The sequence below is a fragment of the Glandiceps talaboti genome, chromosome 8, assembly GCF_964340395.1.
Source record: "Glandiceps talaboti chromosome 8, keGlaTala1.1, whole genome shotgun sequence".
Classification (NCBI taxonomy): Eukaryota; Metazoa; Hemichordata; class Enteropneusta; family Spengelidae; genus Glandiceps; species Glandiceps talaboti.
The window spans coordinates 11028534-11160747 of NC_135556.1; the positions used below are offsets into that span (position 1 = coordinate 11028534).

At 35.7% G+C, this 132214-nt stretch overlaps 6 protein-coding genes and 1 long non-coding RNA gene across 7 annotated transcripts; 4 read left to right on the plus strand and 3 right to left on the minus strand.

Annotated features, from left to right (window-relative positions):
- Positions 1 to 4772: 4772 nt before the first annotated feature.
- On the minus strand, positions 4773 to 9505 carry LOC144439453 (uncharacterized). The gene is made up of 2 exons (XM_078128740.1): positions 8156 to 9505; positions 4773 to 4873 (listed from the first exon to the last, which is right to left on the minus strand). The coding sequence occupies exons 1-2, from the start codon at positions 9346 to 9348 to the stop codon at positions 4867 to 4869; spliced, it is 1200 nt and encodes a 399-aa protein (XP_077984866.1). The 5' UTR covers positions 9349 to 9505; the 3' UTR covers positions 4773 to 4866.
- Positions 9506 to 12467: 2962 nt separating this feature from the next.
- LOC144439474 (uncharacterized) lies at positions 12468 to 15343 on the minus strand. Its single transcript, XR_013481101.1, has 3 exons — positions 15195 to 15343; positions 13292 to 13987; positions 12468 to 12922 (listed from the first exon to the last, which is right to left on the minus strand). It is a non-coding gene; the product is annotated as an uncharacterized LOC144439474 (long non-coding RNA).
- A 6418-nt stretch (positions 15344 to 21761) lies between these two features.
- Positions 21762 to 59505, plus strand: LOC144439015 (neurotensin receptor type 1-like). The gene is made up of 3 exons (XM_078128255.1): positions 21762 to 21841; positions 57294 to 57373; positions 58023 to 59505. The coding sequence occupies exon 3, from the start codon at positions 58172 to 58174 to the stop codon at positions 59402 to 59404; it is 1233 nt and encodes a 410-aa protein (XP_077984381.1). The 5' UTR covers positions 21762 to 21841; positions 57294 to 57373; positions 58023 to 58171; the 3' UTR covers positions 59405 to 59505.
- Positions 59506 to 64258: 4753 nt separating this feature from the next.
- On the plus strand, positions 64259 to 65803 carry LOC144439016 (neurotensin receptor type 1-like). The gene has a single exon (XM_078128256.1). It carries the CDS (start codon positions 64413 to 64415, stop codon positions 65616 to 65618), a length of 1206 nt encoding a protein of 401 aa, XP_077984382.1. The 5' UTR covers positions 64259 to 64412; the 3' UTR covers positions 65619 to 65803.
- Positions 65804 to 70398: 4595 nt separating this feature from the next.
- On the minus strand, positions 70399 to 112488 carry LOC144438551 (P protein-like). The gene is made up of 19 exons (XM_078127630.1): positions 112422 to 112488; positions 106879 to 107118; positions 93936 to 94034; positions 90367 to 90424; positions 88348 to 88420; positions 87419 to 87656; positions 86730 to 86883; positions 85523 to 85660; positions 84947 to 85128; positions 84292 to 84430; positions 83635 to 83767; positions 82924 to 83071; positions 82110 to 82167; positions 81085 to 81190; positions 79460 to 79587; positions 78825 to 78884; positions 78173 to 78277; positions 77546 to 77727; positions 70399 to 76573 (listed from the first exon to the last, which is right to left on the minus strand). Exons 2-19 carry the CDS (start codon positions 106989 to 106991, stop codon positions 76486 to 76488), a joined length of 2202 nt encoding a protein of 733 aa, XP_077983756.1. The 5' UTR covers positions 106992 to 107118; positions 112422 to 112488; the 3' UTR covers positions 70399 to 76485.
- Positions 112489 to 118027: 5539 nt separating this feature from the next.
- LOC144439181 (tripartite motif-containing protein 2-like) lies at positions 118028 to 120244 on the plus strand. Its single transcript, XM_078128452.1, has one exon. The coding sequence runs from the start codon at positions 118028 to 118030 to the stop codon at positions 120242 to 120244; it is 2217 nt and encodes a 738-aa protein (XP_077984578.1).
- A 6366-nt stretch (positions 120245 to 126610) lies between these two features.
- LOC144438923 (tripartite motif-containing protein 2-like) lies at positions 126611 to 129367 on the plus strand. Its single transcript, XM_078128150.1, has one exon. It carries the CDS (start codon positions 126625 to 126627, stop codon positions 128833 to 128835), a length of 2211 nt encoding a protein of 736 aa, XP_077984276.1. The 5' UTR covers positions 126611 to 126624; the 3' UTR covers positions 128836 to 129367.
- Positions 129368 to 132214: the final 2847 nt, after the last annotated feature.

Below are 132214 nucleotides of genomic sequence, written 5' to 3' on the forward strand. Positions count from 1 at the left end.
TGGTGTTGCTGAAGAAGTTGTTTAGAGCGCAGCACCTTCTTGTACACCCAGCAAGATCGCTGTCCAAGCTATGTCTCGTCTAGTCTCGCTTCACTTCTCGGGTCATTTTTGCCTTTTTTCAATATTTTGATTCACATGAAGGTTTGAATACTCCCAATACGAAATATAATGAAAAATAATAATTTCGGTTACCCTGTGAATTCTTTGTGATGCTGGGTAAAAAGTGTCCCCCCCTGTCCCTACCTTTTGGTAACGCACGTCCCCAGACTTTTTGGGATCGGTTTCATACCCTGTCTTCATATGAATATGAGAGCGCTTCCTCGTCCTTCCTAGCAACGCAACAAAATATCGATCGATCGTCTGCTCGCGCTCGCCAAAGTGCGCCACCAACGTCGATGTAAGGTAAACCAGGAAGCTACCGTGTAACGATGGTGGTGGTACGGGGACACTGTGGTGTTGTTCTACAGTGAGAAAGACTAGGTTTTCTGGGGTTTCAAGTGTTTGTATTGATATTATCGTTGAATCTGAAGATTATTACATCAAAGGAAGGAGGTGAACACTGAAAATACACATCATCAGTAAGCTTTAATGCAAAAATATACAGTAACAATCGTCCGCTCAGCCCACTTCAATTTCACGCACATACGTTGTTTACGCGTATTTGTATTAATACTAATTGTTATTTGATTATAAATATCCACAATCTTAGCTTTATTGTTCCATGATGCCCATGGTCAGACTGGTCTGAATTTTTGGGTGGGATGATCTTAGGGATGTGTAGATAAAGAACAGCCAAATGATGGCGTATATTGCAACGATTACAACAAAGATAATAGACGGATGGATAAACATTCAAAAAATGCATGAAATATACTTAGCAACAAGATCACGCCCATAGCAACAGCCAGTGATCGCGTATATGGCAAAGATTAATAACAATGATTCATAGAAAAGTGAATAAACATTCAAAAATGTATGCAAACATGCCTAGCAACAAGCTTAAGACCATGCCTATCGCAACAGCAACATGATGGTGTATATGGTAAATGTAACAATAGGGCTGGATAGGCAACTGGATAAACATTCGGTAAATGAACACATGCACCGGGTATTGATCAGCATGTGGATAATATTTAAAAAAAATATACAGTTGTGCTACAGTGTCATTGGCGCCATTTAAAAAATTATGTTATCAGGCATTATTGGCGGAAAGAAATAGGCTGAACAGCATTATGTTTTAGCACTTTGTTTATCAAGTTGTGTATTTACTCATTAAAATGATTGGAAATCAATATCACGTGAATAATTCTATCAAAATGATTGGTCACATCAATATCACGTGAATAGCTCTATCAATGATTGGTTAATCCGTGTGAAGAGCTCTTAGCTCTTAGCATTTCATCACGTGATGAGCCACAAGATGTTTTTTCTTTGTTATTTTTTCTGGTATATTTACATACAATATTAGTTCTACTTACGTTGGCACGTCTTATTTACCTATGTTCATGTTGTGTTACCTGTAATTCAGAAAAAAACACATATAGGAATTTTTGCTGCCATTGGCATATTGCTGCAACAAAAATGTTACATTAAAACGATACATATCTAAATGAAATCTTTAATATTCCCTGTTTGTAATTGAGAGCTGTGGTTTTCGTTGTATCTAATGGTTAAAAAAAACCTGTTCATATCAAATTTTAAAAGTGAAAGTACCAAGTCAAACACAGACTTCTATGAAATAAAATGTCCTTCCCAAGAGCCAGAGAAATGAAACGATATGTATAACACAAACGTTTCAGTCGAACACGTTCAGAATGTGAACTTTGACGTTTAACGCCAATGTCAACGCTATGTTTAAACAAAGAGAAAGTCGAATATAGGTCCTTCCAAAGACTATCCAGTCACAAAATGAAATTAGAATATATAAGGTTAGCCTAATCCATTGTACACTGTGCCTTATTACGTCCAACCATGTATATTGATAGTGGCCAGTTTTGACACCCCATATGCACTGTAGAGAGGATTCATATCGCAATATGATACTGATGCTATTTTTGGCATGGGTGAGCATTTCCATATGGTATTATTTAGCAGCTCCGTATGTTTAGGTACTAGGTACGTAGAATGAACACAGCGACCAATGGAAAACAGTAAACACGGTGTGTTTGTCAACGACATATGGTCTTTTAGTCTTAAATTGGAGTCTATCGACTAACATTTGGAATCTTTCGCTTTATACTGATAACTAATTTACAACGTTCAATGTGTTATTTAGGCAGAATAAACACAGGGACCAAGAAAAACAATAGCACAACGAGCCCTCACTCTCAAAATGAAACCATATTCTTAGTTTTGACCCTTCATTAAAAATTTACAGTTTTCAAAATTCTACTGCCTTTGTTTAAGTTTGGACGCCATACCACTTCTAAAAACCCAGATTCTTCGAAATACACTTTTACGTTTTATTACTCAATAAAAAAAACATGGGCAGTATTGCTATCAGTAAAAGAACAGAAGCTGACCACAGGGACATGAAGAGTGTACTATTTGATTTCGTATTTACTATATTATTTACACTGATGTTGATTGTATATCGTATCATAAACAGAAAACAATGAAAATGTTTCTTTTGTTTGTTGACGTTAATTCCAATTAATTCGATCTTGCATTCTACGCAAATTAAAACCAAGAAATTACAACATCATTTGTAACATCGAATGCAATGTAACATTCCTCATTACCCTGTGTTTGAACGAATTGTGGCGTGAGCACTTTAAGCCTTCAAATTTTCTATTTCAGTTATGTGTGTGTGTGTGTGTGTGTGTGTGTGTGTGTGTGTGTGTGTGTACGTGTATCATACATGGTCAATTTTACTGTAGATTTAATGAATATCACCACTATATCACTAGTACTCTTTCTTATAACCAGTACTATACACATTGACTTTCAATGCGCTATTACAACGAAAATCACGAAACTTTGAACAAAAATCAGACAGAAATCTAACTAACATTGCTCTGGTCACCGCAGACAAATATCTCAGAGACGTTGCTAAATCTTATCGTCTGGCTCGAAATATAGATCTAATTGACATTTCCCAATGTCTGGCATGACACGTGACACATCGTCTGGCATGACACGTGACACATCGTCTGGCATGACGCGTGACACATCGTCTGGCATGACGCGTGACACATCGTCTGGCATGATACGAATTGAAGTACAGTTGTTACATTTGAGTCAGCTGACTCTCAAAAATATCAGAATGAACGCCCAAATGTCAGGTTTAGGTCACGTGTTGTCCTTGTACATTCAACCATATTGGTAACTCATCGTGAGTGCAAAGAAAATGTAGCAATGTTGGTGAGACGTATATGTCGCGCCACACGATAAAATGTAGCAATGTTATTAAGATATTTGTCCAGACAGGCAACGTTTTGTTCATGTTTCATACTTTTCGTTGAAACATGAACAACAACTAGGTGAAAAATTTCGATTATATCTATTTTAGTGTAGGAAGTGATACAATATGTAGTTATTAATAACTGGGATATATTGAATGAAAGGCTTTGTTATAATAATGATAACATCATGTAGATAGATATGAAATATGTTAATAGACATAGCAATGGTAATAAGCGACATTATCAGTCTTAACAGATCAATAAATTGTGTATTCTTCGAAAATAGTGTCCATTGTGTTTTATTGTATGGCTGTTTGTATGTATATGTATATATGTATGTGTGTGTATGTGTGTATGTATGTATGTATGTATGTATGTATGTATGTATGTATGTATGTATGTATGTATGTATGTATGTACGTACGTACGTCTGTGTGTGTGTGTATGTATGTATGTATGTATGTATGTATGTATGTATGTATGTATGTATGTATGTATGTATGTATGTATGTATGTATGTATGTATGCATGCATTATTGTGACACAGCGAGCAAGGTACACAATAATTGCTTAATTATATGCATTTGGGCATGAGCATGTGAAAAAAAAAATTGGTGGCTGAGTGGACGGCCGAAATGAATTGAGAAAAGCAAAGTGAAATGCGTAGGACTCGTACCTACATTTCGAATGGAAGTCTCTCAACTCAAGAATTCCAACTTCCCCAAAAAACTACTGGCTTCGATCTTGAATCAAACAGGTGTAAATTTTGTTTTGGAGAATTGTCCAAATAAACATGTGGCTGACTGGGGACCACAAGTCAAGGAACTAGATAATTCTGTAACATCTTTCGTTCTGGATATTCCGTATATATTTTCTTTAATTTATGTGACATAGGCAAGAGCGTTGACCATTTCTACCTGTCTCACCACTGGCACCAAATAGAAAGCTAGCATTGGTTTACACCAGGATTAATATGAAACTAAGCATTTTCACCTTGAGGGTAGCCTCATATTTAGTCGTGTGGCCGGGCGGGACGATGGTCAAAATTATCACACGACTAGACACTAGACTACCTTGAGGGTTAAGATGTAATTGGAGATTTCATAAGCACACTGAAGGTGTGTGAAATGGAATCCTAATTCCATGAATAAAACCGAGTTAAGATATAACATATGCATTTCTCCAGAAATGACAAGAGCGCCCTCTATCATCAGCCATTCAAAATAACAACTGCACATGCTCAGTAGCTCTCATCCTTCGACAAAATGATGCACCAACAAGAATACAGTTGAAATTAACTTTAAATTCTTCTTTTTTATTAAGATTCCTTTTTTTTTTTTTTTTTCAATCAGAGGTATAAAACTTTGTAACTAGTAACACCAAAGCAAACAAGTCCTGCCAAGCAAACGCAGTCCTGCAACAGTCTTCTGAAACTTGAAAACTTCTTATTCCAACAGTGTACTCAAAATCTGGAAGGAATAAACCACAATAGTTCAGTATAATATATATATATACCTGAAGGTTATTGGATAAACTACACATCTCACCCTGGGCGGGACGGGTGGGAACTGTTATATCTTAACTCGGTTTTATTCATGGAATTAGGATTCCATTTCACACACCTTCAGTGTGCTTATGAAATCTCCAATTCCATTTCACAAAACCTCGTTAAGATATAACATATGCATGTTTAAAGCTACACTTACTATTTGCAAACGGTCAAGACAGCCTTGGTGAAAGCTGCTGTTTGTGCGTTTGAACCTTTTGCCTGCGATTCCCTCAAGTAGAACCTTCTAAATGTAGATGATTTTGACCAGTTTGCTCTAGAAAGGATATCATTCATTGAAACCCCTTGACCCTTGGCCTTTGATGTAGAAGCAGATCTAGTTGAGTGAGCCTTGAAGATACCTGTATCAATTCCTGCTCTATTCATAACAGTTTTTAGCCACCTTGCTAGTGTACTACATGACACTGGTTTATGTGGTCTGACATGACTTAAAAACAGCTGTTCTCTGTTGATTCCATCAGATATCTGACGCCATGTTTTGGTTCTGTCAAGGTATGTCTTCAGACATGAAATTACGCAAAGTGACTTAATGCGAGGATAGCTAGTAAATGTAATTTGACCCAAAGGGGTACTACGGTTTGATTTAGTAAACATGTAATGTGATGACTTTGTGAGCTTTGCCAGATTGAATGTTATGGTGTCGCCTGAATCAACCATATTTGACACTTGTAAGTTTTTGAGTTCTGATTGTCTTCCTGCACTGGTCAAGGCCATAAGCATGCAAAGTTTCAGTGACAGGTCCTTCATGTTTAGTTTTGGGTTCCCACCCACTTTCAAATATTTGAGAACCTGATCCACATCCCAAGTACCTGAATATCTAGGTTGAGGTGGTCTTTGATTAAATACAGCTTGCAGCATAGTTTTGACTTTTGGGTGTTGTCCAACCCTGAAACCATCAATAGATGGGTGAAATGCTGATAAGGTTGATCTGTAAGTATTTATGGATCTATACTCGTATCCCTCACTGAACAGGTAAGTTAGGAAATTCAGGATATCCCCCAAAGAGGCCTGAAATGGATTAATTTGTTGTCTACTACTCCAGCTACTCCATTTTCTCCAGGAGGAGTTATAAGATGTTGATGTTCCATGACGCCATGCATTTGACATAAGCTTGGCAGTTTCTTCCGAAATTCCCTCTGAAGTGAGGGATTTCCGGAAACCTTCCAAGCCGCTAATTTCAGTGTTCCGGTCTTTAATAGCGGATGGACTAGCTGGAGTGGTGACACCAAGAGTTTGGGGAACCCTGGTAGGAGAATTGGGAGTTCGATGGACATTTCCACTATCAAGGGAAACCATGCCTGGGTGTGCCATGTTGGAGTTACCATGACAACCGTTGCCCCTTCCTGCCTTATCTTGGACAGGCACCTCATTATTAGTGCAAATGGAGGGAACGCATAACCGTTCATGTGCAACCAACTGATCTGCAGGGCATCTGTTGCTATAGCCCCTGGGTCTGGTTTCCATGACACATACTTGTTTACCTGGTGATTCAGTCTGGATGCGAATAGATCTACATCTAATTTCCCCATCAGATTGTCCACTATTTGAAATATGTTTGGGTTTAGTTGCCAATTGCTGGAATCTGTCACATGACGTGACTCCCAGTCTGCTACAACATTGTCTACCCCCGGGAGATATTCTGCACTGAGTTGAATGTCGTTTATCAGGCAGTATTGCCAGATCTCTTTCGATAACTTCACCAGAACTTGTGACTTGGTCCCTCCCATTTTCATGATGTATGCCACTGCCGTACGATTGTCCATCCGTAGGTGCACATGAATGTTTTGCTTTCCCTTTGTGAAAGTTCTTACAGCAAAGTTTGCTGCAAGGAGTTCCAGATAGTTTATGTGATGGCTCTGTTCTTGGACAGACCATGGGCCTCCTGTCCTTCCCATGTTGCATGTTGCCCCCCACCCCATTTTTGATGCATCGGTGTCTATTATAATGTGGGGAAAGGGACTGATCAGGGTCTTCCCATTGCTGTCTCCCAAGTGGTCTATCCACCACTGCAGTTCCTCCTTGCACTCCTTTGTTAGGAAAACTTGTGCCTCGTAGGACATGAAGCTTATCAGGGTTTTTGTTTTGGCCATCTGAAGGAATCTGCACTGTAATCGGGCAGGTACTACTGCTGCCATTGAAGCAGTCATCTTCCCTATTACCTTTGCCAATTCCCTCACTGACACTGTCTGTTTCTGAACTAGATTTGCACAGTGTTTCACAATTTGAGTTATCTTGTCCCTTGGAAGAGACATCTTCATTTCGACAGAATTTATGGAGAACCCTAGAAATTCTATTGTCTGTGAAGGTAGTAAAATGGACTTCTTCCAATTTACTACAAACCCTAGATGTTGGAGGAGGAACAGCAGGGTGTCTCTGTCTTTTAACAGGTTTTCCTTTGATTGGTTTAACAATAGGATATCGTCCAGGTATATGATCAATCTCATGCCTAGACGTCGCAATGTTGCTATAATTGGTTTCATTAACTTTGTGAATAGCCGAGGGGCTGAAGCCAGGCCGAATGGCAGACATGTGAATTGGTATAATTTGTTCCTCCAAGGGAACTTCAGAAATTTTTTGCAATTCGTGGCTACTGGTACTGTAAAGTACGCATCCTTCAAGTCTACCTTGCACATCCAATCCCCTGGTTTTAGGAGATCTTTTAACATATGTAACCCTTCCATTTTGAAGTGGTTGTAAGCAACATAATTGTTTAGGCACTTGAGGTTGATCACTGGGCGATTGCCCCCATCTTTTTTGGGGACCAAAAAGATATTGCTTACAAAATCCCCCTGTTCCCGGACAGTTGGCTCGATTGCTTGCTTGCTTAGCATGTCTGTTATTTCCTTGTCTATAAGAGCACAATCGTTTTCTGTGAAATTTGGTTGCCTTGGGAGGCAATATTGTTTTGGAACAGAAGAGAATTCGATTTGGTGACCCTTCACTGTTGAAATTATGTACGGGTCCCTTGTAAATCTTTGCCAATTTGTTGCAAATTCTTTTATACGTCCAGCTTTGACTGGACTCTCTGTCTCCCTGGTGGACAATTTCAGTTGTTTTATAACAGGGTGAACATTTTCCTCCAGCACTTTTGGTGGGGGACTGTCCACAACTTTTTGTGCTAGCAAGCTTTGCGTCTCGAGACAATTCTCTAGTGAACAAGAGTCGCTTACCGTTAGATACGTACCTGGTTTTTTTCTGTTGGGACCCTCCTTGTTTTCTGAAGGAGTTGAAACTAACTCGGCCCCCAAAGTTGTGTCCACCTCTTGAGGGCCCTTGGCGAAAGGGTTGGTTGCCTTTCCTGGCCATGGGGAACTTTTTCTTCTTAAATGACGTTGAGGGGCCTAATTCGTCAGCTAGTTCTCTGGCTCGCTTCCGAGATTTTGCTATCTTGGATATCACCCTCTCAAACTTGTGTCCAAACAAACTTTCATCTGGTTTTTGCAAGATGTCATTGTGCTTAGACAGGATTGTCCTGGACCGTTTCACATCCTTTGTCAACTTAGTAAGGACTGACAATCTGCGTTGATAATTCAAGGATACATTAGCCTGGCCAACTAAAAGTACACTTTGATCTAGTAATGTCAGTGTCTCATCTAAATCCAAACTAGGAGAAGCACTCTCAGTCTTTGCTACATGCAAGTCACTCCACAGTTTGGTGAGAGGTGCCATTGTGTTCAGTATTTTCTGTTGAACTTGACACAGTGATCTATCAATACCTCTTTCACTGGAAATACCCTTGGCTTGAAACAGAGTATCAATGTATCCGTCTACTTTACGGACTTCAAGAGATTCAGTCTCTGGTAATGGATGCACTTCCAATATATTTTCTTGCAAAGTTTTGTCCTTGATATACTTTGAGAAGTGTTTATCCACATAATGTTGCAAGTTTTTGTTAAGCTTCCATGCTGATTCATTCACTTCTGGGTCATACATTTCATATAATCCCTTCGACAGTTCAGGTGACCGCGCGCCAATTTTTTCGCGGGTTCCTTTTGTCCTGTCAAAATGGCGTCTGCTAGTGACGTCACTACTAGCACTGCTGTCACTGTCCTCAGAACTAGTTGATGATTCTGAGTCTGAAGACGTACTTGAATCAGATTTTTCTGACTGAGATCTCGAGGAAACATTGTCCTCTTCATAATGAGAGTCACTTAGCCTCAATTCTTTACGAGGTATAGTGAAACCTTTCAATTTACGGCGTTTTCTATCACCGTCGTCTGCAAGTACACGTATAGTGTTAGAAGTACCGTTACCTTGCTTGTTGGCTTTGGTTTGGTTAACTTCATCTCCACTCAAGTTTTCTTGAGCTCGAGAATCTCCTTGAACGCTAGAGTCCTCCCTGGACTCATTTGCGTGTTTTGCATCCGATTTCGGCATTGGATGCCTAGTTAAATGGTTAGATAATACTTCGATAGAGTGAGCACCTAAATAAGACGGTCTTCACTCAAGGGCAGCCATTTTGGAGAAGGATGAGAGCTACTGAGCATGTGCAGTTGTTATTTTGAATGGCTGATGATAGAGGGCGCTCTTGTCATTTCTGGAGAAATGCATATGTTATATCTTAACGAGGTTTTGTGAAATGGAATTCCATTTAACCAGACATCCCTGTGTGTACTTCACTAACCCTGTTATAACGTCATACTACTGGATGGACGAATGGTCCTAACTTTACTCACTATTTATACTACAGTTTATGCATTGAAAAAAGGGAGACTGTTTAATATATATATTACTACACCTATTACATTGAAATAATGCATACATACACATACACTCCGTTCTCACTCTTCTTCCGTATACATCTCTCGTCTAAAATTGGTACCATATGTGCATTTATTACAAAAGCACAAAGTAGGTTTTCTGACGTCAGAATCGAAACTGTCGTCTGCAAGAAGAATCACTTTGAAGCTGATATTTAACTAAAACGGACTAATACATACATTGAGAAAACTTTCTACTACATATTGATAAACCTTACTATGTTTTCTTTCCTCGAAATAATGATATAGTTTTTTATTCTCTTTATCCATCAACGTGACAATCATTGAACAAATCCTGATATGTTGGTATTGAGATCCATGTTTAGCTAGCGCCAGTCATCAAAGTCTACACACTCTTTATGCAATACACTCTGTACACAACTCATAGGAACCACGGTTATCAAAGCAAGCAGTAATTTACAAGCGCACCATTTTACAAGTTATGGTCATCTTTCACTGGTATGTGGGTGGTAAGTAGGTAAAATCTAGCTCCCATATATAGCGTAGAATGCCTGCCAATATTCGAAAATACAATATTGCAATGACTATATGCAATACTGCAATGACTATATGCAATACTGCAATGACTATATGCGATATGACTACATGAGGTGACTACATGCGATGTGACTACATGAGATGACTACATGCGATATGACTACATGAGATGACTACATGCGATGTGACTACATGAGGTGACTACATGCGATATGACTACATGAGATGACTACATGCGATATGACTACATGAGATGACTACATGCGATATGACTACATGAGGTGACTACATGCGATATGACTACATGAGATGACTACATGCAATACTGCGATGCGAGATGATGACATGATATGTGGCGATTTTGTAATGACGTTATGCCATTCGTAGATTATTCAATACGCATAATACGAGTATTAATATGAAACAGGCTAGGGAGTACTATTCAGCATGTTGCACGTGGTAAGGGGTGGACCATTTGATATCCTGGGGGGTTGGAAGATTTCGGGGGGAAAAATGCCAAATGGATTTGCTTGAAAAAAAATCAGGATATGAGAGGGTGATGAAAAAAAAGATGGACCACTGCTGCCAGAAAAAAAAATGTCTTGGCAGGGAAATGATGCACAGGTTCGAGTATACTGTTCAACTTGCTCGTACCTCTCCAACCAGGACACTTGTCAAATCATGACAAACAGTTTCAAACACATGTCAGGGACCAGTCAGATTCGTTAGCCTGTGGTACATATATATATTTGTTCTTGTCTCTGTTTCTTTCATAAATGGTTTAAATATTACTTCATGTAAGGGTTCAAACATAACTATACATAAAATTATACATTTAAAAAGTTATATTTACTTCAGCTTTTCGATGCTTGGCAATATATATCTCAGAGGCTATGAATAACCTAAAAATTGCCTAAATAGAAACAAAAAACTGCAGATCTGGCGGGAGTGAACCCCTTGGACTCCATCACCCCAGAGGCCACTCATTCGTTAAACCAACAATAAGATTCACCAAAATTGGGGAAAAAAACTTGAAAAGCTTCTAGGGGAGACCCCCTAGGACCCCCATAAGAGATAGACATGTCCAAGCCTCAAATCAAAGTTCTTTCCTCCAACTCTTACTGTCAAGATGCTTTTTACATGTTAGAGCTGTCTTGTAAAATTTGTAAATTATTGTCTGAAAGTGTCTGTGAATAGCCTAAACATTGCCTTTAGAAGTAAAAATCCTCCAGGGCTTCTGGGGGGAGACCCCCTAGAACCCCCCCCCCCCCCATTCACACACTCACACAAGAGGTGGACATATCCCAGTCTCAAAGCTCTTCCTTCTACAGCTTACTGTCAGATGCTATGAAACTTTATTCAGGGGGGTCAGTGACTTTTTGTTGGCCCAATGGAAAAAAACACTGACACCCCCCCCCCCATCGCCCAAGCTCAGGAGAAACTGACCGGTCTATCTGAATGTTTGAGCTCACCAATCAAGTTTCCGATTTGTATTTTCAGTGTGTCACCATACCATGGCATAAAAACTGTCAACGATGTTTATTTAATTGAAAATCAAACATGTATGAAATATGTAGTTTTCTAAATATAATCTGTGTGTGATAGAACAGCATCTTTTTACTCTCTGTATTACCGTGTGCCAAAACCAAACAGAAAATTGTGGCAACAAATGTAGGTGTTCAACTTTGACGTAAAAAAAATCCGGATATCTCAAAGAAGCAAATAAAAAAAAGTTGCAAGCATAGGCGAAGGAAAAAAAATAATTCTCAGGCAAGCAGGTGGGAAAAAAATAATGACTCTCAACCAATCTTCCAAGCCCCCCCCCCCCCCCCAGGATATCGAATGGTCTACCCCTTATGCATATTGAATAATCTACGAATGGCATAACATCATTACAAAATCGCCGCATATCATGTCATCATCTCGCATCGCAGTATTGCATGTAGTCATCTCATGTAGTCATATCGCATGTAGTCATCTCATGTAGTCATATCGCATGTAGTCATCTCATGTAGTCATATCGCATGTAGTCATCTCATGTAGTCACATCGCATGTAGTCACCTCATGTAGTCGTATCGCATGTAGTCACCTCATGTAGTCATATCGCATGTAGTCATCTCATGTAGTCATATCGCATATAGTCATTGCAGTATTGCATATAGTCATTGCAGTATTGCATATAATCATTGCAGTATTGTATTTTCGAATATTGGCAGGCATTCTACGCCATATCCCATATTTATTGTAATGAGGTTCCTATGAACATTACAGTACCAAGTATGGTATGCATGCAATATTTACCAGATTTCGAACTGGTGTCACCATGACCAATTCCCAGACCTTAGCAAAACATAACATAACTACACGATTTGTGCAAGCGTAGTGGCAATGGCGTGCATGGCTTTGCGTTTATGTCATGGCGACATTTCGAATATGCAAATACGCCAATCGCACATCTTGCAGACGACCAACGCCGACAGCCTCCATTTTAGCATCGACGTCATTTCCGTTTTGAGTCAGCAGATATTTGTAGAACACACATTCGTTGACCGGGTCCTACAGTACGTCATCAATATCTGCGTATGGTATATATGGCAGCCTCATGTCGTCATCCTCATCACGTAGTATAAGATACTCCTTTTTCTTCAAGCAACATGAAAATTTCGTCAAAAAGAAATTGCCCAGAAGGTACCTTTTGAGAAAAGTGCAAACAAACCGAAGGGTTAAGTTGTGACTAGAAATCTTTACTATATGCGAACGACTCGAATAAATACATTAAGCCTTCTCTTTGATAGTACTTATTCGTACTAAAACAAGAAAATAAACTTTCATCGCAATAAGAAGTATCTCTGTTTCGTTTGGCTTTTTTCCACCAACCTTTTTTGTTTTACATAACGATTTTCATGGAAATTTTCTCAGAGGAAACATATTTTCCGATGTAAACTAACTCGTTATTGTGACTTGCACGGACTTCTAGACAGCTACAAAAAAATTACGAAATTTAGTTTCATAAAATAAAAACAGTCAACGAGCCGCTATCACAACAGTGAATTTCTCCTACCTGTACGTCCCAGCTATGACAAGGAACAATAAGTTCACGGAATGCCAGGCTTTCAAGTGATGCTGGAACCTCTTTGAAGAGAACGTGTATATATTAAGACCCACATAAATTGTATCCTCGAGTACGTGATAAAAATTATGAATAGCCCACACTATTAGTATAGTCTTGTAAAATCTACCTATCGCGGGATAATTATCCTTGTCGAGGTTTGAGGGCGCTCTTCTATAGTTTAGGATATACATAAGTGTCGTAGTGGTCGCTAGTTCAATGGGCAAAACGATGTAATCAGATGCACCTGGTCGTGATGAGTCCGTAAAGTATACTATAAAGTAATAGATAATGAGCCAAACGACAAGAAAACTGTCTTTGTAAAAGAAGAGCTTCCTAACGACAATTCTCACAGTTTCTACAAAGTTAGGAAACGTTTGCTCCAGTTTTAGATGGATGCAAATCCAAATAATGGCTACCAGGGACGATGCTGCCGGCGACACCGGCTGAACGTAGACGCGATACGGTATGAGAGTGAAGTTTTGACAGTTGGTTGTCGTAGATCCATCTGTAATCATACAGCCAATGAATATGACGCACTGAATAGTACTGGACAGCACTTTGGCAATGATAAGAAAAAACAAAATAACGGATAACCCAATCCAGTGGTTTTTATCCATCTTATCACAACAATCTTGTTTGTGTTATCTGGAAAACAAAATGCACACAGATTACCAATTTAAGAAATTCTCAATGCTGACAGTTAGACTTTAAAAGGCATTGATCGGTATCATCCTTTCCTGATAACATCGCCCACAACGGTTGATTTTTAAGTCTACTGACACGTAAGGTTTACAAGAAATATATGCGGTATGCTAGAATCTAACAGCATTTTAATAGCTTGCATCAATAGTATCCATCCACATGTTACCATCTTACGTGGAATTTGTAAAAGTGTGGCATCACTACACCAAGCAGTTTTTGATTTTATAAGTTGCCATCATTTTCTCAATAATGTCAGAGTTTATAGTTTTATATTGTTATTTGTTGTTGGTATTGTAGAATTCGTTTCCAGCTGTACCAATCACACACATATATAGTCAAAATGTAAATTCTTGTATATCACTTTACAACTGTTATTGCCAATGGCACATACCCATTACGGCACAACGGCCATCAAATACTTCGTAATAGAACTTAAACCATTCCGAAACAAATTGTGACGACACTAAAACAGGAAATTTGCAGTTTCGTCACATGTCGTCACGTACAGTCTCTCTATCTTGTCGACGCTCGTAAACATCGCTGATCAGCTGTGATCATGATGGCGTTCATAGACAGCCAAGTGTATTCATCTCGTGTACCCTATTACTAGAACGAGACTTTGCGTGGTGCTAGATGACATCTCTTTATCCAGAGATACATGTATCAGCACTATAAAAATGTCAATCAAGGCCTCAATGCGCATTTGCTTAGGTAACAATCTGTTTAGAGCAGTATGTCAATGCTGCCTAATGTGAGTCGTTCATTATGTATGCAGACGAGGTCGTGTGACCATGGCTGCATCGAAAGTGGGATGCAGTACTCAATATAATGAATGGGCAAGGCACAAAAGACTGTGGTCAAGGCCACTGACCTTAACGGATGAATGTAAAATCACATCAAATGTCTATCTGTATGTCATACATAGTGATATTCATCACAACACTTTCGTGATCAAGGTCATGATCATTTAGAGTCAACGATACCATCCGAAACGTGGGCATTGTCAACAAATGACAGTTACAGCTTTCGGTTCCGGGTAGAATTTGAATGTCAATACATCATTACATGTACATGTAGACGTTCGCCGTACAGGCTAGTCTGTTCTACAATTTGTGTGTGTCTCTGATCAAAATCTGAACGCCACACTTACCTTACTGTACACATGGTGGGCGAGTATTCGTAGAGACTCTAGAATCAATGACCAAACGACTAACGTTTACTGCGGAGTGACTGGTAACACGTAACTGTACAGATCTCAGTGTCATTTCATTCATACACAAATGCAGTCATGTCTCATGAGCTCAGGGCCGGCCAAGAGGCTATCGGGGTTACGAGCATGCGTAGAAGAAGCTACATTGTTTGCTCTCACTGAGTGTACGAGCATCTGATATTACACAATTTAGTAAATGTGTTTGTAGTATATGGGAAGGCCAGTATTTAATATAATTGGTCCATTTGATATGTTTCATGTATATTGACAATAGGAACATGCAAAAATAGCGACATAGCAAAAAAATGAACAACAGTTACTATAAAAAAACCAAATCTTGATAAAAATAAAGCTACATTTTGAGTATTGTAATAACCTCAGGCTGATCTACCGATTTTTTTCTCTCTCCACATTATATGCTTAACAGGAAACGTTCACTCGTTATTAATTTCAGCAAAGACATTTGCTATTTTGGCGCTTTCAGACTTAATTCACACATGGTCACATACGTCGTAAAACCTTGATTTGAATACACGACTGATTATGCATAGTTTTGTTCAGTTAAACACGTTTTGCAATCTAATGAATATCTGATGTTACTCACCAGAAGGGAATTTGCATGTAAAACCTTTGCATCTGCCAAAAGATGTGAAAAACCCCCCAAAGCCTTAAAAGACAATATTCAAAGTCTTCTATTAAACTATGAACCTAGTTCCTAAAATACGTACGCGTTACTATTACTACTACAATCGTAACGCGCAATCATAGGAATAGACAGTGGAGGGGTTGTCCTGGAGGGGTGATTGAACTCGTTTGAAAGTCATTTTGGAGCTGCATCTTTCCGTAATCTTAATCTCGAGCTTGTTTCTAAGGGCGGTCGTACTTGATTGCATGTTTCTCCTGACCCTACCGATCCTATTATTTCTTCAAGCTGATGAAATTAAAAATAATCGTCCCTCTACGGCAGGATTTTACATCTATTTATACGGACTGATTTATAAGTTCCATATGCATTTCTTTCTACATACATACATACATACATACATACATACATACATACATACATACATACATACATACATGCGGATTGATTGAAATATTAATAACGGTTAATTATTCAATTAATTAGTATATTCATCAATTCTTTTAATGCTTGTTGAATCTACTTTCGTTTGACGTGATTTTGCATTCTTGGATTGAGTATTTTAGATAACCCATTTTTAGTATGGACCATGTGTTATTACATGTGTTATTACACATTTCGGCAATTTTATTACATGTTTTTTCTGAAATTTATTACAAATATCGGCAATTTTTATTACATTTGTCGTTCATAGAAATTATTACAAATTTCGGCAATTATTACAAATGTCGGTTTTATTATATGAAAAACGCGATTTTTATATCGGCGTTATTACAAATGTCGGCAATTATTACAAATGTCGGTTGTACATCCCAGTTCTGTACCCATCTCCCAGCCAGTTGATAACAAGAATATGGACAATAAAAGATTCTCACTTTTGAATGATGTAATTTGTACATTTAAGCAGATGAAGATTTTACATGCACAAAAGGTAAAGCTATTTCATGAATATTGACCGCTTTCGTCAATTGAATGAAATCTAGTAACAGTACATACGAGGCAGATTCGTGAAGAGCGCCCTCTTTAGTTTAACGAAGAAACACGTACATAGGACAGGTGAAGAAAACACGCTTACTGAGCTATTACATTGTTAACGTGACGTTTTTTCTATCACTCAAGATCCTCTGCCGTAATCCAAACGACCGTAGTTAATCAAAAGAATGAAGATTTGTTGTATTCGTAAATGTTGAAGCCTCTAAACGAAAGTGAAGTAACATTCATCGCCGAATATATAATTTTCTCCCTTTTTACCACATTAATGTATGTGTATTATCCATCAACTGTAATTAATCGAATTTTATATGACAAAATAAGAGGAATACTGTCAGATTTGTTTAAAGTAGAGACATTTATTATCAGAAGTTATGACCAAGGCGTTAATGTGCTGAAATGAGGGTGTCATCAGTAGCTTTTAAGTCGCCATAATAAATGAAAATTGGTGAAACTATTTTGAAAGAAGATTTATTGATCCGATTATGTATCGACAGATGTGCCCTTTCCTTGGATTATACCGAGGATTATCAAAATAATATAGCATCCCGTTGATGTTGTTGAATTGCTTGTAAATCATCCCTTTAAATGTCACGACATTCAAATCTGCGAGTAATCAAAATAAGTTTTCTTTAATTTGGATTGACAATTTAATGACAATCGTTAGTATTCCTTACAGGTAGGGATACACGCACGCGCGCACATACATACATACATACATACATACATACATACATACATACATACATACATACATACATACAATACATACATATTATTTGTTTATTATTAATTTATTAAGCCGTGTACACAAGAATTGACTTTGGCAAGGAAATATACACCCCCCAAAAAAACTGATGTTTACATACATACATACATACATATACACACACACCCATACATACATACATACATGTTATACATACATATATACATACGTACATACATACATACATACATACATACATACATGCATACATACATACATACACACACACCCATACATACATACATACATATATACATACATACATATATACATACATACATACATACATACATACATACATACATACATACATACATACATACATACATCCATACACACATCCATCCATACATACATACATACATACATGCATGCATACATACATACATACATACATACATACATACATACATACATACATACATACACACACACCCATACATACATACATACATATATACATACATACATATATACATACATATATAATTTCTTACGTTTACATATAACTGCTTGTCGTTTCAGTACAGACAGACAGACAGACAGACAGACAGACAGACAGACAGACAGACAGACAGACAGACAGACAGACAAACAAACAAACAGACAAATGTATTGAATTTATCTTGCTCTTATGAAGAAAAGATGTCTGGACAGATGTTTTAATTTATTATCCCCCCAACCAGCTTTAAGGCGCTCTTTGCCAAAATCACCGAATCTCCTAATATGTGATATTTTCCAACCTCCCATCTCACGCAATGAACATTGCTTTCAGACAGTTAAACGCCAAAGCGGTCACTTGAACCTTTTTTCACACAGTCAAAGTGAAGGAGACGAAAGAAACACTAAGTACAGTGTAAACAACCATACGACGACTTCACTTCAATTTTGCCACGGATACTCCAAAAAATTTATATTAGCATGCAATGAAGTGGTTTGATTCGTTTGGAGCTGATTCGTTTGGAGTCGCTAGGGAGTAAGGCATGTGAATTTTATACGACATTTTATGATTTAGATATAAAGGCATCAGTGTAATACATTTGTACTTTAATCCCAAACCAATTTAATCAACCTAAAACGAACACATATCGCCATGAATATTTCACATCGAGAGATATCAAAACTGCCACGCTTATCGGTACTTTGATGCACCAGTAAGAGGACGCCAGAGATATGACAAATCCCCGTACTATCATTTGCATTCGTAACACTGCTTTAGGATGACTCTTCACTATACTATACTTATTAAACAAGCGTACTGAAAAGTACGTCTACGTTGCACCGAATCTCATTGTTATGCGCCGTCAACAAACAGGTTTGACACGAATTAATGATTTGATAACGCGCCTCATTAAGCAAGGACATACAGTTGAAATGTACTCGTCATATATGTATACAATATGCTTAGATCCAAGTACACAATTATATTACAGTATACATAGTATACTATATTTGTTTTATGGCTCTGACTTTATTGACCCCAATCCATTAATAATCATGATAGTCATTTGCCCTCATAATTCACTTTTTTTTCAGGGCAGTCATATTAAGCTCTTAAAACTAGACTTTCTTGTTGATACATATTTTTATAGTACTAGCCTTGCCAAACATGTACATCTGGTGTTGATATCACATAGGGTCTGAATGCATTATCATAACGAGGCTTGGCATACATTGATATTTTGATTGATACAAGTTGATACTGTGACGAGACAGAATATTTGAAGTAGAACTTGAATTTGACGTTATTTCAAGCAGGCCTTACGGCCAAACTCAAAGCCGGAGCAAATAGGAGATGCGTAATGCGCCAAGGTCAAAAACCCGTCTCTATATTATATCACACGAAGTCATGCATATGTAATGGTCATCACAGAATTGCAACAGGTCATGCTCTGATCGTGAGCGTCAAAGAACATGAAAAAAGGGCTGCAACATATACGCCAACGAATATGAAACCGTACGTGTGTCTATTGTCGTCACAGCCACCCCCAATTATTGTAATACAAGAAGGTGAAATTTTGAATGCAAGTAATCCTGGGTTTTTGGTGGAAACATGCATGTAAAGATATTACGGGTTAATTACATACTTTTCTGAAAAGAGTAATCGGAAAGACATGCCTTGTAAGACATCGTATAGCATATAAATTCTGCTTTACTTTGAAAAAAAGCTACCCAGTGTTTCGTCACACCTTCCTAAAACGGATCTCTCAAGAACCCAGACAAATTTTGTATTCATTAAGACAAGACGTAAAATAAGAATTCGTTCAAGGCGACCGCTGTTGTATCATGATAACCATGACATTTTTTATAACACAATATGTTTGTACTCGGCCTTTGTAGAATTATAAGGGAGTTTCATGGGTCGACAGAAAGCAATCATCACCGAACAGGTGAGTAGTAGGAATTTCGCTATGCCTGGAATCCAGTGACTGACAAGGTGTGTTCGTCTCCCATGAACTCTCGGCATTTTGTCATCTTTATTACTGAGACCAAAAGCATGAAACTAATTTTATAAGACAAATCGAATGTTGATTATTTAGTTGTAGTTGAAATATGACTAAACTGACTACTTCTTTGCAATAAACTTTACATTGCACTGCATGCATTACACTACATGACATGACAAACTACACGACACTATAAAACGTTGCACAACTCCACGCTGCACCGCATCGTGCATCACAGCACATCACATCACATCACATCACATCACATCACAGCACATCACACTACAGTACACCACTCTACATCACAGCAGAGTATACTACATGACACTACATTACGTACTCTGCACTACAATACACGTACATGTACAGCAGTACACTGCACTACAAAACATTACAGTACAATACAGTACAATACAGTACAGTACACTACACTACACTACACTGCACTACTGTGACGTATGAATCTTTTTTGAAGTATATTATCAACGTGTGGGGTCTATTCACAATGTTGTGAATACGATATCAAATGTTTTTGCCAAATAGCCATCTTAGCTATACAATTAAACTGATCGAATTTCCTCATTTTATTAATCTATTTCGAATGACATTATTCAAATCAATAATAAAACCAATCAATCAGCTCCGACTTAAAGGCTATTTTAGCTGTAATTAAAGTTAATGCAAACGTTTATAGGAAAAAACTGTAAACTTCTCTGCAATACTTAAACCACTGTAGTACACTATGCCACAATGCATTATATGATAGGACACTAAACTAAACTGCGCTACACTTCACTGCACTGCATTTCACTGCACCGCACCGCACCGCACATTACTCCACTCCACTTCAGTACAGAACAGTACAGTACAGTACAGTACAGTACGGTATACACTATACTACACTACACTACATTACACTACACTACACTACGTACACTATACTTCACTTAATTGCGTTGTACTACACCACAATGCAATGCACTAAACCGTATATTACACTGCTCCCCATCTCACTCTACTAATTTAAACAACATTACATTTCACTGTACACAACACAACACAACACAACACAACACAACACAACACAACACAACACTACACTACACTACACTCTACACAATACAGCCATACTTTATACAAAGTAATAGCCCTATACATTGTATATAATATAATATAAAACACAATTACCACCAAGTAAAGTCTTCTGTAGATAGGTTAGTTTTGTGGTCGTTTGAAAATCAAGGCATTTGTTTTGTTTAACCTGCAGAACCTCTTCGGATCTGGGATGTATTTATAGCGCACGGTCAAACTGGAACTGTCGACAGGAGATGATGGAAGTTGTTTTATATTACACGGGGAGGTTGTCATTTGATTGATGTACTAAACTTCTACTGTCTCTTAATTCATTTAACCCAAAGTCCACATACACACTCAAGTCCCTCTTCTATAGTGAGGCCCTTACCGTAAATATGACACCCTATTCTGTGTCCAAAGTTAAAACTCTCATTTGTTATTTAATTAAGCGGATCGAATTCCCGATTATTAATCTTAATCTGTCACAAAAGTAATCTGTCATTAACGTCATTAAAATATCAAATTTCGTTTCATGGTATATTATCATGAAAATTGATTGATATTTAGTGTTTTGTCTGAGATCATGGAACCTAGACGTGAAAATGTCATCACATCGGATGTTGTTGATTATATACCTGAAGTAGAAGGTGTGCACGGCTGAAAGGTGAGTACCTGAACTTAATAACTTGTGTAATGGGCTGTCAACCAGTTCACTTATCATGTACAATGCAGTAGATATGAGCATGTGGACATTTGCTGAAGTGTTCTAACTGGGTCAGCTTTATAGTGGCCATATGGATGAAAAATTGATATTTATTTTTTGGATTTCGAATAAATAAGACGACTTTACTGTTTTTCTATGTGAAATTGATTTTTGAAAGATAATTGTCAACGTTCAATGAATTCCAAAAAACTTACCCAGTTTTAAAATAGTTCTTTACGAATCACTACTTGCATGTACAATGACAAACATTTGAATGATTGTTTTTAATTTTAGATTTTTTTTCACCCAAACCTTTAGTCTAACTTCAATCTCTGACTCAACCATCAACAACAAAGTGTAATTATCTAATTTGTTCGACTGATCTAGTACCTAGTAATTAACCTATATTGTTTCACATTTGTTATCAAGTTCAAAACATAGTGAAGGTTTTTATTAATTCAATTTGAAAAAAATAAAAAAAATGCTAAAAATACCGATTTTAAAATTCTTATGACCACTACAATTCCAGCCTTGCTTAACTTACATGTTATCTACACAATGAAATATTGATATTAAAAAAATAAATAAAATTGATCTCACATGCAGGTCTCGAAATATGCACAATAATGCTCATCTCTATAATTCCTCTAGAGGCGCTTTGTCGAGTTCATTTAACTACCAGTGAACATTTTACACGTGAATTAACATTTCATTTATAATTAACGGTAATAAACGTGTCTTTAATCATGTACTTACAGGGCGTTTATAATGGTCGCATGTCCACAATACCGCCACAATTATCGATTCAATTGGACTTTAGCTAGTAAGGTCTCTACTTCAGTTGTGTAGTTCAATACAGATGTTACAAAACAAATCTATCACCTTCAGTTATGTTGTGTGCCTTATGTTTCGATATTGTTTGATATAGCACATGGTGCCGGGATCGTCAGTTGATATTTTTCAACATATTTATACGTTGAAGAAAATATGCCTATTAAATGGTAAAGCATAAAAAGGAAGAAATGTATTCATATTTTGAATGCTGTGTTCATACATTTAAACTATTCTCTCCATGATAATGGTTACATCCACAAGGCTTATTAAGCGATTTGTATAGAATTCCCCATCTATCGTTTGTCCAGATCTTTTTAAATCTGTTTGTTGTGTTCATTCTTCCATTCACTCACTCCCATATGGTGCCATGGGCAGGATGAGTTCTTACACGTACTGCTCTACGCGTAGCTGCTATGAACAATCACACACTGATCTGATAAATGAACAATAGGTTGCCAATTCACACGGATAATATTTCTAGCATAATGGGAAAATGATATGTCTCTTTATCGGTCATAGCATTTTGCACAAGGCCTGTCTTAGTGTAACTGTATCTCACAGCTGCTAAAACTATTAACACCGCTTCACACTCTGCGATGTGTAAGGCAACACAGCTGAGAGTATTATTCATCACACTTAACGCTACATTACATATAAAATACGAATGTTTCAGCATGTATTTTCTGGAGTGTAATACACAATAGAAACTACGATATCAATGCAGACATCTTTGAGAAACATATTTTTTTTGTTTAAGTACTGGAAATGTGTGTATAACTACTGACAATTGCAAAAGCTTGTCCAATTTATTTTCTTTTGAATTCTGCGTTCCAATTTTGATAATGGTTTGACATTATACTGAAGGTCAACTCATAATTTTGATGTGATGAAGTGTGACGGTCATGTGCTGTGTCATGGTTACGGAAACAATTATAATGTTTGATACTGAAATCTACGGTGGAAATAGCAATGAAATATCATGAAATAGCAATGGTAAATGAGAAGGCAGTAACTGTTTATATTTTAGAATTGCTTTTAATATACTTCTTGTATAACAGAGATGAATATTAACTTTTCACAAACTTAGAATGTTGTTTTAATTGCCAGCTGACTTTCTACCTGAACTGTGAACTAAATTGTGTGGTAGAACATTTCATCCAGCAGACGGCAACGTTATCTGCTATTTGTGTGTTGAGAAGTATCTCCTGGCAGTTTAAAGTCAATTCGAAAATATATGTTACATCGAACTTTGTGAGTAGTTTAATTTGCCACATCCAGCCATCAGTAATTTCAAAGTGTATTATAGTTTCTTAGATTTAATCATACTTTAGTACAAGAATTTTTGCTGTACAAAGCGTTCTGTTTTTGTTGTGTTCAGTATTTAGTAATACGATCAGTTCGCATTATGCCTATGGCCAATTGTGTGTGTTTTCGCCCCTGCTTATTGTCTTTACCCTGTCCTGTACGTCATAAAAACGTGGTTTTCCTAACAGTACATGTAAACAAAATAACAAAGCTAATGCCAAGGTACATGCTTACAAAATAAAAAAAAAAACCTCGAGTATCTTATCTTGGGTCGAAGTAAATATTTAAATCGAAATAAAATAAAATTCCGACCTACCATGTTTTCTAAAGTCTTGTTATCGGAAACAAACATTGTATTTTTATTTTTCCCAAGCTTACGTCACGTACTAGGAAAATGGCACAAATTTTTGTAGTGAAATTCGTATTGTCACGGATAATTACTAAATGTCGAGTTGATCGTATAAAGCATATAATTCATAATAAAGCTGTATATGACGCTATCACTCAACTGTCGAAATGACTTCATCAATGCATTTATTTAAAGTCAAGTGATTTCCATAGACAGTAAAAAAGATAATTATCTCGGGATATCGATTTCTATGCGTTTAACCACTATACTAACAATTTATCGCTCTTTGGTCTATCCCTAAGGAATGTTTAGATAATGAAAGTTGTAATGTATCCATATGAAGATGTCAAATTCAATTCATAATAATGTGTTGAAGAGACACCTTTATTGACATCCTACCATAGTTGTTGAGATTCAATCAGCACTTCTCATTTCGTCATTAGTTGATTTTTGCCAAACGATTCCAGTAACTCCTGATGATTGTTTAGGTGATAATATTTTTTTAAAAAAAACAGTGTTTTTGGTATACAATTTCCCTATTAATGAAGTGGAATATTTCACAGTTCGTATTTCCTAATTACAACTACATCAGCCTATGACATTTTTTCAAAATTCAAAATTGAAATGTCATCACTCTATGATATTAAATGCAATATCTTGCTTCACACCTAATTAGCAGAGGGTAGGGTTTTTCAAAGTTAATTGGAGTGAAGGACAGTTGTACCGAAAGGTAATGAAACTGTTATTGAAAGAAAAGTGGCTCGGAATGAAGTAGAAAATAGGTATTGTTGAATATGTCGGAGCCAATTATCGTTTGTTACCGGTCGGATGTGAAATAATTCTAAATAGACTCAGTGGAGGAGATTGCCGTGATAGTGAATTGTGACATTTAAAGTGGCACGATTCAATGCAGCCAAATATTTAAAAGTATCAAAAGTCACAATTGTTTTCGTGGAGGGCTGGGAGCTGAAACGAAACTTGCCTAAAGGATGGAATAACTTATGTAGCCTCCCTTCGGAATAAAAAAACCCGTCTATTAAATAGAGCTAAGGATATTTATTTTAAAGCGAATTTGTGAAATGAAGCAGCATGCTTCTACTCAAATCACATTCTCCTGGTTGTCAGGAAGAAGGGGTTGAATCGGAACGTGCCAAAAACCATGCAAGAGATTTACATTCGAAGGTCACACGTGTTCTGTGTCTACAAAAATAGCTGTAGGGTACACTAGATGTTGCAAATTCGCTATTTTGACAGACTGCATTGTGGCCATATTTGTAAATTATCGTTCACAACTCTATTTCCTTTCTTTTTAAAAAGATTTTTGATGTTATTGATCCCTTACGTTGGCAAACTGTAATGTCGTTTAGTTTCTGTGTTTGAGCAGAAAGACAGAAAGATCAGTAAGTAGAGGCATGCATATTACTTCCTGGCTTCAGAGTATACTAATAACTTTTGTCTACATTTAAACACAAAGTGATGTGACGGATTATGCAACACTGACAAGCTACAAGACATTATATTCCAGGAATGGATGCTTTCTTCTCGGCCTTTACAATTTCCGACTACTCTATACACATAAAAGGGAGGTGAAGAAAGCCAAGGAAGCGTAAAATGCCTTGAAGATTATTCAAACCTTCTACCAAACTGTTCAATAAAAAATATAGAATGTCAGGGGAAATTGGAAGAATGATAAAATTCAGTTATAAGTTAGATTCTGATATAATAAAGGCTATTTAACTTAAATAAACAGAAAGTCGTCTGGCTCGATAAACATCTCACTTAACATTACAGTTTACTGTCTGGGTTGACAAACATTGCTACATTTTATCGTCTGAGACATGGACATCGCCACATTTTATCGTCTGACGCGACAGTTATCGCTACATTTATCGTCTGGCGACAAAAATTAGAGTACTGTTGCACTGTAGTATGTGAATCCTTTCAATTGTGCGGACAAACTACATGTAGCTCGATCGCGCAAAGAAAATGTAGTAATGTTGGTAAGATTCTGTAGGTTAACTGGCTTCGACTACACTGTCATGTAAAAATTGACACTAGATACTTTCATTAATGTAGATATTCTTTTGAAAGTCAACAAATGTATGTTTGCATAGATCGACAACTGCTGACAACAAAATTGGCCAATTTGAAAAGATGACCTTTCCACGCTCTGGTTAATTAGCGAATCATAGTCAGCTTTGGGCCACGTCGTAAATTACATTTCTGCGTCTTCTTCTTTGCCAATATAATGGCTTTCTATGGAGAATCTTTGGAAAAAACGCCGCTTTTCTGTCTGTCCGTCCATAAAATGATAAATAGAATAACTGTAGTGTTAGAACTGTTCACTGTTGACGAAAGTATGAGCGCTATAGAACTGTTCACTGTTGACGAAAGTATGAGCGCTATATAACTGTTCACTGTTGACGACAGTATAAGCGCTATCGAGTATCCTCTATAGTGTTATGAATGCATTAAATACTTATGAGACACACTAGAATCGCTGAACAAATCGATTTTTAATTTCATCTAGGATTTAAATACTTGAATAAATACATTGGAAGTTCTCTTTAATTTGGCTCTAGTATCACACCTACTAAAAATAGACTCAAACACAGATCGTACTATCGTATATACTTTATTTCCAATGGACACTGGTTGTTTATGAAGACTACCGCCATAGGATTTATTTCACCTGAGCTATCAGCTTACAAATATGCAATGCAGTGCCCAGATTAGTGTAACGTAATATTTTCTTGTATGAGACTAGTTGTTTGTGACGGCTACCTCCTATAGCATTACTTTCCACTGAACTATTAGCCTTTAAACGTATCTTCGAAATTTTTACCAGTATGACAGTGGCAGGTTTCAGACCATTTATCATATTATCATTCATTTATATAGTCTCCGGCAGTAATCGCTACTGCCATATTTAATCATTTAAAATAAATAGCAGTACTTAACTAGTCTATTATCATCAATGATATTTCATCAATTCATCATCGACACATAAAATTTCTTTTTGTATTGTATTCAGTTATCATTGTATTTCAGTCTGTCAGAGTTAAGTGGTCTTAAATGTTTGATAGTCATTTCATGTTATTCCATTACTTAAGCCAATATCGTTTGCACCTTGAAATACTAGTACAATATTTCAGAAAACTAGTTAATGCAGAAAGAACAAAGAAAACAATCATTCATCTAGACTTGGAAAATCATTTTTCTGTTATTTGATGCAGATTACTTACACATTATCACAACACTGAACAATATGAACGGTGTGTTTTAAAAGTCCAGTCTTTGTATTCCAACCCTTGAAATAACACTCACAAGTGAACTTTGGACTGTTTTGTTTTCATCTCTAAATGTTTCTGCTGTTATGTCAAGTTTGTTTAGCTTTACTTTCTTTCCCTTGTTTGACTTTGTAATTGTTCTTTCTTTTTGGTTATGAAATTAAAAAAAAATTTTAAAAAAATTTTTAAAAAAAAACCACTCACAAGTGCGCTTGCTTGTTCGTGCCCAATCAGGAATCGGTTTTTACATAAGGTTCATGCAACGACATACAATTTAATTACTGTCAGTAACTTGTCAAAGCATGAGCACCACGCGATCCCGGTTCCAATGTAAGTTGTGCCGGAACAAAAGTCAGAATGAATACGGTTGTTACATCTGGGTTAATTAATAATAAACAAGGACTACGTATACTGTAACATATCAAATAGCAGACACTGTACGCGCGTCCCTGGATAATTTTGACAGGCAAAAACAAATACGTGCATCTATCACATCAAACTGATAAAAGCATCGTGTCAACCTCCATCAGAGGCACCAGCTATTGTATTTGTATCGGTTATTTGTTTTCACCTAATTTGTCTTTGCATAACTCACTTTGTTCAAGCAAAGGCACTGGTGTTATTTCGCTAGTTGTATGATTAAAATTATGGGGTGAAAACACCGTTGTCTGGCAGAGCTATATATAAAGTTGGTCCAGCACAAAAGAGTGATCCTAGGTATAATTCTTATGGCTCCACAGATAGTTAATGCGAGAACTTGGGATTGAATCCCTGGCCTTTAAACTCAAACTCGTATGAAGATTATATATATACTGTAAGTGTTCTTGATTTAGATAACTTTTTTTTCCCATGTACGTCATTACATCGTAATACGAATACAAATGACGTCAGACATAACCCCAATGGAAACCAATTAACGTGTAACAATCTTGTCAGTCTTGTTCAACAAACATGTCAGTAACATTTGTACTGTACATTTTATCATCTGACTAGACAAAACTATTACTAACATTGCTACAGTTTATCGCTTGGTTCAACAAAAAATGTCACTAACATTGTTACATTTTATCGCCTGGTTCAACAAAAACATTACTAACATTGCTACAGTTTATCGTCTGGCCCGACAAAATATCACCAACACTTTTTTTCTTCGTCTGGTGTGACAAAAATCTTACCGACATTGCTACATTTTCTTTGCATGAGCTGCGATTATCTTGGCAGATCGCCAAAAAATAAAATCCATTATTATAACAAGCACACCCTTTTTATTCACTCATGTCAATGGATTCAAATTAAACAACTGTACTCCAAGTTCTGTAGTGCCAAACGATAAGTGTAGCAGTGGTAGCAAAATTTTCTCCAGCACTACATTCCATTGTTCTCAATTCACAATTTTTCCGAAAAACGCTGAGTCAGTAGATTTGTTACAGCTCACTAGACACCCGATAACTATCAAACTTGAATAAAAACAGGCATATGTACTAAGAGCATCAATTATGATCTTATCTCTGCTTGATCAAGTTTTATTCCCCTTTCTCCTCCAATTGACACTAACTCACCGTTAAAAGCTTCACGCGCAATGCTTTCCCCTGAACCAGTATTAATTCGACACAATGCCTGCAGTGATCATAGATTATCTATTGATATTTCTAATGTGATGTGTATACCTATTTGTAAAGTTTATTATTTAGAAGATAAAGTGCCAAATGAACTGTAAAATGTTTGTGGAAAATCTGGAATGTTGTAGCTTCACCATCTCCATCTAATAGTAGTGTTACGAGTCTCAGAGCTAAATTCATTCCATTCAGGATATATTTGGTAATTTTCATTATGAACACTGTATCATAAAGTTTAAATGCATTTGACTTTATATCATAAAGAGTTCATAATGAAAATTACCAAATATCATGAATGGAATGAATTTAGCTCTGAGACTTGCAACAGTAGTGGTTCATATATGTATACATCTGTAAGTAATAAAATTGGGTTTGAAAAAACATGCTCGGGGTTCTACTTGTAGATATGTAGTTACAAGGAAGGTAAATTTTGCATGTATAAATAACGACCGCGTTCCGGCGTGGCCCAGTCACCATTTTCCTGGCATATATATATATATATATATATATATATATATATATATATATATATATATATATATATATATATATATATATATATATATATATATATATATATATATATATATTTCACCTTCTGCTTATGTATCTACAAGCAGATATCCTATCGTGTCGCACCAAATCCGGCAATTTATCTTATTATAGGTACGTTCGTTAACTAGTTATCGCATTGTGAATATATTGAGACGTTAATCAAGACAGATCGTCGTTTCACGCTGGTTTTCTTTACCATATATACAAACATTTGTATACGATTTACCAGGTCTTTTAACACTGAATCATTATATATACATGTGACTTGGCTTATAAATAATTACATTAATCTGAATCAAGTGACGAGAATGTAGGGTATTGAAAACATTAATTTTGAGAATGGACACACTCAGTGTAATCAGATTGTATTCATCAGTTCATGACACACACATATTAAGATATATCATTCTTATTTCTTCTTTATTCTTCTATCTTCTCCAGTCACTGAAATAGCTTCTCTCGTCTTCTTTTCTCCTCCCTTCCCTTGCTTTCCTCTCCCCTCCCCTCTCTTCTCTTCCCTTCTTCTCCCCTCTCCATCCTCTCTTCTCTTACCATCCACACACTTTATTCTTCTCTCCTGTTACCATCCACACACTCTATTTTCTAAACCATTACCAGGCGACCCTCTCTCTAGACCAGATCCTTCGTTAGTCGAAATCCGCCAGCGAGAAGGATGTAGGCTACCCTCTCTTCGTTCCCCTTCATTTCATTCGCTCCTTCCTTCCTTCTTTCCTTCCTTCCATTCGTTTTCATTACCATTTCTTCGTGTTTCGTTTTGTTATTGATTTCCTTTGCTTTCATGATTTCTTGCTTTACGTGGCTTGGTCTGCTTTCGTTTCGTTTCGTTTAGTTTAGTTTCCTTTCTTTTTCTTACCTTACCTTGCCTTCCCATGTCTGCACTGTTAGGCAATGTTTCTCTCCAAATCAATATTATATAAAAACTTGTTGAGATAGAATGTACTCAGTCCAATAGAGTGATAGATAGCTGACATTTCGGGATTAACCCGTCCATGAGCGAAAGCCTAACATCACTAATCATTCTATGCCTTCCAACTTCATCACATTCGCGTGTACGCTCCCCAGTCAGAAAGAATATCCGGACTTTCACGTTTTGCAAACGGCTGTCACGCTTGTAGCCTAACGGTCACACACGTAATGAGATTAAAGTTTCATACGGTGACTTTATCGAATTACACCTCTCGTGGTAAATGCAATACCAAGGAAATACAACACAGACATTTGTTCAGCCTTGAAGATAGAATGTGTCGAACATAGCACAGACTAATGATGTGGCTAGGGAATCCTTTCCTATTAAAAAAGTGTATAATATCCTATTTACAGTCCTTTCTTGTATCTTGGATATTTCCCACAAGTCAAATAGTACACTGAGGTCAGTAAGCCTAGGGTAGCTATCTACTATACGATAATTGTCACTCATGAAACTAGGAGTACTGTATGTATGTATGTATGTATGTATGTCTGTCTGTCTGTCTGTCTGTCTGTCTGTCTGTCTGTCTGTCTGTCTGTATGTATGTATGTATGTATGTATGTATGTATGTATGTATGTATGTATGTATGTATGTATGTATGTATGTGTGCAGGTAGGTTGGTGTAAGGGGTGGTAATGGGGTGAACGTGTATATTCGCATATTACACATTTTACACTTAAACCGGAGTTGTTAACAATAGAATTATCTATATTTTTGATAGTACTTTTGGGATAGTACGATTCAATCACATGTATTAATGTATTCTGCCTGTCCCAATTCCAATCAACAAAAATTTAGTGGTGTCTTTATTTTCAAAATTAATATTTTACCGTCCTCTCCTATGACATTCATTTCTCTGATGCAGCCAATCTCCTCTAACCTCGTCCATTCCATTCCATTCCATGCCATGCCATGATATGCCATCCAACAATTTTCTATTTCATCATTGCACTATCTTCCCTTCACTGTGAATTTGAAAAAACACCCTGAAGTTACTTACAGCATGTCGAAAGCATATCCGTTATCTCAAGTTTGTCAAGTGTATCAAGGGCATATTCTTGACGTTTTCATCCTAATCCTACTTAGATTTTCACAAATAACAAATGTTATAAGTCATGCGGAAAGACTCGAATGAATATTCCATACATCACTCTCACCATAATCGTCAGGGTCTGATCGCCATGGCAACAACTTAATACCGGCTGACACCACTTCATGTGAATAAAAGTGTTTGAACATTACTGTTGCAAGAGCCCGACAAGTCCTCAAACTTGGCTGAATGCCAACAAGCACTTGGGGGAAATTAGTCTAATTCTGGTTTACCTGTCGTATAGCGTAACATCACCAACGACACGAAAAAGGAAAGGCGATGTGTTTGCATGATTTGGATCTCCAATATTTGATTAATCAATGTGTCATATATGTATGTAACTCCAGCTTGCATATATTGTATGGACATACTTTAAAACGGTAAATATGATACCCACTCTAATGACACAGACAGGTCAATTCTGTGTACTTTGCACTGGTATTACCAAACAGTGTTGAATTTTTAGAGTAATAAATAGCTCATCTACATATCGACACCACTAAACAATCTGAGTATGGATTACAATAGTTTTACCCGACGAATATGATACATGTATCAGGTGGCCTTTTTTCTCTCAGTTTCCCTTAACATGGCCATGCGGATGAGAATTGGGTATTTATTTTGGATTTTGGATTTATAAAACGATTTTTATCATGGCTTCCTACTTGAAAAATCAATGCGAAACAACACAGACTAAGTCTGTGTTTGCAACTCAGTTACATTGCAAAATGTGTAAAAAGTTTGTTATTGTACGTACAAATTCAACAACAAAGAATTTACACATTTGATTAATATATTAAGGACTTGGCATACGTTCTTTCAGATTGATTGTCAGTAGGATGTCACGATACAATTGTTATATAGTAATTTAAAATCCAGAATACAATCCTCATCTCCATATGCCATTGGCCACTCTGACCGACTCTGTATAGCTTGGATCAGAACAAAACATAACTTTGCCGAATAGGTTTGTAAAAACCCATAATGTGACCGCTAATGGTAAGATGGCGACACAACAAAACCGTACCTTGGCATATTATCGTTTATGGTTGAAATTCCTGACTTTTGATAAATTTAAATCAAACATGGTTCATAGTATTCTTTAATCTTAATCATCATTACTATGACATCCAGACTATTAATAACCTCTTTTGAAATTAAAGCATCGTGCACATTCCCTTTTATAGTTTCTCTTCACATTCCCTTTCATAGTCTCCCTTTTTTAGGATCTATTCATTATTATTAATGTGCTACAATGAAAAACATAAAATTACATGTAAAAATGGGTCATCCTGACGCACTTCTCTTTATTTCATTACTAAAGGTACTGTTGGCCTAAAACATGCCGGATGTGTGTAAATATGTATACAAAAGATTACTACATAGTAAAATGATGAATACGAAGTTTATCGCTCTCCTACCCCCCAAAAAACGACCGCTTTACAAATACAATATTTTTATGGCAGCTGAGACCGTAAAAGTGTTACAAATATCCATAGCAACCAAATAGACAATTCCATCCAGTGTATTTACGGATATGAAATCTAAGCCGATGAAATGATTGACTTAACACTGCAGGCCGTAGTAGAAAACGCAATTGCATTCACTGAATGCATATGTATTGCCTGAAACACGCCAGTTCTACATTAATAAAGAATATCTAAAGTCCGTACGGAGGCGTCTACAACAAAATAAACGTTGAGATGTATGCATGCACACGTTATACGGAAGGAGCTGGAAAGGTATTCGTCGAAACTTTTTAACGTGGTTCACACTTTGGTAAGAATGCTATATCTTGTATTCGAAAAGTCTGACTGGTGAACTTCGAATCGAATTCCATACTATTATGATTGCAGGCATTGAGTTTAACAAACATTTACATATATATACACACTTCTTTGACGATAATGAGTTAATACATCATAGACTACCCCCTGAATTAGTCTCCTGATATCCTTCGTCAAATCTCAAGATTTCTCTTTACAGAGGATTCGATACCACGTTAGCATTTAGACTAACCCTAAATCCATGCTGAATGATAACAAACGATAATGTGTGTGTATACTGAGTGAATACATGTATTTATGTATTAAAGACCATGCCAAACACAGGAAACATTTTCTGTCAAAATCGATGAACATTATGTCTACACACTACAATTGCATCATAAGGTTGGCCATGTGTTATAATTATTCGTATAACCCCACAGACAACAGTCTGTATTGATACGGTCAATATTTTCTGAATTTAACAACGAGACAAACACGCACATCCACGTGTCATGGGATCATAATATTGCAATATTTTCTCATACACGAACGAGATCATAAAAATGATGACAATTTTCATTATCAAAACAATATCAAAATACCGTTTTTTTTGTACTCTGTTATACAGATCATGTATAAACCGACATCCAACCAACCACCCACACACATACTAACTCACTGACCCTGGGCACTCAATCCCCTGGGCACCCACCCACCCACCCACCTACCAACCTATCTCAAATATCCACATGCATAAATGTAAAAGCATTCACCTTTTCGAGAGAACAGTTATTTGTCTATTGCCGCATCATGTTACTATAATAAACATCCATCCATCCATTCATCCATCCATCCAACCTCCATCCATCCATCCATCCATCCATCCATCCATCCATGCAAGCACGTACGCACGCACGTTCGCAGGCAGGCAGGCAGACATACATACAGACAGACAGGCAGCAAGAAAATTAACAATATCTGCAAAACGGATTAAAAAGTATCGTAACAGAAGGGATAATAATTTCATATAAAATTAGGGATTATTGAAACTCTATACGGACCAAAATGCATTACAGAGATCAAATCAAGATGTTCTAACTCTAAAATTTCACCCATCAATCCACCCACCACTGTGCATTGAATTTTCTCTGAATGCAAAATATTACTGATTCAACTCAACACAAATTGAAACTTAAACGTACAAATCGATGTGACTTTAATCCATTAACCCGCAAATCATTTCAACCCCAGCAACGTTTTAACTGACTATAATTGTGAAAATTAGATTCACACACACGCTTGCGACCACCGTATTATTGTGTCTACTTGCTGTTTTAGTTTACCATCCAGAGCACCTTGATTAACATAAGGTGCTACTCGAAACACTAACAGATTTGACCTTCGATGGATGTCACCTTCTGTCGGCACATACTCGCGTTGATTAATGTGCTATGAATGTGTTCGAGTGCTAATGGTGTAATACTTGCATGTTGCTCATGGGCTTAGGAGTTTTATAGGGCAACGGAAATCAAAGAAACTTCATCACTTTTAAAAGACGATCTATTGTAATATTTCATTACTTAAAGTCTGACTACGTGATCATATAATTAAATTATTTCGTGCACACAGTGATTGGCGTGATGGATAAATAGAAATGTAATTTCCTTTTTATGTTTCGTTGCGAATGATTAATCTTTTCAAGTTGTTAAATATTATTACCAATGGGGTGGTATATCTAGGTACTAATATTTACCTTATAATGTCACATACTGGTACCCGCATATACATTCACCAAACTTCAATTTCACATATTCAATATCGCTTTGTTACCATCGTACAGTGAAATTAATATCGAATGGTGAATGTTATCATGAGAATAAACATATGAATTAAGCACAATTTTAGCACTACATAAAAATGCGATATCCTAACACGATGGCATCGGTACTTTTTATATGTCACAAGTCGCGGTATTACACTGTACTGTATATATCACATGACATAACCATGACGTCACATTTTGACTTTCTCTATGAGCAACAGATTGTGAACAACCGAATGCAACAATGAAAGGTAAGGTACACACATTTATAACATTTCTGACGTACGTGCCATTTTCCACAAAAACATTTGCGATCGATACGTTGTTGTATTCACAAGTAAACATTTAATGTAAACGAAATTTATACTCGGACAAAAACATAGCCAAAGTATATGTAAATCTGCACATCCTGATAGTATTCCCCGGGGAATATGAACAGAAACGTCATATGTTTGATATCTGAGTGTCCAGCACAAATTACATTTAAACCGTCAATTCCAATTCGTCTGTTTACTCACCAGTTTAATTTACTTATCCGGTAAACTAACACAACTAACGCACCGCTGAGTTTAAAATATGAGACACATCAATATCTTCGACACATTGTTAGAATGACCGAATTCTTGTTTAATTGGAATTCCTGCACTACTGTTCAGCGTATGATAATGTGATTTTTGACAAAAATCAACGCATTGAGACTGTTTTGATAAAATAACAAAATAGGCATGGAGGTAAATCCCGAATCAGCGGTTTGTATAATATGCAGACCTGGTAGACTTTTGTGTCAGTTATTACACAGTCTGAAAGTCAATAAGGTTAAAACAGAACGTACTTTGGCTGAACAATCTCAACACTGCTACGTTTCATCATCTGGCGCGACACAAATCTAACTCACATTTCTACATTTATCGTTTGGCGTGATGCAATTCTAAATAACTTTATTATTATAACCTGGTGCTTAACAAAAATCAGACCAACATTGCTACATTTTACTTATTTGAGTTACATCATCCTAGGCGAGCATTGCCAAATAATGATTGCAACAAGTAGAGTGTTTCAGTCTTCTAGTTGGCGAAGATCTGCTAAGATAACGGTACCGTAGCTCATTCAGATAAAAATGTAGCAATGTTAGTAAAATGCTTTTTCCCCGCCAGAATGAAATGTAGCAATTTTAGGGAGCCTTCAGTAATTATAATGGGAGGGGTCACTTATTACAAATAGGTTCCCTGGATGGCCATAATTTAGAAAATGGGATTAGGGGAGGGTCACGTGTTTTACTTTGACTTATTGTATAGTCCAACATTGCATTGTTTTGGGATTGTGGTACCCCATCGCTGCCACCAGTTCTGTATCCCACTGCAGTGTTGGGGTTGGGGGTAGGGTTAGGGTTAGGTACTGTAATATCAGACTATATCAATCATATCACTGCTGACAACCAAGCAGTGAGTGAATCAATTGTTAGTTGTGATGTGAGAGACAATGTCAGGAGTGTGCTGATCTAGTCTTTGGGTCAAACACAGAAAGTGATTAATGCAGTGCCTTCACATAAATTCCCTGTGGTGATAGCAGTGAGCATTAACCAATGCTTTCAAATTATCACTGTGGTGGCAGCGGTGGGATCAAATATTTACCATTGATTTGAGACTTGTCCTTTTCATGTCTGATATCATTTTACCCCATGTTTTTGAAAATTTTAGGGGAGGGTCATGTTTCAGAGGAAGGAAATTGAGGGAGGGACACTTGTTAGTACACGGAACCAGGGGAGGGCCACGTTTTAGGCAACAGAGTAGGCCGGGTTTTCCTCGGCCCACCCCTTTGTAATTACTGAAGGCTCCCTTAGCTAGATTTTTGTCGCGCTAGTCTTTACATTTCAGCTATAACTTTTATCGCACCGGACGACTTTCTGTTTCAGCCTTATTACCCGCTTCAATTGTAAATCAATTGTCTGATTCAGATAGGAAACGCCGTAAATCTTCATCATCTTTCTCCCAAGGGGGTATTTTTCTGAACACAAGTAATTATTAGCTGGACAAAAGGGCATTACGAAAAGCTTGAATGTAACTAAGTAATAAAGGTAGTCAAAACATTTCAATAGCAGATTTTCATTTGCTATTTTCTTTGACAATAGAAAAAAATATCTATGTAACCGTCACAAAATCGTGATAGCATTACCCCCATAGTTACAGTGGATTTAATACCGATACTGGCGGATGCTTTGAAGTAAAAGTGAAATATGAAATATGAATGCATCTCAAATATGCAAGTCTGTCGGTGATGTGTTCACTGTATGTCCTGAATAGAAGTATTTGATGTAGTTATCGCCTTTACAGAGTGATGTTTATTTTAGTAGTTTGTCAGTGGTAAATTCCCAAAAGTCCATATTCCTTGGCAACCACATGATTGTATTTGAAATATTTAGGGGATCATTTCCAATTCCAAAGAAACCGACACGCAAAGAGAAAACTCTCAGAAATTTTAAACAGTGTTGTGGTCCGCTCGAATGAAATTCAAAACTCAAATAAAATGCAATACATATGTATGATTGATAGATAATCAATACTTCAGTTAAATTCTGAGATGAAAACACTTTTACTATTTCTTTGATGAGGTCGAACACTTCTTTGTTGTGAAACGAAAGACTGAAAGGGGATATGGTTGTTTACAAAAAACACAGTTTTCGTCATTTATTCATACTTCTAATTTGATTGTAATCATTTTAGATCACTATTGTGTACGCCTACGGAGAAACGAGGAGGAAACTTTCACTGTTACAATAACACAAGGAGCCGCTACCTTTTAACGCACCAAGCACATTTACATTTATGAGCCATATTGCGTGGTTTTCTGTCGCAATTTTAGCCACTATTATAGATAGGAATCATGGAATTAGTTTATCTTTAATCACTGTTTTTATTTTGATAAAACAAACAAACAAACAAACAAACAAACAGACAGACAGACAGACAGACAGACAGACAGACAGACAGACAGACAGACAGACAGACAGACAGACAGACAAAAATAAAACACAGTCTCCTGAAATCACCCCCCAAAGAATAGAATGTCAGAATTCACCAAAGCAGCACAAGACAAGGATAGTAAACGTTTTGTTTTGGTTTTATCAGAGGAACCAGGATTTCTATTCCGTCTTCCATTAGTTCACTTGAATGGCTTGAGTTTTAAAAATCTTTGTTTAATCAATTGCAAGTTACTTATAATCTCAAATACGAAATTTCCGACCATTCAACCAGTTGGAAACTATTTGAATCTACCATGGCAAGTTTTGAGAATGAAGAATTTTCTTCTGCCCACAATGATCTGGATTCTGACGATATACAGAATTATCCTATCACAGAGGAGGAATTGGAAATCAGTATTAAGGATTTGAAAGCAGGAAAATCACCTGGTACTGACGATATCCCTCCAGAATTTTAGATATTGGTGTCCAAATTTAAGTGGCATACTGTGTCATTTATTTAACACAGTTTTCAGTTCGGGGCAATTTCCTACGGCCTGGACAGACAGAGGGCGTTAATTTGCATAAAATTCAGATATTTGGGAATACAACACGAAGACTGGTTGTGTCCAATGTGTCTGGATGATTTCGAAGATGAGAAACACTTTTTATTTGTTTGTTCTCTTTATAAAGAACTCAGAGAAAAGTATATTCCTATGATGTATACAGAAAATCCACTATCTGATTATAATTATTTGAGGTTTATGAACAATCGAAATCTTACCGCTATAAGAAACTGTGCACGATATTTATTTTATGCTTTTGAAAAAAGAGCATTATTTTTACAAGACGTGGAATAAGTACAGAATTTTTCTATTGTTAACGTTTTTATTATATTCTTTGAATTTCTTATATTATGTTTTATATTATATATGAGCTGTACCTTTGACCTTTGACCTTACACGTTATTTTGATTTTTTTCGAGATTGTAAAGTGGGCAAGTGGCCAGAAGTACTTATTGATAAACAAACACAACCCCCCAAAAATGTTCTTTCTGAATTTCCGCGAGGTGCAACTGGCATTGGGAAGGTTGACAGTCAATTTTGTACGGCGCGGTTTTGAGGTAACTTATCGTGACTGTCAAGTTGTAGCAGCCATCAACGTTGATTGACACTGTAACTGACCAATCATCAAGCATTAGCCAATTAAGTATTACGTCACTGTCAGTTCAGCGAAATTTGGTGGTATGGTAATGATTTCGGGCTAACTGATCAGAACAGCTTGATTTAAATCAACAGCCTACCGGGTCAAAACACTGTTTTCGCACCTCTGATGTTGGGATACATCAAGGTAATGACTGGAAAATTAAAGGTACCGTGGCGTTTCCCTCACGTGTCTTTTTACACCCACCGAGACAACTTCGGATGTACAACAAACTATTATAGAGCTACTGCGCACAGTTGGAAGGTAGAAACAGACAAATGACCGTATTATATATCAGTAAGAAAGTAAACAAGTGAAGTCAATAAAACCATGACAAGTCTGTGTGTAATCCTTTCGCAGAAACATGTTTCCACAGCACTGTACACGAATAGCAATGCTTATCACTGTGATTCAGCAATGGATCCTGCTGTGTGTGTAGTGTCTCTGTTATATTCCATGTGGAGTTAAAATGCGACTATATTAATGTCAAAAACACCGTGTCCCATTTAGTGGAACGCAACGGCAACATCATTGAATTACTTAAACCCTCAAGCGTAATCAAACTCTGTGCGGTACGCTGTCTGTCATATCACCAATAATAATAATAATCCATCAAAAATTTCCTCTTTAGTTACCATGGCAATAAAAGTTTTGCTTTTTACATCAGGCTTTATTTAGATACAAAAACGAGTTTCCTTCCTTCCTCATTTGAAGGGAAATCATTTTTTGAACACAAGGGTTTCTACCTATTAAAGTCTTACCAACCTCATTGCAATATTTGACTTTACAGTTGGGAATGTGCTTGAAACAAGAAACCTTGTATAACCTTTGGATATAATTGCTTTGCTCATGACAAGTTTTGTAATCGGGAGAAGATCCCCACGGTGTACCATGACGATCATGAGGTAATAATTCGAGTGCTCAGTGCTCATCAGTTTTATCTTCATGGTCGAGCACATTTCCGTATTGCATTTCCTCGACATTCTATTTACCAAGAAAGTCGTACTTTGATAAAATTACAGTATGAAGCTTTCAACCCATTACATCCTACCTAGTTCGCGTGCGCAGTAGATAAATGACTCTCCGTGTACTGTTTTATTAGGATGGATGACTAAATACCAAATGGCCGGGACATGTCACACTTCATTACCCACGTTTTAAAATAAAAGCTAGTGGATTTTTGTGCTTGGATGTTAATTTGGATGTTTCATCGGATCAATCGAAAATTGTGAAGTGTATTCGGGATTAATACAGCGGAGAATGGAAAAAAGTGCCATCTGGAACATTCCTACATTACTAACAACAGTTCACATTACTTTAATTGTTACAATATGTTAAGACAATGTAGACAAAATGTAGCAATATTATTCATGAATTGTAGCAATATTATGAAGATTTTGTAGAGCTAGATGACACTCTTTCATGATAAGCGCTTTCAGCTGTATCACCAAACAAATGCATTGCCTATACAAACAGTAGGGAGACCTTCAGCAATTACAAGGTGGAGGGTCGGGGAGTGGGAGGGGGTTAGCTTTTTGAAGTATGCATTCTTAAGAAAATTGCCTAATTACCAAAAATCATTAAATTTGCAAATTATACATTAAAACTGTAAGCTACAACAACAAACCTTTATAGAACATGTGCGTTTTGTTAGGGTTAATATGTGTACTGAATTATATTGAAATTGAAGCATTGAAATTGAAGCTTGTATTCTTAAGATATACCCTAATTACCAAAAATCATTAATTATGCAAATTATTCATTAAAACTGTAAGCTACAGCAACAAACTTTATAGGACATATGCACTTTGGTATGGCTAGCATATGTACTATATTATATTATATTGAAATCGAATTATGCGTTCCAATGATATAACCTAATTACTAAAAACAATTAACTACATGTATGCAAATGACTAATTAATGTCTACTGGATGTTTACCAACATCTAGTCAGTTCTTTTCATTACCATATGGAAGATGTGCAGCAAGTTTCAATAGAATCGATGCAGTAGTTTTTGAGATATCGTGTCCACCGACAGACGGACACACACATACAGACAGACAGACAGACAGACAGACAGACAGACAGACAGACAGACAGACATACAGAAGTATAACGAAACTTCCCCCTTACGGGAGGTAAAACGGAATTAAGGTAGGGTCAATCTTATCACTGCCACCATTATACTATAATATCAGAACATAGCAGTCATTCAAATTGCTGCTGACAACTATGCAGTGAATCAATTGTTAGTTGTGGTGTAAGGAGAGGAATTGGTCTTACAGGAGTAAAGGGTGAACACTGTGGTAAGATACTCTGGTAATGTGGGGAGTGGGGATGTTAACCTAAGTCTAGGAGTGCTCTCATCTAGTCTTTGGGAGTTCTTGCCTTCAGCTCTGCCAATTAGATTCAAACACAGGTATTGATTAATGCAATGCCTTCACATACTTCACTGTGATGGTAATAGACTAGTAATAAAAAACAACCAATGTCTTTAAAACTATCAATGTGTTTGTCACTGTGGGATTAAATCCGTATCATTGACTCTGGGCACCATGTCCCCTTCCATGTCTGATAGCATTTTAACACGTACATGGTTAATAATATTTGAACAGGTGGAGATAGGAAATTGAGGGTGGACATTGTAACACAACGGAAACGGGGAGAGTCACATTTTATCCATCAGACCGGGCTAGATTTCCCCGCCCCTTATAATTACTGAAGACTCCTTAACCTATCCGTTTAATAACCAATCATCTCATCAAATTCCATTCAATTCAATAACTTTATTGTCCGTATATAAATGCGGAAATTTGCCTTTAGGCTCAAAATACAATCTACAAAACAATTTATATAGTCGTGTACAATATACAACTCTGTGAGTTTAAAGTGGGTTTTGCAATGATTTTAAAACAGACACAGCTGTTGGCACTATCGATTTTAAAATAAAAGGTTTTTCCTTGCAAGAGGCATTGATTAAACTGGTAAAAAATGCTAGTTTTCCATTTTTCAAGATCATGGAATTATTTCTAGAGTAATTATCAAATGCCAAATGAGTTTTAGACACCAAGTGATAAAGTTAGAAGTCAGCGGGAAAGCTAAAATGTCCTCACATTTCAGCATCCATGGCGATTTGAACAAAGTATAACTCGCGAAAAACCACCATTGCGTTTGCTTGCTTGTGGTAAGGCTTTAAAAAAATAGGTGGGGTAGGGAGATTTTTTATTTTATTTTATTATATATTTTTTTCATGTGTGCGTGTTTAGTTCAGGTTTCCATTGATTTCAAAATGGTCTCTGCGTTGTTTATTTCTTCCTATCAGATGTACAGCCATTACAGATTGGAAGAATAGTTTTATATTGTCATTTTAGTTGATGTCAGTTTCCGCACCCACTATTTCTTGCGAGACTTCACGATTTTCGCGATTTTATTATTATTTTTCTCGAATACGTAAAACAAGTTTAGGGTCGGAGTGAAAAATAGGTCGGGTCGGGTAACCGGAACAAAACAACTTTTTTTATTCTGCCTAAGCAGGAATTAGACAAGTTTCACGCGGAAACGTATTGGTGTCAGTGACTGATCAAAGTATAAACACCACATGAGCATTAGATCCCATGACCCTAATACTGATAGAATTCTACACATCATAAAATCAAGTCTGACTGTTACTGTTACCTTATAACGTCCACAGATATAAACAAACTGATAAAAGCGTCCTGTGAACCTAAGTCAGAGGCACCCCTGTTGTTTCGATATACACTGTCTACCATTTTAGTTAGTTTAGATAGTTGTCTGGCTACTTTCTGATCTTCTACTATCAAATGTAAAATTATTTACCAAATTAGGTCTTGGCGGGAAGTCACTTCATTCAAGCAAACTCACTAGTGTTTCTTCGCGGGTTGTAATACATAAACAAGGCTGTTTCGTTATTCCTGTAACCCGAGGTTATGGGCGTCACAAGACTGGATAATGAATCATCCATTACGACTACGGTAATTGAAATCAATCAATGAATCTAGGGCAAAGCTTAGTGCGACATGATTTCGATAAAAGCTAGCTATCTCAAGATGTGATATACTTGCATGAAATTGATCAAATAAAAATTCGAGTGCTTGCATTGGCGTCATTAAAATAGTTCAGAATCAATTTTCTTTATGATGCAAAAGCAAGCATTTAATACTCTGGGGGGAAAAGAGCAAATAATCGACACAGTTAAAGGACTTTACTGATTTTAAGTTGATATTTTTCATTTGTAAAAATAAATAAAAAAGTCGTTTTATTAGTGGTCTTTAAAGGATCAAAACTACATTGAAAAGAATCATCCACAGATCCGGAGTGTGCTCTTTTAATAATTGCAATTTAAGTCAGTAAATGGGATATTTCCTGATTGAAAGTGACCGAAGTAGGGCTTGATTGACGTCAGAGTTTAAAGAAAATAATAAAGTAATTCATGTTGTTTTGTACTTCTCCGTACTTTAAGTGGATTGGGTTAACAAAGGCATATTCAAAGACTTAACTCCCAACGCATTTCATATAAGACATTGAATTTGCCCCGGGACTAATTTCCTTATATTAAAGCTCTTAAAATCTCTCTAACCATTGCCTTTATTAAAGCTTGTTCCAGGTCCTTTTGAGATAATAGTAGAACATTGAGGGTTCACGTCACCATCTTGTTTTCAAGATAATCGACAACCTTGTATTTTCCCACAGAGTTAACAGAGTATTCGACAGCCATATTGGATTCTAAAAAGGCCTAATTTAAGTTGTTGATATTCTTTTGACCTTTACTTCAAAACTTTGTACGGTGACCCCCTGATTATTTTCCTTGATTTTACCTGAAAATATGTTGGAGTTTTCTTGAGAGCAAAGTAATGCATAGCGTTTAAAATTTCTCTCAAGCCTTTGAAGTGGAAACTGGCTTACAATGATAACGTTATAGTGGACAGAAACTATTGCAAAGTGACGTCATTTAATTACGTCGTGGTGTCCATCTCTTCCTCCATGGGCGTCAAAATGCAAACAAAACACTAACTTCTTGTCTGGAAGTTCGAAATCAGACATTTTTTGCAAATAAGTCCACACATTCCAGTGATATAACAACCATTCCCCTCACTTTCAACCAATGGTAAATAGCCAGTAAATTACTTGTTCTTACAGTTTCTCAGGCAGTAGTTGTCGCCTAGTATATAACCCTTACAGCGATGTAATAGTTGTAACGGTTCCCTTTAAATGTAAGAGAGTAACACCATCTTGCAATAGTGTTTTATAACACATTGTTATCATATAAGCTTCAGTAATTGGCATAGATTGTGTCACGTGGTATGGACTCGTGACCCATAGTGACCCCAATTTGCATAGAGCATGCAATAGTTGTATTGTATTCTATTTACGACAGTCATGTATAGTACGGGTGCCCTGTCGGTGAACTGCTTTGATTATGGAAAGAATATGTGCCCGAGAATATGAACGTGTTATAAAACAATTACAGCCCAATTTTATTCGTGCACCGGTAGACGTCATATTACCCCTCACTCTCTGTTATGCAGCAATCATTTCCCTCTGCTGTCAGCCTCGGGAAAACTGATATGACATCTACTGGCGGCCCTCATGGCCAGAGAATAACTGTATGATAGTGCCTTCTAACTAGTGCACTATGATGATTGATGTAACTTTTCTTTCAAGCTGTCGTTCATCCACGAGCCCGTCGACAGACCACATACAAATTTCCGAATGTTAAAAATCTATTAACACTTTGTAATGGCATGGATCGCAAGAAGCCCATTTGTGAATACAAAGTAATGCGTTGAGCGCTGACAATCACATGTCCAAATCGTTTTAAATTCCAAAAGAGTTTACTCAAAATGACTATTTGAACATATGTATGACCGTATTTGGGCTCAAGTTTTTCATCATTAGCCCTCATGACTGAGTTCACAGTGATTTCCCTGATGTACTGTAGCTTTATACTTGATCAGTACCAAGAAACATTAAAGACCACGCAATTGTATGGTAGACTCTAAGACAGAAATATCTGGAAAATGTAGCTGTGGACACCTTCCTTTCCGTAGCGTGTACAGATATAGAATTTAAACACATAGTTAGCACCTAGTTTTATTAATTGAAATGTGACGACGCCAACAGAATGCGTGAAAAGAATACACATGGGAAAACACGTACATCAACGTACAACAACGCGAAGTATGATAGCTTCAGAACGTTAGGGAGATGTAACATAAGGACAAATGTTAAGGAGATCGTGAGATGACACGAAACTCGTAAATCGTACATCGTTGTGAGACGTTTCTTTTTACAGTATCGCTGATTGAGAGCTTACTTTAAGGCAAAAATATCATGACTTCAGAAAATAGAGGAGGTAGGTTGGACCTTTTTATTCTATATTTATTTACTTATTTTCGTTTGGTGGGAGAAATTGCTTCGACCCTAAGGCAATATACTCGTTGATCAAACTATTTCTGTGATAGTTTGATGAGGTGTAAAGAACCAAATGAAGACATTTGTATGTGAAGAACGCAATATGCAGACTATACGGTCTAAATTCAACTTACCGTCTTAAAAGCCGTAAGAAAGATTAACCTAAGGTATTTTGGCAAGAACATTTACATGGGGGCGGGGGGGGAGGGGGGAGAAGCAAATTAATACCATTTTTACCTTTTTGAATGTGACTTTTTGTTGCTAAAATTTACATGATAAGAGAAGTAAATTCTCACCAGTTAAAACAACTTTTAGAATATAAAAATAAATGTTTACGGTTGCCGGCTTACAATCGGTCGGTTGTTCCAGTTATCGGTAACACATACTTTTTTATTTGGCCTTACAACTAGTGTGGTCATTACGACGATCGAAATACATACTACAGCAGAGGCGATGACATTGAATGAAAGCTGTTGTAGTATAGGGTTGCTCGTTAAAGAGTTACCCTTAAAATAGCATCAGAAAAGAAAATATAGAATCATACAGAGGGACATCAATTGTCAAAAGAAATGTGTAATTCATAGAGATTTGATAGGTTGCAATTCCAAAATTATAATGACCTGATTCATCAAAAAGGGACAAGTTTGTCAATATGTAACGAACATATTATCGAACATCAGCAATTATTCTAATGCTGACATTTTCTATGCAGCTGTATATATGTATATGTCGTGCATGTATATGTCGTGAAAAAAGAACAGGTCAGAGATTTGTATGCACTTTATAGTTACCTTATTACCGCTTTCAATGTTACTTCGTTGAATGTAGATTGCAGTACAGTAACGACTCACAAGAATTGTCACAGTATGTTTTAGAACGTATTTCAAAACAGGTATTTTCTAACATCGCCCTTATTCAATTTGTTCAGAATGGTAACCCAGCATTAAAAAGATCATTGAATCAAATTTCTGTTAAAGTAATGATTGTGGCTTGATAACTACTACGTAGTCGGACAGAAACACGAAGCTTAGAAAGTCAGGTTTTTGAAACTTTAATGGCTCGGGGTTTCTTAGATATAAATTGTGTATGATTGAACCGAGCTAGTGTATCCAATTCGGTATGACCATGCGGTTCAAAAAGTGTCTAAGGTGTGTGATTGAGGATGGTGACATGCATGTAGTCTGATTCGGCTTTGTGAATGTGATTTGTGCTGCCTGTCCGTGATTCTATCAATTACCATGAGTATAGCGCGTTGTTTGCTTGGAATTCAAGGCACAGATTAACATTCGTGGAATACAATTTGAGTTTATAGTTGAACTTAGGGAGACTGATTTTACAAAACATATCAAATTAGAGAATTGACAGACATTATGTTTGCCATGGCTTGGATTATGATGAAGTCATGATTGCAGATATATTATTTAGGTTTATAATTAAATTATTTCTAAAGGTACCCCTATCCCCACTTATGGTTAGATGCATGTCATGTGCTCATAATTGCATTTAAATATTTAGTTTACGTGAATTATTTAGTTTACTCTATCTCTGCTTTTGCTTGGATATTTCTGGCTTAATTTGATATAAGAATTTTATCTAAGTGTGTGCGTGAATTTGTGTGTAAGTGGCTAACATTCCGTCATTTTTATACACTCGCAGCGTTTGTAGCTTGAGTGGGTAGGCATATGTTATCTGTCTGTCTGTCTGTCTGTCTGTCTGTCTGTCTGTCTGTCTGTCTGTCTGTCTGTCTGTCTGTCTGTCTGTCTGTCTGTCTGTCTGTCTGTCTGTCCGTCCGTCCGTCCGTCCGTCCGTCCGTCCGTCCGTCCGTCCGTCCGTCCGTCCGTCCGTCCGTCCGTCCGTCCGTCTGTCTGTCATAGCTTCCTCAAGAATCATGCATTCAAATGAAATGAGCTTTGATGTACATGTTTTTCTCATCGGTTATGTAGAATTAGTGCTGAGTAAAATTCGTCAATACCTATCACCATTATTTTCATACAATGTACATTATTTGTTGTTTAAGCGATCTACCTTCCCCTGGGGATGGTATACCCAATGTTTTGACCACCTGACGACATATACACACACGAGCCTGTACGTATACATGCACTGTCTACTGCACTGTGTCTGTACTTCAGCGGAGACAAGGTCGACATCACGAAACCCTGTCACATAGTGCTGATTTACATACAACCTAAACATGTTTTTGAATCCTAATGTCCAGGATAATTACTCAACATGTCACCACATTGTGACATTATCATTATCATATTATACTACCATATGACTGAGCTGTTTATGTGAAATGCAAATCAGTAAGTAGTGATCATGAATTGGCATATTAGACCACCAGATGGCTGAATTTTGGGGTAAACAAGTCTATGAATGATGTAAACAGTCCAAGGACACTGATGAACTGCATAATTCTGTCTGACAGAAACCTGAGACTAGGTTGTAGTATATAAAAGCTTAATGTTGGAGTCCTCTAAGGAGAAATTCTGAACTCTAACCTGATTGCTAGCTCAACATTGACTGTGTGGAACGGAACATTTCATCAATGTGTGAACAGTCATCAATATATCTACGATTTGCATCGTTTTTTGTGTTTGTCTTACGTACATGTATTAACGGGCTGGTACTAAGTCCACACTTCGACACAAAAAGATTTTTACACCGAACTCTGTGAGTAGTTTCATTATTTACCACAGCAAGCCATCAGTATAGTTAAGTATGTGTACTCTAGTTCCTGCTCATAGATACAATCGACCGCTACTTAACTTCTAATTATTGATATTTCAAAAGAATTTCAGAGAATGTATTTGTTGTCTGTTCAAAAGAAAATAATACTCCAGTTACTGCACATGCACCCCCATATTGAGTACCCTTATTGCATATTGCTTTATTATATCATAACCCCCATCACATAGTAAAGACTCGGCGTGACCAGACTTGTTTATTAAGTAAAAAACTATTACGGTGTGTCTCGTCTTCTCGCTGATAACAGCATAACCATTCTGATTAACTAGATACCCCACTGCTACACAGTATTCGTTGGTCTATATGTAAAGTACAGTATCACTGCGTCATCTTTTGTAGTGGTTGGTACAGAACGATATCTTTACTTCCTGTTGCATTCCCTAGGAAGCCGCTTCAGATATCACATCACTACATCTATTTATTACATACTGGTTATTTTGAGTAAAACTGTTTTTCATGTTTTACCGAAACCCTTTTCGAAAGAAATGGAAATGGAAATCTGCTGTTACTCTAGAGACATAAATGTTTACTATCACAGTGAGACCTGTGATAGGAGGTAGACACCGACCGTCCCAAGAGTAGTAGCAAGTACTATATACCATCATTGAAATTATGGATAGGTTCCGATACGCGTCTTCTTAGTTTCTTTGACGAATTTTGTTTTGACCGTTTGCACAACAAGCGCGAAGACCAGACGCCCACGACTTTTTTCTAGAGCATGAACGGAATGCAATTAAAATCATAAAACCTGAAACGAAACGTTGTCTGGCTTGAGAGAAATCTTACCGACAGGGTAACTTGTTATCGTCTTGCTCAACAAAAATTTGACTAACCAATGATACATGAGTGAATCTCTGCTGTTAAATGGTTTTGAAAACTGTGCACTTTCGAATTAGCATACCTACCATTATGATATTATAGCATTATCTGTCTGCATCTGCCTGTTTGTCTTACTGTCTGTCTGTCTCTGACACACACACACACACACACACACACACACACATTCTCTCCCCTTCCCTCCCCCCCCTCTCTCTCTCTCTCTCTCTCTCTCTCTCTCTCTCTCTCTCTCTCTCTCTCTCTCTCTCTCTCTCTCTCTCTCTCTCTCTCTCTCTCTCGCTCTCGTTCTCTCTTTCCTTTCCGTTCCGTTCGTCCATGTTCTTATGTCGACAGTTGTAACATATGTGAGAATGTTCAGGCCATACATGATGGTATAGACAAAAATCGATCATGTCAATAAATGAAGGGAGTTCATTCACTTCGCTGGAGCAAATGGACCACAGGAAACTGCATAAACATAAATTACACCTTCAACGTATGAAATGATGTGTTTTGATAAATGGCGCCTTATTGCCCTTTAATTGGTTTTCACCCCCGACTACAATTACCCTTTATTACCAGGTTTTATTTCATTTTATTGTTTTTGATTCATGAGAGTTTATGTTTTACGATGACAAAAGTTATTGGGTTAAATGCACCCACGTTATTGATTATAATTCATTGAATAGAAAGCTTTTAAATTATTGGAGTTGTTTGACTGTTTACAGGTAGTTTATCGACTTAAAATCATAAAATTTAGTACATAAAATGAAATGAAATGTAACAGGCTATTCTGTGGGTTAGTTACTGATTATCAATGCTATTGGTTCCTACGGTTGCAGAAATTGCTATTGTGACGTTATGAGGTTATTCAGACATAGACCTCTTTTTGTAGTTTGTAATCTGTTAAATTTATTGAATAATTCAGACTATTTCTACGCTAACTATCGCCAAAACCTATTAACAACAGCTGGACGAGAATGCTAACGACAAAACATAGACCCTCAACAACATTGGTGGAGGGTCTATGACAAAACAGACCTACGTACATCTGTATTCTATGTTCAATGATCGATACAACGGATTTCGATTGAGTAACACAATCACCCAATATAGCAACAACGTCATTGCTTGTTGTTTGAACCACGTTCACGTAAAAATTGGATCAGCGGTAAAAAATCAAAGTGCACAACTAAAATTTGATGATGATAAATAAATACTATGTATACAACTTGTGTACTGCATTGCACACGGTTTCATACACATCGATCATTCCATAGCTTTTATAAATCAAATCACACTCATGTAATTCTATGCATTTGAATGGTGAAATCTGAAAACTCAATTTTAACAGAATGTCTTATTGTATGGTAACCCTCCATCGAATTTCACTTAAAGTATTAACCCGTCTTTTGAGGATGTTAAAAGTACATTCCACTGATTCATGTTATCAATGAAAGTTTAAATGTGATTTATTAGAGTGACCTCATTTCTCCAGCTAAAATGACCTGATTTAGTCATTGTGTTGATCAATACTTTATAGACAAGTCTTCTAAAAGACATAGGTCCCAAGTACATTTTTGTATTTAAAATGTTTATTTTCAAATATGGCTGCCATGCAGTCAAGAGTTGTATTATATATAAAGGAAAATATGGCCGCCATTCGGGAATGCTTGGTGCAATCAGAAAATAAAGGTATACACATCCTTGATCATATAAACGTAATTTATGACTACTAATTTAAGTTTGGTTATATTTCGCTCGTTCTTTGATAGAGATACAGCTGCAACCGAATGAACGAATGGACAGACAGACGGACGGACTGACTGACTGACTGACGAACAAACAAACAAACAAACAGCCAGACGGACGGACGGACAGAGGGATGGATGGACGGACGGACGGACTGACAGACAGACACAGACGCAACCCAATGTAACAACCACTTTCAAGTTTTGCCTGTTCGGGGTTATTCAAATATTCCAGACGAAAATTAATGAAGCATAGAAGCAAAAGTATTACATACTGTAATTTGCACTTACAGTCTCTACTTTAGTTGATTGCACTTTTGTGTTTCAGTCGTTTTTACATTCTACCAACTTACTATTATTGTCACTCTGACATGATATCCAGAAACAAAAAATATTCCGATCACGTAGTGGTTCGAAAGGTTTTTAAATTGCGAAGTAATCCAATTAAACTTGATTCAACGACGTTTAAAGTTGACATCACTCATCATTCGGCGTTATGTCAAGTCAAGGTAACCTCACTTTAGACGTCCGTCTTCGTATCCACTCGAGCAGTGTTGCTAAAAGTCACGACCCCTTTCTAGTAGATAACAATGTTAGTGATCAAGAATCTTGGTAGTAACGTTGGTTTATTAAGGAACCATACAGAAATACTGTAAAAAACGTGTGTCTTGTGACTAAATGTCATGGGCGTTTATGACAATTTCAAAATCGTTCCCTTTTTGGCATTTTTTAATAACAAGCTACTCAGTGAATATCAAGAAATGGCTTTTAACGATACAGCATCCATGAATAACGTTAATTTAAAATGTCGTCTTAAATTTTTTACCATGAAAATAGGGAAATAAAACCACCCGTAAACTGTTTCTCATCTTTGCATGATTCTTGCATGAATCTTGTGGATTACGTCTTGAATCACGTCCTGGATTACGTCGATGATATAGAGATGGAATCTGTGGCCGGTGTTATCATAAATTTATGCAGATGGCGGTCTTGCGGAAATGGTTTCTATGACAACTTCAACCAGGAAAACATTAACACGATATTTAAAAACAAGTTATTTTCAGAACATGTTAACCACTTCTCACCCCTTCGTATTCATTTATCTTCAATTTTGCTTGCTTCTTTATTTAGCATCCTGAAACTGACTGATAGACTTTTTACGATTGCAAATGTACAAAAATGTAGGTTCCTTGTAGTGAATCAAATTTGCCAAACATACTTATTATATCTCGCGTCTCTGAGTCTGCAAAATGTCTAATGACGGAATAATAGAAATTTTTACTACTTTAGCTGAAATATCATTACATTGATAACAAGAATAGGTCTACAGCTTGTATATGAATAATTGTTGGACGTTTCAAGAGAATCCATAAGCCAGCATGTTTCGTATGTCTCCCATGACTTTTGTAATAAATAACGTAAACAAATTACGACACTGATAATATATATGCATATAAAAAGGATACAATTTTGATCTCACTGCGAACACAACTCAACATCACAGTCACATTGCCAAGTCCGATTAGACAATAAATATATGGGCATTATCTTTGTTATGGGTTTTTAATTTTCTATCAAAAGATATATGTGAATTTATTAAACAAATTAATCTTTCACTATATTGCGTCATTTCAAAATAGAAACTTCCTACGTGTATAACACGCGTACTCTTAGAAGAGTAGATGTTAGCTGCCAGTCACGTGACGTCAGTGATTGAAAACACACCATGCAATCAATTAAAATTGAGTAGCGGTAATTAAAGATGCCTCATCTATCACCAATCAGTTATAATATCTATATAAAATCAAATCAGACCGATGGATCTGACTACAAGAAAATTACAACTGACAGTTCAACATTTAAGTGAAATACACCCCTTTCAAGTTACCGTTCAGCTTCACTGTTTGATACATAATCACACAGAAACCAATAAAAACTGCACATGCTACACTTTAAAATAGCAAGATCTGAATGAATACAATTTCTTGTCACATTTTGTCTAATTGAAATGAACTACAGTGCCAGCATGCCTGCATCAAATGCAAAAATCAAAACATTGGCGCCCGCGTGTCTGCGTCTATTTGCAGTCCATTTATTGGTTCATTTCATAATACACAAAATGTAGCAAGAGATTGCCATCTTGTTATCTCAGTGTAGAATATGCAGTTTCTCAATAGTTTCTTTGCACGTGTATCAAACAGAGGCTGAGAACGGTAACAGGAAACTGGCTGCATAGATTTTGACGATTTGAATTCACATTTTGATGACACTCTTACGACCAAATAACTTCAGGTTTGCAACAATACAAAAACTAGTTGTCCCGTAAGACATTTAAATTGTTCTTGTCTTAGCTAGAGAAATAGACAAAAATGGTGTTTCGAAAAGCTGTAACTTCGATGGTAAGGCATACATAGGAACACTTCAGAAGGTTTTGAATTTTACAGACGAAGTATGTCAATTTCACAAATTTCTGGGAAAATGGCACTAGAAACGTCCTTTTTACATATTTTCAAAAACCAGAGCTGATGTTTCTTTCGGACACTGCGAAATACAAAGAATATAACAGCTAACCAGCCAGAGCCAAAAACAACTGTCAACACATCATACCCACCTGTTCACACTGGCCTGTGAACGAAAGGTTAAACTTGAAAGCATGTACACCTTTCGACAGTAAAGTCACCATTTCCTTTCTTAATACTTAGATTTTTCTTACAAAGTATAACAATTAATATTTCCATGTTCTATATATGCAAATACAGCTGATGACAACGTTGATTGCAATAATCTACGTCTAGCGAAAACCGCGTTGAGAGAAATGTAAAACATTCTAGTATATTTTTAGTGCACATTTTATTTTCTCCAGAAGTACTTTATATCCCTTTGTTCACTCCTGTATTGGCGTAGTGACGTAAAACATGTTGCTGGACTAATTTAATTTCTGTAAAAAAACGGTTTCCGTACGACAGCTACAAACGACACGCGACGGACATAAACATGATGTAGTGCTTCATTGTATAGTTCTTACTAGCAGTGTGAACAGTATTAACGTAAATTGAGATTTATAGCTCTGATGTAATTAGAGTCTTGACTATCATAAAAGTTGCAAAAAGCAAAAATAAACAAATCGATTAAAAAATATCCCTAAGAATGGCAATAATAAAAGAACTTTTATGAAAAAAAAGATCAATCATGTCTTGTATTATTTTGATTTAAGAGTGCATGATACTGTAACGGTCACATACTCTCTAGTGATATCCCATTTTGCCATACGTCAGCGTATATCTACAATACAAACCAGGTGATTTGAACAAATTGTCGTCTGGCTCAACAAAAATCTTACCATAAACACGGCTTCTTTTAATTGTCTGGTGTGACAAAAATCTCACAAACATTGCTACCTTTTCGCATGAACTACTGTTATCTTAGCATATCGTTGCCAAATCATAAACATTGTAACAAATTGAATGTATACTTTTTTCAGGCATGCCAATGGATTAAAATGTAACAATTATACTTCAATTTTCGTCGTACCAGACGATAAAATGTAGCGATGTTAATAACATTATTGTCGAATCAGTGAACACAATGTAGCAATATTAGTCAAAAATGTGCTGGGCAAGACGGCGATTTGCTTCAATGTAATTGCCTTTCACTGTATCAAATATGAATAAATATGGTGTTTATTAAAATCAAAACCTTTCAAGGCCAATTACAAATACATACAATTTTTTTCCTTTTTTATACTGAGTGTGCTTTCATTTAAACAATTTTTCAGCTTCAATCGAACAAAAAGAAAAGTGCTTAAGAGCAATTTAGTGTTAATCCGTCTATTGTCAACTTGATGGTATTGCCATATTGTGTTAATGACAGGTGAGCGACAGAGAATGTGCTGAATCATATTGACGTTGACTGGAACACGACTGTCTCGCATTAATGGATATTCCGTTATTATTCGCAATATTCCGGTGGTGTCTTTAAATTCCACAAATGCCCTATATGATAAAAATTGATTTTATATCATATCTTTCCATCAATATGAGATCTTTCTTTGGTTGAGAACATTATATAATAACTAGTGAATAAGTATCGCAATTGGAGATAAAATTGGTAACGGTTGTTTAATTGTTTTGTTTGGAATAAAGCGTTGATCGTAATGTGAGTATACATTACGTTATTATAACAGTAAGTTGTGAGTCTTAAGTTAAATCGAAGTATTCAGGTTTTTTACCCCTAACTGTATTAAAGTTGCACTTGTAACTGGAAGTTTTTTTTTATCAGAAAACCAACAACATATTCACTGAAAATTGTTAAAATACCAATAATTAGACATTTTACATGTCAATTCGAGGTCTATTTTAACTATAAGTAGTATAGTGATAAGTTGAAATCGTGATTCACTGGGGGGCGTTGATTTTTTGGTACGGACTGAAAAATCAATTTGATTGGATTCCTCGTACGATACTATGTGTACGGCTACACAAATACGTTTACTCACAGATGATTCAATACTCTGCAGGGTGTAGAATATTATGGGTAAGTCATTATATATAACAACACATTTATTTAAAAAAAAAAAACCAACATTCCAGTTGCAGCTTCAATGGCTGATTTTATTATGAACAGTCACTTTAGAAACAATAATCAATAGAAAATAACGCAATAAATCAAAATTGTTCTTAGCTCCAACCAAGTAATTAACGGCACATTGAATTTGTCATTATCATTTCATCAGTGTCTGTAATGTCATTTCTTGTCGGTAATTACCTATTTTCTAATGTAAATGAGAAATGACATGTGATTTCAAGTTAATTAATGTGGATGGACAGTTTCTCTTTTTCTGTCGGATCAATTTTTCTTCTTCTAAATCTCATGAAGGTTGTGATACGTTAGCGTTAGAGGTGTCAAGTTGATGAAAGCAGACTCTTGTGTGTAGAAATATCAAAGGACCAAGAAAAACATAAGCTAAGGAACTACTGTGTATAAACTTTTCTTAATATGATAGTGAGAAATATGAAAAATAAACATTAATGTGAATTATTTTATTGAAATTCATATTGAAACTAATAAGAGAGACATTTTGACAAATTGGTGTCGTTTTTATCTGAGGGACTCTACTTTGATAGTTTGTTGTTTTTTCATGCCAAATTAAACGCTGAGGTTGTTGGCATATTGCATATACGTTTCTGTATTTGGTAACATAACAGGACACTCAATGTTTACGGTTGGTTTAGCACACTATCATCTTTCTATATTTATGTGTCGATTTCAGTTGTTCATTTCCATTCATTTCATAGAGTAAATACAAACCTAATATCAAGAAAGCCTATACTTTATACTATATTATAATATGTAAATCATAGTTATATGACTGCAGAAACGGAAATTAATCTTTTTCTCGAAATAATAGCTGTTGACCGACCTCACCAATAATCAATTATTTCATCAGTTCGCAAATCAGTTAACTCTCTCCATAAATCATTATTAGTTGATATGAAAGTGTTCGCTCATTTCAAGATATGATGAGAATAATACACAGATGTTGATCATTAAAAAAAATGATGGAAACGGAAAATGAAATGAATGTATTTCAGTTGTTTAATCTATTTCACGGCTTTTGTATGGTCGAATGGAACGAAAGAAGTGCAAATATAGAAACTTTTCATTACTGAAAGCAAATTGGGAGCCTCGATCTGGATTTAATCACACTGGCAGTTATACATAAAAGCTTGCAACGCTGTACGAATGTTAGAACAACCCTCGCCGAGCTCAGCGTCTTTAAGGAGCAACACATTGAGTGCAATTTGATTTTACGATCGTGCGTGTCGTTAGTGAAGTAAACACACGTCGTCACCAGTTCTCCATTGTTTTGTTTTTACATATAGGAACCCGTACACGTTCCGCTTAGAGGTTCGGGGATGTACATCGTAACGGATACGTCAACTGCTTCAACGTACACTTAGAAGTAAGTTTATATTACTTTACGCTGATGATTTCCCGGAGGTCTTCTAATCTGTGTCCTTCGCCGGATTAAATTCTGATCTTTTAATTTGTTCATATTTCGACCCAATACATGTGTATACGTGTAAAACGACAAGCAATAGACTTAAAAGGGTATTCACCAGCCATTCTGATTGTTAAAAACCTACATTCAATTACAGAAATACGCGATTAAACAGAAAGTCGTTTTGTAATTACGCAAATTTTGGTTGTTTTGAAACCCCTGTTCTAAGTATTTGATAAATTGAAAAACTGCCAAACTAGAAACGTGATCAATAGTAAGGGCATACAATGTACATGTTGTATGATATGATAGTGTGGGAAACACACCTTACTTGTGTATCAAAACTTCGCATGACATGAGGGAAGAGCAGTTGAACAACTAACAACTGGTGACATATTGGATGAGCTTGTTATTTACAGCTGACTCTAACAAAGCTTGTTTGATGCGATTGCACGAAATTGTTTGCTATTCAAAAGGCTGGTTTGATCACTATGCTATGTATAACATATATTGTGTTCCGTATTAACATATGCCACGTTCTGTTACCCGCATTGAAATACACAGTCACGGAGTTTTGACGCTCTTCATATTTTCGATTTATTTTTATCAGACAGATTTAACAATAACTTTGAGTAATCTATCCAGGAGGCAAATCAGTGAAATGTAGATGAACAGACCAAGGATGACTGTTTTGGATTAGATGTTAACGCTCTTTGGCATAAACTTGTAATTTTGCGACATTGTTGAGAAGACTAGATCATGGATTCCAACAGTAGTGAAAGCAACAGGACACTGGAAGACTCAAATATCACTACTCGTGGATATCCCGACATCTCTATTTATCTGTACAGCAAAGATCAGGAAATACTCATCACCATAGTGATGCCGATTCTTCTCATCATGGGTGTTATCTTAAACTTCGCCTTCTTATTTGTTGTGGCCAGAATCACATCAATGCGAACAATTACCAACTATTACTTGGTCAATCTCGCCATAGCTGACATACTCTACATCACGTTTGCAGTCTCCGATAAGTTGATACGGTATTACGACTCACCGCTTGTCATTGATCAGAGTGCTATTGGCGAAGTTGGCTGTATGGTCGTTAATGGTACCGTTGATGTGTGTTACTATGTATCTCTCTTCACAGTAACGCTGTTCACTATAGAGCGGTTTACAGCCATCATGTTTCCATTAAAAGCACAAGTGTTGACCAGCAAGAAGAGAACCACTATTTTAATTGTACTAATTTGGGTCTTTGGCATCGGGGTTAGTGTGCCAGCTATATTAGGCAACGGTCAATGGTCAGAGTACAATGTAAAAGCCATCGGATGGCCACAAGAAGTCGGTGACGTTGTTCTCCCTGAATCTTTTCACACCTGTTATTCGGCCAATGCTAAACTGGCTTATGCGGCCCAAGCTATCAATGTTTTCCCCTTTTTCTCCTCTATGATCGTTGTGGCCATTCTGAATTTGATAATCTGCATCAAAATCAGTCGAGGTAATAAACAACTTGGCGACTCTCAACGTACCCAAAGTAGCATCAAAGCCAGAAATCAAGTTGTACGTATGTTAGTAGTCACCAGTATGTTATTTTTTGTCTTGTTATTTCCATTTGAATTCGCTGCATTTGTGCCTATCTTGGATCCAGACAGTAGATATGGAATTATTCCTAAAGAAATCTACCATACATGGGCACAGGTAGCTCGTATTCTTTCTTATCTAAATTCTGTTATCAACCCAATTATATACAACGCCATGAGTGAACGCTACAGGAAAGCCTTCCTTGCTGCATTCCTTTGCATGGTTGCCAGTAAGTCAAACAGTAAAAGTTCGGCGTACGCAACGCGTACTACAAGTGCCAGTGTGTACAGCAAGTCAGACAGTCAGAAAAAGAAGAGAGTCGGTGACGATATTCCCATCGAACCAGTATCGGTTGACAGCGTTCGTATTCATACTGAAGACACGGTGGTTGGATATAGTCAACAATAAAGCTTAGCGCAATATTCGTGACGTCATTAAAAGCTGATAGACAGTGATTTTATCTTTAAATTTATAGCTTTACACATTTTTCAAAAGTAGTAACGTGAAGGTAATAGGTATGATGTTATTGTGTGAACATAACATTGATGACATTTCGCTTGAAAGTAAATACATCTATATTACTAGTGATCATACAACTTGGTTAACTTGCCATTATTACTGTATAATTCGACCACTCACTTAAAATTTAAGAAAAAACGTACACAAAACCTAATAGTATTTGAATTGACATTCTTTGTCGTCCTCGCACAAGATAAATGCTACTCAGTCAGCAAGCAGTATACTATTAGGTAGATTAAGTGTAAGACATATTCCTAATTATATTGTATCATTGTGAAGTGAATGTTAATTTACTTAATTGACTTATATATTAGTATCACTTGGATGAGGGTGATTGTCTGTGTGCTGTTCCCTCGAGGGAAATTTGTCCTTTATATACGAAATTAATTCTCCCGTCTGAAAACAATTGTTCTACTCCAGGTATTCTGTACCCATCCATGTGTATCAAATTAATTCATATTTTACACATGTAAGTTTGACGTTTGACGGATATCATCTCTTTTTAAAAAAGATGTAAAAGTCAACGTACATAAACAACTCCCACATGAATACATCCATAGCGATGCCAAGACAACATTAAGCTTATTGGTTATTTTAATCTATCACTGGCTTCGAATACCTTTAACGTGGCCATATGGCTGAAAACATATTTTTGGATTTTTAATTGATAAACTAACTGTACTATATTTTTCTACTTGCAAAATCTATAGATGTGGAATAAAACATATACCAATGTTTATAGAACTTTTTCTTTTCTTTTAGCTTATGATAATTTATTAAATTACCAACATGAACTTTATCGATGTTGTTTCACATGTTTTTCAAGTAGGGAATATGGTAAAATTGGTTTATCAATTAACAATCAAAAAATAAATGTCATCCATATGGTCGCTGTACGCAATATTTGACCTGGGTTGTGTGACTACAATTTGTCCTTTAATGCTTAAAATGCAACATAAATGGAAATAGGAAAGCTTTATCAATAAGTTATATATTTATTGCTGTAGTGCTACATACTCTGGTGTAGTGAGGTTTAAAACGAGGCAACCCAGGCCATATACATCGAAGGTAAACTTACTGCAATTTCTCCTTTGTTACATGGTAAAAGACTTCGACAGCGAATAAAACCTGACACATGAGGTAATATCAAAACAGATCAGGTTAAGAACTAAAGTGACGTAAATGATTACTTAATACATTTAAAATTTGTTCAAAGTTGAAATGTCCCCTGTCCTGTCCTGATATTGGTGATATACATTAACTAACAAGATAACCCTGTATATGTTAAAACTGCAACAAGTTGCAATCGTATATGTTCGCTGTAATAATAATTCCTACACGTTATACTGGTAAATACTACAATGGTCGCAAGATGGCGCTTGTTATGAGTGTAGTACCATTTTGGAGTATACTACCCTGATCCGTATGTCTCTGTAGCAAATTAAATTTTGAATCAATCAATGCTCCATTTCACCAGTAGAAGTATTACCATATAAGGTAAATATGTAAATACTGTCTTATTTCATTGAAGCACATGATGTTTTATAGTTATATTTTTTCTAAAGTATTGGTAAAGTAAAGTCAGACTCCGGGAATGAAACAGTTGAATTAGTAATACTTAATTAGCTAAATATATATTTATATACATTATATAATGTCTTTTGTTTACCTTTTTTGTATGCAAAATAATTTTCATTTACCTTACTTCTCCATAATGTATGATTTCTATATTCAACATTAATGTCTATAAATTATGATCTGTTCATGTTCTGGCATGCTTTCAATGGACTGTATATATATATATATATATATATATATATATATATATATATATATATATATATATATATATATATATATATACTTATAAAACCAGTTCAGTTTGAGCGACGTGTTTTCATCTCAAGTATGACAGAAAATGGAAGTATTTGTTAACACAGAACATCGTATCATGCATAAATATATAACATTATTATAATTCATTCAATTTTTTATTAACTCCAAATGTACACATGATTTACACTCGATATGTATAGTTATAGCAAAAGCAATTCTATCTCAGCTATTAAGACATCACGTTTTATCGTGTGAATAGAGATCATGATTATGAAATCAAGCCATACGTCGGTTATAAATCTGATGATAGATTTAAACGTCAAATTATCAATATCGTTAAAACAACGAAACTGTTTATTTTGAAATAGTAGTCTCCATATTGAACAATAACATGGAAATAAATACATTGTACCTCGCACTCGTCTGTGAAGATAACAATTTTGTCGCAACATTCATGAGAAAGAACAATTTACAATTAATGTAATGAATAATGTCATTCTTTAATTACAGCATTTATCTGATTTCAAAAATCGTCAGGAATCACATGTAGGCTATAGTAATTATAACGGACCATTAGGTCTAGTGTACATAACACTGGGGGTTGTTTTAGTCCTCAATTTCGAATTTATGATATCACCATTGGTCAGTGTAAATTAATCAATAAAATGTACTTCTTTGGTGGAAAATTCATATTTTTGTTGATGACTCGCACGATGAATAAATTAATCACATTAATTAATTACTGAATCAACCAATCAATGTAGTAAATCGATCTGTCAAAAACTGACAAACACGCTGATAAACCAAGTATTAATGTTAATGAATTTGCCGAGCTTTTAGGACGTTAATTAATTTTACGTTCTATGACGAGTGGCTATGTACTTCTTAATTGTAACTGTCATCATGGTTTGTTGACAATGCCGTGGATTACTACCCCGTGTTTGGAATAACATTATCAATAAAGGGAACTTAAACATAACCCTTGCGTCATCGTCTATCATTTCCATTTGCACGTGAAACCTGTCATAGGATTTCACACTTAGATGCGTATATATCACATGTATTGAGAAGTCGAGATATAATCAAGTTGATTATTTTTCAACCATCAGGCATTGTTTCGTTTACTCATTGAGACAAACCTTACAAAATATTGTGCAAACATTTTACATGTTGGCAACTTGATAGGAGAGAGAGAGAGAGAGAGAGAGAGAGAGAGAGAGAGAGAGAGAGAGAGAGAGAGAGAGAGAGAGAGAGAGAGAGAGAGAGAGAGAGAGAGAGAGAGAGAGAGGAGGGAGAGAGAGAGAGAGAGAGAGAGAGAGAGGGGGGGGGGGAGAGAGAGGGAGAGGGAGAGTGTATTTTGATAGTGATGTAGTAATGATCGATATATTATGTAGATCTGTATGGTCATTATGGCGGACTCCTGCTAAGTTTGCTGATGTAAGTTGTCTGCTGCATGCTGATATATATTTTGCTTAAAACTTGGTAAGGAGATGAAGATTTATATTAGTGAATATGCTGTCATTACCATGAGCCTATCTCTTGAAATGACGCGTACAATCATTAACTCATCAATCATTTTTCCAGCATTCCTTTAGACCCCAATGTTATGACAACTATGCAAGACTGTGTTCATTTGGTGTCATTTTCACTGATGACGTACTGATGACTTTGACGTCAATTTGTTTATGTTGCTTTCACCCATATGATGATGAATTGTTGAGTGTTGACATTAGTTGTATTATGAGCCACACACCAAATTTATTCAATCAACAGATCACACCACTCCAAATAATATCATAATATACCCAAGCTGCACATGCACATTGAAACTGTAAAGCCCGATTCACACACTTGCGTCTCGGGGTTCCACGTTGCTAAAACCTGGCTGGTACCTAGGGGCCCTCTAACACAACTTCGTTGCTGTCCAGAAATGTCCATGTTAGGAAGTACTTTTCCCCTTATCACGTGAACTCTGGTGTGAGACAAAAACGCTCAATTCAACCTGGTCTTTGGAACTTGGGAAGGGTAAGAGCGTATACCACAGGGAACCGTGTTAAAAAAAAAAAAAAAACAAACAATAGACGAACGAACGAACGAATTAACAATCAAACAAACAAACAAAATGTGCATGGGTAAATGAAATATCATTTTAAACTCATGAACAGCTATCTATATACATGTTTGTATATATGTATATAAGGGCCTGTACACTATTGAAATAATACTATGTTTCTATATATACTCATCCATATGTAGGGATAGTATATTATAGAAAGTTAACGTAGTATATTATTAGTACAATGTATATAGATAGATATTCACGAGTTTAAAATGATATTTCATTTACCCATGCATATTTTGTTCGCTCGTTCGGAAACTTTGTTTGTTTATTTATTTTTTCTAACACGGTTCCTGGGCTTCCTGTGCGTACAAGATCGAAGTATCGTGTTTGTCATCCAAAAAGCACCCCTTGTATCTCGGTATTATACACCAGACATTGACCTTGATATTTCATTCATTGTGAGAGTGGGTATTTGTGTGGCTGTTTATGTATGTGTAGCAATAATTGCATAAGCACGTCTACTTATGAATTTATAATTGTGGAAAGAATAATTTCCATCTAGTATGTACAATAAACAGCATATCAACATTTCGGTCAACGTACAGCAGATGAAAAGAGTAATTTGATGACTAAGCTATGACATATGGGATGAGCTTGTTATTTACTGCTGACCTTAGCTAAGCCTTTTGATGCGATTGAACGAAATTGTTTGTAGAGTAAACTCCAGTTTGTTGGTTTTATGATGTATAACATATGTTGTAATCGTGTCAGCATATGCTACTTCACATTAGCCATTTTGGAAATATAAATGAGATTTGACAGCGGTCTTGTTTTCGATCTTTTGTTTGGCAGATGGAAAGTCGATAACAATTATGTATCTATGGCAACACAGTGAATTATAGATTTACGGACCAAGGATGAATTCTTCGAATGAGAATAGTGAAGACTTTTAATCGTCTTGAGGGAAAAAATTGTCAAAATCACTGAGAAGACTGGGCTATGGATTCCAACAGTAGTGAAAGCAACAGAACATTCAATTTGGCAAACTCCACTGACAGTCGTGAATATCCCGACATTTCCATTTATCTGTACAGCAAAGATCAGGAAATACTCGTCACCATAGTGATGCCGATTCTTCTCATCTTGGGTATACTTTTAAACTTCGCCTTCTTATTTGTTGTGGCAAGAATCACATCAATGCGAACAATTACCAACTATTACTTGGTCAATCTCGCCATAGCTGACACACTGTACATCACGTTTGCAGTCTCCGATAAGTTGATACGGTATTACGACTCACCGCTTGTCATTGATCAGAGTGCTCTGGGCGAAGTTGGCTGTATGGTCGTTAATGGTACCGTTGATGTGTGTTACTACGTATCTCTCTTCACCGTAACGCTATTCACTATAGAGCGGTTTATAGCCATCATGTTTCCTTTAAAAGCGAAAATCTTTAGCAGCAAGAAAAGGACTCGAATTTTGATTGTGGTGACTTGGGTCTTTGGCATCGGGGTTAGTGTGCCAGCCATATTAGGCAACGGTCAATGGTCAGAGTACAATGTAACAGCCATCGGATGGCCACAAGAAGTCGGTGACGTTATTCTCCCTGAATCTTTTCACTCCTGTTATTCGGCCAATGCTAAACTGGCTTATGCGGCCCAAGCTATCAATGTTTTTCCCTTTTTCTTGTCTATGATCGTTGTGGCCATTCTGAATTTGATAATCTGCATCAAGATCACTCGAGGTAATAAACAACTCGGCGACTCTCAACGTACCCAAAGTAGCATCAAAGCCAGAAATCAAATTGTACGTATGTTAGTAGTCACCAGTATGTTATTTTTCGTCTTGTTATTCCCATTTGAGTTCGCTGCATTTGTGCCTATCTTGGATCCAGACAGTAGATATGGAATTATTCCTGAAGAAATCTACCATACATGGTCGCAGGTAGCTCGTATTCTTTCTTATCTCAATTCTGTTATCAACCCAATTATATACAACGCCATGAGTGAACGCTACAGGAGAGCCTTCATTGCTGCATTTTGTTGCACGGATGAAAGTAAGCCAAAGAAACAGTTCGACGTACGGAACGAAAATGTTCATAACAAATCAAACAGTGGCAAGAAAGTCGGTAACGATATTCCTATCGAGCCAGTGTCATGTGACAGCAGTCGTGTTTATACGGAAGACATTGTAATTTGGATATAAACAAGACCAATGAACAAAATTTCCTGTGACGTCATCCCGAAATTCTGGAGGAAAGTAATTTACAATATTACAGTGTCGTCGATATGTTTTGACTGTACGGAATCATACATAGTGCCAATTTTCTATCGACATTTACTGTATTTTGCCTTGTTATTGATATTCATAGTGATCTGTTTGATATAGAACTATTGATGTGAGAATCTTTTTTAAGAAAACTATAAAAAGAAAGAAAGTATATATCATCTTCAGTTCTTCACAAAAATTATATGTATTCAAATTAGTCATTATAGTACATGTATATATGGATTGCTTCATGAGAGATGATTAACGAGAAAAGTTGTATTTCTTGCTATGTTGTGGTAATGTGAATATTTCTTTACTACACGTCTTCATTTTCGATGAGTTAGATGAATATTGAATGAGTTAGATGTACGTCCCAGAATCTCATACTGTACAACAGTTCTCAATTACACCTGAAACAAAATTTGATAAAATCGATCGAAGTACTGTTATACCTTATCAAGAGCATTGGTCAACAACTTCGATATTTGCGGATGACATTATTGGCAAAGATAGTTTTTTAATATAAATTATTAATGAAATGACTCCTCTATTAGTAACAAATCAATACCAATAATAGTTATAATAGAATAAGATACAAACAAATTTTTTTTCCTAGATTGGTTTCTCACGATAGCAGGCTGGATTGAGAAAACTCTCAATCATATTCTAACTAAGCAAATCGATATTCGAGCTTGTTTAGCCATGGCAGGTATGTTTTTATCTGTTGATCGCGAGATGGTCGATATGTAAAAATGAGAAGGATAATCAGTAAGCACGTTTAGATTGTGTTAGAATTAATAGGTAACTTATGCCCCCTTTTGAATAATAAACTTTTTTTCTTAAAGGAATGTGAAATCTTGAATAACTGAAAAAAGCGTCTCTCGAAGCTTTTGTAATACCGGTAAGGTCTATGCAGATAATTGTGTTGGTTTTATTTATTTTATATTTAGGAATTTTTGACAGATCGAAGAGTTCTATAAAAAGAGTTCTATTCTTTTATATACTTGAAAAAAATGCGGATGGATCAAACAGTTAATATAATTGCACTTTTACATTAAACCAGCCTTTCCTTATTTAAAAGAACTAAGCAGATATGGAATGATCAGAACTTTAATTAAATGTCTTTTTAATTAATAGGGACAAATAGTATGTCACACCGGTCTCTTTAAGCTCACCTAGAGTCGATTCTAGTCGTCTTGATCAGACCGAAAAGGAAAACCGGTGTGAACAGTTTAAGTTGGCCCAGAGTCGGATTAGGTTACTGTGATGCAAGAGGGTGGTTCACGTCTGGAGTATGTTTTAAGCCGAGTGTGAATGCATATGGACTGACTAGTGACTCTGGTCCCAGTAGATAACGCAGTCCCAACGATCACACACACCCATTGTGTGGACGGGATGCCAACTAAGTAATTGAATTTAATTTTTGATTAAAACACACACTTTAAATGCCAAAGAACCAAACAGGGTGAATACAATTTTTAATTCAATCTACACTTCTTAATAAGAAGAAATACGCATGGAACACCTAGAAGTTAATTACATTTGTATTTTTATTTTATTTCAAAAGAAGGAAATGTGGATTGGGAAAACAGTGTAAATAAATAAGATGAAATCGACTTGGCATAATAATGACTTGGCATTACTTGCATTCGCCATCTACCTCCAACCGTTGGAGGCGCCCTTGTATACTTTCAAGTTGGTTTTATTCCACAGTAAGCTTATATCATTACATGAACGAAGCCCACAATTGGCTTTTACACTTAAATAATATAATATAATGTCAATTATAATCAATTGTGTTTTTGAACTAGAAATTTACTTTTACATTGTTTTCATTCTTTTATATTTATGAAGAAGTTTGTAAATGAAATATGATTTATTTGTAATTGCAATAATTTATTTAAATGACTTTCGTAAAAATATTTTTTATGCTCATTCAAGAAATATTTTATTGCCCATATAATTCATCTGTCTATACTTTACTCTTTTCTGGCATGATTTAGGTGGGTAGTTTATCGATGGGGTGTGTATAGAAGTGGGTACTTGCTGTGTACTTGCTGTGTACCATACTCAGTACTCAGTGATGAGTGTGTATGTCGTGTATGGACCAAACACAACGTGATGGTGTGTGTATGGTGATGAGCTTAAAAGATGGGCTGCTGATGGGTGCATGTTTCATGGCCGTGGTAATGGGGTTTTGACTGGTGTATTCCTGATGGAAATGGGTGTGTCCGCTGTGACGTCATCACGAAATATGGCGAATAGGCGAGGTTTTAAAAAAAAAATTATTTACAATATTTCCAAAGTTTGTATTGTCGTGGATATGATTTTACTGCAAGGAATCATGCATAATGCCAAGTTTTGATCGGCATTTACTATATTTGACTTGTTATTGATATTCATAGAGATCTGTTTGATATGGTGATTTTAATACTTTTACAAAGCATTCTTTTAAAACAATGCAAGAAAAAAGGGTATTATATTGTCATCCTTACAAAAAAATATAAATTAGTCATTATCGTACATGTATATAGGAATTGCTTTATGAGGTGATTAACGAGGAAAGTGTTTGTCACACTTCTTCGTTTTCGATGAATTAGATGAATATTGAATGAGTTGCAAGTACGTCCCAGTTGAAAGAAGCCCATACTGTACAAAAGATTCTCTCAAGTACACCTAAAACAAATTTTGATAAAATCGATCGAGGTACAGTACTATTGTATAACGAGCATTGATCAACAACGTCAATATTTGCGGATGACGTTATTAGAAATGCATGTCTTTTTTTATCAAATAAGTAATCGAATTTCTCCTCTATCAGCGACAAAGCAATTCCAGTAACAGAGAATAAGATACAAACACAAAAATGTCCCCGTAAATTGGTTTATCTATAGCCAAAAGGCTGAACTAGGAAAACTCTAAATTGTGCAAACTGATATATATATATATATATATATATATATATATATATATATATATATATATATATATATATATATATATATATATATATATATATATATATATATAATGCAAACTGTTATATATGAACCCTTTTTACTGTTTTCATTAAATAACCAAATAACCAAGATATAGTCAGTAAAAATTGGTCAATCATATATAAAAAGACATTGTATTTTGTCATTAGTGGTCAATAATATCTGTATGTAGTGTAGTGGCAAGTTTGAATCTTGAGCAAATGCTTGTGGTTTTTAATGTTAAAATTGTACTGGTGTAACTCGAGTATCATTTCTCGATCAGACAACCACAATATTGAATATTATGATAAATATTGAAGTATTATGCTTTGTGTTAATACTGTCCAGATGTAGGACATGGATTACAAAATCAAATTCACTGGAAATTGTTGAAATACCAATAGTTAGACATCGTACATGTTAATTACATTCCAAATTTATCTAAGTATTTCAATAAGTACATTCTCGCAAACCAAAGCTGTTATTTCTTCCGCGACACTGCCAAATGACGGCAGAAGATGCTGTGGTTAACCATGAAATCGTGCTGTTGTTTGGATGCGGGCTAAACATCAATTTGATTGGATTTATTCTACCATGCTATATGTAAAGCTACACAAATATATTTACCCACAGGTGATGCGAGACAGTTCAGGATGTATGATATTACGAGTAATTAAGTATAGCTAACAAAGCGGCTTCAAAAAAGGTCTCAGTTACTGTTAGTGCAGCTTTAAAGACGATGTTGCTACGTTTTATGAAGAGTGACTATGTATTTATATTACACCCCATCGAGCGGGTGAAACTGTTCAATTCATGAAATGTGCAGGCAATGGTCAATCTTATGCAAATTAGAGTAAATATTACGATCTAAAAGTTTTGGGGTTGGGGTGGGGATGGGGGTGGGGGTGGGAGCAAGAGTTTTGAAAAGGTTAAGTAAAAGGTGATGGGGGCTTTCGGAACCTCAGCACCACTTTCACTGCTCTCCACTTGCTCACAAGTTCTACCTAGCTTTTAACCTTACCATAACTTATTGTAAAATGTAATTTCGTTATCAAATTACTCACCTTGTCGGTCTGCCTCGGACAGGATTCGAACCCAGGACTTTGTAGTCGAGAGACTCACCTCTTCTTATCCATTACTCCATAGAGTAACTGTTGTGGAAAGATCATAATTATTATTCAAACCGGTATTTAAAGTTTCCTGAGGGGAACAAATGTGTGATCGAACTCTTAGATTTTTTTATTTGCCTGTGAAGAGGTATCAACTTAGTTTTATTTTTAACGTTTCACCCAAACCAATTATTAACGAAGTCGAGTTTATCATATCATGATATATTCGCTTTATAATGGTACGTTGCTCCTGACAACCGCCATTCATGATTAGTAATTCAGTAATTACAAGGAGAAGGGCCGGGGAATGGGTGTCACATTTTATAAATCGGTTCCCAGGGGATTTTAGAAAATGGAATTTGGGGAAGGTACATATTAATTAGACTAATTTGACTATCTAACTTTGTATTTATTTTGAATTTACAAACAGTAGATATGGAATTATTCCTAAAGAAATCTTCCATACATGGGCACAGGTAGCTCGTATTCTTTCTTATCTCAATTCTGTTATCAATGAATAAATAAATTCACTTACAACATGCAATCCTATGTCTCACAATCAAAACTCACACAATATATGAAAAACAAAATAACTTTTATTTCAAAATTAAATGAAAAACACTCAGCAAAACATATGCAATTCTGTTGAATAAATTCTGCCAAATTCTTATTTAGTACACTCCACGAGTTGTTCATATCTTGCCCCCGTTACCACGTGCAAATCACTCGATCACTAAAGGAATTCAATTCACAGTTCAGTTTTTTTTCTAGAGAAATTCACACTCTGTTTCATTTATATATGAAATTGTAATTCTATCGCGAAACTGTTCTGGGTAGTACAACACAAGTAATTATTGTTTTACAAACATTCTAGGCTGCAAAATATATAACAATGTCATGCTAAAATTTCTTTAAATTATTGAAGCTTTCTTGTTCTATGCTAAAAAGTCATCTGCTCTAGTAGACAACATATAAATTCTTCTCTGTATTATGAAACAACATATACATTATTCACATGTATGATGTTCAGCCAACTTAAGAGGTCCAGATGGGTTGAGGAAACATTCCCACTTCTAAATGTGAGATTATCATTTCAAAATTGAATCATTCCAAGGTAAATGATCAATAGGGCAATTCCAGACTGCAAACAGTAAATTGAGAATACAGTGCCCTTGCTCAAATTGGAGGAATCATCACTTCATACTACTGTTTCTTAAGATCTTTTCTTCTGTTATTCTGTAGAAGTGTACATCAGGGATATTTTCATATTGTTCAGGCATTGAGGAAAGCAGCAGTTCTTTATGATTAATCATGTAACCTATACCATGTATACCCACAAGGTACACACAAACAGGAAGTACAGTGCCACCATGGCAAATTTTGGAAAGGCCAATTGTATGGATAAAACAAATTCATCTTGATAATTTCTCATCATGCTCTGTTTGAAAATTGAGTACCAGTAAATTGAAATTACAGTGTAAATTGTCACTGAAGGTTATATTTTGTGTAATCTTTCCTTTAAATTAGGTTACTGCTTTGTATAACTTACAAAGACAAACCAACCAAAACAATACAAATATCCTCATATCATTCATGATTATATTATATGTTTTCCTCATAAAAATTATTTCTGGTTTCCATGAAGTTGGAAAACCTACTAACTTCAATTATACATATATACAATTATATGCATCAATTCAGAAACTGTGATATATAACATACCTCCCAGCTGTACATCCCGGTTGACTGAACATTACAATACAGGCAGGGTTCATACACCTCAAGTCAAATGAAATTCCAGGATTTTCCATCAATTTTCCAAGAGTATTCATTGATCAACTTTGGTCGTTTTCCTGGAATGTTGACCAGTGGAATATATTTTATTTGTTGACGTACTTGTTTTTCAATACATACATCTCACCTATCTAACTGACACTTAATGACAATAATGTCGATTAATCAGTTGATCAATTTTCCAGGAGTTGCCAGCAGTCCTTTGAAATTCCATGACTTTCCAGGAATTTATGAACCCTGCAATACGATAATTAGCAGGGCTAAAAATTAACAGTACTCCCGTGTCCACAGACTACCATTTCTTGTCATAGGGCTACCATCATTTGCAGCTGCAAAGATTTAAAGGATGGAAGATCTACTGACATAAAAGTATTTAGGAATATAGAACTATTGGTCACCATCCTTGGGCTACCAATTTCTGAAATTGGTCGCCCACATGAAGTACCAAAGAAAAACATTAATTTTGAGCCCTGTCAGGCAATTTTACACAACACACATTCTTGACATTATCAAGTAATTTTACGCAACACAAACTTGCTGAAAAAAAAATTGGCACATTAAGATTCATTACATTTGACATCTTTTTAGTACTGTACTTGTATATTGTAAGTCTATACATAACAAATTGACCATTTTTGCTGTTTCAATACCATCTCTCAATTTTAAAAGCACTCATAAAAACTATGTTACATATTTGACATTGGTAAGGTACCCTTAAATCAGACTCTTCAAAGAAGATAAATACATTTCATTACGATGGCATGATTGTAACGTACATGTAACAACAGCTGCAATTTATCGCAATCTGATTATTCTAAATGGCAAATATCAGTAAAATGGTCAAATATCATAATTGATCATTTTTTTTTTACTTAAATCACTTTCAAAATCACACTTCGAAAAATTTCTACATCATGCTCCTGGTGCAAATTCTTCCTTTTTTTTCATGTTTCTAATTAGTAAAACTTGAAGTTATTAATTTCAAAAATTGATATGCACACAACAAATATCACAACACTGAACATTTACAAAAAAATTTGGTTTTACCAATAAAGTTTATATTTGTACACATCATTTTCTCATCACACATTATTTCATAACAGCTTGGTCTATGATAGAACACCAGTACTGATTGCTCCTACTCAACAACCAATATACAACATGCTGAGGAGGTATGTCAATCATGTACTGTGATGAATGATGGCACACCAAATAATATGACTACCTAGGTAAGTGGCCAAAAGCAACTGAGCGATCAGCACTTGCACTAATCGCAGTGTTATGATTAACATTCTGGTTACGTAAAGTTTCTCATAAAACCATTCATCAACACTCATTAACATGAAGACAAAACTTAAACTATGGACAAAAATTACATGGTCAACTACAGATTTATGACAAATTGATAGACCATCTGGACTTGGACTTATCATTACTAAATGGATACCTAGTCTCCTTGATTATTGACTTAAAGTAACTAAGACCAGCTGAGGTATAGTCTTTATGAGTTGACTGCATAGCCTAACAAATGGCAGTCACTGGGCTTCCTAGGCTAGTCTTTATGAGATGACCACATAGGCTAGCAATTGGAAGTTTTAGACCCTCTAGGGTAGTCTTTATGAGTTGACCTCATAGGCTAGCAATTGAAAGTTGTTAGCCGCTCTTATTAAGTCTTTATGAGTTAACCTCATAGGCAAATGATTGAAAGTCATTAGACCCCAAGGCTAGTCCACAGTCCCTATATGATAGTGGGACTGTAGTTAGTCTTTTAATACGTACTGACCACATAGGCTAGCAATTGACAGTCACTGGATCCCCTATGCTAGTCTTTATGAATTGACAACTGCTTACAGAAGAGACTAAAATTTACAGGACCACTTAAGCAAATGTTTATGAAATAACTACCTGATATAGTTTCTTAAATCAACCCGACCATTTAGGTCATTCTTTTGAGTTGACAAAATGAAAGGGCCATCTCTTTATGAATAAACCTCCTAGAATTATTATTAGAGGTGACATGATAAAACACGATTGGGCCCAACAGATATTGTTATTGTATTTTGGAATTCTAACACATGTAGGTAACAAGACTACAGACAGTAGGGTACAACTCATGTTTAACAAAGTCTTTGTAGTTGGGCTCTGTCTGATACAAAGTTTGGAAGACTGTAGGGCCCATTGTCATTTAAGTGCATCCCTAAAATCAACAATTGATTCAGTTGTATTGGAAGCTGAATAAATTCCTTGCATTGTAGTCTGCAAATTAACTGACCAATTCATTCTCTAGATACCGCTGAAGATAGTATACAGTTAGCTAAAATGTAAAATTGATACTACAATTTTCAATCTGTTATGACTTACTATCCATATATTTAGAGTCAATTGCACAATGTCACACGAGCTCAACATGTCAACTTTGTTTGTTTAGGGGGAAAGGGGGTCTGGCATTTGCTGAACTTCATTTTCGCACTTCTAACCAAATTTTGATGGAAAACTTTCACTCCATCAATGATAACAGCTTTTGTATTTACTACTGAGATGTGATAAGTTGATTAAAATTTACTTCTAAAGTGAGATACATGGTGCTGGGTTTCTGGTAGTATTTTAATGTGTTTACAATAATATTTTTTACATTACATCCATCATAGTGGTGTGACCACTACAGTTTTTATCATTGTTTACATCATATATAAACATTTGATGTTGCACTTGTGAACATTTCTTTAGGGGGGAGGGGTTTTCACCTAAAAGAGGTGTTCATTTGTTGAGCTTGTGCAATATTGTGCGACCGTCCCTTACTATAATCATTGAAGCAGGTGCGGTTTCTTTGTTTATGTACACATCAAAGTCATCTGTGTCTACGTAGCAAATCTCTTAGCTTGTCAGTGGTATATATAAATCATGATGCTCTTGTTTAACACATAGTGGCACACTTTATATATATATCTCTCTTTGTTTTATCTAAAACTCATTTTGACTAGTTCTATGCATCTAAAAAATAAGTATCAATAATGATAAAAATAACTTCAAAATGCCCTCATAACTTACTGTTTTGTTTCTTGTGACTACCATAGAAGTTGAGAGCGACATTAATTTACGACTCTTTGTGCATACTGCATATACCTTTTTGAGTTGGCTATCAGGATCCTAAGTATGAAGTACAATTGGCTGCTAGGATTGTGAATGCAGAAACCGTTACAGTGAATGACCTCGGTAATGCAGATTCAAGAAACCCTTGCAGTGCTGCATGTAAATAGAGCAGTTTCAAGAGACCCTAACAGCTAAAAATGACTTATCTAATGACAGTTTCAAAAAACCCTTACAGTACTTCATGTAAATGATTTAGATTCGGGAAACCCTAACTGTAACAATAAAGCATCTAACTGACACAGTTTTAAGAAACCCTTCCAGCACTACACCAACAACATGAAGAAATGTCAAGAAACCCTTACAGTTGCAGGACTTGACATCTAAATGAGACAGTTTCAAGAAACCCCTACAGTTGCAGGACTGGGCATCTATTAAAATGAGGCAGTTTCAAGAAACCCTTAATCAGCATTATTAAAATAAAGCAGTCTCAAAAATCCCTTAGCGTGCATCTATGAGAAATTGTTCAAGTGGTTTCAAAGCTCCCCTTTACACTACTGGTGAGCTTAGGTACTTGGCAGACTGTTTCCAAGTACCCACTCTAAAAAGAATCCAAACCATTCTGATACCAGCCATTGTAAATCCTTATAGCACTACATATTTCTTATCAGTTTTATACCTGAGGATAGATATTTGAGTTGCGAGAGTCTAGCACACAGTACCTATATGCAACTATTCTGGGGATTTAAAACATAGATATAAGTACAAATTTATGCAGCATTTCTTTGTTAATTTTTTGTGTTCATTAATGGCAATTTCATAGAAAGGGTGGTTATTATTCTAACACTAACTCTACCTATATACACCAAATCTAGACTAATAAGATACAATTGTTGGTGGTAATCTGTGTCAGTCATGCGAAAGAGAGATTACAAGAGCTCTGCAAACATCACCGTCACACTTGTGTGAGGCAGACATTACAAGAGTGCCTCCAATGACAGTGCCACACTTTCGAGAAGCAGATATTACTTGTGCCCCCAGTGTCACACTTTTGGGAGGGAGATATTATAAGAGTGTCCCAAGCGATAGTGCCACACTTTAGTGAAGCAGATATGACAATAGTGCCCACAATGACAATGTTACAATATGAAATTGAGATAACGTGAGTGTCACCAACAACTGTGACTCTATGGGAAATACAACAGTGACTTTGGTTGCTGTTGTTTTTTTTGTAAAAAATACATGTCAGTGCTATACATACTTCTTAATCTTAAGTTCATTGTTCAGTATGATATGAAAGGATGGGTAGATTTATGACATGATGATTGTGCAGGCTGTAAAAATACCACTATAGTACACATTAAGTAACAGATTTACACAGGATATATTTTTGTTTATTTTGTTCGTTTTTTGTCTAGGATATGTCATTTGAACATTTAGCAAGTCAAGAGTGCCAAGCACAGTGGTTTAAAGACTAAACTATACACAACATATACATATTTTGTATTCAAGCTAGGGAGTTAAAAGCTTCAGTTAGACCCTCTAACTTATTCTGGATATGCACCACCTACTGTGAGTGACTACTCTATGTCTAGGCTTGCATCATTGTCTGCCTCTCTCTGATTCTCCTGATCAACATTTTTAGCGATTATCACCTGTCAACACTTATTGCTTTTTTTTTCAGCTGCAACTAGACGCATCTTTCATTCTTTGATTCTTCAGAATTCTTGTACAAACTGTTTTTAGAAATCCGTACGAAGACTTCCTTGCAATCTTTCAGAATCCACAGTCAAAATATTGTTGTTGTTTTTATATCATCTGTAGGATATGATGTGTTCAGTAATTCCAATCCAGAGCCACATGGCAGATTAATAGATAGATCATAGCTACAAACGTTGTCACTAACATCATAGGGAAACCAACCCTGCAAATATAATGAATCATAACAGTAAACGATTTCAGCAAATTCAGAAATGCAAACTAACTTTAAAGGAGAACAAAGGTGCATGAGGCTGACTTTATCGTAACTGCATTCTTTATGCTTATGGAACCAAGTAAAATCTTGTGTCACCAACCCTTGATCTTACAACCTCTCTGCTAAATATAGGGTTGTAAAATTTGTTCAAATCTGGTTTAGAAAAGGTCTGCTGTACGCTGGGAAGAGGCATTATGGGGATAGAAACAATGTTAGGAGCTTCTCTTTGTTCTCACAGCTGGCCTCAGCACTATGTGGGCATTGTTTTGAGAAATGTAAAGTATTTCTGGGTCCCTAAGCAGAAAGAAATTCATGCCTTTGGTCCCCTTTTAAAACAAATTAGCATTCTTAAAATATTGAGTGTTATCAGCTAAATTATCAATTATCAACGCCTAGTTAATGAATAGATTATTCAATCAATCAATCAATCAATCAATCAATCAACCAATCAATCAATCAATATCTCAATCAATCAATCAATCAATCAATCAATCAATCAATCAATCAATCAATCAATCAATCAGGCAATGGCTTAATCAATCAATCAATCAATCAATCAATCAATCAATCAACCAATCAATACCTCAATCGATCGATCGATCGATCAATCAATCAATCAATCAATCAATCAATGGATCAATCAATCAATCAATCAATCAATCAATCAGTCAATCAATCAATCAATCAATGGATCAATCAATCAATCAATCAATCAATCAGTCAGTCAGTCAGTCAGTCAGTCAGTAAGTCACAGTCAGTCAGTCCGTCAGTCAGTCAGTCAGTCAGTCAGTCAGTCAGAGCCAGTGAATCAATCAATCCTATATGACAACACTGCAAGGCAAGGCTGCAGTTGTGTCCTGGCTACATAAAAGTTTGGACATTACTCTACATGTATGTATGTATGTATATACATAGACTTACTTGAAGAACTGATTGAATGTAATAGTATATCCATGTTGTTCAGCAATACCAGCACACACCACATTAGCGGAGGCACCAATCAATGTACCATTACCACCCAGACATGCACCATAGGCAAGTGACCACACCAGTGGTTTCAATGGTAAGTTGTTACTCACACTGACATTGATAATGATTGGGATCTGAAGGAAAATATGTACAGACATTAAGTATGACAGAAACTATGATTTTTACTTGGCTGTCACAACACTGTCCGTAAAAATATATGCAAGAAATGTTATCAAAGTTGTACATAATCAAATACATTCTGTGTTTAGGCTATGTCCATTTTCAAATGTCTGACACAAATCTGGTGGTATACACTCTCATACCGAGTTTTTAATAAGCTGTTAGTGTTAAGATACAAAATATTAAATAGAGAGGAGAAAATACATAATACAATTTATTGTTTTTACACTACATTCATACTTTCATATATAGTCAGAAAAAAATGAATTTTATTAATCTATTATTTCTTATACTTGAGTGTTCAGTGTGAACAAGAGTCTTTTAAATCAATTTTACTAAGTTCCGAAGTTCAACACAGTAAACAATTTTTTTCAGTCATGTTAATACAACTCTACTTACCATAGCTGTTGTAAATGGAATATTGTCAATAAAGGAAGACGCTATAGCTGAGACCCACACAATGGTAATAATGGCGACCATCAATTGATACTCTAATGGCACACTCTGTCAATACATAATACAAATATTAAAAGTTAGAATATGCTGGCGGTCTGCTCTTTTTTCTTACACTGTACTACTATAGGCTGAAACATCCAGTTGTTGGTCTGCTTTATGTAACCACCCACTACCTACATAAGCAGACTTAGTTTTTACAATTCTCACTCCTGGCATAGACCTGTATTATAATTGCACAATGGTTCTTTATACTTCCTCAACTCCCAGCTTAGCATGCAAACCATTGCAACCTCTATGACCACACTGGATTTAAAAGCACTCACTTTGCAACCTATATCCTACCAGGTCCTCAATTATACAGCTATGTTGACTGGGAACAACTGTCGCCATTCACAAACAAACAAAGAGCAGCAACAAAACAGCTCAAACCTACAACCTGTAGAATTGAAGCAATCGACTCTAACCATTCAACCATCGTCACGTGACTCTCCTTAGGCAACAATACCACAATCAACTTGTGAACAGTTATAACTGACAAATTTCATGACAAAAACCCTGACAAAGCATCCAGCTGATAATTGAATTGTTCACTTACAGCAATAAGATCAGAGACGGCATCACCAATGAAATCGATCAGTCCTAGATAAGTCAAACCCTAGGGTGAAAAAAAAATGGAAAGTATAAAAACAATTCTGTTATATGGCAACTTAGCCCTTGACTGTGATGTTTTGTTCATTTATTACATGTGTACCAGTGATTACTTGCACCAGTGCACACGCATACTCGTGGTATTCGCACTGCAGTGCAATACCGAAAACATTACTGCATTCATGCATTCAAATGATATGCAAATGAGAACGCAATTGTTCATTCTACATGAAAGCATGTCACATAGTGTCATTTTTACGGAAATTGTTGTTTCGGATAAACATATGTAATAATCTACTCTAAAATTGGCCTGTAATTAACATGTACAATGTCTAATTACTGGTATATTAACAATTTTCAGTTATTATACTGTTAGTTGTCTGATCAAAACAATAATACTCCAAGTTAACGAGTTTAATCCATTAACTTAGACTGAACTTTTGCACAGATGAGTTTTCATCATACAATATTATTCCAGTTAGATCTAGTGTAGCTTTAATTTAGAAGTTATAAAACATCTCCATTGACAACATTTCTTGTATATTGTACATCTTTGTATATCTTCAATATTAAGTGACCTACCTCCATCAACACAAATAGAGCTGCAAAGAAGAGTAACGTTGCCCACTCTATTCTTTCAAAGACACTCTCTAAATGAGCTATATCAGTAATGACCAGCATCCACATAGCACCAATCACAGCTATCCAACCTACAGGAACAGTTTAAAATAGAATCAAAATTTCTGCCAAAGTGAGTAGTATATGATGGCGTTTTTTACTAGTGGGACAATACAATATAGTTACTTTGGAGCGGTAAATTGGTAACGAATGCGATGTTTCGATACGTCTACTACGGACCTCGATCGTGCAATAATTTATTAGGGAACTTGCAATCCAGACTGAGCATGCTCAGATGCAAAGTACTATGGGATTATCTGTGGTTATCGTAATACCTAATCTTGCGCTACCGGTCAAATAAACCTCCCTCAAAGGTCAGGGTGACTATGAATTGATTATTTGTGGTTAAAAACAATGTAACATTATTGTTTACAATACTATTTGATTAGTATTTATTATCACATTTCCCATGATGCAACATTCAACATGGCGGTTTTGCAAGTTCCCTATTATTCTGCATTGATGTCTCTCTTTGAATAATTAAATCATTGCGTGATCGAAGTCTGTAGTAGACAGATCGAAACGTCCCATTCGTTTTCAATTTACAATTCCAAAGTAACTGATGTGTACTGTTATATATTCTTGAAACCATAAATAATATATTCTATAATATTCTATTTCCTTTTTATTCCAGAAATCTTTTTCAAAAACTAATATTCTCTTTAGTAGTTTTTTTGTGTGTGTGCAAATTACTTGATGTTAAAAATCTTCATATGTGAGTAAACATTTGATAAGGTTCCCCCTTATAGGTGAAAAGCAAAGGAAAAAAAGATACATCTCTTGCCTGTATTGTTAAGGGAACGTTACTCTAGGAAGTAAAGACATGTTTGTACAGTGTGGGTTATGGGGAATTATTGAATGATTTTTATATCACTTACACTGCATATGACTAAAACTTGTTCCTTATTTATTGTTTAGTGGATGTCTGTGCCATGAACTCAGATTGTTTCATGGCAGTCAGCAGACATGCATAATCAATAGCAAAATATAAATATTTATGATTGTTTTATTTGAAGGTAATGAGCCCTGCATCTTTCATTCTTCAAAATGTACAACTGCTGACATCAGACCATGGATGGACGGAACCTGTTACAAACAAGGAATGTAAACAAATGAATTGGATAAAATAACACTTGGCACAGCAGGCTGGAACAGCAGAGACTTGTATTACATTTCATGGTTTGATAAGAACAGTTTTATGGCCTCTTTATGTGTGCATGAAATGCCAGGGGAACTTCTAATTTGCATGAAATGCCAGGGGAACTTCTAATTTGCATGAAATGCCAGGGGAACTTCTAATTTGCATGAAATGCCAGGGAGACTTCTAATTTGTTTGTGAACGTGAACTATTATGTAAAGAGGCCTACAGCTGTTCATATCAAATCATGAAATGTCATATAAGTCTCTGTCCATCCAACATGCTGAGCCAAGTGTCATTAATCCAATTCATTTGTTTACTTTCTTTGTTTGTAACAGGTTCTGTTTGTGTACGGTCTGATGTCAGCAGTTATATATTGATATAGTCTTACCTATGTTGGTATCTATGGGTAGGAAACTGTAGGTGAAGAAGAACAGAATAGTGACAACCAACACAATACTGGACTTGATTAGCAGCACTGGGTCTGTTACCTTGTACTGAAATACAAAAAACGAATACAATATTTTGGTCAATTTTCATTCTAATGAACATGGGGAAAAAATGGCACTTGAAATTCTTGATTGCACAATTTTTTTAAATATTTTCTTTTGCCACCATGCAGACATCAAATACAAATATCAAAACATTTGCATCCTTATGGCTGTGTCTAGTTGTAGTATGTTTAAATGGTTTATTTTGTAAAAATGTAGCAAGAAATTGTGACCTTGTTCTTAAAGTGTAGTTTTTTTTATTGGTTTCTGCATGGTTGTATCAAATGGAGCCAGTGAATGCTAACATGAAATGAGCAGTAAAAAGCTTAAAGTGGCCATATGGATGAGAATTGGGTATTTACTTTTTTCTGGATTAAACATTTTTTTTTATAACTTTAACTGTTTTTCACATCTAAAGTTCATTACTTCAAAAGTAAACAACTGATTGGATTAATAACATTTGGCACAGCATGTTAAGAATACAAAACTAGAAAAAAAGTGACTTGATAAATCATATAATGGTATAAACTAGTCAAAACATTGGCCACTGTCTGCTTTAAAATTAAGGATATCTCTATTTACATTCCTCATAGTAATTAATAGGCCTTTCGAAAATTTGCCATGGTGGCGCTCTACTTCCTGTCTGTATGTACCTTGGGGGTATACATGATAGGTTACTTTGTTAATCATAGTGCACTGCTGATTTCCTCAATGTCTGAACAATATGAAAAACATCCCTGATTTACATTTCTACAGAATACCAAGGGACAAAGCTCTTAAGAAACAATACTATGAGGTGATGATACCCAATTTGAGCGAGAGCGCTGTATTCTCAATTTCCTGTTTGCAGTCTGGAAATGGCCTTTTCCTCATAACATTCCTCCTTGTACGTGAAAAGACAACAAATTTCAGACAGGTGCTTTACCTTGTCTTCTAATTCTGCTAACTTGTCTCGCCAACAGGGATCTACTTGTTCTGTGTGCCTGGTTAAGTAAACAAAAACAGTTTGTACATATTGATTTTAAATGATACATATGTAAGATGAAACTATGCAGTTGTTAATGTCAGTTTTCTAGATAGTTCATTTATAATAATGATTAAATTGCTATGCCCTACATCTTTGAATCACTGTCCTCGTGCAAATTCATTTTAAAATGTTGTTTTAATAGTAAGATGTTTTAGAGCATGGAATTTTTTTACCAAAAAAGTCACTCTTTTTCAACCTTATAATCTCTCATTATTTGTTTTGAGAAAATTTCAAACTAAACAGCTAGTAACATACTTGAAGTGACGGCAATCGGCCAAATGGTTTATTAGTCACACACACACACACACACACACACACACACACACACACACACACACACACACACACACACACAGAGGGGGTACTAGACAGGCACATACATACTCAAGGCAGACACAGACAAGGCACTCATCCAGACAGACTTATGTACAGACAGACATAAACACAAACATGCATGAAGAGACATAGACACTGACACACCCATACCCACAGAGACAGACAGACTCACCCAAACAGATGCATGCACACAAAGACAGACTTCTAGACGCACACATAGACAGACAGATAAACATTCGTATATGCCTACTGTCACTACCAAAACCTCTGTTCAGTTGTTCAATTGTGACTGGCAATTTAGTCTTCAATAAAAGGGAGTACAAATTTCATTAGAAACAAGCATCCATGAACATTCGATCTCATGAAGAAATCTCACCTTTTACTGTCATATAGCTTACTGTGTAGATCGTGTTCCAAATTAACAACTTTCTCAAGAAGTAATGCCTTGACTGTGTTCTCTTCTTTAGTCGTTGGTACAATTCTTGCAGCGGCTCTCTTCCATATTTCAATCTCACGATGTATATCTATCATTGAGATAGAAAGAACAAAGGTATGAACTTTATAGGGAGTGTTACTGTATCACATATGCATGTTATACCTATTTAGGTGTACGTGTGACAAACAGAAGAAAACAATTCTAGTGACTGAAAGTTCACAAAAAAATCCCGACATAATTATCACTATTTTTAAACTGATGGCTGTAATATGTGTCATAAATAAAGCAATGCTGGATCTTGAAAATGCCACAGTTCATGTATCGGAACAAAAATAATTTACATCTTGGAAACTACTAAGTGCTGTTCTGCAGATCTTGAAAATGCTATAATAGTTCAGGTATAAGAAAACAAAAGAGTTTACACATTGACCACTAGGGGGCGCTAATCCGAAAAATATTTTTGAAGTACAACTGGCACAAAGTCATTCTGCACTACAGTAGACTTATAAAATCCTGACACTACAGTGTGCCATGATAAAAGTTGATCCTCTCACTCTAAAAGATTCATATTAAAAAGATTAATGTGAATTCTCTGAAGACATACAAATGTAGATCTTTAATGGTGAATGCACTAATCATGAAGAAATTTACCTGCTATGTCTTGGCTTTCAGTATTCTGTATTTTCATATTTCTGTACAATAATCTCAACAATCCGTAACCAGCAATCATACAGAAAATAACACCAATAAACATATGTAGAGTGAACTCAGCAAAGTCTATACCCTGTAATAAAAGTGAGTTTTCATTTTAACAAAAGGTGTATGCTTAAAAGGGAACGCCACTCTGTTTTCACTGGTGGTAATAGGCTCTTTAGAGGTCATGAATATTCATTGTTCAACCACTGCATAAACATTTCTGCTGATTCCAATGAGGCGATGTGGCCTGTACAGCAAAGACGCCCAAATGAGAGACAACTTCAATTTGATGTTTCTCTGAAATTGCATGTAATGACTCTCTCCACAACCCACAAGTTAATGTCCATGCCTTTATGATCCGGTGTTGCATTCCCCTTTAAGGCTTTCACACTAGCACATATTTATACACCATGACAACAAGAATATGACAGCACATTTGTGTTATCATTTCTATGTGGACTAGGTGTAGGGTGTGAAATAAATCAGCAAGTGCGTCCTTATCGTTTGCAGGAGAGATAGATATCACAGTCCTAATGCCTTGACTATTCAAGATGGCACATACATGTACTTATGTCTGCACAACATTTGGAATCACAGGAATACATTACTTACGGCTTCTTGTATTTCCTTATTAGATACAATGATGACATTTGGTGGATCTCCAACAGCTGTGGCAGTGCCACCAATGTTGGAAAACAACACTTCAGCTATCAATACTAACTTAGGGTCTAGATTTAGTACTTCACATAACCTGTAGACAAAACAATCAAAGAAAAGAGACATGTTAATTGATGTTAAAATTAGTAACCTAACAGTCACCCTCAGGCTGATTAAGTCAGAGATCTTTACACACACATTATCACAGCTTGTCACACTTCCTTTGTAGATGATGTACAAGAGAGGAGGGTGAGACTTGATACAGAAACTTTTCAAAAAACAAACTTTGTTAAAACAAAAGAATTGGACTGTTGCCCTAGTGAGGGCGCCAATGCAGCACTGTAAGTTAACATGAAAACTTTACTACAAAAGTAAGTCATACTCTAAGGAACTGCTACCTTTACAAAGTTCAGGCATTTAGAAGAAATCTGAATAGTCAAGGGGTCAAAAATGATAGTTTTGATACCCCCCCCCCCCCCCCCCCCCCCCCATATTCTACCTACTACCCCTTTCACTCCATTCAGCTATCGCTGACCACAGATCTAAACAAATTCAGGATCATAAAATGAACACGGAGCAGTTTACTACCTATGTAGCTGTTTATACTCACCTTATTGTAACTGGAGTCATCAACAAGATAGTGGTGACATTATCTAGAAATGCCGATACTACTCCAGTAAAGATACACAGTATTGTAATTAGGACCCACATCCGACCTTTAGCTAGCTTATACGCCATTAATGCTGCCCAGTCAAAAACACCAGTATCGGCAAAAATGGCAACCATAGTCATCTACAACAAGTAAAAAGATAAAGTTAGAATTGCAATTACAGTACGTTGCAGGTTACCGTTCACTCACTCTCTCTCTTTGATACGATCATTCGGAAACCAATGAGAAATTACATATGTTATAGTTTAAGATAGCATGATTTAATGAATACAGTTTCTAGCTACATTTTTGTCTAAATGGAATGAACTATATTAAAGGTACCATCATGCAGACAGCCAAATACAGATATCACAGCATTGGCACCTTATTCCTTTCTGCGTGGTTGCATCAAACAGAGCCAGTGAACACTAACATGAAACGGACTGTATTTACTGCAACTGAACTGAGTAGATGGTTTCTGATCTATCATTATAATTGCAGTGTCAAACAAAATGTATTACAGTCTGCAATACTTACCATACCCCAGAGTAAAGCTAATGTTTCATAATCAATCCACTCCATAATATAATGTAATGACGGCCTCTCATTTAACGCTGACAGGGTAGCTAGTGCTGCAAGTGCACCAATCATAGCAGCTAGAGTTCGATGCACTAACTATAAATAAATGAAAAAAATGTACATTGATTCTGATATTCAAACACAGAGTTAGGAAGCAGCGTGTTAAAGCTGTATTAACTACAATTGGAACATTTTTTGAAACTGGTTTGGCTTATTTGTAATATCATACACCATGAAATGTATTGAATCACCTGTGTAGCAGTACACATAGTATGGTGCAATATATCCAATGAAAATGATTTTTGGGTCCACACCCAAAAATCAGTGCCCTCAATGGAATTACGACTTCAACCTGTTACTGTATAACATTGACCTCTAATTAACATGTACAATGTCTAATTATTGAATTTCAGTGAATAATATTGTTGGTTGTCTCAACAAAAAAATAATACTCAAGTTACAATTAGTGTAGCTTTAACGCTTAAGTTTAACTCTTATGAGTACCTTCTCCTCAAAAGTGGTGTACACTTCCCTGTGATAACATGATAAAGTTCTTGTATTTTTGTACTAAAGTCAAATGTGCCTCAGAAATAAACTATTTAAACATTTGTTGTTACTTTGGTTCAAGAAAACTCCAACTTATTCCTAGTTCAAAAAAAAACCATCAGGTGTCACCATACACATTTTTTAAGTAGAAGTCAAATGTTATCAAAATTAGTCATTTTAGAATCCAATATGGCCACCATCCAATATGGCCACCAACTACTGTGTTAACTCTATTTTTCATGAATTATGCTTGAGGAGGTATAATCATATTATTGCAAAATATTTTACTCATTCAGCCTGAAATTACATGTGATGTAAGGGTTTGTCTCGTCTTAAGAAATATACGGGAATATATCTAATTATTCAGTTTATTGTTTACTCTACTCTCCCATGGTATTCAATTCTAGAATTAACAAGTCTTCTACATTTGAAGACATAGCCCCCCAATACTATTTAAGGACTGTGTGAAATATGTTTGTTCAATTCAGTGGCAAGTTCACAACATCATAACAATGTCTACTCACAACATATAGTGATGTTAATTGACCAAGTAACAGCCTGTTTGGGGCTACAAACTTATTATATTCCATGAGAGAGAGAAAAAAATGTTTCGACTTACATCAAGAGATATAAGAACATAGACACAAAAGAGGATGACTGCAGCGTAAATAACTTGTCCTTCTACAGTCTTGGGTAAACCATTATAACTAACAAAGAAGCCAATAGTTGGTTCTGTATTTGCACTGACTATAAGTACATACTTGTCATCAGGGCTAGAAAAGAAAATGAAAAAACAACAACATAAGATTAAAGTTGAGGACAATCTGATTAAAATCTGATGTGGTTAATATGGCTTTATTTCCTGTATATGTAATCCTATACCTATATATGGGTGACCCTATTTTTTTCTGTTTCTCACCCAGTGGTGTACTTGGGGTATTTGCACAAGTGCTTGCAGGGTTCTCTGTGGCAGTACTTTCACTCACTATGCTCATGAAAGTGCAGCAGAAAACACTGCAAGCACGAGTGCAAAATACCCCCCTCCCTCCAGTACCAACACTGGACCTTACATGTCATGGGGTTGTTATTAATACATATGTTTATCTGAAACAAAACGAATTTCCATAAAAATGACACTATGCGATCATGCACTTTCTTTTGGAATGAACGATTGCATCCTCATTTGCATACCAACGGCATGTAGGTATGCAATAATATTTTTGGTATTGCACTGCAGTGAAAATACCATTAGCATGTACATACATCAGTGTAAGTAATCTCAGGTACATATGTAATAATGACTCTCACCTTTCCCTGTTCAAATAAAACGTTTGACTGAAATCGGCTGGTTCACCACCTTCTAAAGTCGTATCTTTGGATATTGGTAAAACCCAGGGTACTTCTTCAATGGTTTTCCCTATCCTCTGAACTATAAAGGTGACATTGTATATTGAACTTTCTCGTTTTGGATCATTAAAGGCTCCTTTAGCCGTAATCTTCACATACGCAGCAGACGAGTCAACATTGTAATCCGTCAGATTAAGATCTGCGAGGTATGTTAGGGAAGAGCAACGTAATTGTTGAAACAGACTTACAGGCTTGTGTTGATTTAGAAAAAAAAAAGATTTAGAAAAAGTTGGTCCAGAACAAAAGAATACTCCTATGTAATCCTTATGCCTTCACTGACAAGGTAACACATAATGTAAAACCCTAGGACTGAATCCCTTGCCTTTAAAAGGTCCAGCTTGGATTAAGATTAAAAATTTGTGTGAGAAAAACAGTTACAGGTAGAGCAATAGAAAAAGTTGGTCAAACAAAAGAATGATGCTATGTACTCCTTATGGCTCCATTTATAAGCAAGTGCCAGTGTGAGAACCTGGGATTGAATTATGGGCCTTTAAAGCTCCAAGTCTGATTAGGATTAAACCTATCCCAAGTTCTGACTATCATCAAATTTGACTTATGTATGACACCAAAATTAACTTGGGGAAGAAGGTTTTTCAATCATGTATATTTCTGCTCAGAAACAAAGGTTTGTTTGAACTTCCTTTCCACTTTAATAACTGGCTTACTTTTTGTAGTGTTGGACCCTGAGGTGTGAGTGTGTGCATCAGACAATCGCTATACTTTAAATATAAAATGAAGATCTTTGCCACGATTGTTTTATGAAAATCTGAATTTAACCATGAGATGATTTCGTTTTTAGTTTTTGTTTTGTAAACTTTGTACAAGGATACGATGTGATTCTTCCTGAGACACAGTTACAGCATAGCCACCTTCTTCTTTCTCAGGATTTATGGACATTATCACCTGCAAAATATAAGAAATAATACCAATGGTATTGTACCTTAGCATAAGTGTAGATTTTAACCAATGATTGACTGGGTTGATTGATGATGTAATATTTTCAGAGGGTTTGATTGCTGCAATTAGCCTGCTCCAATCACTTTGTCTTGAACAAGAGGCCATTCCTGACTACAAACAGGAAATTGAGAATACAGCACCTCAAATTGGGGGTATCATCACCTCACTGTATTGTTTCTTAAGTGCTTTGTTTCTTGGTAATTCATAGAAGTGTAAATCAGGGATGTTTTTCGTATTGTTCAGACATCGAAGAAAACAGCAGTGCTCTATGATTAACCAAGTAACCTGTACCATATATACCCCCAAGATACACACTGACAGGAAATAGAGTGCCACCATGGCAAATTTTAGAAAGGCCTATTCACAACGAGGCATTGTAAGTAATATACAGGTACCCACCAAATAACAAGGCAACATGTCTAGCGGCATTTGACTTTAAGTTGTTTACATACACAAATGCAAACAGCCCGACAGATTGATTGATAGACGCTGACAAAGAGAAAGCCACCTCACCATGACTAAGCACTACTGAACCACAGCTCAGTTGTGTTGAAAACATTGACAGCAAACAATGGCATATCAAGAACAATGATACTGACTTGGGATGCAATCTAATTAATGACCTAAGTTAAACCTAACTCTACCAGATGTAAACTGAATGCCTTCCATAAGGGCAAAGCCTTTAGATTTTCCTTCCTACATACCAGTACATTAATTATAGGAATGCAACATTCTGACCCATCATGCATATTATACTCCTTAATAAGCAAATATACCAAACTATATGAAACTTTAAGCTTTCATACTTAAGATATTGCCTAATTACCGAAATCATTACTTATGCAAATTAATTATTAAGAAAGCTACATCAACAAGCCATATAGGACATATGAAGTTTGTTATCATCAAAGTATATGTACCAAGTTATATTACATTTGAATCTTGCATTCTCCAGATATAGCTTAATTAATAAAAATAATCTATTATGCAAATGACTGATTATAAATTAATTAAAAGCTACATCAACAAACTATTTCAAACATGTGTGCTTTGTTATCATAAATGTACAACAATATATGAAATGTGAAGCCTAATTACCGAAAATCATTAATTATGCAAATGACACATTAAAACTAATACCTATGTCAATAGGCTTTATAGGATGCACGCTGTTTATCATGGTTGATATGATGTATGCGACAAATTATATGGAATTATGAAATTTCAAGCATTCTTAAGATATAGATTAATAACCTATATAATTAATTATTCATATGACATATTCAAAGTAATAGCTATGTCATAACATAGTAATAATTGTTTTATTATGGTTGATGTATGTACCAAATTATATGGAATTTGAAATCTGAGACAGATATAGCCTGATTACTGAAAACCATTAATTATGTAAATGACTCATTACAAATAACAGATTCATCAACAACCTTTTTAGGTGATGTACGCTTTACTATATTGCTGATGTATGTACCAAATTATATGGATTTTGAAGCTTGTATTCTTAAGAAAATCATTACCTATGCAAATGACTCATTAAAGATAAAAGCTACACCAAATCATTACCTATGCAAATGACTCATTAAAGATAAAAACTACACCAACAAGCTTTTTACGACATTGTTATGGTTGTTGTATTTACCAATTTATATGGAATTTGAAGCTTGTATTCTTAAGATACAATCTAATTACTGAAAATCATTAATTATGCAAATATAATTTGATCAAAATGAAATACAGAATCATAAACTTCATTGTTTACTCATATTAGCATTTCTAATCTTTTAGCTACATCTGTATATTTGTGTTACTTCTTTTAATCGCCTCCATGGTTTGACAATACAATGATAAAGAAACAAAGAAATATATATACTTACAGCACATAGGACTGTCAAAGCAAACAACACAGCTATTTTTATATTGTTGAGAAGATGCCTGAAAAAATAAATATTATCATTAAGTTATACATACATACATACATACATACATACATACATACATACATACACACATACACACATACATACACATACATGTATATACACATACACGTACATGCATACATACATACATACATACATACATACATACATACATACATACATACATATCTATCTTATAGACAAGATGTGTTAACATACTTAGCAACAACAGCGCTTTCCCCAAATTTAGAAATAAGATACAATACACATATATCCTTGAAACTCCTATCCATAGGACAATGATATTAATTACAGGATCTAGACTTAAAATATCTGCATGGAATGTACTGCTAATAAATTCCAGTTTACAGGCTTAAGGAAACTGTTTCATTTGTAATATGTCATGTCTTTACTTCTAAATAAATATATAATGACAGAGATAAATAGATAATGATAAAAAATAAATAAATAAAGTAAATGAAAAATTACATAGATTAAATAAATAATCCTTAGCTGTATTGTCTGATCATTGTTATTGCTACTAGTGAATGGCTATCAATTTTATATCAAAGCATACAGAAACTCAATCTTATTGAAATCTGATGTTAAGGTTGTCTGTAGTTGCTTAGAATTTACTTGGCATATTTACTAGTTAATATATTCCCTTGTCATTGTTCTATTACCTTTTCATATTTCATCTCAACTTCACAGGTAATTCAAAATCAAACAATTAACTTCCTTAAACATAAGATTCTAATCATTTTGACAAAAATAAAAATTTCTGATTTTATTGTATGTAGAAGTGGATACATGATGTTACAGTAAAACTGTCCGGTGTCTGACAAATACTTGTGAAGTCATTGCACTATACCGATAGATCAGTTGATGACTTTATAATTCCTATTTCATGTTTTCACATGCAGTCCACACCATACTTCTACTTTAAAGACACCTCAGTAAAATAGCTCCTTGAATTCTAGTTAAGTTAAATACGCTAATTTGCATATGACCTTCACCTACAAATAGCAACATATTCTGATCAGTCTGCAATCTCATCTATGCAATATTTTTTATTTATAGAAAAATATTCCATATAAATATTTCACCTAAAAAATTCATCTAAATATTAAAATGTAAATGTAAATGCAAAATCTATGTCATTCCTTCTCAAAGAAAAATTAAATTGCATTTTTACACATTTCTTGAAAATCAATGAAAATAATAAAGGAAATATGTCAATAATTTAATTTTTTGATGAAGTATTTCAAAACTGTATAATTTTTCTTTTATTATTAACTTAAAATATTCTTAATAATTTTTTCTTTAATAGCTAACTTGAAATATTTATTTATTCATTTCTCCATGTCAGCGTAGCAAGGTACACAACACAGGTACATGTATATGTACACCCAGTGTTTTTTATTAAGGATGGCAAGTAGGTAAAATCTACCTGAGATAACAGGATCTATACATGTAGATCATCGAACAAAACTATGGCACTGGATGGAAAATCTATGCAAAATGTTATCAAAGTTTCCAATCTGTTACTGAGGTTTCTAAACCTATATAAAAACACTAATAGATGTTTACATATATAAAACATAAAAGATCTTATTGCCATTTATCCTAAAGTTCTATTTGCCATTACTTTGATTTGATTCTTAGATTGTGATCTTATGATGCAGTAATAAAACAAACACTGAATTTCGAATAATCACCCGGTTTGAAACTCAGAGTTTATAAATTTTGGGGGGTTATTTTTACTTACATATTAAAAGGTACTTTAGTGTTCTACTCACTGAAGCTTATTTTAATAGCCATCACTTGCAATTGACAGTACTCAAACTTTGTATACAGTACTTAATTAGCATATTAAATGATTTTACGCTGTAACAAACACACAAATGAAAACTGGACAGTCTCAACACAACTCATCTCAAGGGGTTTCCAATAGTTCTGACTAGCTTTCGCCTTGTTAAAAGAATATCATCAGGTCAGTGTACTGTAATGTATAGGAAATCCCAATTAAGCCAAAAACTGTGCTAACAACAGAAGGTAAGATTTAATGCAATCAAAGGCATGCATTACTAACATAAACTTTATACTAGAATAGTTTATTCAAGATGTGTGTGAGTATTTTTGTGTAAACCATTCAGATTAAAAGTTGGCTACAATTCAAGTTATTCAGAAGAAAAAACTACATCCAGGCAAAACAATTTCTCTTTTCAGTAAAAATAAAGTATGGAATTCCACAGTATCATACAAAGAGAATTATAATTTGTTTTCCTTTTATTGATTTTTTTAATTTTTTTAATTTAAATTTTGTTTTAATTTTAAAAAAAATTTTAATGTAATTTTTTTTTTTAATTTTTAATTTTTTTTCAACAATCATAAGGATATACAGTAAAACAGAAGATCAACAATAAAACATGGACAAAAAAAATACCAACAAAATGCTAAGAACAGAGCTTCACTTTCTTTTCGATTTTCTGCCATTTTGAATGAAACTGTAAGTAATTACTATTCAATTTTTTGTTCATTTGCTTCTCTAGGTTTTTGTCTCGATTGTTTAATACATTTTTTGTAGAGTTTTCATCACCAGACAAGTCACTGTCCTGTTGTCTCTGTTCCAATCAAAACTATGTGTACTTTACTATGATTTGTATTTGTCAATCAATAAGTTTGTCTGTGTCCAGTACCATTTGACATTTCATGACCTCTGACTATAAGTCTGTCTACTGGCTATGTATTGAAAATTTGGAAGACTTAACATTTTACAATGTAACAGGTATCTAGATGGAATTTTAAAAACTTCATGACAGTGGCAAGATTTCTTTTGTGTTTTGGAAAATCTTATTATTTGTTTTTGGAGTACTTTCATATACCGTAGTTCGACTTTTTATTTTGATTATAGTAAAATTTCTTTCAAACCTGTGTCATTCTTAGTTTGTATGCTTTACCTTTCCCATCGTAAAGTGCTTCTGAACAATAGCCTATTTCCTTTGGTGCTACACAGTATTTTTTCATTTTCATTCATTCATTTATTTATTCATTCATTCATTCATTCATTCATTCATTCCCATCAACAACACTTAGAGATAAAATTAAATTCAGAATCTATACATTAAAAAAAAAATATATAATCAAAACCAAAAAGGCTAAAATAAGGAGTGAAAAAAAAGCTCACACATTTCCATCCTGGACAAAGACAACTTGCAATTTGCTACCTCCTGTTAAACTGAGTAGTTAAGTAGACAGACCAAACTCTGACGTATACCATGATATAAAAGAATATTTCTAAAAGAGCAGCCGTACTCTGTTTTTAATGACCCAACCTATCCTATATTTGTTTACTCTGGCGAAAATTCGAATGTAATAGAAAAAATGTATTTCTATGGCATGATTTAATTGAAAAAATAAAAACATCACAACCCCACAAGTGCAATTGTGAGTGAAAATAATCATTAAGAACTATGTACGGTGGCCCTATAAGTAATACTTGCAAACACAAGATGTCAACTTACTTTGTATGTTTGGACAAATGACACAATTTCCTCTTCTTCTTAACCTTCTCAGGATCTTTCATTTCAAAAGTGTGAATCTGTCCATTATCCAAGTTTTTCCTGCAGGTGCAAACATGAAAGAAGAGATGTACAAAATGATAGCGTAATGGCTTCCCATAACAAAAACATCATCCATTAGACATGCACGCAATCAAAGTTACATTAAAAAAAAAAAAAATCAGAACCGTAGCACTACAAGTCCAGAAAATATATCAGCTGAAATGGCACATTCCAACATATATATATATTATCATCCTCATTACACAAAGCCGGTGAACAGACAGGGTCTGTATACCTGCAGCCACAGCAAATGCATTATGGAAGGCAAGATAAACCACACTATTAAAATAAAGTCGTACTCCACTGAAAGAGTTACAGTGAGTCAAGGAAAATCAATAACGTTACAGCACTCTTTCACAGCAAAGGTATAGTTATGATAAAAACTAATAAAACTAATACACATGTACATGTATGTATGTCATTCTATCGTAGAGACAGGGATGTAATTCACCAAGCAAAGTGTGATCACTGACTATTTCTATGACATGCCCAGCCAGATAATTCTAGAATTCTGTGGCTTGGCACTCTAGGGAGGTTGGGTTTCTATACAATGATTAACGATATTTTTTTTCTGCATGCAACCTTGTCATCATTTAGATAGTACTGCTGCCTTGTCAAAAAATTCAGGAAGGGATTTATTACCTAGAGTAATCAAGGGATTTTGACTTCAGTATATCTTTCTGTTTCACCCTTGAAGGGTATTATAAGCTTTCATAGCTGTATTTCTTAGTATGCCCTAATGGTTACAAGCTGCCATTATCCAGTGACAAATTGACCAATCACAGAGTTCCTTTTATACTATCCATGTCAAATGTTTTTTTCAAACATTGTTGCCAATCAAACACTGAAATTTATTTCAAAATAGTTGAAAGATACTTCGACAAAATGACTTTGAAACATCAGCTTCAAATGACTAAAATGAGCTGATGTCATCACAGAAGATTGACACAGTATGGGTGTTATACACAGTCTAGTTCGTATACGACGTATTGCGATTACTACCATCATCTCCACTCACAAAGCCCTTATTGTAACACAGAAATCTGTGCTACCCCTGCTGGACAAAGGGTAAACAAAGTATGGTTGTCATATACAGTCTAGTTCTTATACGACTTATTACGATTACTACCATAATCTCCACTCACATATAGCGAAGTCGTTATTCTAGCACAATAATCTGTGCTACCCCCCCCCCCCCCCCTTGGGCAAGGACTAAACGACGCATGTCAGTAGTAATCCATCGCAAATTGACGAGCAGTTGCGATTAGTTAGTTCCTTTAAACAATTGCTCATAAACAGAACTTCACCTCACTAGTCTGAAACTAAAATCATGTGGGGACTGACACGATAACATGATCACATTTATATGAGCGCAGTCCCACGACAGCACAGATTTCTGTGTTAGAATAAGAACTTAACCTATACATGAATGGAGATTATGGTAGAAATCGTAACATGTCATATAGGAACAAGGCACCCGATTTATGGGCATTGAGTCATTCATGGCAGCCAATCAGTTAAACAGTTTGGGGGCATGTTAACATTCTAGTATACAACCGTGAAAACTTAGACTTCAAGGGGTGAGACAAAAGATAGTGAAATTAGAATCCCTTGATTATTCACAATTGAGGGTTGATATAAATAGTAATATGTTCTTGCTTTAGTTTTCTCATTTACATTACAATGGACAACGTACATGCGAAGGTTCTGGACTACAACACACAATACATTTTTTTTACAGACTATGGGAGGATAAGACAGTATTATGATAAGTTTAGGTTTATAGGGGAATAAACTTGAGGATTAGAAACACATTTGAACAAATTACAAACAAGTTAATGTTTTCTCTTGCAGACTACACATAACATAGAACGGGCACAGCACATATTAAATAGCACCAAGTCTTGTCAATCATATCTGACTCAAAATACTGACTTGACAGATATTGTCAAGTCAGATAGCCAAGTCTTAGAGCTACGTATTAGCTATTGTAACATTACATGTAATTAGAGAGGTGCATTTTTTGAGGACTGTACTGGCTCATACCGATTTTCGGTTATAATAACACGCCACAAATGTTAATTTGCATCATGACGTCAAAGGTTACGATTAGCCATAGGCATTTATAGTCTGTGTATGTTGTACAAATTGGAGTTGTTTTCTACCCGTGTGATAATATAAGTGTGTACTTTTAGACTTCGATTTTTCAAAAGTGTACAAAGTGATGACCTCAAATGTTATTGGCAAACTGAACCAATCTTTAATTATTTGGGCGACCCTAGTACACATTTTTGAGTTATCATTTATATCAAAGTGATCAGGCTTAAAACTTTGAGCTCTGTGAAAATTAAAGATGTAATGGATCTGTGCTTATGAAGTAATGAAGTTGTATTGCAAATCATGGCAGGTACACCATATCTATAATGATGTTAGATTTAAACTAAGATGACAAATACGACATATTTAAATATACATATAATTTTTAAACATATACCAATAGCACTGGTATTAGAATAAATCTGTGCGATTAATAATTTGATCAAAATCCAGACATTATAAAATAAAAAGCTTCTATTTTAAGTGGCCATATAGATGAAGATTGGGTATTTATTGTGGATTTTGAATTCATAAAACAATTTTATTATGGCTTAAGCTCCTACTTGAAAAATCAATGTGAAACAAAACATTGACAAAGTCGGTGTTTGGAACTCAATATATTGAAAGAGATTAATAAATGTGTAAAACCTTTGGTGTTGTATGTACAATAACAAACTTTTTACACATTTTTTTTTTTTTTTTTTAGGTTTTTGCGATGTATTGAGAGGCTGGGTATACATGTATGTAAAACACTGAAACTACTATTTTAGTGCTTAGCATTAACAATGCAAATAATTTATTCTAAATGTGTTCGATTTTCTTTCCTTTTAGTGAAGTGTGAGTTTTGGAAAACTTTCAGTGCGACTATATCTCTATTTATGAAAGATACAAAACTTGTTAATGGGGAAAAAGAAAACAACAACAAAACAATAGTACTTGGGGTGGGTGTCATATAAAAAAAAACATTACGTCAAAACAGTGACATTAACAGCCAAACAAATACCACATATTAATGATTAGAAAATTCACGAAAAAAAAAATCTAAAACAAAAGTGTCCAAACAACAAAATTAGATAGTTGCATACTATTAGAGGTTTTGAAATATTAAAACATTTCTAGACAGCAAATTAGATGGTAGTATACTATTAGAGGTTTTAAAAATATTAACAAATTTCCAGACAGCAAATTAGACAGTAGCATACGTTTTGAAATGTTTGAATAATTTGAAGACTGACTAGAGTCTGTCTGACTTACAACAACAAAGCATGCCAGCATAAGCAGGGAGGATGAAGTGAGAATTCGACAAGGACAATAGAATTCCCTGTACCAATGCATAGCCTTGGGATAGGAATTCAGTATTCCGTAGAAGGAGAAATGGAGAAGAAAAATAGAAAGAGAGAAAAGAGAGAGAAAAGAGATCTGAGTACCAAGAATGCTTCATTTGAAATCAAGTCAGTGTTTGGAATGATTACATACATACATGTACATGTAATGTAGAAAAACATATTCTCACTCTTATTGCATTATAAGAGTTGGCAAATTAATCACTTAAGACGAAATGAAATGAAATGAACCCAAAAATTAGAAAGCCATGAAAAATTGTATATTTCCACATTAACGTAAGCAATATTTAGTAATATTAGTACATTACACGAACAGCTCTGAAGCAATCTGAATATATACATTACTGTAACACACATAATGAATTGCAAATATCTACATTCAGAATGAAAAATAACAACTGCTGACTCGTCACTTTCTAACATATTGGTATATAGTTACACAGGTCATGCAGTTTACAAACACTCAATGAATCATGCTTGGAGTAAAAAAGGTGGCCATATTACAATATAATTATCAGTTATAATGATAATAAACTTTTTATAACTCATAAATCCATGAAAGTGTTCATTTAGGGACTTCACACAAAAAAAGACAAACAAGTAAAAAGCTCAAGAACAGTGAACCAACAGACTATAAAATATGTCGTGTCGTACGTTCCACCCTCACAAACCTCCTCTCTCTGAGAAGGCTTGATGTGAGGGTGCCCCGTTATGGCATACCTTACAGACTAGTGAACCAATAGCAAAGGATAAAACTTCTGATACAAGATATGACTATATGTGGAAAGGAGGAAGTTGTCTATCATCTTGAGGTCAAGGTTCAATATGAAGTCATATTCTATGACGTATAATTGCTACTGACATAGACACATTTCAACATAGTCACTGGGGTTGAATTTATGACAACTCAATTTTAAATAATTTTTCTGCATTGTTATCGTTCTGCATGACATGAATAATTTAAAGTAACATTTACCTACTAAATTGACAGTACTGGTAACCCAGTGAAGAAGAGGAACTTTAAAGGTGATTCAAAATGCTCACATTCACTATCGCTAATTTGCTAGACTACATGTTTGTGAAATGCATTCTGGTTTAAAAACGTTTCAAAAGCGTCTGCAAACACCTTAAAATGACCTTTTTTCAGTCACTTCCCTTCGGATTTACTTCGAGAGTTTTCGGGTATTTCCGGTCCCACCTAGACCACGGGATTTTATGACGTCATAAGGAGACATGGTTAACACGTAGCTAATGACGAGCGTAGTCAACAAGTGAATAAAACTCAACAGCATTGTGAAAAAATACATTGCTGGTGGTTGTAGTAGACATCAGTAAACAAAAGCTACACTCTACATGTCTTATTAACCAACATTTACCGATTTTTACTCACACTTTCTCACTAATTGGCAGTGTCTGTGGGTATAAATGCTAAAATATGATCTCCCCATATTATGGCAAAATAAATCAAAACGGCTAGACTAGATATATATAAACACTTGTAATGTCGTGTGTTTCACATTCATTGACTTTTATTTATCTGATTTTTTATTATTTGCCGACAAGAAGCATTACGATACCGTCGTGACGTTTGACGGCATCCCGGGCCAAGGATGGCATATTTTAGCCCAATCGTACTCGCGTCGCCTTTTGAACAGTGCATTTTAACAACAAAGTAAACATATTTCATCTCGAATAAATATACTAGCTATTAGAATACCAATGGGAAACTTCAAGAAGGCGTATCGGGACATGTGCCACAATATATGTGTTGGTCCCATAATACACTAATTGATTCGATTTGCTCCCAGCATATGGAAGTACGCTCTGAGTCATTGCATCATGTAAATGGAACTGTGACCGACCTAATTTTGTTGTCCATATATAAAATGAGACTGACCTGTAAATTTTTCACAGTTTTCGTTGTATTGTCACATGTTTGGCTTGTGAACACAAGTTTACATCTATTATTGTCTAGGGCGTAATACTCTAGTCCGAGTCTGAAACCCATATAAAACCTAAGAAACTCGCATTCGGATTGGACAGAACAGAAGTAGGTCTTATCGACTTGTTGGGGACTCGAATTATTGCTTGTTTTTATCACGGTGTACAGGTGATTATTATATATCGGTAGAGGGGTAGTGTTGTCAAGTTTTGTGCAGTCACCGCGGCCACGGCAGTAATAAGTTTATACTAGGATAGTTCCGCCGATCAAAGGTGAAGCAGTGTATGTACAATGTACGTATGGAATCGGGAGAGCACAGCGCACTCGGGTCGGGTTAAATTGATCCAAGTGTTGATGTAATCCATATTTATCAATCATATATATTGTTAAATTCTTCAAGTTGTACAGAAATAACGTCTCTAACTTCAAAACAAACCCTGAGAAACTGGACCGGACGTGACTAGCCAAGTATCTAGTTGCAGTCTTTCTTTCATAACCATGTGCTGGGGTCACGACCTTGATTGCCGACGTCAATATTGTCCAATCATATTTAATATCATGAACACATCGCGATATTTGATTTGTTGGTTTCCTAAACTGTATACTTCGAATACCATGATTCGTTACAGAATTCTTCTAATGAATATTAAATAGGCCGCTTGTTGCATTAAATTAGGTATTATCGCAACAAGGGAAACCATACAAGTTTTCTTCCAGACGAGTTGCTAAAGTCACGTAAATGACAACACTAAACTCACGAAATTTCCTCAATTCTTTACAATTGTATTGCTGATAATATGGCAATCTAATAGCTAGTATATTTATTCAAGATAAATATGTTTACTTTGTTGCTAAATGCGCCGTTCAAAAGGCGACATCAGTGAGTATAGTCGAGTATAGTGGGCTATAATATGCTGTCGACGCCATGCCTGTCGAAGATATTGTAATGCTTCTCATCGGCAAATAATAAAAAAGATCAGATAAATAAATTGAAACACACGAGCGACATTACAAGTGTTTATGTATATCTACACTGTAGTCTAGCCGTTTTGATTTATTTTGCCATAATATGGGGAGATAATATTTTAGCATTTATACCCACAAACACTGCCAATTAGTCAGAAAGTGTGAGTAAATATCGGTAAATGTTGGTTAATAAGACATGTAGAGTGTAGTTTTTGTTTACTGATGTCTGTTATAACCACTAGCAATGTATTTTTTTTCACAATGCTGTTGAGTTTTGTTCACCTAGTGACTACGCTCGTCATAGTCTTAGTGCTAACGTGTACCCCTTATGACGTCATAAAATCCCGTGGTCTAAGTGGGACCGGAAATACCCGAAAACTCTCGAAGTAAATCCGAAGGGAAGTGACTGAAAAAAGGTCATTTTAAAGTGTTTGCAGACGCTTTTGAAACGTTTTATAACCAGAATGCATTTCACAAATATGTCGTCTAGCAAATTAGCGATAGTGAATCTGAGCATTTTGAATCACCTTTAAGTCCCCTTAAAATATTTGGGTTAGAAATGCATGGTTGTGACAACTGACAATTTAGACTAAATATTAGTGAATTGTAGCTTCTACTAGCATACAACATACATTTTTTAATATTATAATACAAAATTTTAATGATACCCAATATGTTGACCTACATAGTAGCTTAATTCATTTATGCATGAATTAGTTCCCCTTGATTGCGCAAAACGTCTACTGCACATATTTTGCTACTGTATCACTAAGTGTCAGTTACAAATGTAGCAAGCTCCTTGTCATTGGGAGCTCTCACTTAATGGCTTAGTGACTTCCCCAAGAGTCGGTGTGTGTGTGTGTGTGGGGGGGGGGGGGGGGGGCACGATAGTATACAAAATTTATGTGCATGTCTTCTGCTTTTGGTTAGGATGCACAAATCATGTGATTAAAGTCCTTACATTGTGTTTGTAAATATAATATTATTTCAAATTAACAGGTATCTGTTACTCTGGACTGTCAAACATGTGACACAGACAGGACCTTGAATGGCCTGGGATTATATACTTAATGTCCCATTCTTAGCAGTGCACTGTACCCATAATGCATTTCTCCTCACTGAAAGTGAAAGTCACATAAAATTTGAATATATTTTCCCTCTGGGGGGTAGTAGTCATCATGGTCATTATGCAAGATGACAAACGATAAGAGTGTGGGTAACCAAGACTAACTATACTGTAATGTTAATAGATCCTAACGCTATTGAAACCTAACAGATTTTACATCGCATGGTACATTGTAGCTTACTGATTGAACTTTTGCCAATATCACTTTCTCTAGCTCACTGATTAAGTTATAATCAAATTCATCAGACACCACTGAAACTCAGCATGGGCCATACACTGTTTCAGCGATGTCTGATGATATTGTCTGTAGTTACCATGACTACAATTCACTACCATCACACATGATAACTGCAACGGTACAATGCATTATGGGTGAATATGTATGGATCGATTCACAGGTGAAAGAACTTTACAGGAACAAATTGACTGCATGTCTTATCGGAGCTGAGTGCATTCGAAGTGACCAAAGTCTGTTAAATGTGTGTAATTTAGGTCGACACTAATGTACTCCAACCAGTCATGGGTGTCTAAATAACCTGCCTACTTTGAAATTAAAATCATAATTACATCTGGCAATTCTAAATCAATATTATATGGATTCTAATATAATCCTTAATGTAAAGAATCTGCTATTTTCAGATATGTCTTTTTTTATCATTCTCAGACGGTTACTTGATCTACTAGAAGTTAGTGATGTGAGAACTCTGGCAGTTGAGGTCAGGGGTCACAACTCACTGCAAAGTAGCAATGTAAGAATCATAGCATAGCAAGATGCAAATATTTGATGAATTTAATGTAGTTATGAAGTACAATCTTTATTTAACCTGACTGAGAAGTGTACCTAATAATATCAGAATTCTTACAAATTGAACACGTACGCCAGGGAGGTGATGCAGTACAATTATATACGAAAAGTTGGTAAAATTAATGCATTTTATGACTTCAGTGAAATTTAATTATCATAAAACATGTCGCGACCACACAAATTTGAAAAGCTTTCAAATTACAATATGTAACAAGTTTACAATCGTTTAAAATCTAACAAAAAACATCTGAGCTAAAAAATGTCAATTTTAATGTTTTTAAGCGTTTTTATACAAGATAAAAAATCCACTTGTAATGTATAACAGACTCTCAACATATTACAACATTACTATGTATTTTTTCCCCTTCTGTGTGTACTGTTATTTTCTCTCCTCATTTATTTACTTTTGTAATTTTTTAACTTCAGTCCGTACAATGCGCTGAAGCGCACATGTAGCATGTTATTTTTTACAAGAAATAATAATAATAATAATAATATTGCCTATCAAAGTTTATGTTGATATATCCGTAGCAAAAATACAACTGGTGAATAAGCAAAACGTGGCAATCTTGAAAGCGGTGTCTATATCCCCCACACACTCATTCAAAAAACTGACTCAAACGGATCGCGACGAAAAAAGTAAAAAACAAAACCAGTAAGCTGAAAGGAGTGTGATTATATTAAAGATTGCATGAGTTATTTACAGACTGTCTCTGCCCAGACATACATGCAGGCAAAGGTCAAAGGTGAAAGACTCATAAAGCAATCCTTTCTGCATGGATGCATACCAAAGGTAGTTACTAGTGAAAAGTAATATCTAAATGACCATAGTATGTGTGTTTCCATTCATGAAGACACTCCTCAAGTATTGAATTTCATGCACATATACAGATGACAGACATTTTATCTACTTTTTTTTACTTTTTAAAAATAAATCCGTATCGATGTTCTTCTTCCTGACATACTAAATGTAAGAGGTTAAAGGTAGGATTTGTGTCAACAGTCTTTTGCTTGAAAATCAAATTTGTTCAATTTTCTTCAATTTTCTCCATATCAAAGCCTCCTTTTGAAAAAGAAATGAAGGAGAAATTTAGGGGTCACTGCATCTATTCTTGCTTTCAAGTGATGTCATTTTCCCCACACAGGTTAACATTGCATTCAATGGCCATTTTAGGCCAAAACAAAGTTGTCAGCACAAGCATCACTTAATACCCTCGCGTCGGTGTAGTTTTTGTGTGCGTTTGTCCAGCCCATGCAGTCTGCAGATCCAAGGGGAAACACAAAAATAATCCTCCCTACTTCAGTGAAGACAACTGCAGAGCCAGTCATGAACAAGCAAATGACATCCGCCCCACATACACACTTGCTCTAAAGTACTAAATAAAAGAACAGTAACTGCCATAAATAGTTGATTGAGTGACAGGTTTGTTGAGAATAAAAAAACAACAAAAAAACAAAACGAAAAAAAACATGCGTCATCGAACAAGTTTAGACAAAATGTTCTGACAAGACTATTTTTGGGCCTTAGTAGTCTGGATGCTAATCAACATGGTATCGAATCAGTAAGGAGACTCTCAGAGATCTTAAGATTCGATGAAGGAAAGCACTAGACAACCATTTTGGATTCTACAGGTTAATCGTTTTTGACCTCTATCTAAACAATTTGGACACCACTGTTTTTTGTTCATGATTTTACAGAAAATAAATAACAGCAAAAGTTTTCAAAAATTTTATTTCTGGAACACATGCTACGATCATTGATCTACACCTAGTGACGTACAAGTTGTTGACCAATAGACTGAATTTCCTGTCAACACCTGAAGGGCGATTTACTGTAGTATCACTGAGGATTATCAAAACTTATCAGTTTCATCAACTGTGCTTGACCCTTGCACGAATCATGGCGCAGCACTAACCCAAACAGTTACAATAAAAAACAATGCTATCATTCATGGTAAACATTGATTACTCAATATACTTTATCGGAACTCGTCTATTAGATCTTGCTAAAGTTTGTAAACATGTGATAAGCAATTAGGATAGAAATATAGATATGTTACTTAGGGAGATGGAATTATCAGTATATATATATACTTGAATGAAATCTACATTATGAATGACGTTTATAATATATCAATAACATTTGTGTAAAAAGAATAATATTAAATTCAATAGCAAACTTGTTATCTTTATTGAGGAAATAAGTATGACAATTTTTTATTTATCTATTTATTTAAATTTCCTCGGAAATTAATTTTTCTCCTACAATAATCTACATGCAATATCCATTTCTAAATATCTCAAAGTTTTGTATACTGTAGAACAGGACAGCATGGATTCCAGGCTATACTGTAGAACAGGACAGCATGGATTCTAGGCTATACTGTAGAACAGGACAGCATGGATTCCATCAGGCTATACTGTAGATCAGGACAGTATGGATTCTAGGCTATACTGTAGAACAGGACAGCATGGATTCCATCAGGCTATACTGTAGATCAGGACAGTATGGATTCTAGGCTATACTGTAGAACAGGACAGCATGGATTCCAGGCTATACTGTAGAACAGGACAGCATGGATTCCAGGCTATACTGTAGAACAGGCAAGGCTGTTCCAGGTTATACTTTGAACTTTGATACTACCACAGCCTTAGTACTTAATGCTATCATCATAGATAAAAAGTGCTACATTCTCAGCTGTTGTCAACTTCAAACAACGTCCTGTATGGTAATCAAGGGATGTAGACATTGGGACAATGTTAAATTGTTTTGGTATAGCCTTGAGATGGTACATCCACAGAGATAACAATAGTGTAAAAAAACAAAAACAAATTGATAATGATTATAAAAATAACATCCTTTGTTTCCTTTAAGCCTGGATAAAAACACTACAGAATAATTAAAATTTAGAATCACTAAAATGTTTTTTTTCAAATCTTCCTGTGTACCAACTGTGATTTTGTTGAAGACAAGCCATTCACGTATATACACACTTTATCTCAGCCATCTACATCACATGACCAGTTGCATTTCATTGTACATACAGCTTGACGTATCACTGCCAGTTATTTGTGTCAAATTGTTGGCACAATGAGATTTTAATCTGTCATATTTTATCAATGTTTGTTATTTAGCTATTTAGTTCACAGAAAACACATAACAAAGCAACAGTGACATTGTCAGAAAATATGATATGGTGTGATTTAGGTTGAATGTGCCCTTCATGTATGGGTAATAAGGGACAAATCTCCCTGAAAATCAAAGTTGTTCAATTCTCTCCAAACTTTGTCGTATGAAAGCTTGTTCCTGTTCCCTTTGAAATAATGCAAGAAATTTGGGGCTTATCAGCTTGTTTTCAAGGACATAGACAATATTGTATTTTCCTTGAGAGTTAACACAGCGGCCATATTGGTTTAATTTTGATAACATTTTGACCTCTATTTTAAAAATTTGCATGGTGACCCCTAAATTTTTTCCTTGATTTTAACTGAGAATGGGTTTGTGTATTCTTGAACAAAGTAACAGCAAAACTTTATGCTTTTTATTTCTGAGGCACATATAGCATACCACATTAAACACACGAAGCTGACCTTCACAATATACTAACAAGCAGCATTCTAATTAGCCTTCTGCTCATGCTGAAAACCCATCACTTTCCCATCCACAACTACTGTATGTGCTTTTATTATTTAGTATTTTATTACCATGAGGAATAGTTCCAACTAGGGATACATTTATTTATCATTGAAAAGTTCACCGACACACACATTCAGATTATAGCCTAATAATTCATAAATATAGCCGCATATTTCATCTGTAGTTTGTCAAATGATAGATGCCCCTACAGGAGTTGAATATTATGACCAAACACATTAATCTGACTAATGTCTGATTTATAAGCTCATATACTTGTTCTATTAACTCTATCACTTTCAATTTCGCCCCAAATTATTCTTTGTTTTACATGTTTATGTTTAGGTCTTGATCTCTGCCCTATATGAAGATGAAAACTTAAACATTTAATATGAGAATGATTCACATGGAAATAAAGGTAATGAGATACTGAGCTGACCTAATTCACCAGATTTTCATCAGATTGGACCAAAGTAAAATCTACCTAGCATGTCAAATGATATTTCTAAAAAATTTACTCCGTAACCTGGATTGTCCTTATGGTCGAAATTTCTATATTGATATCAGTTACCCAGATTTAGCATTCATTTTATAAAGCGCCTCTTAAGTTGGTCAATTAACATTGTTAAAAATTTACCCCCGTTTTGTTATTATGTCATTGATAATTTCGTAAAATTAATACAGGAAATTTATGGTCAAATTGTATAATATAATATATATGTCATGTATCAATATATTTGTTAATGTCTACTGCTTTGCTAGACCTATGTTTCAAAACCCTTACCACTCAATTTTGCACAATTATGATAACTCAATAGGGACTCTTAGAAATAATTTGTTGACTTCGTTCTTACAAAATAGCACAAAATAGGACAAAATGGATATTTACTGTACAAACATTCTGCAGAATATTTCTAAGTGTCCAACTTACCCGGTTGTACTGGTTTGCATAGTACCATAGCCGTACAGCAACGGCGTTGTATCCATCAGACTCACGTCCTCATCAGGGGGAATTTCTGCTTTGTAATCTTTTGTATCTTCCATGACTGTTTGATCTTGTTTAGAGTCTTTCACAGTTTCTTTGTAAAAACCACTGATATCTGAACTGTCAGCCCTGATGAGTTAGGTGCAGTGGTCGTACTTTGTACTAGTTCTTATAGACTGCAAGCTTCTGAAATACAAAATACGTACATACATTAAATGTCTGACCTGCTAATATCGGTCATAGTCTACTCAGATGGGATTATGTATAAATCATCTAAAGCAACAGAATTTCTGGGATCAAACACAATATCATTGATATTCAAATAGAAAAGACCTGTCTTTTAAGGCTCAAAAAAAAAAATTGTTTCTGGTCAGCATGAACATCAGTTAAAAACCCTGCGTCGATCTTTCTTTTGTGTGTGTTTGTCCAGCCCATGCAGTCTGCAGATCTGGGAAAAATAACCTTCCCTACATCAATTGCTACTTCAGTGAAGACAACCGCAGAACCAATCACGAACAAGCAACTGACATCTGCCCCAAATACACACTTGCTCTAAAGTACTAAATAAAAAGAACAGTAGCTGCCATTAATAGTAGATTGTGTGACAGGTTTGTTGAGAATTTTATTTTTTTTAAATTGTGTCGTCGCACCAATTTAGACAGCACATCCTGACCAGAAACAATCTTTTTGCCTAATACAGTGAACATGCCGAGAGTTACTGACAGTGTATAAATTCCAACATTAAAAGTATAAATTTGCTGATGAGAAATATTCCATTCAGACAGGCAAATGCTGGCATCTACAATTAACCTCATACAAAAATAGCTGCAATTTGTCATTCAATCTTCAAACTCAATAAAAAATAACCTGCACTACAGCTTTCAATTCATATGACGGCTGATTTCAGAGAGCGAGAGAGAAAGAGAGGAGATCTCAAAGTTTAAGTGTTGTGACGTGATTGATAGCTTTTATCTGATCTAACATGAACATCTTCTAGAATGGACAAGATGTCTAGTGGCGTCATCTTCAATGAGGTCTAAATGTGTCTTGTTAGATGTTACTATAATGGTATATATTGAATAACCTTGCTTGTATAACTTTATATTTCTACAAAATAGATCTTTCCTATATCACTCTCACAGTTCTATTGAATAAATTTTTCCTACCACTGTCATAATTTAATGAAACTTTCCCACCACTTTCCTACCAAGGTATATGTACATGTACATCCATAATTCTGCAAGATGGAATTTTCCCACAACTCTTACAATTTTACAAAATAGAAATTCCGTACCACTCTCAGATCAAAGCCTTGAACGCTATGACACTATAAAAGGTGGAATTTTCCTACACTGTACCACACTTGCACCAAGGTACTCTGAAGTTCATTATTTCACAAAATGGATATTTCCAACCATTCTCTCACCAAAGCCTTGAATCGGTATGACACTAAAGGTGGAATATTCCAACCATTCTTGCACCAAAGCCTTGAATCGCAATGACACCAAAGGTGGAATATTCCAACCACTCTTGCACCAAAGCCTTGAATCGCAATGACACCAAAGGTGGAATTTTCCTACCACTCTTGCACCAAAGCCTTGAATCGCAATGACACCAAAGGTGGAATTTTCTCACCACTCTCCGACCAAGATACCTAGAAGCTCCTAATTTTACAAAATGGAAATTTCCTACCACACTCTAACACAAATGACACTAAAGGTCAATCATTTAAAACATTTTGATGCTGGTTAAACTGAAGGAACTCAAAGCTACACAATTTGTTACATACACACACACACACACACGTACATGACATCTCTTCACAGGGATCAAATTTGGAATTTGGAATTTGATTGAAGCAAAACCTTGCACTGATGAAGAATAAGGACATGGCCTACTGTGAGGACAATTTTACCATGAGTCGTCAAGGAAACAGAATGTCAATGTGAAATCATAACGAGATTCATTACCAAACTAAATGATTTTATATTGAAAATTTGGTATTTATTCATGCATTCTGATATTACCAAAATTAGACTGTATAGCATTAAAATTACAGAAACGTTTATTTCATGTAAGCTACAATTAAATTTTGTTAACTACTTTGAATCAGGCCAAACATAATGGTAACAACCAAATACATGTACAATGCTTCATTGTGCTGGAATCATACCTTGTATTAAAGTTCCAAACTAATGCACAATAACTGTGAGAATTTCACAATTATTAAATGTATTACATGCTGCTATTAGTATTTTGTAAAAAAAAAATTAAATTTCAAAAGTATGAATGAAAATGAAATTGATGCTATTTGATTAATTTCTTTGTGGGGACATTTTTTCTTTTCAATACAGAACTATTGGAACACAGTTCTGGGATTGTGCAAGTAAAATTGTAAAAGTTAAAATACATGTACTACAAACTCAGTTTGTAATTTTACTTTAGAGAAACTGCTTCCGTAAAACAGTGATTCAGGCATTGTTTAGTAAAGTTGATGGCATAATGAGTGTTTCCTTGAGAGTTCACTATATTTATATATATATATCAGTACAGATCAAGCATAATTTGTGCATTAGTTTGGAACTTTAATACAAGGTATGATTCCAGCACAATGAAGCATTGTACATGTATTTGGTTGTTACCATTATGTTTGGCCTGATTCAAAGCAAATCCAAACATAGATTTATTTAGTCCTGTTTCCGCCTTTCGGCGTGTGCTTCAGGCTGCGTGTTTTTAATAATTTTTCCTGTTTTGTTGTTTTTATTTCTGTGTTTGCCTTTTATGTCATGTCACTTCTGTTATTGCTACCCCTTGTTTTATCTTTTTAGTGCTTGTTTTTCCTTATTTGTTTTTAAAGGTGCCTGTAAATGGGCTTTATGACGTTGGTATACCTGAATAAATAAATAAATAAATAAATAAATAATGGGAGATTGTGCATGAACTGTGCTTGCATCATCAAAGCATTATGCTGGAAAACTTCATGAGCAATGCTCTTGGGGATTAGTGTGTGTAAACAGCATTCAATATATATATATTATACACTAAATTATTTCAGTGAATCATTTCTGCCATCAGGCACCATCAATTAAACTCTTTGTTCACTGTCCGTGTGTGGGTAGGTTTGTCGATAGATTTAGAAAAAAAAAATCATTTTTCTTATAATTTCCACAGAAGGCAGTGTTTTATACTATTTTGAAAGACTGTCTAAATGTCCTCAGAATATCTACACATATATCTAAATACTTAGCAGTTGTTGTTTAAGACAATCAAACTTTGCATTTTGACATTATTTATATTTAACCAGAATAGTAGATTTAGATACAAACAGAAAATTAATCAACAGAAAAATGAATTTTACATGACATGTTACTGAGCATTCTTTTTTATTCTGTGTTTGTATTTTTCCCAGTCTGCCTGGTAGATTTTTGGGAAATGTAAGGAAGGCACACCATGTATTTAAATGATGGAGCCTTAGCAAGTGATGCTACAGTATGTATAACTGTACTTTACCACAGGTACATTCAAGCAAAAATTATTCCCCACCCCCACCCCACAACTCCCGCTCCCCAAAAGAGAAGAATTTCTATGTATAATTTCAGCATGTGCCTGTTTAATTAAAGTGGTCATATGGATGAGGATTGGGTATTTATTTTTGGATTTTTAATTTTTTAATTTTTATCAAACAATTTTACCATGGCATCCTTACTCCTACCTCAAAAATCAAAATGAAACAATAATGACAAAGTCTGTGCTTGAAACTCAGAGCATTGCAAATAGCTAAAAAAATGTATAAAAAGTTTGTTATTGTACGTTTTATAACAACCTTTTTACACATTTACTAATCTTTTGCAATTTAACAAACAAGGTCTTAGCATACGTTGCTTTTAGTAGAAAGCCATTATTGTTTCATAAATTAAAAAATCAAAAAATAAATATTCAATCCTCTTCCATAATGGCCACTTTAAGAAGGAGTGGCAAATGATTGTTTCATTTTGAAGCATGACAAAATGAATGTAATTTATAATATTTAGAGAACCATTTTAAAGAGAATAGTTGACTTGAATTGACGACAATGTCAAGCATGGAAATTGCTTATTAGTTTATCCAGTCTGTATACATTTCATAACAGATGGGACCATATAACTTTGTCAATATACAAGAAAGAAATTTAAATAATGACATCTTAAACTAAGGCAATATCATAAACATGCCGGTAAACATGCAGTTTATGTAATAGACACAGACAAGACAACTGAAGCAGTGAAAACAAACCAATTATATTATATTTAAAATAAAAATGTTTTAAAAATGAATAAGAAAGTACATGTAAATAAATGTATACTTCAGCAGTAAACGAGTAGAGAAGTGGCTTGGATTGTCGACTAGTTTTGCACCACAGCAGGCTTTTTCAAGAAGTTTGTATTGAATAAATATATACTGGAAACTTCAAAGTACAAGCTATTGCATCTAAAAAACTGTAATGAAGGCCTTTTAGTCTGATGTAATAATCACATTGATGGGAATATATGTAGTTCATAGAAACTCAAATGTGAGTCATAGGATTTTCCCCAGCTATCACATGTTTTGCAGACTATAAAACCTATGATCTGTCATCACAGACTTTCATTTCAGGTACTGTTCCATTGATACTCTTGCATGTGATATTTTTACAAACCACAGAACTCTGAACACATGACGATTAACTCAACTTTTGGTTTCTATACTACCTAGTTAACTGTCCACGTTTGTGACAACATCTAAGGAAGTGAAATTTTGCTGGCATACTTACAATGACATACTTTTCACTCAACGAAGACTTCAAAGAAATCTATCATTCCTAAAGCAGAGGCCACTAACATATTTGTAAACCTCATACAAAATGGGCCCCTTTCACACAAGGAGAATGCCAAATGTCGTCATAAGATTCCATCATTTTGTGATTTTTTTGCCAAAATTTTTCACTTTCTCTCAAATGCCTACATGTAAATCTGTAGTTTACTTGAGAAAAGTTAATCAAATACATTTTCATTAAATATATATATTATTTCCTTTTATTGTCACGTCAAGAATTATATATACAACACCGATATATCTACGAATTTGTTCAAATTGAAGTGCACGGCTAATATTTCAATTGATGTATTGTTGCCAAACCTCCATTTGTAGAAAACCATTTCTTCTGCACGTCATATTTTTTGCTAAGGTTGTATATAGGTAAAGTCTTACTGATTTCCCTAGAGCATTTTTTTCAGTTCTTTTCCCCAATTAAACAAATAATTCAACACCGGAAAAAAATGTAAATTCTCCCTCTCTCAATGCTACGGTTCTAAACCCTGAGCAAAACACTGCAGATGTATTGGGCTATATTTCATTTTAATATAAAACTACGGAAAAAAAACCCAACACACTGTAATTTAATGTACATGATGAATCTCAGATATCAAAATGCAGTACTTACAGAATTTAAGCATTTTCTGAAACGATCTTACCATATTAGTCCGTGCAAGTCTTGCGTTATTTTCACTCACTCGGTCCTAACAAACAACACAAATATGAGCCACTACACACTAGATATAAACTACAGGACATTGACAGCTGACGCAAGCAGGGCAGTGTATCAAACTACAGCTTCTTTCCTTCCCTGTAAATCATGTGACGTGAGACCGAGTCCAAAGATAGCCTTATGACCTTTGACCCCACCGATGCATACCTTCTCATACACAAAAGGCATGCATAGTGGGCCATTCTACACTCAAGATGACTCGAAATACCTGACCACAATGCATGTGACTACAATGCAAAAAATGATGTCAACAGCTAAAGCGTTGTCTAACGATGAGTTCTGTGCAGTTAATGCACTCGAAAACGTGTCTACATGTAGCATGTACTTGCTTGTATATGGATTTATGTCACAACTGTAATTTTTGTAACAGCTACAAAACAATGGATAAGTAGATCTGTCTATTTATATAGATGACATATCTATCTGTGAAATAAGTGATGTTTCTGTGTACTTTCAGATGACATTACACCCAGTATGTTTCTGTACCTAATTTAAGTATACTATTCTTACATTTGTTAATGTAAGTTAAAGCATAATTTATCCAATAGGAACTATTTATCAAGACAGTCCTTTTTATTCATATGTTCCTCATGACCCCAACGACCCTATATTTCTGCAATCCCAGAAACAATTTTGAAAAAAATTGACGCCCTCTATGGCTAGATTAAAGGATAATCACAACGTCAATGATGGTAAGATGCTGACCCTAAAAACACATATCATGGCCAAAAGTATCATTTATAGCTGAAATTCAGAACCTTTAATTTTAATTTTTTTTTTACATTTTCCTTCTAACTTTTAATCATTCAGGGCTCAAAATTAACTTTTTTCTTTGTAGTCCTAGTGGGCTACCAATTTCAGAGATTGGTAGCCCAAGGATTGTGACCTGTAGTCACATATTCCTGAACTGAAAACAGATTTCCTCTATTGGAAATATGTGTGTTATTAAAATACTTTCCTTTCCATAAATCTTCCATCTTCATCACATAATCAGTGGTAGCCTGAGTGGGCTACCAGCCTCAAATTATAGTAGCCCCATGACAAGAATTGGTAGTCTATGGGCATGGGACTACTGTTAATTTCGAGCCCCGAATCGCCAACATGTTGTACACACACTCTCTAAATATATTTAAGTACGCAACTTTGCTATAGTGACCAACCAAGTACACATATGTATCCTGGAAGAATGATCCCCTTCGTGAGCACAACACAAATTAAGTATAAATATAATGCATAAATAAATGGTAAATTGTGATTTAATGTACTGTTTATGAAGATTCAATTTTCCTAGTATTTATTCCTAATGTCACCTTACCATTAATTGGCAAATCACTGAGAAAGGTATTTTGTCCTGGCTTTTCTGTCAGCGTATCTCCTCAAATAATTGAAACAAAATGCAAAAAATATATATGAATTGTACATATTCAAACAAAATGAAATTCATGCAGTGCCAATGAATATCCTACATAATGGCTACAATTCTTATGAAAACACACCCCTCCAGATTTTTCATTTCAATTTGAAGTTTTGTCATATTTGGTTTTATATATTTCACACTATATCTGTATCTATGGGAGTTACTATAGAAACGGAATAAATTACAAGCCGCATAATTTAAGTAACAATTATAACATGTCTGATTCTGAACCGCGCGTTGATTCAATTTATGAAATGATCTTGACTGGCACTTGCAAGGTCACACTCAGGTCACACTAGCACTACACACTGTACAGTGAAAACTGGAACTTGCAGCTGATGTTTTTTGATAATAGATTACCATGGAGATATAAGGGGACCGCCATGATATTACTACATATTCGTATTTGAAAAAGCGAAATGTACTCACGGTTTATGAAACGGGTTTTATATGAAACGTATCGGTAGACAGTAGATGTGACCTTACAATAGCTATAGCTAACTTCGGCTTATGTCTGTGCACGTTCGTTCACCGACCATTCATACGCGCATATTATAACTTACAAGAGAAGGGTAACATTACACAACGCAGTACCGGCGGACGACGCGATCAATACACCATACGTATTCGGTTGCTGTTTCTCTAATAAATTCAATACCGGAAGACCCTCGTGATAGTATTAACTAGTAAATCATTAACTATATTTTACCTGCGTGATACGTCACGAGTGGAGCCGGTAACTAGCTGAGTTGTTGGAGAATCCCTTTTTTCACTTTTGGTGACCCCGGTCACGTTCGCATAATCGAGACTGCGTTTAGTTTCTAAACAACCGTCTGGCCTTTGAGTATACTTACAACTGTGTCTAGCGACGACTCTATTTGTTCACCACTTTAATTATGCAGACTCCTTGAAAGTCAAAGGTAACTATCGAAAGCAAAAAATCGTTCTTTTCATACTTACAGTGAACGTGTACTGCCGTCTCGACGACTTATACTTTTATACCGCATTGGATATGACAAGACTCGTTCGTTTTTAAGGTCGGGTCAACGCAGGCCATGGGACTAATCAACTTTAGCAGAGGTTGGGTGGAATGTATTTGCGTGGAGCAGAAATAATGTCGACGAATATTTATGACTTCGCAAACCGTAAACTTAATATGTTTGACATTTTATACAGATTCTGCATAATTTCTTTCCAAAAGATGGTTACCAAAAAAAAAATTCTCCGAAAACAAAACAATGACGTCATTGGTTATGGCATTGTCCCTAGCCGCCAGCTCGTTTTGTAATCTTCTTTGTGACGTCATCATTCAGCTGTCTAGTATCTGACTGTTTCCGCATTTCAATAGAGCTGCGCCAGACGTAGACGAGCTCCCTGTACATCATAATATCCACAGTCGCTTGTAAACTGTTATTCCTTTCCTAAATGGTTTTATTCTTGTCTATGACGGTCCTAATACAGAACAATGACGTTATTATAGGGATTGGCGATATTCTTATAAAATCGGTAGCGATGTCATACCCCCCTACATCCCTACATACATACATACATACATACATACATACATACATACATACATACATACATACATACATACATACATACATACATACATACATACAACATGTCGGCAGTGAATCTAGGCTTCTCTATGAAACTGAAAGTAAAAAAATAACAAAAAAATACTTATTTATTTATTGTCTATCACGGGGAAAATGTTAATATCCAAAAAAATAAACACTGTCACAGAACAAAGTTGCAAATGGTCAGAATAAGAGAAAGCTTTTATAAAATATCTCTCCATTGCCTGCATTAGTTACTATATATACATGAATTTAAAATACATTTTCACTGTTTCAACTATCTTAAAATTATAAATACATTTATAAAGTTCACAAAAAACAGAACTGAATAAAATTCATACATCAAACAAGCACTACAACATCTGAACAATTTAAAAGTATTCTAAAGCATTGTACGCGACACGGATTTTGTTATACGTATTTTTTTTCTCTAAAATTCGTCCACAAATGGCCACAGTACATACAAACTAATTAATTTGAAGTTATAAACAACCTAACTTTTACTAGTCTGTCAGGTACGTCCATTTTCCTTCACCAAATCATAATAACTGTGCTATTAATTGCCCCTAAAATGTTGCCTCCTAAGACAAAAAAATACAAGCTTGAAAACAACATTGAGAACTGTTACAAACATGTTTGTATAAAATTTGATCTTCTAAAATCTGTAATGGTCTAAAATGGGATATTGTTTTTTGGTCAAATAGGTCTAAAATGGGGCCTTGGGTTAGCAGTATTGGCCGCACCCAACTATCAGAGATGGCCACTGGTATGGTGTACTGCCAACGGGTACAAGGACTCGAGTACGTGCTTGATATTGACTGCCTTAACCAGGTTTTCTAGTGTGATTTCAAAGTTTGTTCTGTTCTGTTCTGTTCTGTTCTGTTCTGTTCTGTTCTGTTCTGTTCTGAAAGTTAAGAACACTGTGTTTTCAATCTCATCATGTAGCCTATATTATATTAAAAGAATGCTGCTACGAACTCCAATGTACTATGTGTCCTCCTCGGAGATAGCTGCTAAGTTGGATTTCTCCCTGCTGCTATCATCATGATCACGACCATGTAATCTCGATAGTGCATACCCTTTCCGAAATGGAACAGCGCCAGCAACGACGAGGTTTACTGTTGATGTTCAAGTTACACAGAAATGTTTATTGATAAAAATGGGTTCCTTGCATTTCATGCACAGATGTAGGCCTCGTATAGTAGAGTACAGTAAAGTAAAGTACAGTATAGTATAGTAAATTTTAGTAAAGTGTACAGTAATGTATAGTACAGTATAGTGGTAAAGTAAAGTATAGTAAAGTAAAGTATAATATAGTAAAGTATGGTTTATACCTAAACTAAGCTAAGCTAAACTAAGCTAAACTAATCTTAACTAAAGTAAACTAACTGGTTTATAACTAAACTAAACTGCATGAACAATGTTCACTTTGTCTAAGCAGATTATAGTAAACTGCTAAACTGCTATTTCCCCCTCATTACAAAAATCTACGTCAAGATACCTGTATATACTGATTGATAACAGGTCACTTTGTTAGAAAAAAGTAAGAAAAGAAGCACCATCGTCGTAAACCACACCCTCTTTTACGGCACCACTTTCGTTATTTCGCAGTTTCGCGGAAGAAATAACTGTTACAGCTCTGGTTTGAGAGAATATAACTTACAGATCTAAATATAGTCGTCTGTGTTGTCTTCTTTTTGTTCAGTATTATGCTGAGTTGGCATTTTTACTCGGGGAGAAATCAATAGCTATACACAATACAAAATATTAGCCTTTAATGGTGTAACTATTATCGTCAGCATCGTGTAAGATCTATAAATACAAGTAATACTAGTACTAGTAGTATTAGTAGAAGGAGAACGGAAACCATATCACGCAGAGAGTCGTTACCGACCTTAAAGAAAATCGTCCTTCTATGGTATAAATCTGAAAATCTGCATGAGCCATCATCAACAATGTTGATTCGTGGCCACTCTACTTTCACTAAAATTTACTCGAAATAAACAGGAGTTGCCGTGTCTTTGTTATAGCATTATTATTATCATACAAAACTATGAGTAGCCATTTCTCGAAAGGATGAGGGCGGGGGTGTCTCTTTTTATACAATATGAAAATTTGATAAACGTGCTCACAATTCACTAGTATAAACAAGAGCGTGATACCTTCATGCAGAGATGTACTTGGGATTCATGTGAACACTGAAATATTAAGTTTGAATGGTTTTATGTGGGGTGGGGGGGTGGGGGGTTGAATATATACATTAAGCCAATGCCGGGGCCAATGTCGAAAATAATCGCAAAAAGTATTGATTGCTGAAATATTTTCCGTATTGGCCCTAGTTTCTGATTTAATTCCATTATACTGTTGACAGAATTTGATTTCTAAAAGAAATAAATTGGATTAAATTGAAATTAAAAATTGCAAAAAAAAATCATGCACACTAATGATGCGGGCGCGCAAGGGCATGGGCAAACCGTTTCGTGGAATTTTGTGTCACGTGATCGGCACCCATTATCCTTATTTCGCAATATAATGGCTTCCAAAGAGGTGCAGTTTTTGAAGAAAATCAACGAAGATTTCCTTCACTGTGCAGTCTGTTCTGGTCGATACAAGAATGCTAAATGTCTTCCATGTCTACACAACTTCTGTGAATCTTGTTTAGTTAATCTTGTGGGTGAAGACGGTGTCAACATTATCTGTCCGACATGCCGACGGAAGTACGAACTGCCCGAAAATGGCGTCACAGGTATTGCTGCCAATTTCTTTCTCGATCAGTTGGTAGAAATGTTCCAGAAAAGAGACGAAACATCCGATGAATCAAGTATATGTCAGGGTTGCAAGAAATACAAAAGTAGTATGCATTGCATTGAGTGTTCAAGTGACATTTGTGAAAACTGTGTACTACCGCATAAAGAGCTCCCAGCTACACGTACACATCGCCTCGTTACGAGAGCTGAATACATAGCTGCGAAGTCCGATGACCCCGCCTCGGTACAACCTCCATTGTACTGTACCCGACACCCAAACTACGAAGTGGAATTCTACTGTGAGAAGTGCGACTCAGCTATTTGTCTGAAGTGTACAGCACTCGATCACCGCGGCCACGAATATGGTTGTATCAAAGATGCATCCGAAGTGTACACTGAATATTTGAGGGGCTTGATTGACAAAGTGAAAATGAAAGAAGCGGAAGCGAATGTCAGTAAACAGGCTGTACTCAACGTATCAGAATCGCTGGATGACTGTTATCTGAGAGAGGAAAAGAAAACGGAAGAACACATCGAAAAGACCATAGATGAAATCACTCGGTTGAAGAAAGAAAACGGTGACAAACTTCTGAAAGAATTGAGAGACAAATACAATACCAGGAAAGTAAATCTAAATGCTCAAATGAAAGGATTGGAAATTGCCGAGAGTGATCTATCAAACACGATAGAGTACGCCGAAAATCTGTTACGTTATGGTAATGCTGCACAAGTGATGTATGCTAAGAAAGGGGTGTCAACTCAGATGGATGAGCTACTGAAAGTAGAGACAACGACAGAGCCAACAGAGAATGAATACATGGAGTTCCAACCGTGCAATGACTTCTGTACAGACAAGAGTGTAGGGGCATTGCATACTGTAAAAATGACTTACAAGGTAACTGCTACACCGAAGTTTGTTCGAGTGAATGAAGATATTGCTATCACCATAGCAACTGAAACCATTACGCATAAAGTTATGTCTGCATCTGGTAGATTACAGGTTGATGCTGTAATGACGACACCAGATAAGAGCACAGAGAAAGTAGAAGTTAATGACAATAAAGATGGAACATTGACTTTGAAAAGTCGTGGACAGGTGGAAGGTGAACATGAACTGTCAATATCAGTCCATAAGAAACCAGTAGAAGGGTCACCAGTCAGAGTTCAAGTTATTCCTAAGAAAGGGTTGGTGTCTAAGTTTGGGGTACCAGGGTCAGGGATAGGGCAGCTGAGTAATCCATTTGGTGTAACTCTGACCAGAAGGGGAAATGTTTTAGTGTCAGATAGTAGTAATTACAGATTGCAGACATTTAGTCAGGGTGGAAACCACCAAAGCATGTTTAAGTTTACAAATGTTGGAAATGACATTCTTCCAGCTGACACAGCCATTTCAGTTGATGGTAATATCTTTATCACAGACACGTCTAACAAACAGGTACTTGTCTGTGATGAAAATGGAAAGCTGATTTGTTGCTTTGGAAAGGGGAACTTTCAAAACCCTCTTGGTATTGCATTAAGTCCTGTCAATGGGAGGGTTTACATTGTTGATAATGGAGCTCACTGTATACTCATTTACTGCCAAGATGGTAATTATATCAAATCATTTGGTTGTCGTGGCAATAAAGATGGTGAGCTCCGTAATCCTGTGTTCCTCTGTATTGATGATAAAGGCAATGTCTACGTGGCAGATCAAAGTAATCACCGAATACAAGTGTTCAATGCTGATGGTCTCTTCCTATATTCATTTGGCAAACACGGAAGTGGTGATGGCCAGATGACTAATCCATACGGGGTGTGTCTTGACAAGTTTGGATATGTGTATGTCACAGACTATGGTAATAGCAGAGTGTTGAAGTTTGAAGCTGGTGGGAAATTCATCAGTCGTGTTGATACCGGTGGTTTGAGTGTGCCATGGGGACTTTGTGTCACAAGTGATGAACCATTCCCTCTGGTCATAGTTGCGGATAATGGAAATGATTGTGTTAAAGTTTTTGCACAATAACAGTATTGATGCATAACAATATAGGGGAAAGAGATAAACCTCCCTTAGTTAACATAACAAGAAGAAACGGTGTCATGATAGATATATTGTGGAGTCATGATGGGTGAATGGTTGGCGTGACCGGCTTGGAATCTACAGGTTGCAGGTTCGAGCCCTGTCGCTGCCTGCTGTTTGTTTCTGAGTGGCTAAAGTCCTTGGGCAAGATTTGAACCACGACTGTGCTTCAGTCAACCCAGCTGTATAATTGGGGACCTGGTAGGATGTAGGTTGCAATGTGAAGGCTTTAATCCTATGCGCTGAAATGGCTGCAATGGATTGTATGCTCCCCAGGGAGTTGAGGAAGATTAAAGGGCCGTTGTGCCGTTCTGATCTGAGCCAGGGGTAATAATTGTAAAGCGCTTTGAGCACGGTGTGGGAAAGCGCTATATAAGAAACCAACATTATTATTATATATTCATTCTCACCACAAACTAATACTTGGCATTTGTGTGTGCAATTACACATGTCAAAGTTTTGTATTAATATACTGAATTAAGAATACATCAAAGGTGATTACCAGTCTTACCATGCAATCAATAAGTTTAATATACGATGTATGCAATCACAGTATATGTGTGATTCATATCCACATTGACATTTGTTTGAAATGTGTATGATACTCTAAAACTAGATATTTCCACTACTAGAAAATTTTCCAGTTTTACAGTCTTTAGCTAGTTCTCAAAGACTAGTTTTACTAATTACCATACTGACGCAGTGTTTATGTACAAGAAGACATTTTAGTTACTACTTATTCTTGTGTTTTTGATTTCCTGTGAAATAAGCGAAAATATGTCTTTAGCAAAAAATGTCCAGGTTTACAGTAATGTGAAGTAAAAGAATAACAGGATGGTTATAGGTGAAGTGATGATGAAATGTACACCAGTAATTAACCACACTGTAAACAAACATAGTGACATTGTTTTGATGACTTTCAAGATTTCTTTGGTATATCAATCACTTTATCAATTATACTTCGATATCAGTAATTTTTGTGAATATCAATACAAATTATTTCATATTTGGAATGTCATATTTTTTAGTATTGCAAACGTATGCACCCAATTTATAACAGGTAGCAAGTTTTCGTTATGGGGTGTTTACACCAAATACATGTTATATTATTAAACAAAACAAATCTTGACATGAAGTGAGCAAGTGAGATTAAACTTTTTTTCCAAAGATGTAATCAATAATAGTAGACAAGGAAAAAAGACATAATAAAGGAAAGTAAAACCAAAACTACAAAAGTGAGATCAATATGCCTAGCGTTGGACTATGATATTTTATGTGTAATATGACGTTGTACTGAAATTATTTGAATATGTTACATAACTAGATTTATACTTCGCTTGCAAAGTTGCTATATGTACTACATTCTAACTCCAATATCTACAGTGTTATTACGATAACCAGTTGATTGTCACAATTCTTTCACATTTTACTGTAAAGAATGCATTGTATTGGCTGTTTTGTGGACTTCGTGTGATTCGGTTTTTACTAGTGAAAAGTTTTCATTTGTAAATAAAGCATTGCAGAGCAAAAAATGTTTATTGTGAGTACAAATGTGTGTGTGTATGTGTGTATGTATGTATGTACGTATGTATGTATGTATGTATGTATGTGATTACCGTGTATGTGGTTACCATGGTTACCGTGTACATGGTTATCGTAGCAGATGTAAACATATCCCTATATACCTTAGAGAAATAGTGTGCATTCAATTGTTGTTTTCAGCCCCCCCCTGTTCCAGCAGTTACTGTGGGGTAAAGCAAATACAATGGGCTCTATCCCTCCCTCCATCCATCCATCCATCCATACACATCCATATCTGTCAAACTTGGCCGATGGTGGCATTATATGGAGGATATACACGTTACTTTGTTTTATGGCACATAATGATCAAATGGTGGACATAGTGAAAAACTGCCATACATAGACTCCATTCAGGTGTCTACCCCACTGTTATCAGGTGCGACCTTGACTTTGACCTTCAGGGTCAATTATCAAAATCAAGCTTATTTCTGGCATATATACAAGTGTGGCCAATTTTTTTTTTTTTTTTTTTTTACAAGTAATTCAGAACAAGGTAAATAAACATAAGCACTACTTTTGAAGTTCATACATACATATACCACTGAATGTTGGCCTTATTTGGTGTAAATCCAACATTTCTGTAGCCTTTTTTTTATTTTCACTGTAGATTACGAACAATAAGGCAGACACTTAATTCAAGTACTTGACATTACCAGTCTTAGATATGACCTTTTTGCTAGTATCTTTATATTTGATCTTGAACTTTACCTTGGGACAAAAGTTTTAAAAATCCATTAGTCACAGAAAAAAGTAGTGAGGTGTTGTGGGTGGGGGTGGAGTGAGGATGATCGTGTCTTCTACAAATGCTTGTCATTCTGAAAACATTGACGATGTAAATCACAACTTTCCTTCTCATGATGGTAAATTAATTCAATGTACATCATTCTGCATTTGTGTGTATGACTGAGTGTTGAGGGTCTATAGATTGGGTTTGCTAATAACTTAAACAAATGACAGTGAGAAACAACTATTTTCAAATTGCAAGTTTCTAATTTAGGGTTATTGTAACTGACAGGGGCAGTGTTTTGCGTGGTGGTAAGGGGTCACTTTGGAAAACATCACTTGAAGTGGGGGGGGGGGGGAGGGCGGAGTCACTTTAGAAACACTACTTGAAGTGGGGGGGGGGGTCATTTTAGAAACAAGGAGATAAGTGTATACATTTTGGTGACGTGAAATGACTCCGGAAGAACTGTAATTTGTCAATATTTTCTATTACAGGAGATATCCTTTGAGAAAATACATACTCGACTTAAAAACACCGCCCCCAGTCAGTCAAACGCCTTTTGTTAAATTATAATGGTTGAAAATACCATGGAATGTAAAACATTTCTATTCAACGATATTTTTGAAAAAAAATTTAAATTTTTATATTTTTATATTACATACGGCAGGGTTTGAAATGTTATTGAATATCGCGTTTGAGAAATTGAATGATTATTGTGTATATGGTATGATTACATAACTCTAAAATATGACATGTGAACATGTTTTAACAGGTTGCATATTAAGAAAGACAATGCAATGTTCGAGACATATATACACAATACAGTCTGTATATATGGTAGAACGACTGTATTGTATAACAGCCCCAGGTAAAAGTTACATTCTTTAAGCTATTCAATACTTATAAGAAAGGTGAGCCAGTAACCCGTGACAATGTTGGCATCGCCAAATCTAGGGCCAAATCTAGGACAGGGACTTGAAGACATTCTGTAGTAGAGAACCACCGACACCGAGGTGTTTCTTGGTTTAGAAAAGGAACCAACAACTCAAGTGAGTGTTCATCCAGTTTTAACATATCATATGGTATCAAATCAGTTTGGAGACATCCAACTTTTATGAAGTAGGTGACAGAAACAAATGAATTTTGTTGGATAATTCGGATGTTATCTTCATAACCGTAGGAACAAAACAAGCTTTGCGATTTTTATAATCTGGGTGAGGTCAGTCTTTGTTTTAGATATATCTCACAGAGTATAGTAAATAGTGTGTCGTTACCAACGTTTGTTAAAATTCCACATGTTCTAAATGGATAGTTTACAGGACCAGCAGTTGTACACTAGTAAACACTTGCTAAGGTATTTGCTACATACAGTATTTCGCGTGAACTCAGAGACATAATAAGAGCAAAAATGAGGCACTGAGTGCTTCTATGAATAACTTTCACACAAGTCATGCAGCTATGGGCAAGAAATTACTTGTCGATCCTTCGGTCAATCTCTTTTGGAAATAATCAATTGGGGTAACTAAGTGATAACGGATTGGTAAGATTTGAACACTGTATTCTCTAAATTTGTTTTCTTCCTTTGCAATCTAAATTGGTCATAAGGACCGATAACTTGGCAAAATTGTAATAACTAAAACTTTAATAATTTTGTAATTTTATAGTACTTTTAAATTTTTTTCTGAGAATAATTTGTCCGGCTTATATATTTGCACTTTGAATATAATCCCAAATAATCATTGACAGTGTGACTTCATACTTTATGGCAGTGTGACGTCATACTATATAGCTATATGGCAGTGTGACGTCATACTATATGGGTATGTGTTGCTGACTGACAGATATTGCAAGCCGTAGGCATGTCTGGCTCAACAAAAGATTTACTAAACATTGCAACATTTCATCGTCTGGAGTCAACAAGTAATACTTTGGTCCATTTTAACTAGGAGGCGTTAGCCGCCACAGTTTAATATCGACACAGAATATCCCGAATCGCACCGTAGTATAGTAAAGTAAGCTAGATTGGTAGGTGGCTAATTTGTACTTCTCTGCGATCAGTAATCGTTATGATCTTCAATTAAACTGTTAATAACGAGCCTCCTTAAGTGTTAATAACACATATTATTATATACATAGACCTTCATATTCCCAGGGTGTGACGTCAAAGTACGGTAATATGAAGTCCATAATATCATATTATAATTACTATACTTTGACGTCACAGCATAGTAATATGGTCGGATCTACTTTGAATTATTTGTAAACACCGTCAACCTGTATACTACAGTTAGTAAGTTGTTGTTGTTTGAAAATATGGTTTCCTTTCTCATTGCCGAACATCGACCATCATCATCAGTGTAAACAGTGAACAAATACACCTCTTTTGGACACATCTATCGCCTTTCATAAAATTGTTCCCTGCCTGAAAGTCGCTGGTGTAATGACCTCAATATATAAGTTAGTACTAGTAGTAGCTATCGTAGCTGCCGCACTTGTTAGAAAAAAAGAAAGAAAAGAAGCACCATCGTCGTAAACCACCTCCTCTTTTACGGCACCGTTTTCGTTATTTCGCAGTTTCGCGGAAGAAATAACAGCTCTGGTTTGAGAGAATGCCTTAATATGTAGCTTACGGATCTACTAAAGTAAATATAGTTTGTGTTGTATTCTTTTTGTTCAGTATTATGCTGAGTTGGCATTTTTACTCGGGGAAAAATCATGAGCAATACAAAAATATTAGCCCTATGATGTCACTAATATCCTGCGCATCGTGTAAGATCTATAATACTTGTAGAAGGCCAATCGTACACATCGTCTCACCTTGAAGTCCCGAATCGTCCACATCAAACTGATAGGTGGAGAACGGAAACGATATTACGCAGAGTCGTCGTCAACGTCCTTGTAATGACAATCGTCCTTCTATGGTATAAATCTGAAAATCTGCATGAGCCATCATCAACAATGTTGATTCGTGGCCGCTTTAAAATGTACTCTATATAGCAGGAGTGGCCATGTCCTTGTTATAACTTATCATATACATAACTATGAGAAGCCATTTCTAGAAAGGGCGGGGGGGGGGGTATCTTTTTAACACAATTCACTAGCATAACAAGAGAGTGATACTTCCATGGAGAGGTGTACTTGGGATTCAAGTGAACACAGAAATAAGTTTGAATGATTTTATTGGGCGGGGGGGGGGGGGATATACACATTAGGGGAGAACCATTTGATTTCTGGGTGGGGGGGGGGAAAGAATATTTTGGGGGAAAAAATTGTCGACAGTTGAAGGAGAGAAAAAAATCTGATCCCGCAATGGCTTGAGAAAAAAGATTGTTCCAACAAAAAGTTGTTGCGATGTGCTACAAAATTGGTACCCGAGAAAAAAATGCATTGCTTCTGCATATAGATAAAATAATTGATGCAGGACTGACAATAGAAAAAAAAGATTGCTGTCACAGTGATGGGGAAAAGAATTTGCTGCCAAATCCTCCTTCCCCCAAAAAAACAACAACAACAAAAATATCAAATGGTTCTCCCCTTTAGGCCAAGTGTAAAAAATAATCGCAAAAATTATTGATTACTCAAATATTTTCCTATTAGTTAAACTATACATATGGCATTGAATCCGTGACATGAAAATCTCAAATAGAATATAGATATTCAGGCAAAATCTCCATAATTGTTTTCTAAATACCTTGATACATTTGGTAAATTTCATCCATTTTTTTTTCAAAAATCGAACATGAATGTACACAAGACAAGTAAATTTTCGAAAACTGAGATAAAACCCTCAATCTCATTGGCGCTGTTGGTTTGTTTAATTCCATTATACTGTTCACAGAAGTTTGATTTCTAACAGAATAAATTGGATTAAATTTAAATTATAAATTGTAAATTTTCAAAAAATCGTGCACACTGCTGTACTGGGCGGTGCGGATGCCATCAATCACGCAAGAGCAAACCATTTCGTAGAATTTTGTGTCACGTGATCAACACCCGTGACCCTAAGTTATTTCGCAACAGAATGGCTTCCAAAGAAGTGCAGTTTTTGAAGAAAATCAACGAAGATTTCCTTCACTGTACAATCTGTTCTGGTCGATACAAGAATGCTAAATGTCTTCCATGTCTACACAACTTCTGTGAATCTTGTTTAGTTAAGCTTGTAGGGGAAGACGGTGTCAGCATTATCTGTCCGACGTGCCGGCGGAAGTATGAACTGCCCGAAAATGGCGTCACAGGTATTGCTGCCAATTTCTTTCTCGATCAGTTGGTAGAAATGTTCCAGAAAAGAGACGAAACATCCGATGAATCAAGTATATGTCAAGGTTGCAAGAAATACAAAAGCAGCATGCATTGCATTGAGTGTTCTACTGATATTTGTGAAAACTGTGTACTACCGCATAAAGAGCTCCCAGCTACACGTACACATCGCGTCGTTACTAGAGCTGAATACACAGCTGCGAAGTCCGATGACCCCGCCTCGGTACAACCTCCATTGTACTGTACCCGACACCCAAACTACGAAGTCGAATTCTACTGTGAGAAGTGCGACTCAGCTATTTGTCTGAAGTGTACAGCACTCGATCACCGCGGCCACGAATATGGTTGTATCAAAGATGCATGCAAAGTGTACACTGAATATTTGAGGGGCTTGATTGACAAAGTGAAAATGAAAGAAGCGGAAGCGAATGTCAGTAAACAGGCCGTACGTAACGTATCAGAATCGCTGGAGGACTGTTATCTGAGGGAGGAAAGGAAAACGAAAGAACACATCGAAAAGACCATAGATGAAATCACTCGTTTGATAAAAGAAAACGGCGACAAACTTCTGAAAGAATTGAGAGACGAATACAATACCAGGAAAGTAAATCTAAATGCTCAAATAAAAGGATTGGAAATTGCTGAGAGTGATCTATCAAACACGATAGAGTACACGGAAAATCTGTTACGTTATGGTAATGCTGCACAAGTGATGTATGCTAAGAAAGGGGTGTCAACTCAGATGGATGAGCTACTGAAAGTAGAGACAACGACAGAGCCAACAGAGAACGACTATATGGAGTTCCAACCGTGTAATGACTTCTGTAGAGATAAGAGTGTAGGGGCATTGAATAATGTAATGACTTACAAGGTAACTGCTACACCGAAGTTCGTTCGAGTGGATGAAGATATTGTTATCACCATAGCAACCGAAAGCACTAAGCATAAAGTGATGTCTGCGTCTGGTAGATTAGAGGTTGATGCTGTAATGACGACACCAGATAAGAGCACAGAGAAAGTAGAAGTTAATGACAATAAAGATGGAACATTGACTTTGAAAAGTCGTGGACAGGTGGAAGGTGAACATGAACTGTCGGTGTCAGTCCATAAGAAACCAGTAGAAGGTTCACCAGTCAGAATTCAAGTTATTCGTAAGAAAGGGTTGGTGTCTAAGTTTGGGATTAAAGGGTCAGGGATAGGGCAGCTTAATAAACCATGTGGTGTCACCCTGACCAGGGGAAATGTTTTAGTGTCAGATAGTAGTAATCACAGATTGCAGACATTTAGTCAGGGTGGAAACACCCAAAGCGTCTTTAAGTTTACAAATGTTGGAAATAAAATTCTTCCAGCTGACACAGCCATTTCAGTTGATGGCAATACCTTTATCACAGACGCGGCCAACAATCAGGTACTTGTCTGTGATGAAAATGGAAAGCTGAGTCATTGCTTTGGAAAGGGGCAATTCCAAAACCCTATTGGTATTGCATTAAGTGCTGTCAATGGGAGGGTTTACATTGTTGATAATAGAGCTCACTGTATTCTCATATACTGTCAAGATGGTAATTATATCAACTCATTTGGTTGTTATGGCAGCAAAGATGGTGAGCTCCATAATCCTGTGTTCCTCTGTATTGATGATAAAGGTAACATTTACGTGGCAGATCAATATAATCACCGAATACAAGTTTTCAATGCTGATGGTCTCTTCCTATATTCATTTGGCAACCGAGGAAGTGGTGATGGTCAAATGAATAGGCCATTTGGGGTGTGTTGTGACAAGGTTGGCTACGTGTATGTCGCAGACCATGGTAATAGCAGAGTGTTGAAGTTTGAAGCTGGCGGGAAATTCGTCAGTCGTGTTGATACTGGTGGTTTGAGTGGGCCATGGGGGCTTTGTGTCACAAGTGATGAACCATTCCCTCGGGTCATAGTTGCAAATACTGGAAATGATTGTGTTAAAATTTGTGCACAATAACAGTATTGATGCATAGCAATGTAGTGGAAACTGAAAAAACCTCTGATCCCTTAGTTAACATAACAAGAAGAAACAATGTCATGATAGACAGCCATTCTCACCTCAATCTAATACTTGATATTTGTATGTGCAAGTACACATATCAAAGTTTTGTAAAAATGTACTGAATTTTAAAATACATGAAAGGTGATTACCAATCTGACCATGCTATCAACAAATTCAAGATATGGTGTATATAATCACAGTATATTGTAAGATTCATATCCACATTGACATTTGTTTGAATTGTGTATGAGACTCTAAACCTAGATATTTTCACTACTAGAAAATTTTGCAATTTTACAGTCTTTAGCTAGTTCTCAAAGACTAATTTTACTAATTACCATACTGACGCACTGCGTTTATGTACAAGAAGACATTTTAGTTACTACGTATTCTTGTGTTTTTGATTTCCAGTGAAATAAGCGAAAATAAGTCTTTAGCAAAAATGTCCAGGTTTACAGTAATTTGAACTAAAAGAATAACAGGATGGTTATAGGTGAAGTGTAGTCTCGCTGCCAAACTCGTGACTATCGTCCCTAATCTGTATATGTATACCGAGCGGCGCAGCCGCGAGAAGAGAGGGTCAGGACTGGTCCCTCTCTTCTCGCGGCTGCGCTGCTCGGTATACATAAACAGATTAGGGACGATAGTCACGAGTCTGGCAGCGAGACTAGGTGAAGTGCTGATGAAATGTACACCAGTAATTAACCACACTGTAAACAAACATAGTGACATTGTTTTGATGACTTTCAAGATTTCTTTGGTATATCAATCACTTTATCAATTATACTACGATATCAGTAATTTTTGTGAATATTAATACAAATTATTTCATATTTGGAATGTCATATTTTTCAGTATTGCAAACGTATGCACCCAATTTATAACAGGTAGCAAGTTTTCGTTACGGGGTCTTTACACCAAATACATGTTATATTATTAAACAAAACAAATATTGACATGAAGTGAGCAAGTGAGATTAAACTTTTTTCCCAAAGATGTAATCAATATTAGTAGATAAGGAAAAAAGACATGATAAAGGAAAGAAGAAATAAAACTACAAAAGTGAGATTAACATGCCTAGCGTTGGACTATAATATTTTATATGTAATATGACGTTGTACTGAAATTATTTGAATATGTTACATAACTAGATTTATACTTCGCTTGCAAAGTTGCTATATGTACTACATTCTAACTCCAATATCTACAGTGTTATTACCATAACCAGTTGATTGTCACAATTCTTTCACATTTTACTGTAAAGAATGCATTGTATTGGCTGTTTTGTGGACTTCATGTTATTCGGATTTTAGTAGTAAAAAGTTTTCATTTCCAAATAAAGCATTGCAGAGCAAAAAAATGTTTATTGGGAGTACAAATGTGTGAGCTTGTGTGTGTATGTATGTATGTATGTATGTATGTATGTATGCATGTATGCATGTATGCATGTATGTATGTATGTATGTATGTATGTATGTATGCATGCATGCATTCATTCATGCATATGCATGTATGTGGTTACCGTGTATGTGGTTACCATGGTTACCGTGTACATGGTTATCGTAGCAGATGTAAACATCCCTATATACCTTAGAGAAAGTGTGCATTCAATTGTTGTTTTCAGCCCCCCACCCCTTCCAGCAGTTACTGTGGGGGAGAGCAAATACAATGGGCTCTATCCGTCCGTCCATACACATCCATATCTCTTGAGAGCAATGGCCAATTTCTGTCAAACTTGGCATAAAGGTGGCATTATATGGAGGATATACACGTCACTTTGGTTTATGGCACATGGTGATCAAATGGTGGACAAAGTGAAAAAACTGCCATACATAGACTCCATTCAGGTGTCTACCCCACTGTTATCAGGTGCGACCTTGACTTTGACCTTCAGGGTCAATTATCAAAATCAAGCGTATTTCTGGCATATATACAAGTGTGGCCAATTTGTTTTAGTTTTTTTTACAAGTAATTCAGAACAAGGTAAATAAACACAAGCGCTACTTTTGATGCTCATACATACATATACCACTGAATGTTGGCCTTATTTGGTGTAAATCCAACATTTCTGTAGCCTTTTTTTTTATTTTCACTGTAGATTACGAACAATAAGGCAGACACTTAGGGGCGCCGTCAAAAGATCGATGTTTACAAAAAAACTTAATTGCTTTAGTTTGGGGGTGGGGGGGTTTTGGCCAAAATAATTTCTCAACCGTCAAAAACGATTTAACGCCATACTTGGCAAATTTAGTACGATTTCAAGGCTGCTTTTACCTAAAACACTGCGTACAGTCGGTCCGATTTATCAGCGGTACGCGGTTCAGCTTTCAAATTTGCTGCAAAATAGGTATTTGGGAACGAGGTGGGTATCCGGAGTGTGCGTACGCACATTTCATCAGTTGGCGTCGTCGAGACACGAAGGGTTCGTACAACTTTCTGGTCCATATATGTTCTCCTCACACAATTTATAAATGCCCTTCGAACGACATTCAGAAACTAACGAACAAGATTTGGGAGTTAAATATCAAAAAACAACAGGGCAAATCCCGGGCCGGTGTACAGGAAAGCGCAACGAAGTTGTGGCATGCCAAATACAAAAATGACCGACGGTCATTAGCCGAGTTCATGTCCCAGGAGGTCGAGTCGAAACAATCTATTTTGAAATACATTAAAAAATATGTTTGAAAGTTAACGAAGTCACAGTGTGTACGTGATCAGAGCCGATCATTCAATCGTAGTGGTAAATTTTAAAGGACCTTCACGATAATTGATTTCAATAGACTATGTGGATAGGACGCGTGACGTTGCCATAATCCACCTACGCGAAGGTTCTAAGTTAGGCCATAAGTTATAACGTGAAACTAATACGAATATTCGTATTATTATATTCGAATGTAAATCCGGAAATTACCGATGAGATGTCATGTTTGATGTGACCTCTCAACTTGGACTAAATTGTCGTAGATAGCGTGGTATTGCGAATGTTTATTTCTACACTCGCAACAAGTTGATCGTTCGACTGATGTTGATTCAATCCTTCGTGAAAAACAAAAGTTCGATCGCCTGAAATAATTATTCTGCAATAGTTTAGCAATTTCAAACAGATTTTAGATGTTTGTAGATGATTGATAGTTGGAACATGCATGTGAAAGCCGTGGCCGCCGTGTCAACGTGTTCATCACTGTCGTGGTGCGATGCGATGTCACAGTCAAAATCAACGGAAACGTGCGAATATATACGACTGGACAGAAACAACTTGAAGGCTAAAAAGCATGAGAGCTGGTAAATACAATTTCTAGTTGAAACTATGTTTTGCAGAGACAGTTAATGTTTT

Coding starts and splice junctions, on each gene's coding strand:
- LOC144439015 (XM_078128255.1), top strand. CDS start 58,172: ATGGATTCCAACAGTAGTGAAAGCAACAGGACACTGGAAGACTCAAAT.
- LOC144439453 (XM_078128740.1), bottom strand. CDS start 9,348: ATGCCGAAATCGGATGCAAAACACGCAAATGAGTCCAGGGAGGACTCT.
- LOC144438551 (XM_078127630.1), bottom strand. CDS start 106,991: ATGGAAGATACAAAAGATTACAAAGCAGAAATTCCCCCTGATGAGGAC. Junction 87,657..88,347: donor GTCTCAGGAAGAATCACATC/GTATCCTTGTAC, acceptor CATACCTCGCAG/ATCTTAATCTGACGGATTAC. Junction 76,574..77,545: donor ACATTCAATCAGTTCTTCAA/GTAAGTCTATGT, acceptor TTATATTTGCAG/GGTTGGTTTCCCTATGATGT.
- LOC144438923 (XM_078128150.1), top strand. CDS start 126,625: ATGGCTTCCAAAGAAGTGCAGTTTTTGAAGAAAATCAACGAAGATTTC.
- LOC144439016 (XM_078128256.1), top strand. CDS start 64,413: ATGGATTCCAACAGTAGTGAAAGCAACAGAACATTCAATTTGGCAAAC.
- LOC144439181 (XM_078128452.1), top strand. CDS start 118,028: ATGGCTTCCAAAGAGGTGCAGTTTTTGAAGAAAATCAACGAAGATTTC.